This window comes from Leptonotus elevatus, chromosome 4 (assembly GCF_054856555.1).
Source record: "Leptonotus elevatus isolate MCC_2025b chromosome 4, RoL_Lele_1.0, whole genome shotgun sequence".
In the NCBI taxonomy this organism is placed as follows: Eukaryota; Metazoa; Chordata; class Actinopteri; order Syngnathiformes; family Syngnathidae; genus Leptonotus; species Leptonotus elevatus.
Genome location: NC_141242.1, coordinates 22,923,686 through 23,041,310, shown reverse-complemented (window position 1 = coordinate 23,041,310; position 117,625 = coordinate 22,923,686). Strand labels below are relative to the sequence as shown.

At 39.9% G+C, this 117,625-nt stretch overlaps 6 protein-coding genes across 12 annotated transcripts; 3 read left to right on the top strand and 3 right to left on the bottom strand.

Annotated features, from left to right (window-relative positions):
• Window positions 1–23,424: 23,424 nt before the first annotated feature.
• trhr2 (thyrotropin releasing hormone receptor 2) lies at window positions 23,425–54,905 on the bottom strand. Of its 4 annotated transcripts, XM_086074571.1 has the most exons (7): window positions 53,887–54,041; window positions 44,675–45,204; window positions 44,499–44,609; window positions 37,525–37,657; window positions 37,000–37,018; window positions 35,398–35,521; window positions 23,425–25,403 (listed from the first exon to the last, which is right to left on the bottom strand). In XM_086074571.1, the coding sequence occupies exons 2-7, from the start codon at window positions 44,879–44,881 to the stop codon at window positions 24,828–24,830; spliced, it is 1,170 nt and encodes a 389-aa protein (XP_085930697.1). In that variant the 5' UTR covers window positions 44,882–45,204; window positions 53,887–54,041; the 3' UTR covers window positions 23,425–24,827. The 4 variants fall into 4 exon arrangements, with proteins under 4 accessions (XP_085930697.1, XP_085930696.1, XP_085930695.1 ...); XM_086074570.1 differs by lacking the exon at window positions 53,887–54,041 and adding an exon at window positions 54,814–54,905 and having other exon boundaries at window positions 23,427–25,403; window positions 37,000–37,151; window positions 44,499–45,204; XM_086074569.1 differs by having other exon boundaries at window positions 23,427–25,403; window positions 37,000–37,151; window positions 44,499–45,204.
• A 3,072-nt stretch (window positions 54,906–57,977) lies between these two features.
• zc3h18 (zinc finger CCCH-type containing 18) lies at window positions 57,978–84,130 on the top strand. 3 transcript variants are annotated; one of them, XM_086074019.1, is made up of 20 exons: window positions 57,978–58,164; window positions 59,238–60,211; window positions 62,057–62,141; window positions 64,656–64,804; window positions 65,836–65,931; window positions 68,302–68,444; window positions 69,944–69,973; window positions 70,636–70,750; window positions 71,543–71,808; window positions 74,879–75,061; window positions 75,281–75,406; window positions 77,018–77,110; window positions 77,512–77,823; window positions 78,719–78,830; window positions 79,580–79,611; window positions 79,794–80,002; window positions 80,085–80,335; window positions 81,810–81,912; window positions 82,321–82,414; window positions 83,060–84,130. In XM_086074019.1, the coding sequence occupies exons 2-20, from the start codon at window positions 59,252–59,254 to the stop codon at window positions 83,262–83,264; spliced, it is 3,564 nt and encodes a 1,187-aa protein (XP_085930145.1). In that variant the 5' UTR covers window positions 57,978–58,164; window positions 59,238–59,251; the 3' UTR covers window positions 83,265–84,130. The 3 variants fall into 3 exon arrangements, with proteins under 3 accessions (XP_085930145.1, XP_085930147.1, XP_085930146.1); XM_086074020.1 differs by lacking the exon at window positions 57,978–58,164 and adding an exon at window positions 58,195–58,520; XM_086074021.1 differs by lacking the exon at window positions 69,944–69,973.
• A 7,529-nt stretch (window positions 84,131–91,659) lies between these two features.
• il17c (interleukin 17c) lies at window positions 91,660–94,154 on the top strand. Its single transcript, XM_086074469.1, has 3 exons — window positions 91,660–91,770; window positions 91,839–92,086; window positions 93,394–94,154. Exons 1-3 carry the CDS (start codon window positions 91,753–91,755, stop codon window positions 93,638–93,640), a joined length of 513 nt encoding a protein of 170 aa, XP_085930595.1. The 5' UTR covers window positions 91,660–91,752; the 3' UTR covers window positions 93,641–94,154.
• Window positions 94,155–94,264: 110 nt separating this feature from the next.
• utp4 (UTP4 small subunit processome component) lies at window positions 94,265–106,447 on the bottom strand. The gene is made up of 16 exons (XM_086074468.1): window positions 106,012–106,447; window positions 105,100–105,288; window positions 104,880–104,964; window positions 104,655–104,744; window positions 104,343–104,554; window positions 102,310–102,481; window positions 101,787–101,878; window positions 101,533–101,629; window positions 101,188–101,252; window positions 100,718–100,840; window positions 100,450–100,606; window positions 99,778–99,884; window positions 99,601–99,696; window positions 99,312–99,497; window positions 99,110–99,220; window positions 94,265–95,722 (listed from the first exon to the last, which is right to left on the bottom strand). Exons 1-16 carry the CDS (start codon window positions 106,168–106,170, stop codon window positions 95,606–95,608), a joined length of 2,058 nt encoding a protein of 685 aa, XP_085930594.1. The 5' UTR covers window positions 106,171–106,447; the 3' UTR covers window positions 94,265–95,605.
• A 45-nt stretch (window positions 106,448–106,492) lies between these two features.
• On the top strand, window positions 106,493–107,662 carry chtf8 (CTF8, chromosome transmission fidelity factor 8 homolog (S. cerevisiae)). The gene is made up of 3 exons (XM_086074471.1): window positions 106,493–106,698; window positions 106,819–106,942; window positions 107,296–107,662. The coding sequence occupies exons 1-3, from the start codon at window positions 106,679–106,681 to the stop codon at window positions 107,557–107,559; spliced, it is 408 nt and encodes a 135-aa protein (XP_085930597.1). The 5' UTR covers window positions 106,493–106,678; the 3' UTR covers window positions 107,560–107,662.
• A 1,346-nt stretch (window positions 107,663–109,008) lies between these two features.
• On the bottom strand, window positions 109,009–116,973 carry has3 (hyaluronan synthase 3). 2 transcript variants are annotated; one of them, XM_086073980.1, is made up of 5 exons: window positions 116,795–116,973; window positions 112,772–112,865; window positions 112,144–112,691; window positions 111,075–111,176; window positions 109,009–110,991 (listed from the first exon to the last, which is right to left on the bottom strand). In XM_086073980.1, exons 2-5 carry the CDS (start codon window positions 112,863–112,865, stop codon window positions 110,062–110,064), a joined length of 1,674 nt encoding a protein of 557 aa, XP_085930106.1. In that variant the 5' UTR covers window positions 116,795–116,973; the 3' UTR covers window positions 109,009–110,061. The 2 variants fall into 2 exon arrangements, with proteins under 2 accessions (XP_085930106.1, XP_085930105.1); XM_086073979.1 differs by lacking the exon at window positions 116,795–116,973 and having other exon boundaries at window positions 112,772–113,020.
• Between the last annotated feature and the right edge of the window lie 652 nt (window positions 116,974–117,625).

Here is a 117,625-nt window from a genome sequence, read left to right as displayed (position 1 = left end):
TTCAGCTATATAAGTAGGTTCATTACTGTAGCCTTACCTTTCACGAAGTGATCACTGCATATACGACCGTTGTCCGACTCCGCTCCTCCGGATTTCAGACGAAGGTTTTTAATCCAGGTCTGCCGTCTTCTTTCGGTAAAAAATAAATAAATCGCCTTTATGGGTTACTACTTTTGGGATACAAAAGTAGCTTTTATTTTTTTCTCGATTAGACCGGTTGGTACAGCCATAAACAGCACAAAACTTCGGCATTGTCTCTTTGGGCAAATTACTTCCTTTCCCCCATCTGGGGTTGGGCCGCTTGTCGTAACGTCACATGAAACCCATCTATATAATTTTAAAAGTAATTAAGTGTCGAATTAGAATACAATAACATCTCCATTTTCATATGTTGATCGATGAGGACCATTTAGCCACTGCCAGTGAGAAATTATAATTGATGTCTTTCTTTAGGATTTCAGCTCCAGCAACTCATCATTCACACATGTGAAAAGTGTGACGAAGGAGATGTGCAAATGGACAAACCAAACTGGGTCTCCGTAAATTTAACAAAATTAGCAACTGCTGTACCAATAAACAGTGCATACGTTTTAAAGCATCAAAGCATGAATATATCAGTTATAGTGTGGGCTAGATGCTGATGCTTTTTTTTTTCATGGCAAGTGGATGATTAGAGGGTTTAATGCTGCAGCCCCTAAACATACAGTGCATAGGAAAATGAATTTGAATTCAAAGAAAAGGTTGCTAATTACCTTTTAGAGTAGAACCTTGGATGCCACATCAAGTGGTAAAACCCAAACGTACTAATCCAAACACTTTTCATGCTTTGACGCAGGCAGCTCTGAAGGTTTTCATTTTTACTCTGAAGGCTGCCTTTCATTTCTTATTTCTTAAAAGCCTCTTGTTAAATGGGGATTTTATATTTGAAAAGGGGATGCTAAGAGTCCATCACAGACGTAAACAAAGGGAAATCAAACTGAAGAAAACTCTGAAGGACAGGCAGGAATGTGCAGACTGCAAATGTTGATGGAAAAGGTGACTGAAATTACATATTGACCAACAAAGTACATTTTTAAGCATTCAAGGAAAAGAATAGAAAGTGCAGTCTAAAAAAATAAAAATAAATAAATATTCCATTGTCAGTCAATAAAAACGGTAAAACCAGCGGGCAGACGTTGCCTTTGTGCTTGCCGAGGTTTAATTCTCGGATAGGCTTTGTTCAATATGGAAAGCATTTGAGAAAATGCATTTGTTTCAATAAATACCATTTTACAGGCTGTCAAGAGATTAGACTTGACTGGACTGAATAACAAACTGAGCTGCTGACATTCAGCAAGCAACAACAAATATCTGTCTCAAAAATGTCATTCTGCAAATTACTTTTTAAATGAAGTAATTCATTAGAGTTACTAATCAAATCAAACTGGCGTGTGCCGTTGAGAGATGTTGCATTAAGTTACTCACAACGTGTGGTCCTTGTTGGCGAAACAAAACGTAATAATTAAATGGAAACTCATTACAATGAATTACAAACAGAAACTGTGTACACAAAATGGGGCTGATTTGAATCGCAATTAATTTCATTATTACCATAGTTAACTTGTGATTAAATTAATCACACACTTTAATAATATAATATATACAACAATATTTTTTCAAGCATTTATCTATATTATATAGCTACATGAACACGCACAAATGACCATATTCAAATATTGTATATTTTAGTTCACTGATACAGTAATTTCATAGTAATTAATAAAGTTGATTTAAATTAAAATACTACAACGGAGTTAAAACACCTCAAGTGTAATAAAATCACAGGGCTCCCAGTATTAGTGGTTAGGATGTCGATGTGTTATGTGTTAAATATTCAATTAGACGATAGACTGCCTGAAGGATTGGATACATAAAATTATCAGTACTGTGTAAAATGTTTTGTCTTAAGTGTTTAAAAATGTTCTCTTTTTTTTTTTTTTTTTAAAGAATAACTCAATACTTAATCTTTTTTTTTTTTTTGCTGATAAACTGTATAAACTGGTGTCTACAAATGCTGTCTACATGTCCTGGTCATTATTTTTTACATTTTAGTACATGTTTGTTTGAAGCTTGTATTTGGGGCAAAACTGTGTGTTTGACGCCATCTTAAGGTTAAACACTGAGATCAACACAATTTGGCTGTTTGTCCTCTCATTACACGTGACGACCCGTACTACGTCACTTGTTCCGCATGACGTAGTCGCCCCCGCCGCCCACCGGCTCATTCCCGTACACCCCTCGTTAAACGGCTTCTTAGTGAATTGCTGCTGTCAATCACAGCCAAACCACGCCCAACCCTCTCCCCATTCGCAACCCAACAGTCCTCCAGGCAACACCCCCTTTGAGCGTCCATTTCAAATCTTAGTGATGGGTGGAGCAAGAGTCTGACTTCCTGTTGAGTAATACTTTAATTAAAAGTATCCTAAATAACATCCTTATCGTAATTTTTTTGAATTAGTACATACAAAACATAATTTGAAGTTCGCTTCTTTTTACTAATGTTTTACCAGTAAGTTTTTGCATTGGTACAGTAAAGTTAGTACACTTCTAATACCAGTATCAAGGTATTTTTTGCCTATCTAGTATAGTATTAGTATAGTATAGTATCAAAAGTCAAAATACATTAGTACACTAGTATATAACATGTTCTTAAATACACAGCATATAACAACCAGATAGGATAAGGTTTTTGGTACGTTTCAGCGATTCAGGAAAAGATCAGCTCCATTTTTATTTGAACTCTCTCTCTCTCTCTCTGTACATCATATATTTAAAATGCACCTCTGTCAAAGATGACAAGTGAAATGTTTTGACATCTGAGAAAGTGGCTCCGATTTTTATTTTGAAGTCTTCGCTTCAAAGAAAATAGTGGAGTAGATGCAACGTGATTTAACATAAGCGGGTGTCGTGCATAAATAATATGCCAGTAACTCATTATCTTGCTTATACAGTACAAACATCTAAAGGCCTAAATCTGAAGAGAAATTCTCAAGTCATGGCTTTTTGTACATGATATGTAACGTCAGTATGTTGACCTTCAGTAGTACCAAATGAAGCAAGTACAGTTCAGTTAGTCAATGACCTTGTTTGATGAATGTTGTCTCACCTTTTCCAAACCCCCACGCACATTCATCTTGTTGCCTCGGAGATTTTAAATGTATCCAGCAAATGAAGTCTGAGACACGTATTTCTCAGATCTGTCTCCTGGTTTTATTTTTAACAGTGTTAACAAGCATCATATAATAGATGATTACCCCCCCCCCCCCCCTTCCTCCTCACTCTCCCCCACCCACTGGCAGCGTTGCATGCTTTTCGGTGCAATCGCTTCTCTGATACTTCCAAATGTCAAACCCATCTGTTCCCATGTCTCATACAGTATACTGTACAAAAGGTGAAGGCATTTGCTGGACTGTCAGCAGGGAATTTGATACAAATTGAGAACTCACATTTAATATTTGTCTAGGGATAAAGTCATAAAGTACAAGTTCAATATAGACGATGCACAGTTGCATCCAGATGATTTACACTGCATTAATTTCAGATCACATAAGACTGACTTTCATTACCTCAATGATTTGCAATTGACGATGCTCCCTTTTATGTAAGCCATGTTTCTGCTGCAGCTGAGAAAATGCATTTATTGTGATAGTTACTAGCCTTGGTAGATCTGACTTTTTTCAAATAAAGCTTTTTGTCATGTCGTGTACCTTTGTGCAACCTGACTTTGAAGGATATTTACTTTACTTGGAAAATTATACTATCATAATGTAAAACCGAATAATTACCTGTTCAGTTCCATAACCTTCACCAAGGTCGGCCCAGAGTTTCTGCTCAATTAGCCTCCTCTAACCCTTGATAAAGTTACTGCTGTCGTGTGCGTGTGCGTGTGTGTGTGAGGCCACATTGAACTTACGAAGTAATTTTGTGCTAAACGGTTCTTTGACACCAAGCAGAAAATGTTCACTCCTCACTCAATATGTGAGGATGACGCCACAACGACTTGCGCTGTAATTTGATTTCAAAAACAGATCTTGGGCCCAAATCTAACCTTTTCTGTTTTGTGTTGGAATAATACATTCAGATGGCTGGCAGTAGTTTATTTATACCCTGGAATTCCCACTACAATGTACTGTAAATGCAGTATTGATTTATTCTTCACCTTTTGGCCCTAACATACACAAGCACATGAAAAACATGTCAACTCCACAATGAAATGCCCCACAAAGACAAAAGCAAGTACAGTAGTGCCATGAGATACAGTTTTAATTCGTTCTGTGGCCACCCTTCTATCTCAGTCTCAACCATCTTTTCTCATTGAAATAAATGGAAATGCCAATAATCACCTTCCACAAAAATTCAACAAAAGTTGTTAGCACAATATTGTGCTTTATAAAAAGCGTACAGTAATGACATAATCAAATTGAATTTAAAATAATTATTTATTTTTGGGCCACAAATCAATTAAAGTGTAACTCACCCCCACCCAGACTCTTGCTCCTCCCTTCACTAATATTTGAAAATGGCGCTCAAAGAGGGCGTTGCCTGGAGGACCATAAGGCTTGTGAGGTGGGAGAGGGTTGGGCGTGTTGATGCTATGATTATAAATCACTAACCTGAAAATTGGTATATAAAGATGTTCGCAAACGCTACAACTACAACTTGCTAAGGAGGCGTGTACGAGACTGAGCTGGTGGGCGGCAAAGCGATTACGTCAGTTTCACGGAAGTGACGTTGGTAGACCGTGCTTGTCCAATGAGAGGACAAACAGCCAAATTGTGTTTATCCCATTGTTTAACCTGAAGATGGCGCCACACAGACGGTTTTCAAGCTTTCAATAAACATGCACTAAAATGTCAAAATAATGACCAGGACATGCATTAGTTGACACTCGTTTACACAGTTCATCAGTGGAAAAAAGGAAAAAAAGATTTTGTGTTGAGTTACTCTTAAGAATACTGCCTGAATGCTGGATGGGCTAGCTTGCATGCTACTATGTCCAGTAGCTAGAGAAACCATAGATATATTAGCAATAGAGCAAGCCGTGTATTTGGCTCCAATACGTTTATTAGAACTCAGTTAATTCTACAGAGATTTTCACATGGATTTGTTTGTTACGAACATCAGCTTCTTTTTTGATGAATTGTTCACTATTTTCCAAACTACTGCCCATTGTATGTAAGTATTGTATGGTGAGTTGAATTTGTTGCCACCGCACAGCACTAATATCTCTACGCAAAAATAATTGGTCCAACAGCAGCTCTTATCTCAAAAAACCTGTAGGCATATGTGGAGTCACTCTTATCATGGCACCACTGTAACTTTTTTGCATTGTTGACCACTCATTCACAGTTTTGCTACATTCATTTCGCATACAACGCACAGTAAAAATGGTGACATGTTGAAGGTTATCAAGATGATATCTGCTCACTTGTTTTATCGTACTCTTTGTCTGCTACCTGCCACCCCTATTATAGGCCACTGTGGTAGATTTGAAGCTGAATTGGATTTAATCTGTGCCATTCAGAGAAAGGCCATGCTATGTGGTCAATTTGTAAGGCTTTCAAACCATTTCACAGCTTCGAGGGGTGGGGAAGATAGGATTGCAATTGCACTCAAATGTGTGTGCTTGCAGGACTCTTGCGGCAAGGATGCAAAAAAATAAAAATAATAAGGGACCCGAATACACAATTTGCTGTTTGCAAAAAAAGGCAGTGGTCAAGTGTTGGAGGTATGTTTGGTCGTTATGTTGGAATACTGCCCTGCAGCCCAGTTTCAAGAGGGAGAGGATGATGCCCCTGCTTCAGTATTGGTCTCCTTCGATAGACTTTAGCTCCCCTATGCTGGTAGCATTAATGCAGCCCCAGGCCATGACACTCCTACCACCATGCTTGACTCTAGGCAAGACACGCTTTGTTTTTCTACTCCTAATCTGGTTGCCGCTGTCACATATGCAAATATGTAGGGTGTTTAGCAGCTGTGTCACGACATGCCTTTGCGACAGTACGCTTCCCGGCAGTTGCGTTCACGCACCAAATAGACTTGTATGCCAACTGTTCCAGATGTCTTGAATAAAAAGAGTTCACGAACAAACTCGACTCGGATCATTCTACATGGTGTCACAAGTGAGCGGAATCACAGAGAGGACAATTTGCCATGGCAAAGTTTAATCCCCTGACAAGCTTTTCGTTCGACAAACCGACTGAATGGAATGACTTGAGACAATGCTTCGAGCGGTTCAGGCTCGCGACAAAGCTATGATAGAGGAATTAAACAGGATGGAGAAGGCTGGCGTTATCGAGCGGGTAACACAACCAACTGAATGGCGTGCACCCATGGTGCCGGTTCTAAAGAAACACACAGGCAAAGCCAGAGAATGTGTGGACTTGAAGAGGTTAAACGAGTCAGTCAAAAGAGAGCGGTACATCCTGCCCATTGTGGATGAAATAACTGCCAAGTTGAGTGGAGCAGCCGTGTTCTCTTCCCTGGATGCTGCGAGTGGATTCTGGCAGATCCCGCTACACCCAGACAAGTTGACAACTTTTATAACACCTTTTGGCAGATACTGTTTTAAAAGACTACCGCCTGAGATCTTCTAACACAAAATGTTGGAGGCTTTGCAAAGGCTTGATGGCGTGGAAGTTTTAATGGATGGCATTCTCATCTATGGGACCACAATGGAACAACACAATGAGAGGCTGGAGAAGGTGCTCCAGTGTATCCAGTCAGCAGGCCTGAAACTCAACAAGGACAAATGCTCCTGCAGACAAAGCCAGCTATGTTTCCGTTACATTTCATCGACCAATCAGGTGTCAGGCCTGACCCGGAAAAGGTTGAAGCCAGTTGTGATGTAACTGTTAACGTTTGAATGTACAAAGAAAAATGCTAGTACAAACTTATTCAATGTTTCCATGTTCTATTATGCATAATTCATATTAAAAAGGTAAGCTAACTGTAAGGGATTAGTCATTTAAATTTGCTAGTCCTAATGACTGTATTGTTGCTGTTAGATGCAAGATGGGGTTTTGAGACAGCCGCTGATCGAGATTATTTGGTACTGTGTAGTTAATATGATTAACTTGGAAAAAGGGGAGGTATCACCTATGCAAATATGTAGAGTGTTTTGCAGCAGTGTTACGACATGCTTTTGCTTTTCGGCAGTTGTGTTCACGCGCCAATTAGACTTGTATGCCAACTGTTCCTGCCATCTTGAATGAAAAGATTTCACGAACAAACTCGACTCGGGTCAGTCTACAGCCGCCACGCACGCTTGACTCCATCTGAACCAAATAAGTGTATCTTGGTCTCATCAGACCGCATGGCATGATTCCAGTAATCCATGTCCTTAGTCTGCTTGTCTTCAGCTTGTGGGCTTTCTTGTGCATCATCTTTAGAAGTGGCTTCCTTCTATGACAGCCATGCAGACCAATTTGGTGCAGTGTGAGGCGTATGGTCTGAGCACTGATGGGCATGATGAATGGATGATCTGTCTGAGGCAGAATCCATCTTTGATTGGCAGTGAAATAAGCGAATCAGTGATATTGAAGTATAAATTAAAGGATGCATTTTGTCAATTGAAACTAGTACATTACTGTACTAAATACTGTGTTATTCATATTATATTCTGCTGCCTGTTTTCATTAAAACATCACTGGTCCACTTTGGATGCAGGGTAGGTCCACAGAGTATAAGAAGTGGCCTATCCTGAGAAAACTGGAGCCCTAATGTTTGATCTTGTTCTTTTGGTGTTCTTGGCTATAAAAAACAAAGAAACATCATAGCCCATCATACGCCGCTAAACAGAGACCATCTGTGCGTACAAACATAGTTCAAACAACCTTTTAATCGTGCACTTTGCGTTTCATAAGAGCCAAAGCAACAAACCCAACATAGATAAAAGTGGTGGGCAACACAGGAGAAAGTTAAAAATATATAGTATATTGCATTTGCCAGCCTCTCTTTTGGGGGGCCTGTTCAAAACTGCTAAACAATAGATTATTTCTAGGATTTGAATGAATACATTTCTATTGCAAACAAAAATGAAAAGTTAATTTGCTTTCATACAATGAATAAGTCTTTCTTCATAAAATCAGTTAAACCATTTCTGTAAGTGAATTATGGGCGGGGGGGGGGGGGGCTGATTAAAAACATTGATGTACGAAGATTCAACAAACTTGTTTTGTGCTTGTACACTTTTTAGACATTAAGGGGTCCAAGTGTAAAAAAAATTGTGTCAAAAGACATCAGTAAAAGACACTGACATTGGATTTAAAAAAATTCACTCCTCACCTGCGAAAAGCCATTAAAAATTTGAAATGTTACTAATTTCTCTTTTTTTCTCATTCTAATGAGAAACAAATTGCGTAAAAATCTGATTGTCAATAAATAAATAAATAAATAAATAACTATGTCAGAGGAGAAAAAGATCAAAACCTCATTTTATTGCATTAAAATCTGGGCACAATAGTAAATAATGTTAAAACTCCATTCTGCCATTCTGTGTGCATAATGTGACCGTCACATCATCAAAAAATTATTACAGTAGTCTTGTTTTATGTTTATGTGGTTCCATCCATTTTGGATGGATGGAACAACACTACATGCTCCTTTTTTCCAAACATGTGTATAGTTTATATTTTTATGTTTTGTATGATTTTTGTTTGTGTGTGTGTGTGTGTGTGTGTGTGTTTGAGAAATAAAATTAATTCATTCATTCATTTTCTAATACACTTACTGTCATTCCAGAGGTTAGGTCACAGTTGAGCACCCGCTGATCCCACTTTGGTTGTGAGGCAGTGAACATCTAACGGTAATTGCAACATCAATGGACAACAACAGTCTTTACCTAACATCCATGTTTTTGGGACGTAGGAGGAAGTCAGAGTCCTCAGAGAACAAACACACTAGAAAGGGGCAAACATGCAAACTCCACACAGGAAAGTTGAAGCCGAGATTTTGGTCCCGACCTAACCTCAGAACTGTGATGCGGACGTGTTAACCACTAGATAAGGCGCCAACAAACAAACAACAAACTTCAAAGAAGAGCAGATTTTCCTCCTTTAGACACAATACTGAAAACTTGGAGAGTTAGTGATCATTTTTACTTGCAGACCACTGACAAGAAAATAAGTGGATATGTAAGAATGGGAACTAACTGCTTTGTATTTTGTCACTTGGTTGAGATGACATTTATAGTGATTAGTGTGAATTCATGAATGGTCAATCACTTATACGTGTTATCACACATTGTTAATGTGCAATTAGTCAGCCCTCTCACTGTTTTCTTTTACTGTGTAGCATTAGCTTCATGTGACATTTGAATCTTGCCAGTTATCAGTTAAGACGTGAGCTAACTCTGCTCCACTGGTCTTCATCTACTTCATTACATCTGTTGCCTCAAACAATGAGCTGTCTCAACGTTCAATGTTCCAACTGTGCAATCAAATTTTAATGAGGGTTCTGAATAAAAGGGCTAATTTGTCTATCGAGAATATTCAAAGGTGAAAGAATATTGTACTGTACAAGACTGGCACAATGTCTGACGTCTGGACTGTCTGTTCAAGCCTTGTACTATTTTGTTCTATCAAATACATCGTCAGCCCTGATGAAAGATTCAGAGAGCAGCACAGGGTAAAAGATTTAAGATGAAAAGCTGGAGAAAAACGGATTGTCACAAGGCAGACTTGGGCTGGCAAATGTGTCCCACTAGTGCACTTTCTTCGTCCACAGATAAAGATAAAACATTTCAATCACGCTTGCGTCCAGAAAAGTCCGCACTGCACATACTGCAGGGACTGTCGCGGGTGCTTCTTGCATGGTAGTGTTACCAACAGTGTCCGGACTTCGGCCGTCACTTACAAAAATGGCTGTGGGTCTTCGGCTTGCCCAGCTGATTACATCATGGGCAGAGGAACTCAAGTGTGGAAGTGATAAGTTGTTATGTCAATAGCTCCACTGTTATGTAACAGTTGAGTGGAAGTGCAGAGCAGCTTACTTTGAGATCCAACTCGGCAGATGACAAAATATTTACTTGGTTGTTTAATTTCACATTCAGTATTTGCACACATGCAATAAAAAAATTAATTAAAAAAAACAATTTTCCATTATGTTATTAGGTTCTTGAGTGATGTGAAGAATGTTTTAAAGCTGCTAAAACCCAATTCAAAACAAGTCTAAAATCATGACTTTGACTTTTGGCGGCACATTTTTACTGCAGACATCGTTTTTAGTGCAGAACTAGGACACACGTGCAAACCATACCAAAAAAATTTTTCAGAGGGATGCCAGTACGAATACTCACCTCTTGATACTAAATACCAATACCACTACTTAGTTTTGACACATATTTCCCCCAAAAGAAAGACCTATATATATAGCAATATAGCATTTTCCTTAAAAAGAAGAAGCTGGATATCGGCACGATACCTGATATCAATATTGGCCCACCACTAATTACAACAAATATGGATAAATATGAATAATTTTTGTGTGTGTCATTCTAACAAGAAAGCAACCAAAAAAAGGATCATGTTTCATGTTATTGTATTATAATACATATCATTACAAGATATGAACAGTTCTCTCTTGGATTGGTTTCTGGTTTGTTGGTGTATCATTAGGCTATAACAAATGATCATGTGCTATCTTTAAGCATGACAAGAAACTGTAGAGCAGATGTCTATGTTTTTGATGAGCAGATTTAAAAGTAAACAGTGAGATCAGGGCAGGACACACAACGTATCTTTGACTAGTCACATCCTAAGTGCAAAATCCAAGCTTCTATACAGCTTCCAAAATACACTCTGATTCTGCTTCAATAGCGGCATTAAAAATGTTTTTCATGAGCTGCATCCTGTCAGGAAGAGCACGGCAGCCATGATATCGTTCTTTGGATCTGTGAATGCGCCAGCTGTCAGCCTCATTCCAAGTATTGACATACATGATGATCTCAAAGGCACAATATCACACAAAACGAAGACAACATTATGCAGGGAGTGTTGAATGTGAATACAGTGTGTGGTGTGTCAGCTGTTCATATTTAGCTGCTATCCACCTGGCATTGCTTGGTCTTGTTGGTTCTTTGAGCCCACAGCACCAAACAAACACACAAACAAATACAGATTCTCACAGTGGTCACATTACATGGAAAGTGCCAACTGACAATGAATCAAATTATCAGGAAATATTTACAGCAAGTTTAATCGCTAGTCAATCTGGTGACCGGTAGTGTTATTGTGTTATTGGGACAGAGTAGACAAGAACATGAAGAGACAAACTCCAAACGGTTTCATCTTAGTAGCATTAGATTGACAATTTGTGCTGTCACTATCGACCTTTTTCAAAATCGAGTCACCTATCGATTATTCCATCGGTGGCCGTTGATGCAGCATACCAACCGCACGGAAAGATTGTTCAAATAACTTACTTTATGCTCCAGCATCCCGCGCTGTCACCCTGATGTTTTGCTATGGTTCCATTGGGGGGTAGTTGTGTGTGCGAAGGTTTTCCGATCACAATGTGGAAGTAAATGTGAAATGTTGAATATGCCATTGGAAATGCATGGGAAAAATGAGGGTACGGTAGGATGTGCGCGTCTTCCAAGTTTAAACCTCCAAGGTCACAATTTGATTTCCCTTCCGCATTCAGCCACTAACGGTGCTGGCCGACATACTCCGAAGGCACTTTTATCATGGAGATTGTTATTGACTTCCAAAGCTCGTCTGCCAAAAATCAGTTTTTCGGGTCTCTAATTTGTTTACAAGTGTCTCCAGCTCACATTGTTATTTTTCATTTGTGCCTCATGCTTTATAAAGTGATTATCTTATCATTCATTGTAATCATTCCTACCCGCAAGCCCCGTTTATACAAATTTGCATATTTATGTATGGGCATGGAGAGGGGGGAGTCTGGTCTGGAGATGTATGAAAGGAATGTGCTTGGATTCGTACGTACGCACAGATTTTTTTTATGCGTGTGACGCTTTCTGGAAATGGATGTACGGCGTGTTTTAGTATGAAAGCCACGCAAGTCTTAGTACATGAGACCCCTGGTCCTTGTGTCCTTGGTTCACAGTCATTGTTGTAGATTTTAACCAATGAGTTTCATACCATGTGGGAACAATTTGACTATTTGGGGAAGTCTTAGTGCACAAAACAACGTTCAGAAGGACAGACTTGGATGAGTTTGGTGTTTAAGAATAAAACTTTGGGATGAACCAGCGCAAAGATTTTGAACCGTGGACTGACTTCTGGCCTCCCTAATGCACTTGTCAATGCCTTTCCAGTTCTGTCTAGTCTAAGCGCACACCTTTTGAATTTTGACTTGCATTAGCGTCGTGCTTATTTGCACTGTTTTGAGTGGCCCAGATCCTTACTTCTTCAATCATTGTCATCTGGCAGTTGATATGCAGACTCAGCAGGACGCAGTTAAGGCTTAAGGCTACCTTTCTGAAGCTAAAAGACATTCATTTATAATTCGATGTGGGAGAGTGCATGGCAGCATGAGTCACATGCTATCACCTTAAAGCCAGAAGAGCTCATTCACAAGTTTTTCAGTCCACTTATGATTATGGGGTTTCAAAAAAACTAATGGATGGGCGTATGATTATTGCTACCAATTCCTCTAATGAAATACTCGAGATCTCCCTTCACATGGGCAATTTGAGTGTATTCCCTCTTGTTGCATTATTCTACATGTGTGAAGTTGTTTGTTGATGAGAGAAAGGAACATGATTGACGTCTACACGGGCCAGTATGAGGACTCCAGGATGCCGGAATTGCAATCTTACGATTACAGCGTGCTTGACATCACTCAAGTTTAACAAGATGAGGCTTGAATGCAAACAAACAACTGCAGTTTTCAAACAGGACTTAGTTCACACGAATGCTGAGTAATACGAACACTGAAGGAATGGTTCAAATATCTTATCCCATTTATTTTTGTGCCAGCTCTCTTAACCCTAATGCTAAATGATGGAAATGGGAAAATAAAGTGCACATTTAAAGTGCAAAAGTACAGAAAAAGCCCACAACTTGGGATTTTTTTAAATTTGGGGTTTATTGTCATAAACCAACCGTCTTTCCTTCACCTGAGTGTGTTGAACCTACCGGTACACGTTTTGTGTTATAAAAGAGATTTGAATTTGAAATCAGTTTGTGTACAGTATATGCTATATATACTATGCAGCCAAGACAATTGTCTGTACAAAAAGTTTACCTTTTGGGCAAAACGTTATATATAGATTTTTGCTGGGTACAACCAGGCAAGCATCTTATGTCTGTCTCTCCCACTTAATTTGAAATGACTCAGGGGAGTTCAAAGGGAAGCCATTAACCTGGAAAGACTAATTGCATCTTGCTTCAAAGATGTTTTTCTCAAGCAATGGTTTATGTCCCTCTGAATGTACATACTCAGAAAACCCCATTGGAAGATGTTTACAAAAATGAAATCAGACAATGTCATTGGTGGGTCTTTACCGTATGACAGACATTGAAAGCTCCTGTAAGCCGCATTGACAGTGGAGAAACGGAACATGGTCCACTGGACTCTATAGCCGCGTTTCCACCGCAGGAACTTCAGGGTAAATTTACGGGGCCAGCCCCGTATGTGCGCGTCTCCACTGGAGAAACCTTCCCAAATTGCCACATTTACAGGAACTTACGGTCCCGAGCGGAGGTCCTACTCGAGGGTAGGTCCTCCGCCGGCCCGATAAACTCCTGGTTGGGCTTTCGTGCTGATTGGCAAAAAATTATTTTGTATAAAAATGTATCTTACCTTCATGCGCGACGATGATGCATTCTCGGCTTAAGTCTTTTCCACAAAAACAATTCTCTTAATAATCCTTTGCCTATTTTCATCCACTCTACTGTTAGCCTTTTCAAATTCTTCATCTAGATGCCGTCTCCTCCCACTCAAACCATCCATTCATGCAAAGTACATGTAAAAAAGCAGAATAAAACGGCAACCGCTACAAGTTTTGGGTCGTACTCTGCAGTGGAGACACAGCCACAAGCGGGCCGGCTGAGAGGACGGTTTATATAAAAGTCCCTACCCCCCCTCCCCATACCCGAACGTCCTGCGGTGGAAACTCGGCTAATAGTCAGGTTTCCATCCAAAGTGAATTTTGTGAAAATGCGCAAAACGGACATGCCACTTATGCCCGTTTCCATCTGTTTTTCTTTTGCGAATATTGAGAGGGGACTCCACTGCTGTAGGTGGCGGTATACACCATAGAGATGTGATCCACCAGTAATTTAAAAGAAGAAGAAGAACAGGAAACTGCGCCGTGCGATAACGTTGTATTCTTGATAAACGGTAGCGTTTCTTTGCTGTTTTCCATCTAAAATTGCATTAATATTCATATATATTCTTTAATTAATTCCAAAAGGAAAATATACCTTACTTTACTCTAAAAACGTACGTGTGACTGAAGCGGTCGAAAATTGTGAGAAATGCCAAAACGGGTGATAACAAAAGGGGAAAATTTGACCGACAAAGCTGGAGCAATTATAGCGCAGGGGAAAGATAGCTCTGTGGCCGTAATGTATCCTGGAGACGAAAAGTGGGTGTATGTTCCAGAAAACTAATCCAAGCGTGTAGTTGTCTATGTGTATGTGTACAGGTATGAAATCTCCTCAATTGAGGATCCAAGTACAACGAGATGATGTATGCTGGCCGAAGACATGGTGGTGCCGGACAATGGGGCATCGGAGGCCTTGCAGGTGGTGTGCTCCTGATGTGGATGATCGTCCTTTGCTGGGAGCCGATTCAGATGGCCACCATTGGTCGAACGCTGGAGCACGTGTGGTGGTTTCGGTTGCGGTGGAGAAACGCTGCTGATAACCGCACCCGGGACGACTTTACTTGTCCAGGCGGGCAAGCCTGCCTGATTGCCAACGTAAGCAGTGATTGTCCGCTCCAGGTGTGTCGGAGGTGCTTCCGTGGCCGGGACATTCCTGTGATTGCCAGTGGGTGCCAACTGACGGTGGATGCCACGTGTTCTTTATGTGAGTATGATACAGAAAAAGGAATTGCACCAGGAAGACCAATGGCACTGACTGGACAATCACCTATGTCACAACCCACGTCGTTCCTATCGTGCCAACCTGTATGAAAATGGCACATGGACTGATTCGAACTGAGGTACGTTGGACAATCAAGTTCCCTATTTTACCAGAGTGTCATCGTGCTCGACGGGCATGGCATGACACTCTTCTGGGGGGGACGGGAACGTTGCTGGGATTCGCCAACCTGATTGACAACCAGATTACTACAAGCAAGCTGGACTACACTGGACAATACACACATGATGCATTAGTAAAAGTGGCACGGTGGATGCCAACTGCGGTGCAAGGTCAAGCACAGAATGTATTAATTTGGGAAAAACAAGTGCAGTTTCGAGAAAGAGTAAACAACTCCACTGATGCGGTATTGCAAAATATGACTGATTGGATGAATTGGACTGCGTGTTCATTGCAATACATACATGCCAAAGTACAAAGAAATCGATTTAAAGCAATTGTAATGACAAATAACCGTTCTCTTGCTGCCTCTAGGATGTCTACCTGTGGACATGGAACAATCATACTTATCGGTTAACCAATTTCACTGATGCCACAGCTCTCACCTTGATCCAGTGGGAGGTGTTGCATGACAACCGTTTGGGTATCTCCTTGGAGAAGTACAGTTGCGCACTGAGCGACTCTAAGGTGCTAAAACAGATGGTGAAAGACCACCGTCATAACATTACTAAATTGCAGATAATGACAGTGGTGGCCAGGGAAAAGGTACTTGCAGTGGCAAAGACGGTGGAACAATCATCAGCGTTGCACTGGTATGATATATTCACAGGATTATCACCCTTTGCATGGAAAGTAACGACTCCTCCATTGATTGTACTTGTGGCATTATGTGCGATATCTTTACTCAATGTATATACTTGCTTCTATGTGAAACAGGTAAAACGCGCCATGGATGACAAATTAACTAGAACACTTTTGGAATAAGGGGACGATATTTTGTAATAACATGTATGGATAATATCTATGGGAAATAATCACTTACCATAATGGTCAATTGTGGGAGGGTCATCAAACGACAAAACTATAACAGGGGTATGGGTCTATAATGAACCCATTTTTGATTTGGACAAATGTGCCAGGACCAATGCGTTTTCTGTAAATATTTTGAGGTTTCATGAGTCCAGGGGGTGGAATGAAGGGAAAAATAACCATGGTTTGATATGTCCTCATGAAACCTCTTATATAAGGATATGTTGTTGTCTTGAACTGTTGTACGAATCCAGGTGCCCAACAATTTGTAAATAAAGGGCGGGATCAGCCTGGGAAGTCCTCCTTGTTTATACTACAGCCTTCCCTGCTTCGCAAACATGTTTTTGAGAGTGCCTGGGAGAGGGCTTGGACAGCCCAGTTTCTCACACTCACATCTTTTTGCTAATGAATAAAAAACGGAACGGCACGCGGTCCGGACGTAGTCAGCTGTGGAACAGGCCCAGCCGTTGTTGCAGCTCGCTTCACCCGGACCGTAGGCTCCCCGGTCTAGTGTCAAGGTAAGCGCTGATGATGATCATATTATGCTGCTTAACGTTGTAGTGTATTGATTGCTGTTTGCGGGGAATAAAGTGTACAATTATTCTACCAAATCGAGTCGTGATTGTTGCTGTTTGCGGGGAATGAAAGGTATAATCATTCTAGCAAATCGACTGTTTGCGGGGAATGAAAGGTATAACCATTCTCGCAAATAAAGTTGTCATTGTTGCTGTTTGCGGGGAATGAAAGGTATAATCATTCGAGCACAGCGCAGGTGTTGATTACTGTTTGCGGGGGATAAAACGTATGATTATCCTAGCACAGTATAAATGTTGATTGCTATATGCGGGGAATAAAAGACACAATGATTCTAGCAAAAGCATATCAAGTCTCTGTGTATTCATTGTTGCCGCCGACCACTCACGATCCTGCATAAAAATATAAAGGTGAACTCGTGTTTTCCACAAAACAGTGATATAGTATCCGGTCAAAACGTGCGACATATATCCTGTCTTGTAGTCGCTTATTCGCAAAAGCTGTTTCCATAGCCTTTTTCGACACACTTCAAAATCCACCTCCTCCAAACGTAAAAAAGTTTTTGCGAATGTTGGGCCTTTTTTGAATTTCTGGCGTTTCCATTCAGTTTCTTTTTCGCAATTCTTGAAAATTTGAATAAAAATAGGTGGATGGAAACCTGACTAATGTCCCCCGCTCTGGACCATGTCCCCCTTTGCCATTGTACACTACCGCTGCTCTGTCATTTGTTTCCTCTTGGCTTTTGGGTCCACATGTAGAGGAACAAGTCAGCCATAACACACAGAACAATTCCTCCTCGCTGGAACATCCCAGCTTCAGGGGAAGTAAATTCATTTTATTGTCCAATGAGCGAATGTTAGCTAGGAAGAGTGATGCTATCGGTGGCTTGCTAGTCTTTAGCTGAGTTAGTGTAACCTGTGCACATATCTTCTACATTGCCTTCTTGGGTTTTTCAATAAACTGAGTCCAATTGCATCTTTGTTGGTTGCTCACCTGTGTGCATAAACAAGTGAGCGAGTCAACATCCTAGCTGGCTCTCCTAAAGGTCAGAAATTATATAAGTATAGGATGGAGGATTAGTAGGATTTGCAATATTCGCTCAGCCCGTCGAGGGACAACGGCTCCAAAATATCACCTAGTGACTACAATGTGAACCCAAAATCACAAAGATATCTTTAAAAATAGAATTATCAACATAACGTGACACATACACAGTAACATTGTGTTTTATTGCTTTAATCATTATGATTATTAAGAGAGAGCGGCATACGCATCTTACCTTGGCACATCAACAGCTCGCACGCACGTAGCATGGCGTCGCCACACGGCACACGCATGAGCTCACAATTTAAAAGCACAGGTAGAAATAATCAAATGAGGCCAAGTAATATGGTTCCAAATGCACGCACATGGAGTGTGAATATTTGAATTGCATTGTTTAGAGTCATGACCACAAAGAGATCCTACTTCAATTTTAATGGGAAGACTTGTAGAGCTTTGTTTTGTCCTCAAGACAGCCTCATTTGCATGTTCTCAATGCTGAATGCAGAAGTAACAGCCTCAATTTCATTTCCATGTCAATACACACGCTGTATCAGTGTTGAGATGAAAACATGAGGGCCTACAGAAGGAGAGCTTTGGTGTCGATGTAATGTACCCGACTAGAACTACAATATATAAACCCATCCAAAGTTAAAAAACACTAACAGTTTGCAAATACTTTGGATTTGACACCAAAAGACGAATATGAGCACACCTATTTTTCATGGGAGCATGGGAACATGCCACGATCACTCTATATCAGAAAAAAAATCCATGAGCGTAGCCGCAATGTTTCTAACCACTTCAGGCCGAAGCAGTCGATTAGACAATATTTGAGTGAATCAGTCTTTGGCCCCGCCCAGTAACTTTGACGGGCGAGTTTGTCAGATAAAATGAAATCATGAAACGTTGCAACACAGGACCATGAAATAAATCAATATATATATATATATATATATATATATATATATATATATATATATATATATATATATATATATATATATATATATATATATATATATATATATATATATATATATATATATATATATATATATGGGGGGGGGGTACGTGTGTGTGTGGGGGGGGGTGTAATTTAATGAATGAATGACGCATTTATTTAATTATTGTTTTTTCGAATTCCATATTTAATTAATAAATGACACATTTATAATTATTTCACGAAATATTTAATTATTTAATGGTGTATTCATTTATTTTATTTTGGCACTTTTGGTCCTCCATATTTGCACTGTCATGATCTTTTGGTTTTTCGTTTTTCGTAGGTTTTGCTTCATGTTACGTCTTGTTTTCTTGTGGTTCATGTCTTTCTCGTTATGGGTTTGTGTCCACCTGTTTGTCAGCCCCTGTCCCTTGTGTCTACCAATCAGCTACCTCAACCACTTGTGTCGTGTCTAGATGATTCTCATTGTCTTGTTACTTTGCTTATATTTAGTTCCTGGTTTCTGTTCAGTCCTTGTTGGCTCATTTGTTTGCTTTCGCTCATTGTTATTTTTTTGTTGCATCATCCCAGAAGCCAATTTCACTTGTAATCTTATCAAACAAAAAACTGCAGCCATCAGTGTCAATTTGCTGACAAGACCAGAAGACAGGGTCACAGAAAGACAGAATTCTCAATTGGCACAACTCTTCTATTCCCTTGCTGGCTCAACCAGTTGATGACAAGTGTGGTTTCCCAGAGAGAGCACGCTTTTGCATGTTGTCATCTGCCCTGACACACCCAGTGGGTGTTACGGTTGGTTAAAAATACTATTAAGAAATTGTCGGTCAGTGGCAACTTTGTATGTTAAGCATTTGGTCTCGATACATCAATTAATCAAAACTAAACTCAGTTGTTTATCTGCTTGATTGAGTTTGTTTTGCTTCAATCTCATCGTGGGACTGCTAGCGCTAACAGCTTTGGTTCTGTGCTACCTGTGACATACTTTGCATTGGTTGGTTGATGCGCCGTTCAAATCAAAGGCAAATTATGGACATTGGAAAAAAGTCACAACTTGCTCATTTCTCAATGTTTTTTTTTACAAAGTTTACGTTTTTGCTTATGCTAATGTTTGTAATGTATGTGCTATTAATACAGAACATATGAAAAAAAGAGACAAAAAAAATCATCTTACCGATTAAAGAATTGTGACAGTAAGGCATTGTGCGCAACAGCACAATGTGCAGGCAGGTAGTGATGGGAAAATGAAGCTTCATGAAGCACTTGTGATATTTTTTGACTCCCCTAGATGGTGCTCTTGGTTTAAATATAAAGGCTAGTGCAAAGGAAATTGATTACGTTTCCACTGCATCTTTCAACCAAGAGTGCCATCTAGAGGAGTCAAAAAATATCACAAGTGCTTCATGAAGCTTCATTTTCCCATCACTACAGGCAGGCGTCCTTGTTATATTGCTTTTCGTAATGTCAATATGCATTCAATGTGCTGACACTTTGCCCAATGAACTGTGCGTCGACAAAAGGACGCAGCTCAAAAGGGGCATGTTATGTTGTGTTTGCCTATTCTTCTTTTCTATGGCAGCGGAGGGTTGAAACACTTCAGTGGTAAGGTAGGATAGGCCTAAACAAACCGACGAACAAATTAGTATTACATCTATCTGGGAGCACTAAATAAAATCATTGTTAGTCATGGCTATTTCACTGTAATTTACACAAGATAAGAAAGTTCAAACCTGTACGATATGAATATAAAGGAATATCTGAGATAAAATTGCTGCAATGGATTCAATATTTTGTTTGGCAAATAACGTTTACCCTCTTGCCATTGTGACTTAGTAGTGTGATGGCTATTACTCCCAAGAGTTTCATTCTTGCAGAAAGATTGATTTTTATCAAGACAAAATGAACAAGATGTATACAACAATAGAATGTAGTAGAATGGAATTGTAATAAGGAGTAGATGAAATGGGTTGACATGCGTGTGTGTGTGTGGGGGGGGGGGGTGTTATTACGTCAACTCTAACTCCTCTATGGCTATCTTGTCACAGACAAAATCTCATCACTCCAGACTGCAGTCAAAGCTGAGACAACAGAGTGGGAGAAAGCACACTTTAGTTTTAGATTGGATATTTGGATCCACAAGGAACACAAGTGACCTCAGATCATCTGCATGTGGTTGTCGAACTCAGATCGTTGACAGGAATAATAGTCATTTGCCTCTTGACTTCCATATTGGGAATTATTTACGTATTCATCTTTGAATTTCATGTCGGATTTGCATCCATACAAAACCACACTAACCACATGCAGCCACAGGTCAACACTATGACTGACATGATTAGAATTAAATGACTAGAGATGGAACGTATTGTTTAGAAATCCGTGACTAGGTTAGAAAAACATAAATTGTTCATGCCTGTAACGACAAAAACACAGGTCTGTGTTGAGGAACAGTTGTATAAACAGTGCAAGTGGTAGCTTACTTCATACATAATTTATTTGCCTTATACATGGTGCATGTGTATGAATATTGCATGCTGATATGTGTGGCAATGTTCAAGGAAGATACTTTCCGTTTTCACAGACGATAATTGCCGAGAGCAATTAAGTGCTATTTCATATCAAATGTCTTACCAGGGTCCCAGGGTAGCCTGGAGGTTTGTTCTAAATATAGCCTACCAGACATGGGACATTGTGATTTCCAAAGAATGTTGGAGAAGTGATCATTTGAAAATGTAATCACTGATAGTGTTGCATATTGATATTTATCTGTTTCCTACCTTGTTTAATCATTGTTGAAATCATTTAAATCATTAACATGATCAGTGTCTTCTCATAAATGAACATAGTTAGTTATTATTAATTGCTTAAAGTTAATTTGAGCAAATTTATTTCAGAGTGTGTTTGAAACCGGTAGCCCTATGCATTTAGTCGTACCCAAAAAGTAGCTCCCCGGTTATGTCCCCTGGTCAAATTGAGGCTTTAGGGCACTTTTTCACTGAGGAACGGGTAATTACTTATCAACTGTGATCAATAAGCAATAAGAATTGTTATCCAGGTTAAGAGAACTCGTCACTGCTCCTGTGCCAAGCTTATAATTTGTTTGGCTCCTGACAGGTGCTCTGTTTCTGGCAACAGGCCACATGTGGAGGATCCAAGGAACGCTCATTAGAGATACATTTTTGGCCTGGCTACTCTACAAACCTATGAATGTACTCTTGTAGCCAGCTGTGACAGGGCAGAACAGATGCTGATCACCGCATTGCGAGGCGAGGCGAGGCGAGGCAGCTTTATTTATAGCACATTTCATACACAAGGCAACTCAATGTAGGTTACAAGACTTTAAGTGAGTGACTTTTTCAAATGTTTGAATCATTTTGATTATTTTGACAATGCAAATCTTTCAATCTTTTATAAATACAGGTACTGTACATAATCTACAACTATAAATTGTCGGGCACGGGCAAGCCACAATAATGTACCTCAACTGACATAAATCAATAAAAACAAATGATTCCAAATCTGACTCGCCATTGAATGACTGCAGATATTAGCGATTGTCACTTTCAAACTAAGCCCTCATTAGCATGCAGAAATGCTCCTCACAGGAAAAAAGTCCCCTGAAGCGTAATTGTTCTTTTCTTCACCAATATAAATAGTATAATGTCAACACTTGACTTGTAATGTAGTAAGGACCCCTTAAGGCCATTGGGCAGTCGGTGAGCATGTAGCCCCTTTCTTTGGCCGGTCAGCATGGTAAATTCCATTGAATTCATCTTGCCATAGCTTGGCTTTCATCACTCTAACATTTCTTGAAGGTGCATAGTGACACACTAAATCGGGCGGAGAATCTAGGCAGCCCAAAAAAATTGGTGAAAACAAACCAGGCAGATTGTTGTAGTTGTCAAGCAACATTTCACATTTGGAAATTAAAATAATCCTCACAAATCAAATTACAACGATCCAAAGTCCAATGCTTTTTTTTTTTGTGGCATAAACTTGTAATTGTCCACAAGCCACTTATTCAGTTTACGCTCAATGGCCTTGTCAGAAGCCTGTACAGCAGAATATACTTAAACCTGCCCTTCCATCATAATCAAACATTTTTCCACTATTTCATGCATAATCTATGTCCTGTTATAATTGGGATATCTATTCAGTTTGTGGATTGGATGCAATAGGCAATAAATGGCAAAAGGCTTTAAAAAACGCTTTGAATTCAAGGTCATTGTAAACGTAGGATTGTGACTCATTATTCAAGTATGTGCATTCCACTAATTTGTTTGCACTGCGAAGAGCCACTCAATGTGCTCACGAAGTCGCGTGGCGTCACCATGGAGGTGGAAAAAATGTCCTTCAGGGGGACTGGGCCCGTCACCCTTCTGTGGCTGGGTCAAGATGCACTGTCGCCGACGGTGAAGGGACACAGTGGCCACATAATGAACTCTATTTTCCATATCAATTTAAGAGGAGAACAGAGACGCAATTGGGGCAAAGCTCATTTACATATTGAATATTCATGGTAAATAGATAAATGTTAAAAATCACACTTATTTTAAATAAGCTAAAAAATATATATATATTTTTTTAATGATTAAAGGGGGCCTTAAACGAAAAGTGCACAACCCCAAGTGTGAGAAAAAGGAATTATGCGCAAACGGGAGAATATGGTGGAAACTGAACAATTTATGAGAGGTTCAGACACAACAACCTCATGGAGAAAAGAGAAATGGTCTGTGGCCACTACTGCCCCAAAAAATTTTTTAGCGGCATTTAATCATCTAGAAATCAACTGTGACCAAGAGATGCTCTACAAATTATTTATTCACATTGATTTATTAATAATACTATTTTTTTTAATTACTCTACATGCACAAACTGAACAGCAAGAAGAGCACGAAGTAGAATATTTGCAAAATATCTTACAATTTGAAACCCCAAATATTTAAGTTACAATACATTAAACATAGCTTACAACAAAAGCAGCGTTCCAGAGCTGAATAAACACACATAATAAACTCGTTGAATCAATACATAAAATTGTATCACACAAAAAGCAATTAGGCGTAACACTTTTGTTGCACTTATTCTGCAATTTACTTGATAATTTATGGTAAACTATACTTCACATTTTTTTCCTTGAAAACAAATTCCCAGAGAAGGAGTTGATTAAAATACAATCTGAGACTCAGTCGAAACTTGTGGTGACTAACTCAGAAAGACATACAGTACAGTACAAGTGACCGTTTTTACAAGGCAGTCTTCATTTATTTACTGAACACCAAGTCAGCACCCGTGCGACATTTGTTAGGAATAAGCGGCTCGGAAAATAGATGGATGGAATAATGATCAGTTAGAAAGAACAGCAGCTAGGCAAAGTTAGCAATTCGATGCTACACGTATTGGATTGACTAATGAATTTGACTGTCACTGAAATCATAAATTTGTTTCTGGGTTTAGATTTAACTTCAGTCAGGATTAACATAAACATTTACTTGCTCTTCAAACAGTGTAGTTACACATTCTTTTTACGGCCAAACAAAACAATATACAATATTTTGAGGGTGGATGGGAAAATGATGTAAAAGTAGCCAATCACTGACATGACACTCACAGCACTAAATTTAATACAAGATCAAGAAGTAACACCAGAAGAAAAAGATTGAACTGTTTAACCTATTTGACACATTCAAACATTTCTCTTCCCTAAGGAATTAATTCCACTTTCTCATTATGAATATGTATTCAAACTAGTCAATACAGAAATAGTTAAATGATCATGCGGACTAAGCATCATGCAAAAATATACTCTTCTTTTTATGATACTTTTCACAATATACTGTAGGCCTCAACTTCACTGTAGCAACGCAATCAATAAACTACAGCGGTTCTGGTGTTGCCAAGGATTATTATTTTATTTTTTTTTGTACTTTGCGAAAGTCACAAGACCAAACCTTGAAAACAGGGGAGCCATGACGTTCGCAATGCGAAAACAAGGGCACTTGACATCAGTTTCAGTCGAAATTTGTATTCCACATACGCAATATTAATCAGGATATCGTCTAGTCTAGTTTAGCGGGACACAACATATTGAAAACATTATTATTTTTTTAAATACTTAATTTTTACACAATGATTGTTTGACTGGAAAAATATATTTTTACATCATTCATGAGATGAGTAAAGATGATTACATATCTATATATTCACGTAGCATCCAGTTGGGTTTTGGTTGTATGTGTGTCAGGAATATGAGTTGTGTCATCAATTGATAGAGACCCCTTCACATCGCTTAGCAGGGACGTGTCAATGGAACTGACATCTAAACATTGAGATGCTGATCTGATCATGTTTTCTGCTGTCTTGCCATTCATCACCTTTGCCTCTTGATGACCATTTTCATTATGTTTTGTGTTTACATCTGTAGCAGTATTCACAAAAGCTCTTTTGGCTTCGTCATTTTGTCCACTAATATTGGACAATGACGTATGTGGGTCGCGGACCGTACTAAAAGCCGCCGGAATGGCTGACAATCTCCTCTGCTTTCCCTCTTGCTGCTTGCAATGGTACAGCCCACGAAACGCTGAGCGGAACTTCTGAGACATGGCATTGTATATCACAGGGTTGATTGCGCTGTTAGAATAAATGCACGTCCGGCAAAATAATAGGAACCAGGCATCCAAATAGGGTGTGGACACAAAAGAGTTGATCAAAACTAGTGTTCGATAGGGCATCCACAGTAGAGCGAAAAGGATCACCACTACAGCTAACATCTTTGTTACCTGTAGAAAGGAAGAGAGGGGACACTGCATTACACGATTAACAAAAGTGATTTAGTTTCCACACAGTCACAAGATGAATTGGTTGTTTTTCATACAATAAATTGGAAAGAATTCTCAATCAATTCGCAATTGATGTAACATTTTAAGTAGCAAAATATGACATGTATCTCTATCATGTGTGACATCAATGGTCAACAGAGCAGTTTTTGCTTTAAGTTAAATGTTTGGAGTCTTTTTCTGCAATATTTATTCCAAAATATGTTTTTTTTGTGATTTTTTTTTTCTGAGCTCAGTATTGTTCATTCGGTAATCTTACCAATTTGACATGTCATCATCATTGCTCTCTCTCTTTCTCTTTTTTTTGTATGTGCCTGAGTATATGCGTGTGGGGGTGTGGGTGTGTGTGTGGGTGTGTGGGTGCATATGTGCGTGCGTGTGTGCTCATTAATTCACCTAAAACCTATTAAAAATCCACATACTGTTCACCTAAACCAAATATTTTTGAATCCCGCTAGAGTCGTGAAGTTGTCAGGAGACCCGAGGAAGGATCAAAGAAAAGAAAGAAAAGTGAAATCCAGCACCGACCAGGCATCACCTACTACCCACAGGGTTAGTAGATTGTGTTTGAATTTCGGTAGATGCTGGTGTGGTGGATCTGGCATGCATGAAAACCTCCACCAAAGAGGGGAGCCGTTGACCCCGGCCAGGACAGAGCAAGCACAACCCCCCAGAGCCCCCCAGGCCGCGGCAGCGCCAAGGCACAAACCCCGGGCGAGAGCAAACCCAGGAGCCCGGAGCACTCCCCACCCCATGAGAAGAAAGAACCAAAGAAGAACCACATTTCCCATGAGGACAAGCGCTGACCATTGTGAAATACGGACGTCCCGGGCGCAGTTGGACTGAATTACATTGTTTCCAGTGGCTATCTTCTATTTTTTCTTTATACAGTACTGTAACGTTACTCAAGTATGTTAAGAGCAGACGGTGGTTGTGATCTTACCTTCTCTATTGTATACACATAAACGCTGCGCTCTCCCTCCCTTCTTCCCTTCCTCCCTTCCCGCGATGCATTCGTAAACAAGAAAGCACACAACTTTTGAATGTTGCATGGCTGGTCGAGTCAGTGTAAAAGGGCAACTATCAAGCTGATGGCTAATTATTGCTACCACACAATTTTCCGATAGCTAACATTAGCATAAATATTTTGATTTGAGCATGGAAAGCTACCTGCTAAAAAGAGATAAGGCAGCGTCAGATGGAAATCCCCCTCGTCTTTGACCTCATGCCAGCGAGTGAAATCCTGTACTATGCCACATCCAGGTAGGCTTTTTATCATTATTATTATTGTCACCTCAGACAAAAATCTTCGTTTCTTGGGGTGTTTTGTAGCTTCTGCGTGATAACGGTAATCGCGCGTAGACAATTGACTCGACTGCCGTCTGGAATGACTGAGGAAAGGACATATGCATGCCGTAAAGCAGTCTGCACGTTTGTAGTTTTTTTTGTATGGCAAAGTTCACACCATCCACACAAAGTTGTTTAATGCCAGTAAAAATGATATAGACCCCCTCAGGCCTTGACAAAGGTTTCATTAATCTAGCTGTAAATCAATGTTTCATCAGCAGAATTATGAAGATATGAATTGAAATTGAAGGTTGAAAAGTTAATTAGAGGAACTTTAACTAAAGTCCAAAAAGTAGATTAAGCAACAAACAACCACACAAAACTCACTAAAACATATCAACTAAAAGGAAGGACAAGCAAAAGCAAAAACGCCACCAAGACTACTTCTTCTCGTGAATTTTATATGGCAGTTAGCAAAACAACTTTTGGTGCAATACCGCCACCTACTGAACTCCAACAAAGACTGAAAAGAGGCAGAAACAAATGCTGCATTCGAGGAAGGTGGGGAAATGGATATATTACAATTGTTTTTTCCCAGTTTCGACCTCAAAGCGTTTGTGGCAAATGTAAACAACAAAGATGGCTGATACTGATCAATTGTTTGTTGTTCTGGTTAACAAAATCAGTCGAAATCTCATTGGGTTATGTAAAGTTACTTTTTCTGAATAACTAAATTAATGTTATAATAAATAAATAGATACATATGATTGTAATCATGTAAATTGCGTTTTTCCATTCACGGTGTTTGTCTCTTTGGGGTTCGCTATTGTCGAGTGACATCAGTGAAGCCGGTCAGTGAAGTTGGGTGCCTTTTTCCCCCGACTTCGCAACTCGGATTTACGAGTTCAAAGTGGCGTTCCCGTGCATACTTCCTGGTATGAAATCGGAAAAGTCTGACTTCTCACCTTCCTCAAATGCAGCGTACAAGCAAACTAACGAGACAAATAAGAAACACCTGAACAAGACACAGGTTGCTGAGGGATCTGATAGGAAGAAACAAGGGACTAGGAGACACAGCACAGGTGGACACAAAACCCTAACGAGGCAAAACATGATACAAACCACAAGAAGACAAGAAAGGCATAACATATAACAAAACAAAAACACAAATCATGACTTTTTTTTTTAATTAACGGTAATTTGCTTAATTTGTGTTGTTGTTGCAATTCAGGCACAGTGAATCAGATTGTTTATAAAATGCTTAAATTCAGAATCTTAAAATGCAACTTAAAATATGCATTATTTGCTTTGAGGCTGTTGATGGAAAAGGAGCTGCATTGTGTCTTTGTAGAGCTAGGAGAATGCTTATTACATTGTATAGTACCCTGAGAGTGCCTGTGGTACTGCATGAGGAAGTCTGGCATGTCAGAGAAGTATGTTGGAATAGTACAGTTCATGTATGAGAGCTGTGACACAGTGATGAGGTGCGCTGTGGCTGTTACAGAGGAGTTTAGGGTGTTAGTGGGATTGCATCAGGGTTCAATGAGCACTAAGCCCCTTCCTGTTTGCAGTGGTGAGGGATAGGCTGATAGATGAGGTTAGACAGGAAATCTTATGGACCATGACGTTCGCAAAAGGCAATGTGAGAGCGGGGAGCAAGTGGAGGAACATTTAGAAAGGGAGAAGAGTGTACTAAAGATTAGCTGAATAATATAGTATATTCTGTCCACCTATATTCAATCTGTGTGGATAAACGAAAGCTATCGAGAGGGAAGAGTGAGTTTACAGAGGAGAGATAGTGAGGGTGGAGGAGTTTAAATACTTGATGTAGGAGGTCAGCAGCCCACGACAACGGTGTGTAATAGAAAAAAGTAATAAAATAAAATAAAATAAAAAATATTCAAAAACTGATGTAAACAGGTTAGAAGGTGGAGGAAAGTGTTAGGTGTTGCGTCATAGAAGAGCTTTATAAGATTTTAAGTTAGTGGGGAGGCCAGCCATGATGTATGGCCTAGTGGCACTGAACAAGCGACCAATGGCAGAACTGGAGGTTTGTGAAAATGACCATGTTGAGGTTTTCTTTAGCAGTGACCAGGTTGGATATGATTAGAAATTGGCTCATAGAGGGACAGTCAAGGTTAGATGGTTTGGAAAAGTTCCGGTTACTAAGCACATTGGGTGGAAGGGTGTTGAGGATGGTGCTGCCAGGCAAGAGAGCTGGAAGAAGTTGATAGTGAGGGAAGAAATGAAGGCAGTTAGTGATAGAGAGGAGGATCCAGAAGATAGGCTTAGGCCCCGTCTCAAACAAATCTCGTACACACAGAAACATTTCAAGACTTGTGTGTGTCCAAAAGAAGACGCTGTGTAACGGCTGTAATGCATATGCCAAGTCTGGAGTGGCGCTGTAGCGCAGCCACAGAGAGTTAACGGAAAGCGTAGAAGAATCAGCGAAGAAGATGAACACTTTTTTCCCCCTAACTTTATTGCAATCTACAGAACAAACATGGCTTTGCATGTATCAAAACAATATGAAAAAGACAAACACAGGAGAACTGACAATGGCGGGTGATTCAAGTACAACACCGCTTGTTGAATGTGGGAATAAAGAAGCAAAATATTTTGCTGCAAAAGCATAAGCAAGCTAAGGAGGCTGCGCAAAACGACGACGACACGTCTATCCGCCATTGTTGTTGACAGACTGACGGTTCGCGCGCAGTCACGCGAGAATTGCCGCATACGTCATCAATCTGCGACAATGCGTCGTCATCGAGCTGCGACCATTACGTCATCGCTGGAGGAGTATCCTGCATATGGTGTCCAGACGGACGTGTGCGGGGTGCGTTTTGAAATCTTTCCACTCTGGAGCCCGGTTTCAAAAGTGATCGGTTTCAAGCCATCGTGTGGACGAACGGCCTAAACGGTAAGAAACGTGTGACGATACATTGAAACTGGCTTTTGTGTGAACGAGGCCTTGAAGCTGCTGTGGTGACACGTAACGAGATAAGCCAATAGGGAAAAAAGTCCAGAAGTAAAAAATCAATAAGGATAAAACCTAACAGACTTTCTGAAGATCAGATTCCACAAGTTGGGAAATCTGTAAATACAATTTAACATTTCACTTGATGTCTACTGGCTGTGTGTGTGCCTGTGTACATCATCCCTTGGCTTACCCCTCACAACAATCACCCACTACCACACAGTGACCATGGAAACAGCTCAGACATGTCTGAACATCACATAGCAGGGGGTGGGGGTGGGGGGAGAAAGTCAGTCTGTAAGCCTCCAGTGATTAGTGTTATCAGTCTCTAATAATACTGCACACCTTTAACCTCCTACCTCTGTGCTCCAGCTGTCATTTTTTTTTGTTGGAAAAGCCTTCACACCACCTTTATGACTTTTTAACTCAAGTATGTACGTTTCCTTTCATGCATCTGACTCTTTTCACGGCGAAGGAAAGAACAATGGGCAAAGCAAGCAGCGTGCCTATCACTATTTTTGCTGGGAGGAGGTATGTCATAAGTGTGTTTTAAGATAAGGTTCCAAGTCCAAGCTGTGCGGTAAGCCAGCTGCAGCTACCTCAGCAGGTAGATAAAGAGAAAATGCGTACGCAAAGCAAAATGTTTGATTTAAAAGGACAGGGGAAGCTTTCTAATTATGTCATGAGGAGCAGACCAGCGTTGGGTAATTTTGAATATGCAGATTAATAATGTGGTGGCAGCCTACTTGGGTCCAACATGACAAGAAGATAAGAGAATAGCTCTGCCTTCGGAATTGAAAAAAATATATAAAATATATTGAGCTCACTGTGCTGTCAAAATGCCTCAAGCAACAATGACCCCATATCTTCTTCTTCGAGAGGCACATCAGGAGGTCATAGCCATGAGGAATCAAATAAGATTAAAATTGTTTCGAAATCTTTTTCATCTCCATTCATAAAAGTGCAATTCTTCAGCGTGGAAAAGTTCATCAATATCCTATCTGATGAAGTTGGCCAATCAAATGATGAATGAAAGAGTGTGAAGTGTCTGTTGAAGAAATGAGAGGGTCACATCATCAGCAGGTTTTAAGAACACTTCTTTGTAAATCCCAAATCACATTATGTGCATCTTCTGCTCTGAGATGGAGGCCCTTGACTACAGGAGATTGAGATCTTTTCAAACTCAGACCTCAGGCACAGTGCTCACACAGGGACAAATGCAGTGGCTCCAAATGCAAGCACGATAAAATGTCATTTGCTTGGGTAGGTAAAGCTCTCAAAGCATCAACTTCTGGATCATTGATGAAAGTGTGGTTTGGATCAAAGTGCTGTTTACGTCGAATTCATCTGATAGAAGTCAATTGGACACTGTTAATGAAGAAAAGGGTCGTACCCTTAACTTAATTTCCAGCCTGGCTTTTCTATGCTTCTTGATAATGAGTGGTTTGCATCTTCTGGAGTAGCCTTTGTACTTTTGTTTATCAAGACTTGTTGGGGATTGTATATTGTGATGCCTTCATTACTGCCAAATGTTATTGTTGATGTTACTAACAGTTGTTTTTGGACAGGAAATGTTAGTCTCTTGTCATGTATATTTTTTAATGCCAAACCCACATGTTTTCAGCCTACAGCAAAAAGTAAAGGCATTAAAAAAGGAATTAGCCACACTTTCCATTTAGGTTTGGAGGGAGTGAATATATTACATTCAAAATAACTACCTCTGTTAAGGTAATACGGAATGGTGTAGTAATTTTTAAATAATGAATGAACGTAAACTATACCCTGACCTCTTGGCCTAAAGAGTAAAATCTGAAAAATTGTAGGCTACATTAGTAGACAGACTTTTTTTTTTCTGTTTGTTTGCTTTAAATCAAATGTTGTGCATTGATAGCACATGTGACATTGACAATAAAGAAGACCTTATGAAAATGTGTTAAGAAATGAGTTCGCTCTGATTTATCTTACATTCCATTGCCTTTTGTGGAACGTTGCCCATCACATATAAGCAACTAGCACCTAACGGTTAGCTGGGCTGCTACAGCGTGCTGGCATATGTTGTCTTCGATATGTATGTGTGGAGAAAGTGATTTCTGACACAGCCTGAGGGCTTGTTTGATGTTCAGCAAACGCCCATATTTATAGCATACGGTATCTTCATCCACCTCAGGGCAGTACCAAGGTTTTATCAATAAGTAAGCAATGCAACGCCTGTGTTGTGGGTGATTAAATGGTTATTTATACACTGTATGCCCACTTGAGAAGACGAGGAAAGAAATCCAGTGGTGGCACGCTAACAAAGTGTGGTAGGATGCCGCAGTATCACTCACCAATAAAAATGAAACAATAAAGTCCAAATATATGAGCAAGATAAGGATTTATATACTGTAGTGAATGGTGAGTGAAGTTGTTTTGCTCATCTGTGTTGCTTGATTGGTTCTTGGCCTGGGAGCACTGGTGTGCAAAGGACAATAGATGCCTGGGGCAGCGCCTGATTTGAAGCCCTCAAAATACTATTACATTATTTACACCCTAAATGCCTATTCATCACAGGAGAATGTCTCTTCATATTGTTTGATGTCCCTTATCAATGATCATTAAAAGGGGTGGGATATTTTTGTTTGGGGAGCTTAGTAGGGTTGGGGGGGGGGGGGGGCTGTCTCATTGCATTGCATTGCACGCTCCTGCCTTTTTCTCATTTTTTTAAATCTGGCGTACCACAGTGGCAGCAATACCATTGCGCGCGGCACAGTTCTCCAGCGCCCAGAACTGAATGAAGCAGCTGTTTCCACTGGTAGAATCACCATCATTGTGCTAAATATACGACATAAGACACTAAAACCATTAATTAATGTTCCCACGAAAAGAATATGTGATCAAGCACATTATTTCATTTCAGGTATATGGTACAGGGGTGCTTTGAGATACACACAAATTCAATTTATTCCATGTGCATGCTCATAACTCAAAACCCTTGTATGTCATGTCATCTTTCCCTATTAAAATGAATGGAAACGCTATTACTGTAATCTGTTACAGCCTCCAAAATCCCCGCTTGTTGCCTAATGTGTTTATTAAGAAGAAGAAAAATTGTCATTTAAATACATGGGCCTATTGTATTGACATTATTAAATAGAAGATAAAGAATTAAACTGCTTTTTCCAGATTTTGGCTTCATTTCAATGGAAATTGTGCTGCTCCTTCTGGTGTGTGCACCACTTGGTAGCAACTAAACTCAGTAAGCTGTGGTAAAAATAGTTGTTCTTGACAGAGGATAAGGAATATATGCCTGTGAGTACTGCTATATTATCTGTCTAGATGTGCTTACAATGTTCAAATATCTGTTCCTTAAAGAGTCTGTGGACCGGTGGGGTGCCTGGCAGGCCTGCCGTGCCCCGTCCTGCTGCGTTGGGTTGGGGGCGCAGGCCGTGTTGGGGTGGGGGGCGCTCCTGGCTCCTGGGTTTGCTCTCCGGCCGGTGGTCCCTGAGGGGCCCGGGGGTTGTCCCTTGGCGCTGCCGTGGCCTGGGGGGCCCTGAGGTGTTGTGCTTGCTCTGTCCTGACCGGGGTCGACAGCTCCCCTCTTTGGTGGAGGTTTTCATGCACGCCAGATCCACCACACCAGCATCTATCGAAACTCAGACACAATCTGCTTCTTCCTCTGGTCGTTGAATCGGTGGAGGCTGGTGTCTGTGGATCTCACTCTGCTTCTTCTATCCTTCCTTTCCTCAGTCTCTCCTTTGGTCTCTTGAGGTCTCCCTAATTTGTTGAAATTTAGATGTTTCTGGGATTGGTGAAAGACTCTGGTTGGTAACCCGGTGGGTAGTAGGTAATGTCCGGTCGGTGCTGGATTTCACTTTCCTTTCTTTTCTTTGATCCTACCTCGGGTCTCCTGACAACCTCACGACTCTAGCTGGATTCTGAAGTATTCGGTTTAGATGAACGGTATGGGATTTTTAATAGGTTTTAGGTGAACTAATGAGTACACACTCATACGCACGCACGCATGCACACACACACACATGCACACATACACACGCACATGCACATACGCACCCACATCCAAAATAAAAATAATACAAATAAATTAATAAATTAAAAAAATATTTCATTCATAAAATGACAACAGTGTGCCAGACAAACCCTCTCCATATTTATCCTTGTAAAAATCGATTAATTGAATGCATTATTATTATTATTATTATTATCATCATCATCATATTTAATATAAATTAGAGCTGTCAAATGATTAAATTTTTTTATCAGATTAATCACATCTTGGAATTTTGATTAATCACAATCAATCGCTTAATTAAAAAGGCTTTTTTATCAACAAAAAAATTTCCACCAAATTTAAAGAGCACCTGTTAAGCGTTTATTTATTTTTTTACATTTAATGTTATGAGGACGTCTTCAAAATTATTTATCCACTGCACACGCCCATCCTCCTCTTTTTCTAATCAGTGAATTACTTGCATAATTTAAAATGGAAAAAAAATTGTTTGACATGAACAAATATTTTGAATGTCATACGCAAACATTTATTAAATGCTTTACTTTAATGCATGTAGTCATGTTTATTGCTCTAAACACAACCTGTGCTACCTTTAACGTAACCATCCTGTGTCAAGATAAAGGATAATCTGTGGTCAAAATTAATATTGCGATTAATCTGAGTTAATACATGATTAATGCGAAGAACGTTATGCTGCCTGCAACATTATCCAGTAAGACCGGTTTAGTGGTGGGTCAGTAATTGGTTAGGGGAGGCCGCATAGCTCTGCTTGAGCTAGCCACAGGTACAGTGACTGCTGTTAGGTACCGGCATGAGATGAGCGGTTGCGAGGTTGCCAGGCGTTACCATGAAGGAGAAAAAAAGGACGAAAATTACTCCTCAGAGTGTACCGTGGCGGCCCACAATTACGCTAAGGGCCCGTTGAATTTCAACCGAGCCCACGTAATGAAGAGACATGGCAGCTACCAATCATTGGAAGATCTGTTTTCCATATCTAACAAGGAGAACAGAGACCCAATCAGATCATAATTTTAATGAGAAAATGTCTTGTTCAAAATTACATGCGTTTCTGACCAACGGAAATAGCATGAAAAATGTCATCCTGCTCATTTCCAACTCAAATTATTTTGCAACCCTAATAAAAGGAGATCAAAGATTAAGAAATAAAAAAATAAAAATAAATTGTGGCATGTGACCTTTAAGTAAATGACTTGAATCAGTATTTCCACTTTCTTTTTACTCTTTTTTTTATACACTTCTTATACACTTGTACTTTTGCAAACTCTGATTTTCACCCACAAATGACAATATTGGTTGCACTTGACTACCAAGCGGCGCAATTCTACTTGTTGACAGTTTGAAAATTGGAGACAACTGAAGCCTGCAAAAAATAAACTATAGTGACGAGATGAGATGACGCTTGTTTTTGTGTGTGTTTGTCGTACTAAAGCATTGCCAAAAAAAAAGAACTGGACCGGAATGTTGCCAAAAAAGGGGGGGATTATCTACTGTACATCCAATCATAAAACATTAGTGACCCCATGAAGCAAGCATTGTACATGGGAACTTGGATACAAGAAAAAGTTAAAGAATGAAAAGGGGTCTTTATGGCAAATGCTGATACAGAAGATGTTGATGGGTAAATGTGCAAGTGAGGCTCAGACCTGTTTCCTGGAGGACAGTGCACACTTCAGGCGGCGTGGGCGACCTCTCTTCCCCACTACTGTGACCTCCCGACAGCTTTGGCGCAATGTGGTGGCACTGGTTTCGGGTTGGTTTGGCAGAGGTCTGCAGAAATGCATGACCATGAACTTGGTCAAATTCCAAATTGTCCCTCTGCAGCAGTTCATCACTGATGTTTATTTGAATTGAATTGCTTAAAATACAACTGTGAATTGTGGAGTAACTCAAGAGGCAATATTGGTTTGGCCAACAGTCTTATCAACAAAAGCAATGCTCTGCACTCACAGAAATATTTCAAACCTAACTTAAGATTTATGTAATTTTTTTACATGACAAATTCCCATTTATTAATTTTTTTAGAACCTGTTATGATACATATTCATTAGTTTAATAAAGCCTATTTATTTGAAATGCATAATCCTCAGGTTTATGTATAGTATTAACTCATTCACTGCCATTGACGCTATAGACGTTAAAAAAAAATCCTTTTAACTATTTCTGTTAGTTAAAAAAAAATCCACTTTTGCTAACAATAGCATGAAAACCTAGAATTTTTTTTTGTAAATTTAGAACAGATATAAAATGTGTGATTAATCGTTAGTTAACTAGTGAAGTCATGTGATTAATTACAATTTTAAAAAAAAAATCGCCTGACAGGCCTAATAAAAAAAAATAATAATAATAAGGGCCGTTTAATCATAATTAATCGCATGATAATTTTATATCTGTTATTAATGTACAATGAAAAAAATATAGGTTTTCATAAAAAATGAAATGAAAAATTGTTAAACTAATAGAAATAGTTCACATGAATTTTTGACGTCTATAGTCGTCAATGGCAGTGAACGAGTTAATAAAGTATAATTACCGGTACTCTAAATTATTAATAATGAGAGTATTTATTTAAAATACATAAAGCATGTTGTTTTGATTGCATAATAATCTGGTTACCTATACACAATAAATAGCATATCGTCGCTCTATGTGAAAAACCCTAATTTCCATTTTTGGGTTATATTTTACATTTTTACAGTTTTTGTGATGAAACTGAATGCAGACATCCCAAAAACGTTAAAATAATAATAATTAAAGTAATTATTCTTTATTATTATACTAAATACATAAACCAGAGAATTATGCATTTCAAAGTAAATATAGGCTTTGTTAACCAATAAATATGTATCATATCAGGTTGATTTGGAAGGTTTGTGTTAAAATTATCTTTAAAAAAAAAAGTAAATAGGATTTTGTTATGTAAAAATATATAAATACATAAATCTTAAGTTAGGCTTGTAATATTTCTGTGAGTGTGTAGGTTTGGAGCATAGTACCTGATTTTAATAGGATACTATCCTACATCAAAAGCATTGAAAAGCACACTATTTCTTGTGTGCTTAAGGGCTATATAAATAAACTTGACTTGACTTGACATTTATCAAATCTTATTGTAAAGTGTACTTATTGTAGAAATTGTACTTTTGATTGCTTGTATACACATAGTTGGGTCTCTGGAGTGCCTTCCTAACCATCAAGTCTGAAATTACACAATTAAGCTCACTCGTCAATAAGGAAAGTGTAATTACCCGAGGTAGAGAATCCGTGCTATCAGTCCGTACAGCACGATGGCAAGAAGTAATGGAACAACATAGAAAATAGCAAAGTCGATGAGGTAGATGGGCAGGTAGAGCTCCCGCTTCACCTTGTACCCACACTGAACATGTCCATCCAAGCTCACCTGATCACACATTTATTGAAGAAATACAGCAGACTGAACATTAGGATGTTGATTCACATTTTACATCAGCACAGTGATAATAGTGCTTTCAAAATGTCTTTTGACATCCACTTGATGTTGCGCAAGCTTTGGTACAAAAGAAGATCTCGTCAACATTTTATGCCTCGTAAAGGTTACCGCTATTGATTGGAGGACTGCTAAGTATGTTGAAGGTGGAACACATTTTGTAAACATAATGTAACCTTACTGCTCTATTATTTTGTAGTGTTTCAAGCACAAACACTTGTCCTTTACACATTTGATATTGCAATTAGCTTTAAAGGTTGCTTGTCAATATATTGACAACATTTGTTGGAAAATGCATTACTCTTACCTGAATATCCACAAGGAAAAACCATAATATGCAGTAAATACAGGTGAAGATCCAAACCCCTGCAATTATCCTCTTGGCCCTGGACACTGTGCACACAGTCTGAGCCTTCATTGGATGGCAGATAGCAATATACCTGCACATGTGGAAAAAAACAACAACAAGGCACATCTTATTAATGCACAAGTCACTTGTGGCTCTTGCTAGTTTTGCCCTCCCACAATCTGCTGCTGACTTTTAGTTTATAGTTTGTATTACTATTAGGGGTGTCAAAATTAGTGTGTTAATTCTGAGTTAATTTCAAGTTCCTTTAACGCCACTATTTTTTTAAACGCGTAATTAACAACCGCTCCTTACTTGGAAAGCCTGTATTGGGGGGAATTCCAGTTGCAATGCAGCAGATATGTCCACGTCAAAATTTAGCAGTACATAATACATTTATTAATAATGCATATACTTGTGGAGACTGGGGTCAAGTTGTATATTACAATTTTTTAAAAAAATTGCAGAATTTCACAAGTTACTTCATGTTAAAGATTAGATAATATGAAAAGAAAACTGTATTGAGCTGTCACCAACGTCTTACAAATGCAATTATACAATGTGGCAGAAAAATGACCTCAACATAAATCAATATCACACTCGTTTTTTACAGTACAGTACTTTTTTAAACTGTGTTATGAATTATTATGAAATTACTCTGTCAATGACTAAAAGATGCAGCCATATTTCTATTAGTTTAACATTTTTTTCCACTTTTATGTTAATGAGAGTTAAAACTTAGGGGGGAAAAAAATTATTGTACATTTATATAAAATACCATGACCCCTTATGATGAACACATTAAATGTCTTGCGTTTCCCTTGCCTGGACGTGGGTCACTGGGCCCCCCCTCTGGAGGCTAGTGGCCTGGTGGCCTGCACCCATGGCACCCGGCTGGGCACAGCCCAAAGAGGCAACAAGGGTCCCCCTTCCCTTTGGCTCACCACTGGTGGGAGAGGCCAAAGGGGCCGGGTGCATAGTGGGCTGGGCGGCAGCCATGGGCGGGGGCCTTGGCGGTCCAATCCCTGGCTACAGAATCTAGCTCTTGGGACATGGACTGTCACGTCTCAGGCAGGGAAGGACCACAAGCTGGTGTGTGAGGCAGAGAAATTCCCACTAGATATAGTCGGACTCTACTCCACACACGGCTTGGTACCAATCTCTCGAGAGGGGTTGGACTCTCTTCCCACGGTGAGAGGCGCAGAGCAGGTGTGGGTATACTGATTGCCCCACGGCTTGGCACCTGTATGCTGGGGTTCACCCCGGTAGACGAGAGGGTAGCTTCCCTCTGCCTTCGGGTGGGGGAACAGGTCCTGACTGTTGTTTGTTTCTATGCACTAAACGGCAGTTCAGAGTACCCACCCTTTTTTGAGTCCTTGAAGGGTGTGCTGGAGAGCGCTCCCTCTGGGGATTCCCTCGTTCTGCTGGGAGACTTCAATGCTCACGTGGGCAATGACAGCGAGACCTGGAGGGGCGTGATTGGGAGGAAAAGCCCCCCACGATAAGAACCCGAGTGGTGAACGGATTGTTCATAACGAACACCATGTTCAAACATAGGAGTGTCTATATTTGCACTTGGCACCAGGACACCCTAGGCCGCAGTTCTATGATCGACTTAAAGGGAAGAGAGGGGCGTAGCTGTCAACTGATCTGTGGTGTGTTGGCTCCGATGGTGGGGGAAGATGCTGGTTATACCTGGCAGACCCAAACGTATTGTGAGAGTTTGCTGGGAACGTCTGGCGGAATCCCCCTGTCAGAAGGAGTTTCAATGCCCAACTCCAGTAGAACTCGCTTGTCTCGGGGGAGGTGGGGGAAATTGAGTCAGAGTAGGCCAATTTCCGTGCCTTTATTATTGAGGCAGCCGATCTGTGGCCGTAACGTGGTCGGTGCCTGTCGTGGCGGCAATCCTCGAACCCACTGGTAGACACCAGTGGTAAGGGATGCCGTCAAGCTGAAGGAGTCTTATCGGGCCTTTTTAGCCTGTGGGACTCCGGAGGCAGCTGACAGGTACGGACTGGCCAAGCGGAACGCGGCTTCGCCGGCCGCTGAGGCAAAAACTCAAAACAGAGTTCGGTGAGGCCATAGAAAACGACTTCCGGACAGCTTCAAGGAAATTCTGGTCCACCCTCTGGCATCTCAGGAGAGGTAAGCAGTGCACCATTAAAATTGTTTATAGTGGGGATGGGGTGCTGCTGAACTCGACTCGGGACGTCGTGAGTCGGTGGTGAGAATACTTCGAAGTCCTCCTCAATTCCACCTTCCTTTGATGAAGCAGAGTCTGGAGACTCTGAGGTGGGCTCTCCTATCTCTGGGGTCGAAGACACTGAGGTGGTTGGAAAGCTCCTCATTGGCAGGGCTCCAGGGGTGGATGAGATCCGCCCGGAGTTCCTAAAGGCTCTGAATGTTGTGGGGCTGTTGTGGTTGACACGCCTCTACAACATCACGTGGACATCGGGGACAGTACCCCTGGATTGGCAGACCGGGGTGGTGGTCCCTCTTTATAAGAAGGGGGACCGGAGGGTGTGTTCCAACTATAGAGGGATCACACTCCTCAGCCTCCCTGGTGTAGCGATTATTTGGGTTGCCGTAATGGCTTGTGAAAAATGTAGATGGTACTGAGGGGAGTTGTAATTTCCTCAGCAACCTCTGGGGCACCACGTTGACTTTGCTTGTTTGCAGGAGCAAAATAAACGATAAAAATCCTATTATCAAGTATTCATAATCTGAAGTTGCTACTTTAGTTAATCATGGAGTTATTTGCTTTAATAAGAGAATTACTAATCCACTCAGTAAACACAAATGATTCAGCAGAAATTGAATTTCTAGACAACAAATGTATTTAGTAAACACACACATATATCAGTCACAGCCTAACCTATTAATTGAACGGAATAAAAAAGATGTGAATCAAAGATCAAAAGAAAACCTGCAACCTAACGAACTAAGATAAAAAAAAGGGGATTAAAAAAAGTAGATAGGGACCAGAGATGGAAGCGTTTTGACCTGTCAATCCTTTTATGTTTGAATAAAAGCGTTGCACTAGTAGTATATGGTCAGATTGCAATGAAAGCGCACTCACGGCTGGTTCAGATGCACGGGAGAAAGAGGGACTCGACGAGCGTTGATCCTCAGTTGAAGAAAACTCCGTTGGAGGCAATCTGGGTGGTCGGCGCACACGCAGCTGGAATGCTGCACTGGAGTCTCTGGCTGATGGTGATGGGCGCACGACTGAGAGGCCGCTGCAGGTCTCCGGTCGGTGGCGAGGTGCACGCGCGGCGTGGAGGCCACGGCAGGTCCTTGGCTGGCACAAATCCCGGTTGGTGGTGATGTGCTTGTGCGGTTGAGAGGCCGCAGTCAATTGGTTTGGGCGCTGCGGGGCATCTCAGGCGCACGGGTGGAGCAGAAATGGGTCGCTGGCGTGCAGCGGCTCGGTGCCTAACAGCCGTCGTGGGACCGGGTTGGCGGGGCGCTGCGTGATTCAGAGAGCGGAAGGTAGGTGGGTCGGCTCTCGGCAGGAGCAGACACACGCGTTTTGGGGATGCGCAGTTTGGTTGCGAGTCCTTGCTTAATGCGTGCTTTGGGGCGGGCGTTGTGGTTCAAGTCCGGGGCTCAAAGAAAGAAGCCGCGTGGTCGCTCTTAGCGTGTTCGGCGACCACGTTTCTAGTGATGGTCAGGAGAAGTTCATGGGGCAGGAAGAGCGAAGAGGGAGAAGGGCAAAGAAGAAGAGAAGAAGAGGAGGAAGTTCCTTTGCGCGCTGGCTTTTAAACTGTGTCCCAGGGTGCCGGCATTAGTCCCGCCTCTTCCGTGCGCATGGAGCAGACTTGGTCGACTGAGACTAAGCTTTTGTGATAGCATTTGATCAAAAAAATTATTAGAATTGACAAGCCAGATGCTTCATTTATCATACTGAAAACATTTCAAACATTACCGCGATCATAAAGTTATTGAATCCACTAAGCTTACTAATTAGCTAAACTTAGGTGGCTACAGAAGTTACACAAATCATTTGAGATAGACATACAGGTTGTGTACAAAGATAAACAACAGAAGTCACTTGATGTCAGTCAAGCACATAGAGTCCGTTTATGTCCCGAATTATGTAGACTTCATATTAATTAGGAGCGGCAGGATACTTGAGGATTCAAAGTTTTTTTTTTAACTGAAAACACAGGATTAAGACACGAACACACATTCCCCAGGGGGAAATGTTTAAAAAAGCAAATAAAATTAAAAATATTTAGGGTGACGGGCAATATTCGTTACACTGGTAAGGTCTATTCAGGGGTGCAGGAAAGGAGGGTCCATTGGCAAGTTGAATCTCGGATTGAGGAGGAGCAGTGTGGTTTTCGTCCCGGCCGTGGAACAGTGGGCCAGCTCTATACCCTCGGCAGGATCCTCGAGGGTGCGTGGGAGTTCGCCCAATCAGTCTACATGTTTTGTAGATTTGGAGAAGGCGTTCGACCGTGTCCCTCGGGGAAGTCCTGTGGGGGGTGCTTTAGGAGTACGGGGTACCGAGCCCCTTGATACGGGCTGTTTGGTCCCTGTACGACCGGTGTCAGAGTTTGGTCTGCGTTGCAGTTCAAGTATCTTCGGGTCTTGTTCATGAGTGAGGTCAGGATGGATCGGTGCAGCTTCTGCAGTGATGCGGACTCTGTATCGGTCCGTTGTGGTAAAGGAAGAGCTGAGTCAAAAAGCAAAGCTCTCGATTTACCAGTCGATCGACGTTCCTACCCTCACCTATGGTCACAAGCTGTGGGTCGACCCAGGACACGCTGGAGAGACTATGTCTCTCGACTGGCCTGGGAACGCGTTGGGATCCTGCTGGAGGAGCTGGTTGAAGTGGCTGGGGAGAGGGAAGTCTGGGCTTCCCTGCTAAAGCTGATGCCACCGCGATCCGAGGTCGAGGATGGATGGATTTTATTGTACATTTAGAACATATAAAATTTGCGATTAATCGTGACTTAACTATTGAAGTCATGCGATTAATTACGATGGGAAAAAAAATTATCACCTGAGACCCCTAATTACTATACATTTAGGCTATAATCTTATATAATGTTGCTCTGATTATCAGAATCTGAATCATCTTTATTATGCAAGTATGCAACTTATTATTATCATTATGCAACCCCTCTTCAGAAAATACCTGGAATATGCATCTGATGCTGAAAGTAGAGTCCTGCTAACCATTATTGGCACCCATGAACGTAAAGTACATAATGTGGCATATCTTCTGAAAAAATGAAATGACTCAAGTAAATCCTTTTTTTTTTTTACAGCAAACTTGTTTTTTATCCTAAAGACCAAATGATTAAAAAAAAATACAACAATAAAAAACAATTTAAAACAATAAACAATGGGCGGAAAAAATAGAAATCTTAAAGTCTGCTCTGTCACTGGTATTGGCACCCTTTCCTGTAAATCAGTATGGAAACACATTGTGACTCACCTTTGGTAAATGACAAATGAGAATTCCCTGTTCTAAATTGTCTGTGCCCAATTGACATGAATTAACCAATGAATGATGACTTTGATATTTTGTCAAAAGCGTGAAAACAAAGGAGATGTCTGAGGACATCAGATGTGCAATTGTTCACAAACACAAGACCTCTAAATGGTATAGACAGAGCCATTTCCAAAGATTTTAATATCCCTGTTTCAGCAGTGAGTAATGTTATTAAGAAGCTTGACGAGCATGGAACTGTCAAGAACCTCCATGGACGTTGGGGGAAGAGAGAAATTGATGACAGAAGTCTTTGACGGTTGGTGCGAATGGTGGAAAAAACACCACGTTAAACATCCAAAGTCCTGAAAGCCAACCTGCAACAGTTTGGGATCATGGTTTCAAGAAGCACCATACGCCACACACTGAACCAAAAACAGGGCTTCATGGGCAAAGACCATTCCTGAGAAAAGAATGGCTAACCTTTGCCAAGGAGTACCTGGCAAACCACAATTCTTTTGGGAAACTGTTCTGTGGACAGATTAAACAAAAATTTAGCTTTTTCGCAATGCACACCAACAGTTTGTTTACAGACAACGCAATAAAGCTTCCAAGGAAAAGAACAGCCTCCCTATAGTTAAGCATGATGAAGGATCCATAATTCTGTGGGGCTGCTTTGCTGCATCTGGTACTGGAGGCCTTGATCGTATCACAAGAATCATGAAACCAGAGAATTATCAAGACATTCTAGTGGGACATGTCCTACCAAGTGTTAGACAACTTGGTTTGAGTTGAAGGTCATGGGTCTTCCAGCAAGACAAAGACCCAAAGTACACCAAAAGCGCACAGGAATGGTTAAAAACGACCCCCGATCTCAATCTTTGATATGAGCTGAAATGTGCCATTGGGGTTAAAAAAAAAATGCTAACATTCAAGAGCTTGAACAATTTGCAAAGAAAGAGTTAGGGGAAATACCAGCAGAGAAGTGCAAGAAGCTTAGAGATGGCTACAAGAAATGTTTGGAAGCTGTCATCACTGCCAAAGGGTGTGCAACCAAATATCAAAGACGGGTGCCATTATTGCTGCACATGCAGTGTTTTCTATTTTTTTCTTTATGTAAGTTAAAAAACTATTTCCTTTGTTGAATTACTTTGGACATCCAATTAAAAGGTCCTGATGATATAAATTTGGGACATTCCCGTTGATTTCTGAAGATATTGTCGAGATCATGCAAAAAAAATGAAATGGTGCCAATAACAGTCAGCAGGACTGTATGTAGGCTACTTGCATGAACTGCCCCGTAGCGGGAAGAAGCTTGGAGACTACAGATTTAGAACATAAACACATAAGCACAGACAGTTATTAAGCAGTGTAAGGTATCGAGTAGTGCAGTAAGACTGAAAGTGCAGAATACCGAGGTGACCATCCGGCATCCGCAGAGCCATCTTGGTCATTCATTGTTTTCTACAAAGTGTTGCCTGGCCATACTCACCTTTCCACAGTGAAGGCGGTGATGGAGCAGGATGACACATTTATGCCCAAGTACTGCAGGTAGGTGATTCCCAAGCAGCCAGCGTGCCCGAACACCCAGGTTCCCGTGAGACTGTCTGAGATGTTAGGAAGTCCCGCCGCTACTAGAACAGTTAAGTCAGCTATGGCCAGGCTCACCAGGTAACAATTTGTTGGCGTCCTCATGTGTCGGGTGGTCAGGACAACAAGGACTACCATGATGTTTCCAACAATGCCGACGCCGCACACAAGCAGGACCAAGAAAACAGATACCGTCTTGTACTCCAGGGACTGGGAAATTACAATGCTGGGACTCAGGGATATGTTAGTTGGAGTGTCAACTCTGGAGCTCACATTGTCAGTCATGTCTATTTGAAAAGCGTCACTGTTTTTCTCTCCGAGTGTGAGTTAGTAAAGGCTAGAATCGTTTAATTAATAGAAATTGAGGGACATGCTCCTTCCCCTGCATTGAGAGCTGACTCTCATCTCATCCAGTTTGATTTAAATGGAATGCGATGCCAAATTGTTACTTGAAACTTGCTGCTGGCTTGTTTGTAATTGATTTGATCATCGGGTCTTCATTGTAAACTAATACAGATGGAAACAAACGCACGAGTGAATACGACATTATAGGTGATTGTGTCTTGTGATTGAATTTCTGAACAGCTCCCAGGCACCTAATCAGTCACCTAGAACAGGAAAGAAAACAGAAGAAAGGGAAGAAGGGGATCAATTTGTATCAATTTTCATAAATAATCAATCTTTCCTAACATGCTTGGCAGTAGTGTCACTAGAGGGAATTACTGTATTAAAGTAATGGAATTGATCATTCTGTGTAGGAGTAAAGAGATGATTCAAAGGAAAAAGACTGTGACTTTACTGCAATACCTTGAAGAGCATTTTTTTGTGAGGGGGGGGGGGGGAGCTACATTTATGCCTTGTAAGGGACATTTGAATAATGTCATCACACCATTTCTTGAAATGTCATACATCTGAGGATATGTGATTGAAGTAAATCGTGATTGCTGACTTTCAAGTCAATTTAATTTATCACACCTCTAAAAAGCAAGGCATATTTTGAGGTTGTCTTACTCATGACAAATATAGAGAACGGTAGGGCTGGGCGACATAGCCCCCAAAAAATGTTCCAGCCATTCTGGACGATTACGATTTCAATCGATTTCAATCTAATAAACCCAACAAACATTTATTTGTCTATTCAAAAATAATTCCTGCACAAAATGTTCAGACAACAATAATGTTTACTGATTCTAAATCAGTTTTATCATAAACTTAACATTTATAGTTTGTGCTGAAATGCCACAATTAAGTAGTTGGTAACTTTTTTTTTTTTTAATTACAACTCACAATAACATTTGGATGTAAAACATAAGAACAACAGCTTTTAATAATTAAGAAGACAGAACTCGATTTCGCTCATTTTCAATGATTTGATTATTTAAATGACGATTAATCAAATTAATTTGATTTATTGCCCAGCCCTAGAGAACAGTATAGTGAAAATGAATGAGACATATTATGTTGTTCTCCTGGATAATGGAGTAGCCAGAAATTTTTCAGTGGGATGGCTAGGATGACACACTGGCCACGGGCATGGGCATGGGTATGGGTATGGGTATGGGTGTGGGTGTGGGCGTGGGCGTGGGCATACTTTGGACACACATGATGCCGCGTATTTGCATGATTGCAGCCTCTTGTATGTGAAAAGTTATTGTTTACCATACCATCCATAGTCAGGGTTTCGTGGAATAAAATGCACACATATCCAGAACACACTCATATTGCAAGCAGGATGAAGTCTAGTCTAAGTAAAAAAAAAAAAAATTTTGCTGAGCTAAATTTATTAGATAATGACATTTTACTTGCTCTTGTTTTGCTTTTCTCATTTTCTTCGTCTATCTTATGCACTAATTTGCATTTTCTGGCTAGCAACCAATCAGAGTGAGAAATTGTCACCAATGGCTGACACCATTGTGCATTCTGTGATTGATGGACAACTTGTTCAAATCATATTTAAAACATCACAATGACACAAAAATCTTTTAGATTTTTCCAATTCTAAACACTGCTTTTTACTTAGGTTTGTTCCTGCTTGTGTTATGAATGTGCTGGGCAAGGTTCCAAATATATGTGCTTTTTTTTTTCATGAAACCATGACTGGATGGTATGATTAAAAAAAAGACTTATCAGCCATGTTACTCACTTAAAAATTATGTAAATGTTATTACTTTGACATTCATTATTAAAAGCAGATCAGTTTAAAAGAAAAATAAATGAAAACAATTTGAATGTTTTGGTTGTGCAGTTACATTTGATTTCATATAGGAATGATAGCATAATGCCATATATCAAATTAAAGCTTGGACATTTGACGGCCGTACGAATAGCCTTTTTCGAGTTGAAGCTAACAAACAAGGTCGGGGTAAAAATGAAAAATCGCAAAACTTCATTGAGACATTGTCAACAATAAAAAGTTAATAAACAGAAAACAACCACCGAATGAGACACAAAGCCAGACTCTCTATTTGGTTGGGCTCTGAACGTGGACTTCGCATATTCCAGATGAGTTGCCGAACTTGCCAATTGCTCATTTGAGGAATTCTGTCCCACTCTTCCTTCTCATCCTTTTCCTGCTTTGCGATCGTTTGCGACCTTGAATGAACCCGAACGCATTCGATACCTTCGCCGCTCAGTGGGATATGGGCTTAAGCAAAAAAGAATGTTTGAGTTTGGAATGGGAGCTGGACAAGGCAGATGGTTAGAATTTTGCAATTTTTGACCCCCGGCTTGTTTGTTAGACTCCAAATTGAGAAATGCAAGGCATGGTGTAACCCAGGTACAAATTTAAGTTAAGAAGTAAAATCTACTTTTGGAGACTGAGAAAATGTAATAAAGAGTAATAAAGAAATAAAATTTGTTTAAAACAAACTTAAAAGAGAAAGATAATTATTGTATATTATTGAATTGTATTTGCATTTGTATTGTAAAAACTAATTTTCACAAGTGCTCTTGAAGGCCTCGTGCCCTCAGCCAATCAGAAGCCATATAGGTCACATTTAGCCTACGGATTGAGTCGTCAGTTTGGGCACGCTTCCGCCCTACTCTTTTACTTTTATTTTTGTTTAATGTTTTTTTGTTTGTGAAAATTTTGAAAATGTTTAATGTTTTGACATAGCAATACAGACTTTGACTCTTTTTTTTTTTTTTTTTTACCTTTTTCAACTCTTAAGCTTGTACTGTACTGTACTCACTGTATAAACCGCCTGCTCTAAGCACTGAATACAAAAACATTATTGTATAAATTCATTGAAGCTTGAAAATTTACAATGGTAGCTTATTTCAAAGATATAAAGACATCGATCTGTGATTTAAAAAAAAAAGTAAAAGTAAAAGAGGTAGTAGGGCGGAAGCGTGCCTAACCTGACCTCTCAATCCATAGGCCAAATGTGACCTTCAAGTGCACTTGTGAAAATTTGTTTTTAAGTAATATACAATAATTATCTTTCTCTTTTTCAGTTTGTTTTATAAAAAAAAAAAAAAAAATCTTCATTACTTAATTTTCTCAGTCTCCAAAAGTAGATTGTACTTCTTAACTTAAATGTGTACCTGGGTAACACATGCATCTTTGTTATTCCCACATTTAGCTCCGCAAATGTCCACGCTTCAATTTGATATATGGCATGTTACTATATATAAGAGGCATATATTACTTAACGTAACTGAAGAACCTGATGTTCAATTACTTTTTTGTCGAGTTTAATACAAGTGAATTGTGATCTAAGGATACTCCACCAATGTGAAAATGTCAGGAAAGTCACAGGTATTAAAATATTGCCCTATATGTGGGCTGGCCTCCCTATAGCCACCACAGAGCTCCACCACTGCAAGACCGAGCTCTCCTCTTCACGTATTGGACTTTTCCTCTTGGGGGCTGCCTTTAATGAATTGAGGTGGACATGAAATGAAAAAGTAATTCAGTTACACTATTCTGCCATTAATCAAAATGTATCAAGCTCATGTCTGAGCACACACAACAAAATAACTGACCTTCTGCATCTCCTTGAAATGATGTTCCCATACATCCAATTTACATTCTCATAAAAATTGCTGCGAGCTGATGCATTTTCTTTCATGGCTATCCATACTTCCATTATCTGAAGGACGAAGCATTTACCGGCGTATACAGAGGCAGGACACACACAGGGATAAGGAACCCTGGTTCTTGAGAGCCACTGTCCTGCCTGTTTTCCATGTCTCTCTCCTCTAACACAGCTGACTCAACTGATCAGCTAATCAGCAAGCTCTGTAGAAGCTTGATAATGATCCTGTTCATCAATCAGGTGTGTTGATGGAGGGAAACATGGAAAACAGGCAGGACAGCAGGTCTCGAGGACCAGGGTTCCCTACTACTGGCCTAGACTGATCACCCATCATTCACAGGGCTGACAAATAGACAGAAAAACATTTAGCATGTAATTACCTGAGTCCACGCAAGTATTACGAGTTCTGTTTTGTTTTTCAATCAATTTTACTTCCAATCTACTCTCCTCATTTGCATGTTGACAGAAACGTGTTCCAAAAACAAGAGTGAGACACTATTTATGTATTTATTTATTTATTTATTTGTTATCTGACACAGTATCACTTGGAAATGTAAATTGCATTATAAATAAAAGTTATTATTATTATTATTATTATTATTATTATTATTATTATTATTATTATTATTATTATTATTATTATTATTATTATTATTATTATTATTATTATTATTATCATTATTATTATTGTGTGTGGAGCTGAGTGTTGTCTGTCTCTCTATAACATGACTGGCACACAAAGAGACTTGAATTCTATACCATCAGAAATCTTGAGGAAGTTACAAGCCAGGAATATATAACATATATACATAAAAATATGTAAATTCATTTATCCAAGTAACACGTGCATCAGTCTTCAGTTAAAAAAAATTTATAAGCATGAATAAATCAGTGGGGCAATTAGCATATTTAGGGCCAAATCCAGTAAGAAATGTGCTGCGTCCGCTAACAGCGCTGAAAATGGCTCCACATCTGCACCCGCAGTTTGCGCCCTGTTATACCAGCGCAAGCACGTGGGCATACAGTACGCATCTTTCACGTGAAAATCACAAAATGCACTTGCATTTGCGTGTGTTTAGTGGATTACACGCTCCATTTATACCAGTTAGCGCCGCGCAAAGGTTTGAGATGTTTCCACCTACCAACACACCTGATACTAAAGATCAGAATCGTTGCCAGGCATGCTGATGAGTTAATTATATGAATCAGGGGTGCTAGTGGGTGGAAACGTCTAAAACCTGCAGGACTTCGGAACTCGAAGACCGGAAGTAGATCTGGCCCTTATTTTGATTTATTGGCTATATTAGGATGTCTGCCCAGTGACTGTTGAAATCCTACCAAACTAAACCGTTATTAAGTCAGGAATGAGCAATTGGTGTATCCTCTACCCAAATAAATAAATAAATAATATAAAAATAAGAATAATAAAATATATTTCTTTTTACAAACCCAAAACATTCACCAGTCAAATTGTGTTGGTGCTTGTAGGTAACGTTACTGGTTCCGCTGCTTTATGTACCCATAAACAGCAACACGTGACATCTGTTTATATATCTACTCCGCTGCTACTCCGGGAAGCTCTCGGTCTCACCGTCTCTGTGCAGAGCCCGGGTGTAGCACAGCATGCAGATTGTATTTATATAATACAATGCAATACAATACAATACAACTTTATTTATATAGAGCATTTCACAACAGCCACAGCAGTAACAAAGCGCTTTACATATAACATAAATAATAAAAACAATAGTACAACAGCAAAGACAGTGAAAGCGGTGAATTTAAATACAAATGAATGATACTAACACATACAGAGGAGATCATATTAATAACATTAATATTCATTAATTAAATTAATCATTAGATTAATCGACTAATCGTAAAGATAGTCAGTCGATAGATTAACCGGGAGAAAAATTATCGTTTGGGACAGCCCCAATTCACTTCCACTATTGTTTACCTTGAAATACAATAATTTCCATGCAGTTATCCGGTATCATGAAATTGGATGTATTGCATCCAAGTGTCAGACACAGTACATTTGTTTTCATACATGTATGTTCATCTCAAAAAGAGTTTTCATCATTCTCCTATGAAACCATAAACTTGATATTGTACCAATTTTTAAATACGTTCATTAAAACGTTCACGAGTGTTAACATAATCCAGAGTTCTATGCCTTCTATTTATTGTGGATATGTATGTGTGTATGGCATGTCGATATGTTCTGGGATCTGTTTTATCAAGAGTTATAATTGACACTAAAAATAGAATTGATTTCAATTATAAGCCTGTGCCAAGTGAATGGACTTAAAATAAACGTATTTTAACTATTTTAGATTAAGAACGATCTTTGATTCAAAATGATTTAAATAACAATGATTTTTGCTTCAATCTATAGATGTGCAAGGAATTGTAATGATCTACTCCAGTCTGACTCGCTAATGCTAATTAGCGCGCTACTCGCGGCACTTTTATCACTCAAAAGAACGGCTCCACGCTGCAAAAAAACAACTTTTATTGAAATAATTTGATCGTGACTTTTTCCTTTTACTTTCTAATGTGGCTACAACTTAACAGTGTATTAGATCACATGGAACCACACTGCCCCTCAGTGGCCAAACCAGGTACAACATGAACAGTGCCAAATAAAGGCACACACAGACAAAGGCAAGGCAGTATAAAATTATTTAAATAAAATCGATTTTGGGACATTTAAAATCTATTCTGAATCGTACTAAATGAAAATCCCGATTCTTATGAGAATCTATTTTTGGGACACACCCCTAATTTCCAGCATTCACAACATTGAAAATTAAAATCCATGTAGTGATAGCCTGAATCATACATGCAGTGGCTTGTCAAATACCTCAAAGGCTAAAAAAAAAATCAAACAAGGGGAAAATATAAAAGAAGGTAGTTTGTGAACGAAAATTATCTAGCGTTTTGCATGCAAATTGATAGGCATGCTCATGGGCTACGCGCTTTAGCGCACGCCCCGTCATGTGGCCAAGGGTAGCAACATGGCGTCCGTGTTTTCAATTGGCCAAACTCTCTCTATATATGGCTCTGAGTTGCGCTTACAGTAGATCTTATAAGTACTGTCCTACATTATAGCGTGAGTTGCCATAATCATTTTTGCCGGATTTGGAATGATATACATATGCATAACAAACATAGTAGGGAGACCGGGGCTAGTTGTATCACTTTTTATACTTTTATCTAGTTCTTGGAATCAATATATCATATATAAACAAAATGTATACCAGATGAAAGACCAAAGTCTTAAGTATATTTTTTGTATTCATGTCATTTTTATACCTTGTGTCTGTTATAAGCCATCAAATAGAGGGAGTGAACAAGTGACATGTTGCCCCACCAATGGGTTAGTTGTCACACTATATGCGGTAAGATGTCACACTGGATTTTGCAACTAATAAAGTAAAACAAGGACAAAATTATCCCTTTTCTTTTTACAGCTAGAAAAATTGTTTGTCATTGATCTTGAAAATTTACTATCGTCATTGAGCAAACTTTAACATAAAATATTATGAAATCGATTAAAGTCCTTAGAAACTGCTGGCATGTAGGTCATAGCTCTCAGCCTCAAATGCCAGTTTTGCTTCATTTAAACTGGAATTTTTAAATTAAATTGAATTTCAAAAAAATAAATGATTTCGCTTAATTGATTAATGGATGGTTCATCATGAAACTTAAACCAGTCCTGACATGTGGGCGTACTGTAAATCCATCAACAACTGGAAAAAAATTTTTTAACAATGAAACAAAACCTAGCAAACCAATTTCCTTACTCTTCAGACTCATCATCTGAAGGGCAATTCTGGCATACAAAAACCGAGTTACCAGAAGCGCATTTTTCATTGGCCCATTCTTTGCATATGTGATAACAAACCCCAAAATGACTGAGACAAGTTGCCCCAAAATACCATGTTGGCTAATACTTGCTCTTGTTTAAAGTTAGTATCAGGTTCATTCAACCTTGAACATATAATATACAAACACGGAAGGAAGACAAGAGATATATATTATTACTCGCAAGGAGAATAAACAGAGCTTAAAACGGAGCAGTGACTGAGGCATGACAAGATGCCTGAATCTCTCCTCTAACGAGTCCACACGATTTGCTGCTAGAATTTGTCTGTACATGACACCTGTTTCGAAATATATGAAGTCTGTATTTTGCAGTTTGATTCAAACCCTTTGTTGTTGAGTTAGGACAGTGGATTTTTAATACATGTATAAAAAAATTATTATCAAAAGACCAGGTATTTTGCATGTATTTTGTCCATTATTTAAAATAGCGTTTTGGACGTGTGTTGGAATTTTTTTTTTCTCCTCTACATGGTGCTCTTGGTTTAAAGATGCAGAGGAAATTTAATCAATTGCCAGTACTGTAATACTGTATATATTATTATTTTCCGTTGGAAATGTAATTTAAAAAATGTATTTTATCTTTAAATCAAGAGCATCAGCTAGAGGAGTAAAAAAAGAATAATGTAAGTGACAGTGATTCATGAAGCTTCATTTTCCCATCATTACTATTTGGCCCTCGAGTAGCAGTGATAAATAATTACCCCCAACCCCCCCCCCCCTCTCTCTCCGTCCTCCAGTATATAAACTGCCCACCCCTGTTAACATATTTGTGTTATTAAATATTTTGACTATTTGTATGCTGATCTACAACACATGAATTATTATTATTATTATTATTATTATTATTATTATTATTATTATTATTATTATTATTATTATTATACCTATTTAATGTGTAAATACCTATTGACTTAGACTACAAACTCCTCTGATTCCGTGCATGCAACATGCATAATAGTTGGCAGTTTTAAAAAAAAATAAATAAATAAATGTGTGTGCAGTATCGGAGACACAAGATTGGCAATTTAAAAAAATAAAAAAGTGTTAAGTGTTTGAGTGTTTGAGTGTCAAGCCATCCAAGCGCAACTGCTATGTGAAAAAGCAGATGTTATACAGACGGTAAAAATGTTCAAAGGCTGCATAAGGCTAAGATAATAAACGTTCGCATTCCTCTCCCGATGTAGCTGCATTAATTCTGATCTTCTGCCTTAATTGCTTCAGTTGGTTTACTCGTTTTGTCAGTAATGCAAAACACAATTGAATGAATGCATCAATGTGACAATAAAGTTTCACATATGTTGATCATAAACTTGTTTATCTAATAAAGATAATAAAGACAAAATAAAAGTCGCTTACCTTGTGTTTCTTTTCAACATGTTATCTTCATCCTGAATCAATTTCTTTACATAATCAAATCAATTTTCCCAACGTACAGTCTGGTTGCACCGAAGCAATTCACTGTGAAACTGTGAGTGGTCTACCTGCTGTAACGCTCCTTTGCAAGATAAGTCACCAGTCCCCGCTCAGTAGTCTACAACTTGGGAAGCAGTGTGTATGACTTCAAAATAAAAGTGTCAAACCTTCACAATAAGTTGCTATATGCGGTATGACCTGCACTATTGTGCTACTACACAATTCTCACCGTGCATACAAATTACTTTATCATAATTGACGAATCACTCCCGTTGCGTTTAATGAAAAATATTTTTTATAAAACAAAAATATGTGTAGTCATGGGATATAAGAACGATTGAATTCAATACTTTTAATTAATTCCAAATTTCAAATGAACCTACTGATAGGATACACGTTTTGGGCTATGTCGGTACAGCATGGTTGCCGTTTCTATGCACTTCAAATGACATGAGCCTTACCTTCACGTGCTATGGGAAAGATGGACCTTACCACTTGGAAACTCGTTCTGTTCATCTGCTTTTGTTGTCGTAGTAAAACTAAATAAATACAAATTGTAAAACTGAACAGTTACGGCAAATAATGAGTTATAAAGGATAGGACTTCGAATTGTGTATACGCTACGTAATTGTGTAGATTATAAAACAACTTGCTAGCAAACGATAAAGCCTTTATAAGTGTTAATTTTTATTTATTTATTTATTTATTTACGTATTTATTTACTATTTACGAATCCGTCGGCAATCTCCGACATGTTGAAAGTTGAAAAGTTTTCACAGCTTGGAAATTCGGGTATCAAAAGAAAAGCATAGGAAACACGATATTAGGGGGCGTTCACGTGCATTTTTCAACTTGATATGTGGTATTTACCATTTCGATATCACATGAAGGCAGCAAAACTCATCGAAGACCACGGGTAAATATGGGTTAGAATTAATGTTGCGTCCGAGGCACTTAAGGGCTTCTTAAGTAACTTCTTTGTAGACATTAAGGAAGTCAAACTTATTTGACGCGAACGAGCAGACTTTTTTTTTTTCAATCACGTTCATCGTAACAACACTGCCGTCTTTCCACGTCATCCTTACGCCACAGACACGAGCTGACAACTCATTAAAAAAAAGACAACTCTGACACTAATAATGGTACATTAAATTTGTTATAATGGAAAATAATACTTGATATGAAGGAATATACATATATTGTACGTTTAATTATACCAATGACAGTAAGGAAATTCTTCCAATGCTGTATGATTGTCAAATGATGGCGGTAATTTGAGAGAAAAAAAAACTTCCTTCATTCAGTACTGGACCAAATGACTTCAGATGCAGTGATAACAATTACATAGGATCAATCCACTGTGAAGACATCGTGATGCTGATGGATGAATCAGCACACGTATGACATTTTTTCCAATTATGTTTATCCGCGTCAAAATACCCCGTAGTATGGCGACTCCAAGCGGACAACAATGATACCTGCACCTTACAACTGTATTTGTGAACAACATAATTGGACAGCAATTACAGAATCAATGTATCTATCGTAATATCAGACGTTTTATTTTCCTCATTGTCACTTTTGATGCTACATAGATTAAACTCCTTAAGTTTTAGTTTCTTCCAATAATGCTATAAAACATCTTGCTTCTCGAAATCGGTTTCCATTTTCTTTGAAGCTGCATGTACCCAATAAGTCCCCAAGATTTCAATCAATTGATCGATCAAGTGTTCATCTGCAGAGGTTAAAAAAAAAAGAGATCAAATATATTTTGATATATACAAGAGTAGAAAGTACAAATATCTGTTTAGGGCATCAAGTAAAAAGTCATCGCAAAATAACAAAAAATGTATTTAAGTAGTAGTAGTAGTACTTCATTACTTCTCTTTGGTGTTCTCTACCAACAAGGTATTTTTTCAATATCATTTTGTAGTTACTTTGTGTTATTTTTCTTTCTTGAAGTGCCAACTCTAATGACAGAACGTAAATTAGTAGTTAAAAATTCATTCAGCTCGGTTGGTGCATTGTACATTATTTGGTGTACTGTAATACTAGTACTGTAATAGTATATAAAGAACAAAGTAGTAAATGTATATAAAGTAAATAAGAAATATCGGAATGTGCAATTAAGTGCTGTGGTGTGTTCCGGCTCTGACTCCGTACCTGAATGGTGAAATGTAGTAGCAGTATACAATTAACTTACATTCCAATTAACCTAGTATGATTTCCCCACTGCCGTTCCCAAAACTTTTCATTTGACTCATCTCAAGGTTTTTCTTGTATTATGTCAGGCTGCTTTACCACTTCTACAACACAAAAAAAAAGTGGCTTTCTCTTACATTCATGACATATACCACTAACATGAAATGCCATTAACGAATCATACAGAGGTCCTTTAAACACGTTTTTAAAATACATTTAAAAAGTGAGTAGAACTGACTGAAAATAATGATCGGAGCTCTCAACTAACAAGTTTGAAGTGAATTTAAAAATGTCACTTATATTGCTGAAAAATAAAGTTACTTTAAACAATGGCTTAAGAAAACAACTGATGTACTGTATGTAAAAGATTACCAAAAACGGCTGGTGTCTTGTGAACATTACCAGGTGTTTTTATTAATAACAATCTGAGACCATTCACTTCTTTTTTTTTTAATCACTCACCCCAGAGAGATACCAGCTCATAGACCATAAATATTTAACATTCTGTATTAATAGTATTAGTATGACCTTTCTCAAGAGACAAGAAAGAGGACGCGGTTTACCAAACCTACCAAACCATTTACAGATCCACCTGATTAATTATTTGAGGAAAGTAATTGAACTATTGTCCAAATGGTCAACCTTCTTTCCATCTCTCAGCGCATAAGGACCGAGAAATGATGTGCTTCTCCTTTTTCTTGTTTTATCCACCAAGAGGCACAGTTCTTCTCTAGCTTGCTGGATCATCTTTGAGAAAATGCCTTCATGATACATAATTTGCTTTTAATAAACGTGCAGCTCTTGGCACACTTCCAAACTGCGCCACAGATGCAGCGTATGGAAAATAGTATTATATCCTATGGCTGCCGTCCATCCTCTTCAGCCCCAGTCAGTGTTGTGTTATGTTGACACTCTCCTGAAAATATTTACAGTTCCTAGATTAACTTTCCCAATGATGCTAAGCACCACACTCTGACATACACGTCCACCTCTTCTCTCACTCATGTTAGCATCTCTTACTGTAGCCAGTGCTTTTATGTCAATTATGTAATAAAAGCAACTCATCATCCTGTTGTTTTTTTTCAGCGCTGAGCATACGGTTATCTCTTTTCAGTTGTTCAATTTCCAGTTTAACAACTCCAGCGTTGAGCATACGGTTCTCTCTTTTCAGTTGTTCAATTTCCAATTTCGTCTGTTTCAGCATTTCTTTGTGGTAATCAACATCCGCTCCAAGCTGCTCTACTGTCGAAGTTAACCTTTCAATTCGCCGAGATGTTGAACTTGTTTCCATCATGAGTTCAATGGTTGAAATCGTATTGGACGTGTCGTGTTTATTCGAGTGCCATTGGGTCGCTGACAAAAAGTGGGGGCTAACGTTGGACCTTTCACTGTTGTCTTTGGAGTCCCTTTTCTTTCGTTTGTTGACAGACTTCTGGGTTATGTTGTTGGTTTGCACTTTAGAGATGTTTATTGCGCCCTTGGCAGACGTTTCTGTGTATTCCACAACCGGTAAATTCATTTTTGTTGAGTTTTCGGCGTCACTCACTTTGACGTTAGCGTTTACTGGCGTCCCCTTCTTTCCCATAATGTTCTTAGACAGCTTCTGTTCAAACTTCAAAGTGTCACCGAGGCTTTTCAAATTCCTTTTTTCCATATTGACGGATTGTTTGTATGTGTACCAAATATTAAATTATTAGAGTCACTTCATATAATGACGACAGTCTGGTTATCTAATTTTGACTCGACTTTTCATGACAGACCTGCCTAGCGCCTGCCACCTTAGCCCCTCCCTTAACCGCAGGGTCTTCCTGGCGCGGCGTTTTTGCGTTCCCTCGTCGTGTCTTTATGACGTCAGCTAACGGCTACCCTCGCTCTGTCGAGTAGGATGTTTTATTTTCTCCATCTTATCGCTTAAATTATATCGTATATGAGTAATTATAGACATCAAACACCAGTATCAGTGCGGGAGGATAGTTCTTAACGCAACAGTGACGCGTTGAAGGAGTTCCGACCGGCAAGGTGAATTACAGCGAGGGTTTGTTAATAGTTAGCATAGTGGCGTTACGCTTCTAGCTTACCACCGGGGGCAGGCGCTCATTGTTCGTAAATTGCTGGTAAATTTACTGGTGTACCTGTCTATATTATGGACGTAACTTCAAAACTGACAGCGAACCAGTTCCTTCGATAATTTGCCGAAGATAGTTGGTTGTCGTTGTTCGATGGTTAGCCTGTTAACTAGGCTCCCTCGCGTTATGGGCCTTGTTACCGACTAGCACGACCGGGCCATTAGCATGCTTTTCAAGTCAATGACCCTGTAGTGAATTCTGTAGTGTTTACATACCGGTCTGGGGACTGTTCTAATACTTCACGCTCTAGTAAGTGACACTATTGTCTATACGTTTGATTTCTCATTCTACAAACCCAAACTAGCTGTTTGGTTAGTTTGCTAATGCAAAGAGGAGGGTTTTTTTCTTGAAACTTCAGATGCGTCTTTCGATAACAAGTGCACATTTCCATTGAACTAAAACAAAGTACTGTATTGACTCATGTTCGAATTATGTCTTCCTTATTCATTTAACACTGATCGTTGAACTGTGTGTGTGTGTGCGTGCCACACTTAATTATAATTCGGCTATCTGCTTTATTTTAAGTTTCATTAGAGACAATAAAACATCAAAATTGCCAGGAGATTTGCACAACCAGATAATCCACTGATTGTCACACACACCGAAGTGGGGCGAAATTCGTTCTCCACATCTGACCCATCCCCTGAGGGTGTGGTGAGCAGCAGCAGGGGCTGCGCTTGGGAATTATTTGGTGATCTAACTCCCCCCAATTCCAACCCTTAACGCTGAGTGTCAAGCAGGGAGGCAAATCGGCCCCATTTTTATAGTCTTTGGTGTGACCTAACCGGGGATAATGTTAGCCTGGTCACTTAAAATGTGGGTGTGCTAAGAAATACAGATCTATTGATTCATTTATTCTTATTTAATATAGCTGCATACTATTACTTTTTAAAAAGTGCAGAATTTAGCCTTTTGAAGTTATATTCCCTTAATTGTGCTTTTATTTTACTTTTATTTTGCCAACAGTAAAATATTCTCAAATGGATACGCCTGAAAGCCCTACTGGGTCATTGCCGTCGTCTCCTGTGGAGGAAAAGGACCTTTCTGACAGTGAACTGCTGGATTCTCCTGATGATGAGGAGGATAAGGCCATCTCAGACAGTGAGCTACTATTTGAAGAGAATGGTGAACTTGCGGAGGAGGATGAAGAAGAGGATACAGTCGAAATCGGAAGTGGAGGTCTGGCATCACAGGCGGTGGTAGGAGAAGAGGATGAGGTTGTAGCTGACTTTGTTTCTGAGCCAGAGGACGAGGAAGAAACTGGTGAACTAGGACAAGAGAATGAGTCCATATTGCTGATGGAAGGGGATGATGATGATGATTATGAAGATGATGATGATGATGGAGATGGACAACAGGGGGGTGAGTTGGATGGAGAGGATGAAGTAGAAGATTTAGATGATGAAATACTTGACCCTCCTCAGTCCCCTGAATCAGAACCAGAACAAAGCAAGAAATTTGCCACTAAGAAAAACAAAGGAGATTTATCAGAAGAATATGGAGACTACAAAAGGGATGAAGCAGGCCTTGCCGCTGATGACGAGGAGGAGGAGGAGGGATTGAAAAGCATTGCAGAAGATCAGAATGATACTTTGCCTGCTCGAGGGGGGAGAGCTACTTTGTCAAGAGTGATTAAGGAAGACTCGCCGTCTGTTTCCAGGGAGCTTGATGAACATGAGCTGGATTACGATGAGGAGGTCCCAGAGGAGCCCAACATCCCAACACATGAGGATGAGGAAGAAGAGGATGCAAAACTGGCCTTGGATGAGAAGGTGAATGAAGACGTGACTGTAAAGAAGCGAGAGAAGAAACCAATCTTACCCCCGTCCCCCAAAAATGGGGAGTCCAGAAAGCCGGAAGACTCCAAAGTCCGCAGAGATTCCTTTAAAGACAAGAGGAAAGAAGAGGATGATGGAGAGATCGATGAAGGAGAGATTGATGTAAGTACAGGTAGACATGGTTTGACTGATAATTGAATGGGGTTTGACTACATTTAGGTGGTAAAAGAGTAGACAGCGTAACGTAAATTTTCTGTTACAAATAGTGAATGTGCTTCACTCGCCTGGTTTACATGGAGCCATGTATACTGATTAGAATGAATCCAAACTGAATGAAAATTGCTCCATATAAACACCTCAATCGGGACGAAAAGGCTGAATCCGAATAGAGTTTCATCCAGAATCACACGGGTGGTATATTCCTGTCGTCAATCCGGACGAGCGTCATGTATACACTTTGTTAGGAATGGAGAGGCTGTGTGCGGCAACGCGTATGCTCTGTCTGGGCGTAAATGCGTCATGGCGTCGTCGTTTCCACCCACTAAAATGACGGCATCTCCCCGGAGTTTGTCTGCACGGGGAGAACTTGTTTTTAAGTAGGGGTGTGAATTGCCTGGTACCTGGCGATTCGATCTGTATCATGATTCATAGGTCACAATTCGATACGATACCGATTAATCCTGATACAAATCTATAGATAGATTATTAAAAAAAAATTAAACTCAAATTTAGAAAATACTAATCATTAAACTTGTACATGTACACTGTAAGATTTGTATGAAAATGTACTTCAGGCTTATAATTGTGAGCCACTGTATTTAACAAACAGGTTGCAATCTGTTTCATGTTTGACCAGCATTGAAATCAAATATTAAGGTTTAATGTTCCACTAATATAACATTCTTCCATGCTTAAAGTGTGAACCCTAATCCTAAGTAAGACGTTTTGTTAAATATTTCCATCATAAATTGATGTTTAAACATCGATTTGACTGCATATTGAATCGATACAGCAATTGCCTGCTGTAATATCGCGATATATTGCCGAATCGAATTTAATTTATTTTTAACACCCCTATTTTTAAGTACTCTAAACTTTTTTTTTTTATCAAGATGTGGCTATATTAAAAATAGTGATGCACCGAATATTCGGCCACCGAAATTTTTCGGCAGAAAATTAGAAAATATGCATTTTTGGCATTCGGCTGAAATAAAATTTGAGCCGAAAAAATATTGCCAAAATAGGATTTTGTGGTAACGCAAGCAAAAAAAACTGCTGCAAGGAAGCGTATGTATGAATTAATTATGACTCTTTTTATCATAGAATAACAAACGCAATGACATGACACTGCACTGTGTGCTTACTGTATGCTTGTGGTTATTCTCATTCATCCACCATTTATTTCTCAATTATTACTGTAGTAATATGTGTTGAAAATGTGGAGTGGATTGTAGCTAAATGGTGAATCTGAGTGGTATTAAACACTGTTTTTTATTTTTATTAAAAAAATAAAATAAAATAAAAATATTATTGTTTTCAAGCCATTTATCGGTTTCGGCCCAAATAATTAATTCCGGTGCATCCCTGATTAAAAGTGTTAACTCTATCACAACTTCTGTAAATGATGAATAAACTCCATCTTGATAAATCACCTGATCAATGTCCGTCCGTGCCTCTCACGGCTGCCGCTGGACTGACCCGATTAAAAAAGGGTAACATAAATGGCAGATTGGAATGGATCGCGTCACATGTAAACAAGTGACCAGAGATTTTCATTCGGAATGATTTCAATCGGAATGACTAAAAAGCCTCTATGTAAACCCGGCTATTGTTACATGAGGGCTCTAGTTGGCAGTGTTTGCTGAACGGCCCAGTACATACTTTGAAAGAGATGTTAGGTCAAATCAACATTAGAGATTAAAACAATTATTTTTTTCAGTATTTAAAAGCTTGGGAATCATAATGTTCTGTCAAATGTAAAAATGTATTTTTGTGTTTCATTCGCAGGATGATGATTTGGAGGAGGGGGAGGTAAAAGATCCATCAGATAGAAAGATCAGACCACGTCCTATCTGCAGGTTCTTCATCAAAGGTGGGAAATTTTCAAACACACATCTCTTTAGCTTCTTTTGTACAGAGAACCTGTACAATTGCTGCACATCATAAATGAAAGGGTATGCCCTCTCTATAGCAGAGCTGTATCAGTTTAGGCACCTCTATATACGTAACCCTCCACAGCACAGAATATTTGGGTCAAACGTAAGAAATTGAGATAAATACATTTTCTGAAAGGGAATTGAAAATGCTTATGTATGATGTATATACATATAGGTTGTGGAAATCGGGTGAAGGTAATTCCAGATTTTTAAATTGGCCTAAGTATTTAGAGAAAATTTATCAAAGTTGGCGGCACCTCAGCAGAAACATGTATAAAATTAATACTATAGATGGATCATGGCCGAGTACGATACGAGGTATCGGTATTTGGCCGATACCCGGCCTTATTTCAAGTTATCGGTACTCGTAAGAATGTGATTACTTAGTCACTGGTTTCACAGAAAGACACTGGTAATGGGCAAGCCTGAATTTGTTGATGTGGCAATTGAGACTGACGAGACAGTGTAATGACTAGGTTTGGGTTTAAAAAATCGAATAATCAATATCAAATAGATTTTCCTTTTTGAGCCTGCTAGCGATTCATAAAACCATGAATCGATTATTTTAATATCTCTTTTTCCCATAAATTTATTTAAAAAAAATGAATTTTAAAGGCAAATTTTTTTTGTTTCTTGCTGTTTTCTTGAAATTTACGGTTCACATGAATTTAAAAGTATTTTTTTACATTTATGAGAGACCTGACTTATTGTACTTTAAAACAATTCAGAATCTTTTTAATTTACAGTTACAATTATTGAATTAGAATTATGAAAATATTTTTGTCTCATCCTTGCTGATGCCAATGTTTGTGTAATACTTAAGTAATTATAACACTAAATCAGTGTTGTGGAATTATCAGTATTTAAACGAGATGAATGAAAAGGACTGGAAAACAATTTGTCTTTTGGGTTTCTTTACATTTGAAGCTTCAAAAATACACAAGTCCAACAGAGCAGTGTACAAGATTGTGGTTTGTGGGAGAGTGTGCAGTAAATTATCATGGGAAGATTTTTATGTAGCCAGGTCGGGTTTTTACAGGAAAGCAAGCAGTCTATCCCGAGCAGGCTTTTCAGTCAAGGTCACTTCCATATTGTTTCATGTACAAGAAGCGAAAAGCCCATTGTTAAAGAAAATACAGGTAAATACATGCTAAATAATTATTTTCCATAACACCAGTTACTTCCTCCGCAAAGTTTAATTTGGAATTTAATATTTATGGAGTTTTTATCATGTCATTGATATTTAAGAAGACTTGTTTTGCCATAATTAATAAATATCAGATTTAATTGTGGGGGGTGGGATCCTAATTGAATAAATTGAGGAAATTAGGATCGATACCCAGCCTTATTAGTAATGACAGAGGGTGACAAAAAAATTATTATTTTTAAAATAGCAAATATTGTTGGATCAGAGTTGAGATTTATTCAGAAGCTTTTCAGTCAACTTGGGCCTCAGCACAATACATTTGGGGATGGCTGAGTTCGTGTTTGATTGGAAACATGCCAGAAAATAGGCAAAAATGTAAATCTGTTTTCCGTGCAGTCCAAGATATTGATGACCATTAGTGTCTTGTTTTACTAAGATAATTTGTTTGATATCATAGGGTGGCTAAGGAAATTAAAGGTAGTTACATTTGAAAGGCTCAAATTAGAGGAGTTAGACTGAAATAGTTTAATATTTTTTACTTACTTTCCATTTTGTGTGCAACAAGGCTGCCAAACAAACAATGTTTTGCTGTTTTTATTTGTGTTCAGTGTTGGTATTATGCATTGAATCATCTGGCTATCAATGCTTATTGGCAGTTTTCATTATTTGCTCACTAGACAGAGAGAATGTGAGAATATAAGAATACGAATGTAAGATAATTTGTGTATATAAGTTTGCTTACACCTGAGCAATTTGTCCTCCCCACTTTTGAAATGACTATGCCTTTGATTTGACTTGACTTGATGCATTTGACAAAATTACATTCAGTTCTTTACCAGCCTGTATTTTGTAAACTAATACAGCAGGGGGTGCCCTTGCAAATGAATACGTTTAGATGTAGAAAATGAAGTTCCAGTTGCAGTTGAATGTCACAAAGGGAAATACACTCTAAGTACAATTAGCGTAGAGACCAGTCTCATAGCTCTACAAACCAACACTCCCCTCTTAAGTATATGTTGGGGTAACATGGCAAAAACTGCTTTTAGTTCTACAACCTTATTACAAAGTGATCCATCATTTTGTCATTTTCCAATTAGATTATATTTGTTACTTTCTTTCCAGGCACTAAATGATTTTAATATAGTATATATCCCCACCCCTGATACACGCGGCTTACTGATTGATAATGTCAAAGTTTTGAAGTACAAAGAGCTCATTATTGGATCTGAATTTATTGCCAAAGATAGCAAACTTTAATGTGGTCTATTTTCATGAACTTTAAAGAGCTATTTTGTTTCACCAGGGAATTGTACTTGGGGTATGAATTGTCGGTTTATCCACCCTGGTGTCAATGACAAAGGTAACTATTCCCTCATCGCTAAGCCAGACCTCTTCTCACCTAATGGCGCACAACCTGGAGGACCCCTGCCACTTATACCCAACAACTCCTGGGTAAGTCTCTCTCGTTAAAGTGGTTATTTGTGTAATTTGTAATTGAATGCAGGGGGAAGAAGAAAGTTGACAATAGTATCACATAGCCAAAATTATTATAGTATTTCATTACAATTAGTCGCGTTGGAGTAGTTAAACCAATCAAAAAAAATGCACCATGAAGAAGAAAAAAAACATTAAGTCGCATTTTTGGGGGACATTTATTTGACAAAAACTGTGACCAAAAACAGTACAGCTCAGACAAACACCCCAAATCCCCGTGCCCCAATCCTGGGTGTGTCCAGAAATATGCTTTGGTTTGGTTATTCACATTGCTCTATAAAAGGAATGCTGAAGCCAAGTGTGTCAGGTAGTACAGAATAGATGAACACAGTTTAAGCAAGAGCTGCTTATGTATCTTAGAGGAGAGTTCCAGAGGGTGGGAGCAGTTATGAAGAAGGCTCTGTCACCCCAGGGTCCGGTCTTTGGTTCTGAGAAATGAAGACGGGGTTGGCAGCAGAGGCTACGATAACAGGTGTGGCTATGGAGCAGGTTGGAGAGGTAGCAGGGAGCCTGGTTGTGGAAGACTTTACGAGTGAGGAGGAGGAATTTGAAATGGATACGTTGCGGTACAGGGAGCAATTGACAGTCTCAAATTCCCTGGCCCCTTGAGCCAAACTTGACTGACTGTCAATCAGAAATTTCACACGGCTGCAGTTAGGTTTGTGATTTGATGAGAGAGCTTGTACACACACAGCAACCCTCTTTGTTGACTGAGCAGACAACTATTTTGATGGGATGGTTTTGGCAGGGTTGCAGCTATCAGTAACCATTCGTCGTCTCAATTAAATAGACACTGCAGTACAGCAAATATCCATGAGATGGATAAAAATGGGTGGATTTTGTTGCTTAATTCATATTCCGCAAACACCATATTTTTCACAATACCCTGTGTAGAATAGTGGGGGTGTATAGAACATACTATTGTAAATAGTCGCTTGACCTCACCTTCACAGTATAATCACTAATAAGCCTAATTTGTTGTCTTTCAGGCTGCACCTGCAGTAGAGGAGCTCCCTCCTCCTCCACCTCCAGTCGAGCCTCCTGTGGAAAGTGCGTGGGAGAGGGGCCTCAGGCATGCCAAAGAGGTAACTTGACTTGACATCTCGAAACCGGGTACATTGCATATGTGGCACTGGTTTTGAAGAACAGTGCCAATGTTGCATTATTTGTGATGTGAACTGAGGTTGGCACTGAATTAACAGATGAACAATTTTTAAGATGATTACATATACCATAGAAAAGATAGGTGGTAGAGTATCGATACCGGTAATTCTCAACTGCCCTGGAGAACAACATGATGTAAACTCATCAATTCATGATCATCATGCCAAACAATAGTGACTACACAGAAAGCGTTCATTTGTTTAATATCTAGCTGAAGCTGTGGATTTTCTGTGCTGCAACTACAGCAGAACCTTGAGTTACTAATGGCCCTTTTTATGAAAAATTTGGGTTGCGCACAAAATTTCCATCGAAAAATGTTCTCTATCTATGAGCTATTTCCGACATACAAATGCTCTTTGCGTTGACGAGCAGATAAATCTTCTTTTTTTTTCTTGCTTTGCATAATCATCATTAGCAACATTTATAACACATTGCTGCTACCCCAACGTGGCGCAAGGTGGAAAGCCGTTGCATATGTAGGCTTAAATTCCATGTCTGCATCCTTAATCATCCAATCACAAATCTAATTGACCTTTTAGCAAACCACGCCCAAACGGCCAAGGTTTGTCAAGCTTGTATCCACTCTAAGTTTCAAGCTGTGGATCTCCAACAAGCAAAATAGTGAAGCGATGTGCCCCTAGATTGTATAAATTAAACATGATTAAGCCAATGAATGGTTAATGTCTGTGTAATCCCATTTAAAATAACCGTCCACGCATGTTGTCACCACAAGGAAGTTCCACCTGCGTAGAATACATTCACCCAATCAAAGATGCCAGCATAACCGCATTTTACATATAAATGTGAAAGTAGGTACTGCGCTGACACGTTTAACTTTTGCCAAACAAGCAATTAAAGAGCTAAACAGCCAGAATTGCTCATAAGAAAAGGAACATTTATAAAAAATCATCAAAAGAAATTTGTAGCTACTTAATTTTTAAAATCACAATGTGACATTCCACTTAATTTTTTTGTAACAGAAAAATACTCCCCCCCCCCCCCCCCCCACCTGAATCGGTATGCCCTAATCACCCAATACATTTGAGGGGAATAAAACACTTGAATCAAAAGTTCGCCATGTTATAATACAAGATTAATCTTTTTATTTTTTCATAATAGTGTGTTTTTACTTATTTCTAGTAGGGCTGAAGGATTATGCAAAATAACCTATTTGCAATTATTTTTCTCTCAAAATTGTGATGCAGATTTGATTTGCGATTATTGTTTTCAAGGTCCATTTTGAATGTATTTATTTTTTACCAATGGACTGTATGGGCCATATTCTGCCAGGTGCTTATGTCAGAAATAATGCGCTGCTGCGCTTTATTTCATTATTTTTTTGCTGCACAATTTCTCAAATCGACTTAATTTTGTCAATAACGCACCTTCATGAAATGTACGCCCTGTGGGTGGGGCGACATTTAAATGAGGGTGTTCCCTGTCAAATCTAGCGGTGTGCGTATTCTCACAGAAATTTTAGCATCTTTCCTCTTGCATGCTCAGGAGGCTGTACTAAGGACTAGCGCCTCTTGAAGGTGAAACATCATATTGCACGTTTTGATTCGATGAACTGCTCACGGCCGCGTCACACCGAGCGGCTGCTGACTCTCCTGGTGCTGGTGGAGTTTGTCCGAAAGCGCAGATCATAACAACTACAGTCACTCTAATGGTGGCAATTGTCACTTACATTTTCAAACATTTATTTCATTGGACATATGCCGGTCGTGAAATGAACTGGTAAATGTGTAAATTTACAAAGCTGAACATAATGGCACACCACAGAGTTGGCAGGAAGAGCTTTTCCTTCGTCTTTAAAAGTCACTGCTACGGATGACATTTCCAGCTGTGAGCTATTGAATATACCGATTACAAAAGTCCGCGTTCACGCAATTTTAATAAATGAGGTTATTTTTCCTCCAGTTGTTCTAGTACCTTAGAATGAATGAATGGACGACGGAAGCTCGTATGCCACCATCATAACCTTCCCCCGGAAATATGTAATGAGCTGCCATGCATATAGTCCATTAATCTTTATTACAACAAACAATTTCACTATACATTAAGTAGCTGTAAATATACTAAGTTTATAGTTTACAGACATAATATTGTCCATATTCAGAATTAGCATTTTGCTTGCTATAGGCTAGGTTTTACACATCCTGTAAACAAATCTCCCATAATTGACTCATTTGTAATGGATGTTACTGTATTTGTGTTAAATTCAGAAGAGAGTAAAAGTGATTATTATCATGTTTTAAACAAGTTCTGGTTAATTTTTTTGTGTCCTGTAGATGTTGAAGAAGGCCACCATCCGAAAGGAACAAGAGCCAGATTTTGAGGAGAAACGTTTCAATGTAACTATTGGAGAAGATGAGAGAGAATTTGACAAGGAGAATGACTTCTTCAGGGAACGCAGCTACCGCATAATCCGAGAGTAAGCTATACCTGCATTTACTGCACTGATTCTTTATTTGAAATGACTCATTTTAACTCTTTTACTGCCACACGTTATCAAAAAAAAAAAAAACCCCCGACAGTGCCAGACAATTTTCGATCATTTTAACTCTTATTTCAAGGCAAACAGAATGTTGTGTACTTTGACTACACAAATGAAAGATGGCGTTTTATTCTTTCTTTCTTTTTTTTTTTGTATGTTTCTACCTTATTCCGTTCTTTATTAATCACCATTTGAAAATAGGTCATTTGAGTGACCAAGTCGACTGTTAACACTTGCTGTTTTATGATTTCACTTGGGGAAAAAATACATTTGTCACTGTTCTTAGGAGTTAGAGAGACTCGTGACTTATCCCCGCACTCTATTCGATTTAATGTCAGGACTCCCAGCCATGGGAACTGTGCCAGCCTGGATCGCGTTTTGAGGCTGCCATATAATATGTTGCTTGTATCACTTTTTCTTTTAAATCCACAAAAAGATTATGGCGGTCAAATGCACATTGCTGCAAAAAAAAAAAAGATGTGAGAGAATCATGAGAAAATTATTATTAATCATGAGGATATATTGCAAGGCGAGGCTCGCCCCCATTTACTTCAATGGACTGGCGTGCGTGCACTGTTTGCATACATCCCCTGCCAATACACCCATGTGGGGCCCATGTGGTCTGGATATGGGCTAGTGAATGGGCCCCAGTTAATTTTGGCCAGTGATGGTGGCTGTAAATGGGCAAGTCCAGATGGGCTCAAGGTGGACCTTATATGGGCCCTAGCTGAAACCCACATGGGCAACCCAGCTTCCTCCCATCTGGGGCCCACTCTAGCTGGGCTGATTATGTTGTTCCTGATTGTACCCATAAGGGCTTGTTTCACACTCATGCCCCACAGTTATTTTGTTATAAGTTTTAACAAGGAGACCAGCAATCCAATCCAATACAATAACCTTTTTTGAACGCCAACGAACAACAAATGGTCAGTGTTTCCTCACTGTCAAACATAATTATTAATTTTCCATCTCAAATGAGCCTGGAGCCTGAAGTCCTTGTTGAGTTGGCAAAATGTTGCTCGACAGCAGACTTCTTTTATTTGGCTTAAAGCGGAGGGGTTTTCCCATATCATTTCGCAATAATGTGCAGCACTTTCGTCTCTGTTTAAATATTAATCTTGTCGTGCTATCGCACTTGACCTGGCTTTGTCTAGAAAGAAATTCCTTAGGACTTTCGGTCTTGATGATAAGATTTGAGACTTATTTGATTTGCATGTGTGACTTGGGGATGTTAATACAGTATTACAAAGCTCACGGTTCTGAATTGGCTTGTGTAAATGATTTTGGTGATTAAATGGCACTTAATACTGTTGAAATTTAATGACACGTATCTCCAATTACTCAACTTTTTTCTTAGTTGTTTTTTGCTGTTTTAAACAACATAAGACAATAGAAGTGAATCTGTTTCCCCATTAACATTTGATTTGCTCTTTCAGAGAAATAGACAACAGAGAGCCAATATATGGGTAAGTATATAGGCTATTCTTTTTTGAAGGCTTGCTTTATCATCCCAGTTGGTAGTTATTTAAAGAGGAAGCCAACCCCCCCCCCCCCCCCCCACCCCCCCCCATCCCCCCAATTCTTGACAACAATATGTTCTATGCAGCCCCACTAGTCTAAATATGGTATTCGGGTTAATATTGCATTAGTAGAATATGAGTTGAGCAGCAAAATCCAGCAGTTTTTATCTATTTCAGAAGGCGGCCATTTTGCCACTTGCCGTCGAGTGAAAATGACATCACAGTTGCTCAGATCTCAGGTAAGAACCAATCTCAACTCTGCTTCAGAAAACAGGTGAGCTGTGATTGGTCGTTGCCTGAGCAACTGAACTGTGTGATTTTCACTCAACAGCAAGTGGACAAATGGCAGCATACTAAGATGGATGAAAATGGCTGGATTTTGCTGCAAAACTCATATTCCACAAATGTAAAAATAATCAAAATGTCATGTTTAGACTAGTGAGGTCACATATAACATATTATTGTCAATGAAATGTTTAAGGTTGACTTCACCTTTAATTGTTGCATAAGGCAACACAAGTTCCAGGGGTAATCAGTAAACCTTTAATGCAAATATAAATGTACAGTATTTTTGTTGAATACATTAAATTACTTTTGCGTGTTTGCAGTGATCCATATGCTGATCCATACTATGACTATGAAATGGAGGCCCTATGGCGAGGTGGGCAGTACGAAAACTTCAGAGTGCAGTATACAGAAGCTCCTCTTCCTTACCACTATAGTGTAAGTATACCCCATTTAAGCAATAATTTACAGTATACAGGGGTTTCATCTGATTTGTGCTCACATAGTTTGGCAGACTTTTTTTCTCTTTTTTTTTCTTCTTTTTTTTTTACTTGGTCACTTATTTCAAGTTATGAATATCTGTCAAGGAACTTTTGCATTACAGCAATTGTATAACATATTGCCCGTGCGCATGCATGACTAGTTAGTGTCAGGCTCTGGCCCACCTCTCACCAAGCATTCCACATGAAGGGAAGTGTACCAAACCTCAGAAATTGGTTAAGTTGCAGTAAAGTGTCGTATCATTAAGTGATGCTGTTCGTAAACATGTTGAAGGATGGATGTTTGCAATGCAATGTGAGTGCATGTTAGAGAAGGCCAGGAGAGGCAAGGTTAATCGCACAAGTGTGTTACTACAGCACTCGGACAGTATGAGTGAGCCCGACAAGAAAGTTGCTTTAAAGTGATTTTATTTTACTAGCATGCACATTCACACACAACAGGCTTTTTAGAGGAAGGCGGATGCAGGTAACCAGAGAGAATGTTCCCAAGCAAAGGGGGAGGACATGTTAAGCCACACAGAACCAGAACAAAACTCCTTCTTGGCCTACATAATGTGGCACAGTTGTGTAATCTTGACTAGATAAACATTCAAAAATGACCCTTAAAAGAAGATGTTTTTGTCCCAGCAAGACTGCAGATCAGGTCAATCCCACATTGATGTAATCCTGTGGGTTGTTGTTAAAAATAATTTTAAAAATGTATATCGTAATGATTTTGTCACCATTCCAGGAGCGTGAAAGGGAACGGGACCCGCGGGAGAGGCACAGAGATCGAGAGCGGGAGCGAGATCATCGTGAGAGGGAGCGCCGGCAGAGGGAACGAGAGCGAGAGAGAGAGCGCGAGAAGGAGCGAATGAGGAGGAAAGAGGAGTGGGAGAAGGACAGGATAAAGCGAGATGAGAAGGAGAGACCAAAGATGCGTCCTCCTCGAGACATGCGGGAGAAGAAAGATGATAACAAACTGAAACCACAGTCCCCTTTAATTCTGCCACCCAAGTAAGAAAGATTTCATTGTGATCAGTCTCTTTCCTCTTGGGAATCAAAGAAGCAGAGATGGGGACTTGAGTAATTGTGACTTGAAGTTGAACTGGAGTTGATTTGAGTCTCTGTTTTGATCAATTTTGACTGAGCATGACAAAAACTAAAAGGCCTGAGACTTGACTTGGGAGGGAAAGAATTTGGACATAACTTGAGACTGATGACTTAGTGCTTCTTAATATTTGGTTTAGTCGTAAATGATGATCTAAATGATTAAAATGATATGATAATTCTTTTTTTTTTTTTTTTTTTTCTGTAGAGCTCAGTTCATTCGGTAATTTTACAGATTTGACACCATCATTGCTTTTTAAAAAAAATAATAATAATTTTTGATATGATAATTCTAAAATATGAAATCAAATAGTTAAGGAAGTAGTTCTTAAACTTTGTACTAACAAACTGTTTGAATCGGAAAGTTGGTTTTGATTTTAAAGACACCAGAGCAAAGGAAAATCTTTGAAGGAAATGAACATTTCCAGTACTGACAAGTTTATTCTTGATTCTTATAGATGTAAAATGACAAACGCATTGCATCATACCCGTCGAACTGAGCCACACCATATAAAATCCAGTCGTAATCCCATTGAATTGAACCAAATCAAATTGTTCCACTTTAAAATCGAACCATCCTTGAATCAAATCGCACTCCATGTATTGAGATATGTGGCAAGTTGACATTCATTGGAGAGATACACACCCCTACTTTTTACACAAGTACATTCACATCATATATCTGGTTAGAAAGTGCGTGGTGTTATGTGACCCCCAAGTAGCATTGAAAATCGTGGCTCTCCAGCATTTAAGTTGCCCATTCCTGTCCTATATAGTATAGTAGAGCTGACATTATTAATTGCCTGTTAGTTGAAAAATACCCTACAAATGAACATTGATAAATATTTGCCTGTTAAATGGCAATCGCATATTTTTTGGGTGGGGTGGGGGGGTCGCAATTAGATTCTCCAAATTTGATTAGCCCTACTCAAAATAAAAAATTTGCTTTTTTTTTAAGTTTGTGTTTTTGTTATTTTGATTGAAAAGTGCATTATTTTGAATATTACAGTATTATCGCATGTGGCTGGACTGACCAGAATAAATGGACCTTTGACTCATAGAACAAATTATGTGTGGCCCTTTGACTAGTCATAGTGTAAAAGTTGATAAATGACAGCTCTGCATTTTCAGACAAAAGTGGTGCAATGTTTGCTTAAGCCTTTATAATCGACTTCCTCTTAGGTCCTCACTTCAGACAGGAATATGCTTTTCCTGAACCCTCATAATGGAATTTCATTAACTTGACAAGCTTTGTAAACATCATTTACTTAACATATTTGTTTACTTGCTTTATTTACCTTGTCTGACCATATCAACCTTGAGCAAATGAAATTCTTTATCAAATGGACAGGTACTAAAAATAGCTTGAGATTCTATTTTTAGTTCTAGTATCCTAGTGTGTTGCGTCATCTGTTTGCTCTTGCATCACATTCGTGGAATTTACCACAAGTCATGTATTTATTATGCGAAGACAATGTCAGCTCATCTGCACTCGATGAGATAATTACCAACTGTCATGACAATCCTCATTTCAATTATTCCTGGTTTAGTGTGGTGCTGCTAAGATTAATTGGATTAATTTGTAGAAATCAGCCAAAACATTCAAGAAAAACTTTGGTGTCACTTTTGTTACAATGGTCAAAAGGCACTTTTCCATTAGCTCTGTTCCACACAGACGGCCCGGATGTTCACCTTTCCATTAGAATTTTTCGGGGTCGAGCGGTTAAAATGGAGCCGCTTTTCAGAACCATCTCGGAAGTGGTTCTGAAGCCGCGGCCATCTGCACCTGTGGCCGAGCTGTGCCATGACATGATTGGCCGACAACGATGCCTCAAGTAGCTCCGCTTCATGCATCCATTTTCTGACTTAAGACAAGCGAGACAGTGTTGGCCATCACCAGTCTTGTCACCAAAGTCATAAAAATACAGTATATAGAATAAACACTGTATATATTGTAATCCTGAAATGATGGTAGCTGGCCGACAGGCACCTGTGTCATTCAGGTTTAAGCCCAGAAATAGATTTCTCATCTATATTTGAAAGCTTCTGTGCATTTGATGAGCTTTACTGTGCAGTGGCGCCACATCATGCAACAGCAATTCATATTTCGATTCCCATAAATAGTGGCCGGGACTTGCCACGGCAGAACACCACAGGCTTGCACATTTCAGTTGGTCCCGCCCTGCATGTGGTGTGGTGCCGTTTGCGGCTAATGGAAATGTAGCAAATTGAAACATTTGGGAAATTCCCAGTACATTTGAATTTCCTCCAATCAATATTTAGATTCAGACTTTAACAAATTGAAATTTAACACTGGCTTTACTCAAACATAAACTCGTACATTTTAGAGATGGCATGATTGCCTTGTTAGTTGTTAGTAAATCATTTTGGTACTTAGCGCCATCACAGGGTGTACTAGTGTCCGATGACATGAAAATCATTCACATTTTTGACAAGATGTCTTTGTTCCTTTATTGGAATCCTCATACTTCCAAAATCATCCGTTTCAGGAGACCCCAAAAGCGTAACCATTAACATTGCATTGTCAAAGCGAGCATACCATTTCTACCACTTAAGATCAGTCAGTAATTTGTAAAAATAAGTGAACATCCATATGTGAACTGACCAATAGATTTGATAAGAAATTAACCAAATTCTAACAGGAGGTTTTGGCCTGACACCTGCGAGTGGGATGTCAGTTACTGGGTACTGATTGTTAATGCGCGACACATTCCAATCAGTCCAGTCCAAACAAAACAACTTTTTTTTTGTCACGGATGTCTTTCATTTAATTTAGCTGATCAGCAGATTTACCACCTTGTATTTGAACTTGTTTAATTGTCTTAAAAATAACTCATTCAGAAAATGTAATGGCAAAATCATCTTAATAGCCTGTAGCACTTAAAAGTAAGAAATTTTCAAAGCAGTCCTTTTATAATAACCTTTTATGCTCTTGGTATTTCTTTCATCTTTTCAGCCGACCAATGGAGCCTCCCACAAAGAAAGAGCTTGTGCCATCAATGAGACAACCAGATGAGTGGAAGGACCCTTGGCGTCGGTCAAAATCCCCCAGAAGAAGATCTGGTTTGGGCTCCCCACCCCGAGGTCGTCGGAGAAATCGTCATTCGGGTTCTTCTGTTTCTCCATCTAATTCTTCCCGGTATGAGCTCTTACAAGTCAGGATAGCCGTTACAATTACATTGTTGAACAACTTGTGCTGTATAGCTTGTGTTTTTTTTTCCTTTTCTTCTAAATTACAATCCACCAAATGATGTTACTTTTACAACCTTCACAGTTTTAGGCTGTCTCCCTGTTACTTTCGGTTCGTGTTTATTTTTCTGTTGTTCCTCAACCATGACAATATTACACTGTGCTGCAGGTCTTCGTCTCACTCTTCGTCCTACACTGGCTCTGGGTCGTCTCGTTCCCGCAGCCGCTCCTCCTCATTCAGCTCCTATACCAGCCACTCCTCCCGTCGCAGCTCATTTAGTGGGAGCCGCTCTAGGTTTGTTTGTCTCACTGCACCTTTTGAATTATTTTGTACATATTCCGATCATCTTAAATAAATGCAACTTCTCAAAAAGTACATAAAATTCACATTTTCAAAATAAAAAATAAAAATAAATCACATTTGCGCAAATAGCCTTATCCAGTCATATTCCTTGCAGACTTTTGCAGAGAGACAACCAAAGCAACTAAAGTTGAGCATCATGAAAAAATGTGTTGTTTACTCATACGTACATACCAGGTAAAAGTGCACTGCTGTATATTAAAACTAACCCTTTCCAGCTAAAAATCATTTTAAACTTAGGTTTCCTATGATCTTATTCTGAACTAGAAATGATTATTTATGCCATCACATGACCTTTCAAATTCATTCGCAACGGCCGTCTCCTATCAGTCCATAATGTCGCCGCTGGGCTTTCGTTTAGATCGCATATGTTCAGCAGCTACATCACTCCCATTCTGTCGCTCTTTATTCATTTTAGTTTCAAAACAACATTTAATTTACTTGGTAAGACTAAGTTATTTTTGTTTTGTTTGATTGGTGGATTTTCTTGTATTAACTTTAAAAGGTTGTCTTTTTTTTTTTTTTTTTTTTTTTGTATACCACTATTTACTGAACTGTGACAATTATTTAACTACAGTTTGGGAAGCACTTTGTGAGTCCTCTGTGAAAATTGCTCTCTAAATAAAATTTACTTATTTCGTTTTTGATGAAGTGGCAGTAAAAGCATGTTTACATTGGGAGACAATTCCCATCTTCAGACTAATAAAACACATCCATACAAGGTCTATTGTTTAAACTCCTTGGGCAATTTATAATTTTTTATTTAAAACTAAATAAAGAATCAGTGTTGACCCAAATTGATACACTGATATAACTGATTTTCCATAAACTCTTGCCTTTCAAGGCGGCACGGTGGCTGACTGGTTAGCACGTTCATATCCTAGTGCTGATGACATGAGAGCGAGTCCGGCTTCGGCCTTCCTGGGCGGAGTTTGCATGTTCTCCCCGTGCCTGCCTGGGTTTTCTCCGAGTGCTCTGGTTCCCACATTCCAAAAACATGCCTGGAAGGTTAATTGAACATCCTAAATTGTCCCTGGATGTGGTTGTGAGTGCGGTTGGTTGTTTGTCTCTGCAATTGGCTGACAGCCAGTTCAGGGTGTACCCTGCCTATTGCCCGAAGCCAGCTGGGATGGGCTCCAGCACCCCGCGACCCTTGTGACGAATAAGTGGTTCAGAAAATGGATGGGCCTTGCCTTGCAGTCATTTCTATGGCAAACTAAACAGTATTACAAAATCCAAATAATGTGGGCTTTTGATTGCAAATTAGATGATTTGTCGTTGTGGACACAATCAAAAATTTCAAAGTAATTAATGATACAAAAACCAGTGTGCACAGAAAAAGTCAACCACAGGTGAGCCATCAAAATTATGAAGTTCTTCTTTTCCCTGAGAAATGGATAACATACTTTATAAAGGGTTCCTCTGATTTATTTTGAGCACTGTACATAAAAACATAATTGTGATATGTTAGAGTAATAAATACAAATGCGTGTAGTGTGTACTACATTAAACTTGTTCTTGTTGACTGCTTATTTATTGATCCAGGTCAAGATCATTCTCCACGTCTCCCTCACCAGCTCCAGCAGCACCGAGGAATGCCAAAAATAAACCAGAACTTCCTCCAGTGCCTGCTAAAGGGTAAATCAAAGTGCTTTTTTTATTTTTATTTTTTTAAGCTCTAAGGCTTGATTGATGTCATGGAATGTTTCAGGTCAGGCATCAAAGTTATGCTTATTCGGCTAAACCGTGTCACAAATGTTAGTCCAAATAAACTTTGCACAGTCAGTTTTGATGCAGTTGTTTATAAAACAGGGTTACAGTATTTTTTAAATAATGAAAATGTGATAACACTGTATTTCTTTTTATTGCTAGCTGTCATTTATTTTGTGTGGATAATTTTTTGGGGTTGATCAGGGGCAGATATAAGCTTTCTGTCCCCATTTCTTTTTTTGAAAGAATGAAATACATATTTTGAATTAAATTAAAATGAACTGATAATTAATGTATTTATGTGTTGTCCTTTCCCCCCTTCTCCATAGCGTGCCATTAAAGCAGGGTGCTGCACCCGCTCCACGGAGGGATAAGCCTCCCATGAAGAAAGCTCAGACTCCGCCACCCCCAAGTGGACCAATGAGCAGGCCTTTCAAATCCTTGCCTGAGGGCGGAAAGCCTTCCACTAATCCTCGGGAAACCGGAGGCATAGTTGTTGGGCCCAGTGGTGATGGTAGTGCTGGTAGTGCTCCTGGTGGTGGTGGCGTAATGGTTAGACAGCTACCTTCTCGGGAACCTGGGAAGCCACCCAACCAGAGGGAAGGAAGGCAGAAAGAACGGCAACAGCATCCTCCTCGGAGGTAGGCAGTGATTTCATGAAAAAAGAAAAAAGGAGTGTAGATTTAGTGTCTTGCGCGCAGGTCTGTCAGCAACCTGAAGGGGGGAAAAAATAGTCTTCCTAATAGCAGTTGGAGGTTATTGATCAAACTTATTCTATCCCCAACAATGTTGTCATTTTAAATTTTTGGAACTTGCAAAAATTCTCTGTCCAGATATTTTTGAAATGATCAACTGCATTGGTGGTTTAAGGGGGAGGTTAATTTCACGGAGAGACGCTCATGAGTGAGCTTGCTAATAGACAAACATTAAATACCTATAAAATATGTATTGCCGCAAACAGCAAAAATATGTGACTTATGGTTCTCCTCACTCACCCTAAAAGGTTAATTATTTGCCCATGGATGCCGCAAGATAATTCAAAAGCACTACTTTTATATAGAAGCTCCTCCCTCTGTTCAACATAGTTCCATGGCACCAAAGCACTACTTTTATGAGACTTTGGCACCCGAGGATTTCAGAAAAAACACAAAACCAGCAGATGTGTGCCCAAAAATAAAAAATCTGTGAATATGTGAATTTGCAAATGAATAAGCTTGAGGAAAGTGTGCACATTTACTGACATGCGTTTCAAGATTACAAATGGCGCACAATGAAGTCATTTGCAGTGGCATGAAAACAAGATGCCATGCTTAGTTGATCATTTGCTTGCTTGATTTGAGTAAGGCAACACATAAGACTTTGTGAATTGCAATTTAGTTACCAACTATTCATACAGTCAAAAGAATTGTATTAATCCAAATATTTAATTATTTCTTCTTGTTGATACCTGATAATTGGTCATAAATGCTTTTTAAAGCATTCCTGTATATACTATGTTGTCAGTTATTTTCTTAACACTCACATCTCCTCTTTTAGGCGGACTGTAAGTGGGAGTGTTAGTGGAAGTGGCAGCAGTTACTCTGGTTCAAGCTCTCGATCCAGATCCTCTTCAAACTCCCTGTCACGATCCGGATCCAGAAAGTCCAAGTACGTCAACACTTGTCGTCACCCTTTCTGTAATTGTGGTAGTAGAAATTAGATGTAAGTGATTAGCCTAATTTCACTTAAACAGTTAAGCAATCCAACGCCAACCACTTTCATTCATTCACGCTTTAATCTCCTCATGTTGCTTCATCTTGATGTACGCACAATGAAAGTGTTTAACTAACCAATATAACCGAATCAAGTGCCAAAATCCACATTCAAAAAATGTAGCATTTATTTGAGCTAGTTGGCAAGTAACATCAGAAGATTGAAGAAGAAAAATATTGTAGGGCAGGATGAGAAAGTAATCTTTTATATATATATATATATATATATATATATATATATATATATATATATATATATATATATATATTTATTTATTTATTTATATATATATATATATATATATTTATTTATATATATATATATATATATATATATATATTTATTTATTTATATATATATATATATATATATATATATATATATTTATTTATATATAAATATATATATTGTGCCCTGAGCATCCACTTATAGGAATAATTAAGACTATTTTCTAATTGGAATTTCAGTGTATAGTGAGATGAGAAAAGATAAAGCTGTTCAAAGGCACACGTTTTATTTACAAGGGTGAATGTTTCAGCTTCTGGATTTTTGTTTAATTAACTAAAAGCAACCTTTGACTGTTTTTTGTTACTACTTTAAATGACCACCAAACATTAATTGAGTAATATCTCTTATTTCCACATGCTTGATCTTGGAAACTCTTCCAGGAAGTCCAGGTACGTTTGTTATGATTTATATTGCGTGTGTGTGTCCGGTTCTGTCAAGCAACAATTGTAAACATGCTGGCTTGTGTCAACATGCAGGCGTGCGTATTGTGCAGTGTGGGAATGTTCGTCCTTTCCATATACCTGATGCAATCTCTCGTCAGACTCTCTCTAATCGACTTGCCCTGCCGCAGGTCTTTGAGCGTGAGCAGCGTGTCGTCTGTATCTTCCGGTTCATCGGGCAGCAGTTCCGTGCGTAGTGCAGACTCTGATGACATGTATGCCGACTTGGCCAGCCCCGTGTCATCAGCCAGCACGCGCTCTCCTACGCCAGGGCACCCACGGAAAGAGCGAGCAGTCCCCTCTCGGGAACGACCTCCACAGAACAGAGACAAGAACAGGGGTCAGTGTGGATGGAACGCGTAGTGATGACAGTGCAGAATGAGCCTGTGCAAACGTTTTACTCGTATGGTCCGTTATCATAGAGAGGCTGGTGAAGAAAGATGAACCTGTAAGGGAAGATCGCAGGAAGATGAACCCATCTGGCGGCCCACCCAGAGGAGGCAACCCCGCGCCCAGACCAGTCCCCGGAAACAGAGGTGGTCACCCTGCACACCACCCTGCACACCACCCTGCACACCACCCTGCACACCACCCTGCTGGGAATATGCCCCCACCAGGAAACTATGGAGGTCCCAGTTCCCATAAAGACATCAAACTCACGCTTCTAAACAAGGTAATTGTGCATCTATTTTAGGGCTGAACAATTAATTACATCCAAATCCACAGTGTAGTCCAGGCGTCTCCAATCGTGAGCTTGCGAGCGGCGTAGTTTTAGTAGCTCGCAGACAGATTTTGAATCTGAAAATTTCCGTTACTGAATGACATCGTCATTCACACGTCAAGAAAGCTGGAAACATAATCAACGTAACACGCCACCTAAGCTAAGGCTAACTTCAAAATATAGTGTTCCAATTAATACATTGATAGCAATGCAATTAGCAGTGTTTCCCACAGATTTGATCACTGATTTAGGACGCTAAGTAATCGCTACTTAATTACGCCGTCATTGCATGGTACAGCATAAATCTCCGACCTAAGTGGCTAGCAGCTAGCTCTTAGCATCAACAACGAGTGCCTGGCTGGTAGCTGTAAATGAGTTTGACAGCTCTGGTACCTGGCTTACTTGAATTATTTTTCAATATTCTGGACCAAGGCTACTTTGTAATTCACTCTCCATGTGTAAAGGAAGGGAATGTGCCTCAAATTGCACTTTGGGGTCTTTTCATTATTAAAAAAAACCAGATAGAATAGAACTTTGTCTTCATTTATTTTACAAAACACGTTTGCCCATTAAAGGGGAGAGAAAAAAAAGCTAAACACATTCAACTCAAAACGTCAAACAATAGCCGTTTAAGCCATTAATACGTTCTTATTTTTACACATGAACCACGTATAAAATAAGAATGTTTCTGCCTCATATTGCACTTAAAAGTTGTGTTCTTAAATCCTAAACGGCCGTATTTGACATTGTGAGGTGATTATTATTTTTTATGTTTTTCGAAACATGACCCGATCCATTATATATATATATATAATTTGAATTTTCCATTTGTTTTTACCTGATTTTGTTGTTCAATCTGAACCATGACATTTGAAATGAAACGTGTAGGTTTCAATGCATTGTTCTTCTTCTTTTTTCTTTTTTTTTATCATTTGTTTTGAAGAAAAAACACACCAACTTCATGGATGAACTTAGGGTAAATACTTATGTGCCCGTGGGCCACATCCAGCCCGTCAAGTCTCTTTAGCCTTTGACGGCAAAATAAAATGTCAAATATGCATTGCTTTTGTTTTTGATGTGCACGTGTGAACAGTGCAAGCAAACAAAGCAGTGCTTTGTCTTCAGTGTTGCCGACATAAATCAACAAAATATTGTCATTGTATTCAGTGACTTCTCCGACCATTCACACAGCTTAAAACGCGTCACTGCTTTAGTAAAAACAAAAGGAATGCTTAACTCGCGTGTCCACTTTTAGTCGCTTATGGAACAGAGCATGCAGTCACACAAGCCTGACTGACATTAACCTCTTAACATCACTCACTAGCCATGCACCTCGAAAAGGCCCCACATTAGTAAGCTGAGTTAAGAGATTTGAGATTTTGTTGTTCTTGTTTTTAACACGTAATTTAATGTTGCCCTTTAACAGCAGGGTGATAAAGGAAACCGAAAGCGCTATCTCCCCTCTGACAAAGACCGACTTCTTGGCTCCCCTCTCAGCAAGAGAATGGCCATGTCTCCTGCTGACAGAGGTGAGAAATATCCTCATGCGCATTTCCCAAAACACCAAAATAACTGAGGTGAATTGTACCACATCATTGCACTCTCACTTTTGGGTGCTACTAATAGTGGTGCAGTACTTGAAAGGGTAGAGGCAGAATCCCCAAAATGCTGAAATAGTTGTGGAGTTGATACACATTATTTCTTACGGAAGAGGATTAGGGCCAGTGAAGAGAAAATAAAAAAGGTTGGCAGGATTCTGACTTTATTCTTTAGTCAGAATTCTGACTTGAAAGTGAGAATCCTGCCAAACTTTTTTTTTCTCTCTTCACCGGCCCTAATCCTCTTGTGTAATTTCTTCGATAACACTTGTGGTTTAAAAAAAAAGAAAGAAAGAAAAAGAAAAGATGATCACTAATGGCCTCATCAACCTCTTTCAGTTCGTGACAGGAGGATACCTGGCCGACCACTCTCCCCTCGAATGGATCGACCCAGAGGCCAAGGACCCCGGCCAGTGCCCTCCCAGGGAGACAGGTTAGTGGAATTGTCCAATGATCATGTTACACTAATACGCTACATCAAACAAGCGTGGGTGTTTCATAATTACCCTTCCTCTTTATTCACGCGTTCACACACACACATACACATACGCACACACATTTTTCATCCTTACTGCTGCAGGAATGTTTGCTCCGGTCATAAATGTAAAATAAATGCACAAATACAGTATGTACAATTCTGACATCTTTTCCTTTGTGAAATGGTTGCTTTGTAAACCCATCCAAAAAGTGGTGCCCAATGCTTAAAATGGCGGCGCCCATTTTGACTACGTCACATGGCAACTATTTGCCGACATTGATTTCTTAAAAAACTGATCTGTCATACAAATCGTGCGAGATGTGCGATAAATCCATTTCAGCAATAAATTTGAGTACATTTGTCAGGACATTACACCCTCCCCCACCGCCAAGCCCAAAATATTCTTGATATTCTTAATCTTGGGTATGGGAAAATATATTGTTTTTAACCTGGATTTAAAAATGTAATGGATGGATGTCAATCAACTCCCAAAAAAGAAGAGTACTTTTGTCTTTGATGAGGTTGCAAAAATCATCCACCTGCTCTGATGTTCACTACACTACCATGAAGAATGTAATAATTTCTTCTCTCAATTTGTAGAAAACGTCCTCTGTCACCAGCCCCGAAATCATCTGGAAAAGGCCCCGGAGTGCAGTCTGGCAAGCCCGCCGGCCCCGCCCCCGCTCCGGCTGCCGCTTCCGCTAAGCCCAGCAACACTCTGTCTCGTCGCGAGGAGCTGCTAAAACAACTCAAGGCGGTGGAAGACGCCATTGCTCGGAAAAGGGCGAAGATCCCCGGCAAATAAGCAAGAGCGCGTTCCCCGTTCCTATTGGCTGGCTGTCCGGCAGTCCACGCGAGCGCACAGCATGGAGAGCCCGGGACACTCGCAGGTCGGATCCATTCCTAGTGAATCCTGCTTTTCTCTTCTGCCTCCAGTGGACATGTACAAATGCTGTCTGGTTCTTGTGTACATTGTGTAAGTGAACAAGTGGCCTCCACAAGAGAGTTTTGTCCTAGAGCATCTTTCACTCCCATAATGCCGTCTTTCTGCAAATAGTTGAAAAGCAGGAGGGAACACGGGCATGCTGGGATAGTTTCATTTGTCTACTGACCAACAGAAGGGGTCACTCTGAATTTTGAAAGGGGGGGGGGGGGGGGGGTCCATTATTGGTGCGCCTGTTGACTAGCAGGATTCTATAGAATCTACTATTGCTGTTTTCTGGTCCCTTTTTTATTTTGTCCCATCACATCTTTTTTTCCCCACCTCTTTTCTGTATAGAGTGCAAGTTAAATGTAGTAGGACACAGAATCTACCAGGCTTCCCCCTGCTTTGTTTAAAAAAAAAAAAAAAAAGCTATTTGTCTCTAGCGTTTCCTAGAAGGTGAGAACTGCTCGTAGGCCCACCTTAAACCAAAGGTCTGTCAGAAGTTTTGTTGTGACATGTCTGTCACACCTTGTACCACGACACAGCAGTGGTGAGCGACGCCTTTTTAAAATGAACACAAATAAATGAATTTTATTTTCCTCATAGCTCTTCTCAAAAGTTATAAACCAATGTTTTATTTGTGTCATATTTGTAGCTGGGGAGAGAGGTTGCAAATGGGACATTCGAGATGAGGTATGTCTTGCTTTTGTGACAAAAGCCTAAATAAACTATTTTGATAAAGAGCACTGTTGACTTTTTTTTTTTTTTGTCATGACCTAAAAAGCATGGGTCACCAACGTGCTGTCCGTAAACAAGGAAATATTGTTTGGTAGCCCCTTGCATTAATCAGTACCCAAGAAGTAACTTTTGGTTTCAGAAGGTGATTGATGACAGTGGCTTTAAGCAGTGCACGATTCCCAGTAAGTGATTAATTAGTTGTACTGTATGCCTGGATGAATCTTAGTCATCCAGGTTATCACATTCTTGGGGCATGAATCCAACACAACTGGACTTTTCTGGTTGTCTTATAACATTTTGCCTCAGCCGGGAACGCTTCCTCAGTTCATGCACATAGTCTAGATAGGACAGCAAAAACTGATTACTGTCAATGGCTGGCTTTTCTGGAAACCCCAACATGGAAGCCCCCTGTTGTCTCCAATGTTGACATCAGTCCAAAAACGGCAACTTGGTGTCTTTGACGTCCTCACATGTGAAATTCATGTTTTCATCCAACGTGGTAAAGTTCTTGGTGAAGGCTTTTGACATCAACCACATGTCTGAACCAATGACTTGGAACTGCTCCCATTTATAAAGGTCTTCCATGTAAAGTTTTCCGCAATGGGGATAATGTGCCCCTAATAGTCTAAACACGGCATTCTGATATTGATATTTGCGGAATATGAATAAAGCAGCCAAATTCACCTGTTTGTATCCATCTCAGGGGGCGGACATTTTGCCCCTTGCTGTTGAGTGAAAATGACATCACAGTTGCTAAGGGAACAACCAATCACAGCTCGGCTTCAGAAAACAAGTGAGCCGTGATTGGTCATAACCAATCATGACCAATCACAGCTCAGCTTCAGAAAACAGGTGGGCCGTGATTACCCGAGCCCTGAGCAACTGTGATGTCATTTTCAGTCGACAACAAGTGGCAAAATGGCCGCCCCCTGAGAAGGTTAAAACAGGTGGATTTTGCTGCTTAACTCATAATCCATAAACAGAATATTAACTCATTCGCTGCCATTGATGTCTATAGACGTCAAAAATTCATTTGAACTATTTCTATTAGTTTCGCATTTTTTTCCACTTTTGTTAACAAGAGTATGAAAACCTAGGATTTTTTTTTTGTACATTTAGAACAGATATAACATTTGTGATTAATCGTGAGTTAACTAGTGAAGTCATGCGATTAATTAAGATTAAAAACGGTAATCGCCTGACGCCTCCAATTTTTAATAATGTTTTCTTTTTCTTAAAAAAAAAAGATTATTAAAAATTTGAATTTTTTTTAAAGAATATTTTAATTGTAATTATTTGCATGACTTCTTTAGTTAACTCACGATTAATCACAAATTTGATATCTGTTGTAAATGTACAAAAAAAAATCCTAGGTTTTCATACTCTTGTTAACAAAAAATGTGAAACTAATAGAAATATATACATATAGCCGTCAATGGCAGTGAATGAGTTAATAGTGGTGTCGGGGGTGCCGGCCGTCCTCCGGTGCCCCCATCTCCCCCTCTGCCCCCGGTGTTCTGTCCCTCCATGCGGCGGTGGGCGCGGGTGCCCTCTCCGCTCCGCTGTCCGGCCCCTCTTCGGCGCCGATGCCAGGGTGCGGGGGGTCCCCGGGGGCTGGGGGTCGGGGGCTGCCGGTTGGTCGGGGGGGGCTGTGGACCGGTGGGGTGCCTGGCGGGCCTGCAGTGCCCCGTCCTGCTGCGTTGGGTTGGGGGCGGGGGCCGTGTTGGGGTGGGGGGCGCCCCTGCTCCTGGATTTGCTCTCCGGCCGGTGGCCCTGGCGGTGTTGCGCTTGCTCTGTCCTGGCAGTGGTCAATGGCTCCCCTCTTTGGTGGAGATTTTCATGCATGCCAGATCCACCACACCAGCATCTATCAAAACTCAGACACAATCTGCTTCTTCCTCTGGTCGTTGAATCGGTGGAGGCTGGTGTCTGTGGATCTCACTCTGCTTCGTCTGTCCTTCCTTCCTTTCCTCAGTCTCTCCTTTGGTCTCTTGAGGTCTCCCTGATTTGTTGGAATTCAGATGTTTCTGGGGTTGGTGAAGGACTCTGGTTGGTGGCCCGGTGGGTGGTCTGGTCGGTGCTGGATTTCACTTTCCTTTCTTTTCTTTGGTCCTTCCTCGGGTCTCCTGATGGCGGTGTTCGGTTTAGGTGAACGGTATGGGATTTTTTTAAATAGGTTTTTGGTGAATTAACGAATACACACACACTCGCACGCACGCACACACGCGTACACATACTCATCCACATACAAAAAAAAAGAGCAATGATGATGACATTACCGAATGAACAATACTGAGCTCTTTAAAAAATAAAATAAAATAGTGGTGTCCAGAATATATTGTAAAGAAAATGTGTGGATCTCAGGTTAGAATGAGGTTCCTACCTTAGCAACAAAGTCAATTAATTTTTGGACATGTGTTGCCAAGTTTCTACTATTCCATCAAATTTATGAAACCAAAAGCAATTTTGTGACCGCTAACAAATTTGATGACCTATCGTGTGCCCAGGAATGTATTTAAAAATGTATGCACAAGGAGCTGGTTGCACTCATTTCCAATGACATAAATCAGTCCTTCTGAGCTTCAGTCTTTCAGACACTTTTATACATGGCTGTAATTATCAGCAGCTTGTTTACTACTGCTGAAAATCTGGCGTTGTTACGTTACGTCAGCTTCTAATTATAGCTGGCTGACAAGTATGAATGTTATGTGCACGCCTATTATGATATGTATACACTGTTACACTTTTAAGATCTATGAACCTGCTTTTGCACGAACAATCAGAGCGCGTACAAAATAATCCTGTCGCTAATTACGCACCCATGCGTCACAGTATGAGACGAATATGAGGTGACTGAGAGGTGACTTGACACCAACCAAATGAATCGCTCCTCTTAACTCACGGCACTAGTTTTGCACAATACACTTTGTTAATAGACACATAGGGCACATAACACACTTGGGGGGGGGGGGGTGGAGACACCGTCTTCGCCCTACAACTCCCCTCCAATTTTAATGCACCCCCAACTGGGGGCGGCGAGTGTGTCGGGGTGGGGTGCCATCGGTTGGGGCAGACCGCAGTATTAAGCAGTGCTGCGGTCCCCCATCCGCATCCCTGCCGCGCCACCACGGCCCCCCCTATTTTTTTTAATGCACCACATACACTCACTGACAAGTCTGGGAGGCAGGTGGATCGGAATGGGGGGGATATCATTTCCCTCTGCTCCATCTCACCTACTCCCAATTTTAATGCACCACACACACACACTTGTATATACACTGGGTGGGGGGGTCACATCCACGGTGTAGGAGTAGAGTTCGCGAACTCAGTAACAGGGGTCGATGGCTCCCCTCTTTGGTGGAGATTTTCATGCATGCCAGATCCACCACACCAGCATCTATCGAAACTCAGACAAAATCTGCTTCTTCCTCTGGTCGTTGAATCGGTGGAGGCTGGTGTCTGTGGATCTCACTCTGCTTCGTCTGTCCTTCCTTCCTTTCCTCAGTCTCTCCTTTGGTCTCTTGAGGTCTCCCTGATTTGTTGGAATTTAGATGTTTCTGGGGTTGGTGAAGGACTCTGGTTGGTAGCCCGGTGGGTGGTCTGGTCGGTGTTGGATTTCACTTTCCTTTGTTTTCTTTGGTCCTTCCTCGGGTCTCCTGATGGCGGTGTTCGGTTTAGGTGAACGGTACGGGATTTTTTTAAATAGGTTTTTGGTGAACTAACGAATACACACACACTCGCACACACGCGTACACATACTCACCCACATACAAAAAAAAAAGAGCAATGATGATGACATTACCGAATGAACAATACTGAGCTCTTTAAAAAATAAAATAAAATGGTGGTGTCCAGAATATATTGTAAAGAAAAGTGTGGATCTCAGGTTAGAATGAGGTTCCTACCTTAGCAACAAAGTCAATTAATTTTTGGACATGTGTTGCCAAGTTTCTACTATTCCATCAAATTTATGAAACCAAAAGCAATTTTGTGACCGCTAACAAATTTGATGACCTATCGTGTGCCCAGGAATGTATTTAAAAATGTATGCACAAGGAGCTGGTTGCACTCATTTCCAATGACATAAATCAGTCCTTCTGAGCTTCAGTCTTTCAGACACTTTTATACATGGCTGTAATTATCAGCAGCTTGTTTACTATTGCTGAAAATCTGGCGTTGTTACGTTACGTCAGCTTCTAATTATAGCTGGCTGACAAGTATGAATGTTATGTGCACGCCTATTAAGAAATGTTTACACTGTAACATTTTAAGATCTATGAACCTGCTTTTGCACGAACAATCAGAGCGCGTCCAAAATAATCGCTAGTCGCTAATTCCGCACCCATGCGTCACAGTATGAGACGAATATGAGGTGACTGAGAGGTGACTTGACACCAACCAAATGAATGCATCAGCCATGTTTGCCCCGCCCCCAGCAGCCTGTGATTTGGAAATGGCTCCACATGTCATCATCTTAACCACGCCTACTTCTTAAACACGCCGCAATTAGATCCACTAAACAGAATTACCTGTTGCGGATGGGAGGATACATTGAACTGGCAGCCAGTTAATCACAACGCAGATATCAAAGACCGACAACGTACTCACTGAATCAAGTGTGCATGCAAACTACGCATACTCGTCCTGAGATAGCGTGTAGGCATTTGCTGCCTCACAAGAATTTAAACAGTTGGCATCGGAGGAAATGTTGTGGCATTGTTTTTCGAATGATTTCACTTCCATCAGATTTGACCGTTTCGGGGGTGGTGGTGGTGGGGGGATTTAGCCCTATCGCTCCTCTTAACTCACGGCACTAGTTTTGCACAATACACTTTGTTAATAGACACATAGGGCACATAACACACACTTTTGGGGGGGGGGGTAGGGTGGAGACACCGTCTTCGCCCTACAACTCCCCTCCAATTTTAATGCACCCCCAACTGGGGGCGGCGAGTGTGTCGGGGTGGGGTGCCATCGGTTGGGGCAGACCGCAGTATTAAGCAGTGCTGCGGTCCCCCATCCGCATCCCTGCCGCGCCACCACGCCCCCCCTATTTTTTTTAATGCACCACATACACTCACTGACAAGTCTGGGAGGCAGGTGGATCGGAACGGGGGGGATATCATTTCCCTCTGCTCCATCTCACCTACTCCCAATTTTAATGCACCACACACACACACTTGTATATACACTGGGTGGGGTCACATCCACGGTGTAGGAGTAGAGTTCGCGAACTCAGTAACGGGTCGATGGCTCCCCTCTTTGGTGGAGGTTTTCATGCACGCCAGATCCACCACACCATCATCTATCGAAATTCAAACACAATCTGCTTCTTCCTCTGGTCGTCGAATCGGTGGAGGCTGGTGTCTGTGGATCTCACTCTGCTTCATCTATTTTATATATTATATATATATATATATATATATTATTTTTTTAATATTTCTATTTTTTATAGGTTTTAGGTGAACTAATGAGTACACACTCACACGCATGCACACACACAAACACACGCACATGCACATACTCGCGCACAAACAAAATAAAATAAAAAAATAAAAAGAGAGAGAGAGCAATGATGATGACATATCGAATCGGTAAAATTACTGAATGAGTAATACTGAGCTCTCGAGAAAGAAAAAAAAAGATTTGACCGTTTCTTCTGAAAGTGTGTTACTCGCCAATGGACAAACTAATTGCTGTTTTTTTTTAATTATTATTATTGTAATGTGAATATTTTTTTCTTGTAGTGTGTTTTATTTAACAGCACATTGCTACACTGCTTTTGTTGTTGAAGTACTCTGTCAGTTGAGTAAATACTTCCCACTTGTATTGACCCGTGACTTAAATCCAATTCTTTTGTGACCTCCAGTTGTATATTGAGTCTGAATAGGGAACCTAACGACAGGTTGGCTCTGACATTTGTGCCGTTTCCTTGTTGGCTTTTTTGTAAAGATTTGTCATTGGGAAGTGGAAGGTGTGGGGCAAAAAGTCTGAGGAATTTCTCATTTGTTTGGGTTGGACTTATCTCATCGTTTTAGTCGACATCAATATTTTTGAGGGGGGAACTACTTTTACTTCTACTTTTATAGCGGATTTATTCTGAATAAAAAAAACGGTTCTTCTTCATCCACTCACTACAGAATATATTTTCATTTTGAAAGGGTGCTACATTTTCTAAATGACAGTGGTGTCTAAACTACGGCCCTGGGGCCATTTGCGGCCCGCCATCCGTTTTTCAGTGGCCCGTGGCATATACCAAAATTTACATTTGACACGGCCCAAGAGGCTCGTTTAAAAAAATAAAACATTTAGACAGTAGTTTTATGTACTGTAGAGATTTTCTACATATGCAAATATATAAATAAACTATTTACAACTAAGTAACACAATTTATCTTCAAAACAATAGTGAATAAAGATAATTAATTGTTCATCCCATTTTTATGCTATCATATTTATGTTAGTAACTATTTTTAAAATGATCAACTTAACTACAGTTTTCTCTTGTTTTGGTTCTAAATGTGGAGATGGGATTCAGCTGCTGTTCAATGCAGGCAGGGGATCTAGTCTTGCGGAAGACAGGGCACTGACCATCTCAAAAGGGTTGAAAAATATGAAACTAGTTTAACTTTTTTTCCACTTTTGTTAACAAGAGTATTAAAACCTAAAAAAAAATGATTGTACATTTAGAACAGATATAAAATGTGTGATTAATCATGAGTTAACTAGTGAAGTCATGCGATTAATTCCGATAAAAAAAATGTAATCACACGACGCCCCTAATTTTTAAATAATAGTTTAGTTTAAAAAAAATCACATCAGGCGATTAATTTTTTTTAATCGAAATTAATTGCATCACTTCAATAGTTAACTCACAATTAATCACACATTTTATATCTGTTCTAAGTGTAAAATAAAAAAACATTTATAGGTTTTCATACTCTTGTTAACAAAAGTGGGAAAAAATGTTAAACTAATAAAAAATAGTCTATAGCCGTCAATGGCAGTTAAAAACATTACTCGTTTGAGAGTTTATTTCCTGCCTTGCAGACGGATTCTAAAATCATGTTTCTTGTCCCGAATTGGCAATTTTACATGGAAAATCCCATTTTACATCCGATATTTGCTCGTGCTTATTAAACTGGATCTTACAGGTCGCCCCTTTACCCTACCTTATTCTGAAACGTTCCCATTATTCAGTGATTGTTTTCATCATTGCGAGGAAAATATTGATTAATAAAAAAGTGGGGTTAAACAAACTTCGATGAACACTAAAATGGAATGTGTTCCTCCTTGCCCCGTCCCTCCCCACGCGCTCGTTAAACAGTACGAGTAGAAGTAATGAACTGCAGACATGTGAAGTAACAAAGTTTGCGTCATCATATCTCGTATCCTTCCAAATAATCAGCCATGAGCTAAATATAGACTATCACGTCACGTGACCTCACCTGCATTGCACACAAACAACAGCGGTTCGATGTGAACGCGTGTGAAAGTTGGAAGTTTCCCAAACTCTTCGTCGCGTTTCCCTTTTTTCCATTTCCTCATGCCACTGTTCATTGCCGGCTAATTAAAAAGCTCGCGAGAATGTCCGCCGGCGACACACAGCACCCGACACGAGCCAAGAGAGGATGGGTGGACTGGTTCAGGTGAGTCTCTCGTGCTCCGCCACTCAGCCGCACGTCTTCGCTCACCACCTGACCCGCGTCCCGCACAGATGGTGACCATCGTAGTGGCCCTCGTGGTGGCGCCTGCGTGGACAGCCAACTTGAACCGCTGCTACGAGGAGTCCGAGCTGAGCAAGGTGGCCGAAAGGAAGCTGGCCAGCCACTACCCGCAGCCCCCGGAGCCTCAGGTGGTGGCGCCCCACGACTCCCCCTCTGCATGCCCCCTGGACCTCTACACGCATTGGGACCTAGGTCCAGTGGACAAGAAGGAGCGCTCCCTCTCTCCCTGGAGATATGTGTAAGCATCCTTATCTGCCTTATTTATCATCGGCATCTTTTTGCGTGAGTCACTCTTGTATATAAGGAATTGCATTACAAATGAGAATTGGAATCTGCTTTTTTACCGTCTTGAACCTAAAAAACGCTATATACATCTGATGCACTATTATTATTTATAAGTAAAGGTTTTTTTTATTTTTTATGATACAGTTCTACAGTCTTCTATGCCAGATCCGAAATGACCTAAGAATGATATGTCTTCATTTCCTCGTGTCGTCAAACCAAACACATTCAAAACATTGGCTCCGATGTTGTTATTTCATCACTTCGTGCGACACGGCGATGACAAGCGACGTCAGCCTGTTTGATTATTTCATTGTCGGTGTCATCATCACTTTTCACGTTGTTGCCTTTTTTCTCTCGAGCTTCTGGCGTGACTCTCTTGTGATCGGGACGCGTTCACGTGATCGCTGAAAGGGAAAGTCCCGCTAAGTCTGACAGCATTCAAAGGTGCTCGCAGAACTGACACGCTTGCACGGCAGCGTTTTTGTCATGTTGTGACACGACGGTGTTCCCAAGTTTTCCTCATCCCGCTTCTTTTTTTCCTTTCTTTTTGTTCAAAATGAAACTCGATCATCGATACTGACAACAGGTGGGAAATGCTCCGGTTGGGAAATTCAACGCACCCACCTCGAAAGCACATTTGCATTAGAGGCCTAAATAAACAGAATAACAGAACAAATATAAGGGCATAAAAGAATAATAACAGTACCGTTTCTTCTTAACAAAGACAAATAAAAGTGAAAGTATGTTGCATAAAAACTACTGACAAAGAATTCTTAAATGCAACGGAGTAAATGTAACGTAAAGACCCAAGTGTTTATAAAAATGTAATATATTAAACAACACATTATAGTGCATCTCAATGAGTTAGAGTCGGCCTATTTATACTGTTATTTCAGTACTGTCTACTTAAGCTAAAAAAAAGTGAAATTTAACTGTAATCATCAAAATAATTAAAACAAATCTTAATCATTAAATTTTCACTCCATCTGTTGTGAATGTACCGTGACTGAGTTTCCCTTTAAAATAAATAAATAAAATTGAACCACTGAAATAATAATAATCCACTTTTTATTATTAAACCAATTAAAAAAACATATAAATACGTTGTTGGGAATGAATGACAAAAAAACATATTTACACATCTTTGGGTCTGAATGAGTTAAACACTGGGAAGTTACACGAGTTACGTGCAAGGCATCGTCATCATCATTACATGACTTCATCATCAATGCTCAACCCTGCTCTGGCGTTTATCTTCAGATGGAAACCAATGAAGGACCACTACCCATCCACCTACGTTGAAGCTCAATGTCTGTGCTCCGGGTGCATCATGATCAAGAGCAAAAGGACCCCCGAGCTGAGCCACGACTACAACTCGGCTCCCGTCCAACAGACCAGGGTGTTTCTGAAGCGCGAGCATTGCACTGACGGCCTCAAGTACTACTTGAAGCCCGTCTCTGTCAATGTGACGGTGGGCTGCACCTGCGTCATACCCCAAATCGCGTAGTCACCTTTTTCTTTTTGTGCCATTCTTAAGTCAGACTTCAGAAACTCAAAGTTGAATGAACCTTTATTTATTCTGCATTATTTATTTATTTATTTGTCATGTTTTTGTCTTAAAGATGCATTGCGGAGTTTGTCGCTTATTTTACTCGCGACTGCCACCTCTGGCCTAAAACGTAACTGCAGCCCCTGTGTCTTGCTGAAACAACACTACATTTCAGTGGGGACCAGCATTTCATCCTCCAGCCCTCCCCACCCCCGAGAAACTGAAGGGAAGATACAAGCTGATAGTTGCAGTTAAAATGTCAGGGCTCTTTGTACGCATGATGCATGCATGATGTAGAAAACATTAACATTTTAAACTCCACAATGCACATTTAAGTACACCGGGTATTTATAAAACTGTTTTGCATGAAGATGTTTCTAGTATGTACACACTATACTAGACTAATTTGATCAATTCAACAAGGTTTTGATGATTCAGGAGTGGATGATGAAGATCTGACATTAGAAGCCGCAAGCCGGCGAATTTATGTATCTATGCTGATATTGTGTTCATATTGTTCCAGTGGGACTTGATCCAGTCAACAGGATTTGTATGGTTAGCTTCTCTCAACCAAAATAAAGATTATGATGCAACTTCTTTGTGTCTTTATTCTCAATGCTAATGACACATACTGTGTATGCACTCGCAGCATTAACAAAAGACAGAGCATGTGAACATTATTTGGGGATAATCAGAAGAAGAAAAAAAAAAAGGTCACACATTGCCAAAATTATTCACACAATCAAGACAAACAGTAGATATACTGTTTGTAACTCGGGTATCATTTTCTGTGAACACAATAAATGGACTGTATTTACAAAGAAGGTGAAGGGATGGTACAGTGGATATAAAAAGTCTACACACCCCTGTTCAATTGCGGAGGCTTGTGTGCACTGCAGATCACAATACTACTACACGAGTACACAAATCTGATACTTTTGGGGTAAATTGATGAGGTTTTTTTTTAAAGGATAAAATTAAGATAAAAATTGAGCACAAGTACACCGGCCCCCTGCTTCCCTGAAATGTTTCTACAGTTTCAAAGATACGGGGAAGGGAATGTCTGCTTGTACTCGACCAAGATTGGTGTGCCAAAGCAAACCATTAACCTTCACAGCTGAAAGGGGAATTCAACCCCCCAAATATTTTTGACTAATATGTTCTATGCAGCCCCACTGGCCTAAATATGGTATTCTGGTTAATATTGCGTTAGTGGAATATGAGTTATGAAGCAAAATCCAGACATTTGTATCCATCACAGGAGCCGGCTATTTTGCCACTTGCTGTGGACAGAAGATGACATAGATGCTCAGGCAACAAACCAATCACAGCTCAACTGTTTTCTGAAGCTGAGCTGTGATTGGTTGTTACCTGAGCCCCGATCAACTGTAATGTCATCTTCAGTCCACAGGAAGTGGCAAAATGGCCACCTCCTGAGATGGATACAAATGTCTGGATTTTGCTTTATAACTCATATTCCACAAATATATTAATCGGAATATCATGTTTAGACTAGTGAGGTCACATCTAACATAACATCAAGAAAGGTTGATTAAGGTCCTCCTGTTAGCATAGAGAAGAGTTTCCCAACTTTTACTGAGCGAAGGCACACATTCCACATCAGAAAAAAAAGAATCTCATGGCCCACCACTTAGTAAAACTATTCACAAAAAGTGGTTAACCTGGTTAATTATGTAACTTCTGCCATCTAGTGGAAGAGCATTTGATTGTTATGCCTGTTACGATGGCATAAACCAAAAATTTAAAAACCTCAATATTAGGAAAATGATCATGATAATTGCATTTATTTATCAAAACGTTTGTACAAAATGGCAACATTCTGCTATTTTTGGATGTAGTCCAGCCATGGATCTTTGACAAATGAGATCTGTGCTGACGAAAGTTGTTTTTGTGGTCTTTTGTTTATGTGGCAAACTTCTTCTGTTGTACAGGTGCAGGCAGCTGAGACTGGATGTCCAGCAGGGGGCGCTCCACCACAACTAGGGACTGGTCATCCAGCAGAGTCAAACTCAAGATGGGCTGTGGGAGCAAAGTGTGAAAGTCAATAGTGCTACTTTTGATTCATGAAACTCTATACCAAGATGACTTTACTGTTGTTGATATTATGGTCCATCAATACTGCTCACTACTTTAAATACTCAGAACCACCAACTCTGTGATCAGGCTGCTCTGTATATCACCTAAGTAATCTGTTCATACTTCTCTTCAGTCCAAAAATCTCTGAGAGTCTTAAGTGTCTCACACACCTGCCTAAAAACATGCGGAAATTGTACATTCCAAACAGTGAAATGCATTATTGTTTCAGCTGAGTCATTGGGAAGATTTAAAAATAACTCACTTCCCTTTTTAGCGAGGCCATTCAAAATTAGATTTGAGTTTTTTAATCTTTGAAGAATAATGTTTATTCTATAGGTTGTTTTCATTTCTGTTAACTCCCACTTTTACTTGTTGAATTTTGAGCACCCAAACTGGGTCTTTGTGAAATGCGCTCAAACACAAACCCCAATTTCAATAAAGTTGGGACGCTGTGTAAAATGTTAATAAAAACTAGACTATGTGCAATTTCTGCAGAAATTGTGTGGGAATGCTGAAAGCTAATAGCTGAATGCTTATGAAGTAAATTGAAAGATAAATTATGTGAAAATTACAATGTATTAATTGTTGTTGAAAGATAAATGAATAAAAAGATCACTTGAACCCAAGAGGTGTGACATTTTGAAAAGCCAGTTGAAATTTATATGGAAAAGTGTTAACTGAAAGTACCGTCCATTCGTTTAGATGGAAAAGTGGAACTATTGATATCCAGTAGACAAATGCAAAAAAATTAAATAAAAATAGCACCACCTAGGCATGCAGTACCCACCATTCCTTTAGATGGAAAAGTGGAACGAATGATATCTAATAGAAAAATGCCATACACACACACAAACACTCAATAGCGCCACCTAGGCATGCAGTACCCTCCATTCAATTAGATGGAAGCTATGATAGTCAGTTGGTATACATGTATATCCTTAGCATAATTGCCATGGATATATTTGCAATGTACAGTTAGAGGTGAGATGCGAACCGGCAACCTCCTGGTTTCTAGACAAAGCACTTTCCCAACTGCGCCACTGAGCAGTATCAGAGTGCCGCTAATGATGATCAGTTGAGCAATTTGTATGGAAGTGGGCGTGAAAAGTAGGACTTCCAAAAAGTCCAATGTTATTTTCGTTGAAAATGAACGGGGAAAAGTTGATATTTAATGTTAAATTGTGTGAATACTGTAAGTAATGTGGAATCAGACGATAAATACCTCGGAAGGCGTGAATTTTTGAAGCAAGTTGAAATTTGAACAGTGTAAATCGGAAGTACTACGTTGGAGTTTTTTCTCAGCGAAAAAAAAAAAATCACAAAAGCTGCTTTTCCACCAACAAGCCCAGGATCTTTGAGTTCTGGGTAAAAGGAGTTATTGGTTGTAAAAGTTCCACAGGGAATTTAGAATTTATGTTTCCACAACGTCTTAAGAGTTCTCGGTAATTAATTCAAATGAGTTTGATAACGTATGAGTTTGACAAGCCCTCCATAAGTGCAGTCCGCCCCCTCAAAGCTCCAGCCAGGCTCAGCAAGACCCTGCTGCTGAGATAGTACTCGGATGCCCCCTGGGGAATTTAATTACCTCGGAAATTGTTGGTGGTGGAAAAGCCCCCATAAACATATGTTTAGCAAATCCTTTCCAACTTATATTCAATTGAAGACAATACAAAGCCATGATATGTAATGTTCAAACATGAAATGTTTTTGCCCAACAGTGGCATTTATCACTGGGTGATATCGCCTTCCTTTTTAACACACAAATAATGTTTGGAAACTGAGGACACCAACTGCTGAAGCTTTACAGGCCGCCAATCTTTTACTACGAAGCTACGTTGTTGTAGCACGTGAATAATGTGGCTTGGCATCGTCTGCTAACATAAGTAGGGACATCTCTGAAAAAGATGTTGCTTGCCATTGCTTTCAGCATTAATGGTGCTCTCACAGAGCTGCAAGTTACCCAAGCCATGGAAACTGCTGACACCCCCCCCCCCATACAATCACAGATTCTGACTTTTGAACTTTGCACTCATAAGAAAAATAATAATAATAATAAAAAATCCCAATGGCCCGTTTCCTCTTTGGCCCCAAAAAACAAAGTCCATGATTTCAAAAAACAATTTGAAATGTGGACTCGTCAGACCACAGCACATTTTTCCAATCAGCTTTCAGATAAGCTTGGGCCCAGAGAAGCCGGCGGCGTTTTCTGGGTGTTTTTTCTTTGATGTAGGAAAGCCCACATACAAGACCAGCCTCCGTGTCAACAGTCACGCCGTTCTCATAAGCAGGTTTGGGGAGCCCAACAAGTGGATAAATAGTCACAAGTAACTCAATGGGCCACCTTTCGCGATACTGCGAGAAAACAAAGTAATCAGCGCTGCCATTAGTTTTATGTTATGTTGACAAGTGAAGAGCAAGTTGCCATTTATTCAAGTGTTAGCTTTCACTAACGAAGCAACTCGGAGGGAATGGATGGCAAAGTGGTGAACGTATTCACCAGAGGACAATATTCACTTTATATAACATAGCACAATAAACAGCGAGTGTGGGCTGTCAAAGTCATCCCGACTGCTGCCATTTATTATGCCAAGTTCAAGTGCGCCATGTAAGGCGGTCACTACCGATTATTGTATCGATTAACTCATTCACTCCCAGCCATTTTCACTGAAGCAACCCCCTTCGCTCCCGGCTGTTTTACTGGATTTTGACTAACTTTGCAAGGCCTGCAGAATATTGTGTTCTATTGCTATAAAACATAGAACCTACCAAAAGAAAGATTAGAGTCTCTTCTTTCATCAGGAAAAAAAGTACATTTGTATCTGTTTCTGTTTTGCAGCAATTAGCATTAGAATATAGCTAAGTTTTCATCATTATTCACAAACCTGTTGAAAACAGTGGGGAAAAGAGCTTGTTGCAACATGGCCCTGGTTGATCTCCTCTACTGCTGGCCGTTTTTTGTAATAACTACCATTGCTTTAAGCGACCTCTTCAAGTCAGAGGCTAAATCAAAGCCTTCTGTATGCTCTAGCATAAAAAAAAAACATTAAAAAACATATGAATACGTTTTTGGGACCATGGCAATATTTAAAAAAAAAAAATTAAATCTCGCATTAAAGTAACTTTTTTGAAACAAATTCAATCACCGGTTCGGTCATTGTTGTCCAAATTAAAAGTAAATGTTTGCAAATGTCTTATTTTGACATACCCACCTCCCCCGCGCCCTAAATATTCAAATCTGTCTGATTCTTGTCGGTCATCTATTATGTTTTCAAAACAGCGAATTTCGCCGAAAGGGGAGTGACTTTCATGCTTGAAGCATCATAGGGGTACCTGAAAGGTTTTGCAAATCTTGAACGAGTGGCTGTGTCTTATCCGCTCAGGCTCGGGAAGACTCCGTAGCGTCATCTGATTGGAGAGCTGAGACTTTGCTTCAGGGAAGGGCTATGTGCGGAAGACAAAAAGACCCCATTAACCAAATTTCACTCTTCACAATACAAGGCAACCAAAGTGGACTTCGGGTCTCTTCACACACCAGGCTCTTGTCGATGATGCAGAACATAAACGTATCGTGCAGGAGAACATGAGCTGAGTTCTTGGGGTTGAAGGTGACGTGGGTGATGGGCGTGTCCCTCCGCAGCCACAGAGGGTGCAGCCCTTGTTTCTGCAGCTTGCGACTCCAATCGGTGTATTCCTTTTGCACTAGCGAGAACTCAAATATCTGGATAGCACAGATGCGCACACAGACCGGCAGTTGAAACGAGTACACGATTAATGTTGGGCGTTGTAAGACAGACATGAAAATAGTTAACCGAGGCGTTCACCTGCTGATCAGCGTGCACTGTGATGAGGTTTCTGGTGGTTGGGTGGATGGCCAAGGCGGTAGGACACGACCCGTACACTGGCACCGTGCAGTGAAGCTACGTGCACACACAAATAGGTTCAAATGGTGCACACACTGACACACCTTTCGCGTGCAAAGGAAACAAATCTCAAATCACCTTGCGTTTTTGAAGGTTATAAACGAGGATCTCACAGCCTGTGTTGGCTGTAACGAGCCAGTTGCCATCGTCACTCGCATGCAACAGGTGGATAGGCTGTCTGGAAGCTGAAGCACACAAACATACATGCTCGTTATGACTCGATGTGCTCTTTTTACGATTATATGACGCAACCCCTATCAAATGGAACATTTAAAAAACTAACGTTTTTTTATTTGTACATATTTACTTGTTTTGGGCTTCATTATGACACATTTATGAAGACAAATGTGTGATCCCAATACAGGAACGGCTGAAACGGTTCCAAGTCCACAACTAACATTAAACACACGTTGATTGATTCGATTGTAAGTAAAAATGCAGTCAACAGACACACATTTTAGCAACGACATACCAACAGACCAGGCCCACCTTTTAAAGCAGACGCACATTTACAGTTAGTTACTATTGTGTAGAATGTGTGTGGATGGTGACCCCGAGTGGACAAAAAAGAAAAAGAAAAAAAGAGCTGCACCTCGCATGCATATGTGATACAGTATAAACATGACGCTTTACAACATACAGAAATATTATAATGATTATTTGGTCACAATTTAGTGTATTTCATCTATTGCTGGGGTCGTCTGGAATGTATAGGATTACTGCAACTCAAACGCCAGTTTTCGGACTCACCTGACTGAGGTTTGAGGGTGTGAACGTATTTGCACTCTGACTGGCTGAGGGAAACCACGACGACTGATGACTGGCTGCAGGATGCAAAGAGTTTGGAGGAATCTGAGGAAAAGCAGAGCTGCTGGGCTGCGTGAAGGATCTTCGGCACTTTAGAAACCTACGGTGAGTTCAAAAAAAAAAGAAAAGAGTATGCAATGACATGCATACGAAACACACATTGGACATAAGTAAAAAATCCCATTTGTCACGTCAGCAAGGAAATGCGCACCTTCGTGATGCTGATGTTGTTGTTGTTTGTCTGTAGCCTGTAAAGACGAATGCTGGAGAGAGTCGAGTACGCCAGCCACTCCCCGCATGGAGACAGAGCACTGTACCAGATATGATCGTCGCCCTGCACACACACACATCACAGCTGATCACTACAGTCGGATTAGCTAACAACAAAATTCTGCGAAGGTCCCGTACAGAATTCAACTCCGCTCAATTATATTTATAAAAGCACCTTCAACAACAATGGCTGCATACAAAGTGCTGTACATGGAGTAAAAATCAGTCATGCAATAAAGACAAGTAAAACAAAATAAATTAAAAGAATGAATATAATAAGCAGGTCAGTTGATAAGTAAATAAAATAACACAAGATAAATGAATGAATGAATGTAAGTATATCGGGAAAATCATTTGTTGACCCATTGGACATTGCTGATTTTCATTGTCATTAAACTTGAGAGCACAAACCTTCCTCTTCAGATGAATCAGTTTCTCTGGTTTCCTCTTCACAGGTAGACTGTCACCAGGCTTCCCTGATAACAAACAGTGATTACATCATAGTAGGTGCAACATAAAGTAGTACTTTAAAGGCAATATTCATAGTTGGTGACGCACTTTAAAGGCAAAGTTAGGCTTGTCAGTTTTTATAGGTGCAAAGCAACTGCTTTGTCGTAAACTTTATTATTCTGCGGAGTAGACGCGTGACTAGCGGCTATATTGCAAGTTTCACATTGCTGTTTGTTTACCACTTTTTATACTTTAGTATGCGAAATGAGCAGCGGTATCAAATTTGGTGTGTTATTATCTTCTCACCATGGCCCTCGCTCTCCCCGAGTCTCCACAGCTCGAGATGATCGGGGAACTGGAAAAGCAGCAGCCCCGACTTCTTAGCGTAACACACCATACTCCTCTACGTGGAAGATAAACAGATGGACACTTGGTGGATATTGTATGTTCAGTGTTTTGCTAATTGGCAAAAAAAATATTTAAATGATAAGCGTTCATGTGGCTAATTGAATCTACCGAATCAGTCCTTAATTCCCTGATTATTGAAATAGAGTACTCACGTGTGGGAACATTATTTTACGTAGAGCTGACTCTTGGGTGTTCTTCTCCACCTTATCCAGCAGGGGGCGTACTACCAGCTGTGTATCCATGCCTGACAATGGAGATGCCTTTTTGTATTAATAACGTGTATGTTCATAATTGTTCAATAAAAAGTTATATGTAGGGGGGGGGGGTGAAGGGAGACGCCATGAAAACCTTGAACCTACTTTTTATGTCAAGTTCATAACTTTATACCAAGTTTCAGTTCACAGGTGGATTATCATGGCTCATTATGCAAATTTCAAACAGCAATACACTGTGGGCTTCCCACGTGTTCATGCAAACTTAGTCTCCGTATTTAATAGATTAAAGTTCAATTTGGGAGAGTATTGTTGGGTTCCATTCAGGTCTATGAAGAATGGTAAAAAATAGCTAGCTAGCCGATCCAATCTCAATTAACTACCGTATGTTGGCGTGGTCTATTAGTAAAATATTCTGAGAAAAAGCTTCACACAGAAATCAGCCCAACCATTTAAAACTGACCTCCAGAAACAACAGAATTCTCAGTGTGAACCAGTGCCCTCACGTCATGGGAATGGTTTTTAAAGGTTCTAGTTCGGACCCAGTCCTTGTCTTGTTGGTTGACGGTGCGGGAAAGAAACTGGAACTGGACCACAGTGCCTTCTGATGTTCCGGCTATGAGGCTGCTTTCATCCTGTGAATAATAGCAATGTTTAAAACATGCTGCAATCTAGCATCTTCACTACAAAATTTGGCATTGCTGTTCAGAAAAAATACGGTGAATATAAAACCCTTCTCTCCATTGCAGGTTCATGGTTTGCAGTCCCAGTATTTAGCATTTTTTGTAAGAGTTATTAATTTTGTATTTTCGCTATTTGACGGCATTTTACAGCATTGTTTGGAGTTTAAATCCCGCATCATGATAAAATACCCGGACCTACTAATTCAGCCAATCAGAACGTCGCTATCGTTTTGTCAGCCGCTGATTTATCATTCGACGCCTGGTGTGCTGTAATGTAATGTAATATTAGCGGAATGGGATCCTGACACGGGTCGTGTACTGCAGTTCCAAAACGGCATTGGTGGAGCCACCCAAGCATACAAAAGAAGAAACACAGCCAGCCAGCAACTGTCCTTTAACAAGTGTGCAACAATAAACAAGAAGTCATCGATGCAGAAGGGCTGTGACCATTTTAATACACAGCTGCACTGCCGTGCTCAAACAGGGCGAGCGACACCTTTATTTCGGTTTTGAAACAGGAATGCACTATATCATAGCGGTTTCATCCCCATCATTGTCATCTGCTGGTGTGAGACGAGTACACAAGATTTTAAGTTGTTAAATTTAAGTGCAGACCTTTTTAATATTCTGCACTTGCCGAGCCTGATGTGTGTGCAATGAGCTTTCATGCATGTTTAAACCATCAAAATCAGCATTACTGTAATTTTACATGGCAAACAGCGCATTGCCACGGCAACAGCATTATAAAAAGCTTGCTTATACTTTTCCATCTTGAATATCTTTACATGAAACACATCTACCGTTTCAAGTTCAAAATCTCTAATTAGGAGTTCTTTAAAATATGACCTCTATAAGAAGCCCAAAACGGGTCCAAACTTTAAAGAAAATTCAAAATGGTGGATCTTCTGTTAGATTAAGTATAAGCCTCCAAGATATTTTTTTGTTTATTGCATGTACATTTTTGAAGAATTTTGCAGGTCTTCGGTTGTTAGATATGCCTTCAATTTCTCGTAGCTTTTCGTCAAATCTAAAACTGGGGCTGCGTCATTGGAATTTTCTTGTGGGCAAGACTGTGCCTTTTTCTTCTTAACCGTACAATAAACTAATTAAATATTGATTGTTTTGCCAGGTGTGATGTGTGTGCAGTTTCATGTCCTCATGCATGTTTAGACCATCTAAAATCAGCATCATTTTTCTAGGCAAACAGTGATTTGCCATTGCAGCAGTCAACCCAATACATTTTCTTTGCTTTTGCTTTTCATCTTGGTCATCTTCAGATGAAACACTCAAAATTTGAAGACAATCGGATTAAGTCTGTAGGAGTAAACCCCAAAATTTTGCCAAATTGAAAATAAATTTGCTCGATTTAGCATATGGCTCCAAGAGACAATTTTTTGTTGTACGTCTTGCATTTGCCTTCAACTACTTTGAAATGTATAACTGGGGCTGCTTCGTTAAGCCTTCCTAGGGTGTGCTACTGAGAGATGTCTTTGCACAATGCACAATGAACTAATAGATTATTGGTTACTTTGCCAGGAATGATGTGTGTGGAAAAATTTCATACGTTTTCACAAATGTTGAGACCATTGAAAGTGATCTGAATGCAATATTATAAGTGAGTTATCCCAAATGCACCTTATTTTTTGAAATTCTGATTTTGGTAACTTTACTCCGCAGTCTTTTGATACAATGCTCTGAACTGCACTTTGCACATGTAGTTCAGTTTATTTTGACTAAAATGATAATGTGCTTTTTGAAGGTTGCATTTTAAAATGTGTGGCTGATGTGCTGCTTCAAGTAGTCGTCCACTTGCCTGGGATAGAGAAAGAGCAAGCACGTCCCACTTGGTGACTAGATGAGTGTGGACGAGTGTTCCTGTAATTCCGTCCCACAACTGGACCTTTCCAGCAGAATCCCCACTGATGATTGTGTGATTGGATAAGAAGACGACACTCCAGACCACAACCTCTCTGCTCTTGGATGTTCCTACACCTCTATCAACAAGCATTCTGTGCATGCTGTGACCTAAAATTGGCATAATCACACAAAAAAAGCCAAGTTTTCATTAGTGTATCGAGTGTGTAACTGTTTGGTATAAATCGATGTTGGGTTTGCATCAATTTACCAGTCTCAACATCAAATATTCGGATCATGTCCATCATGCCAGCAGCAAGTAGAGCACCAGAGGGATGCCAGGAAAGACTGATGATACGACCTACAAGATCACAGGAACAGAGATGTCACAATGGGTGTAAGTTATCGCATCAAGACAATTACTGCTTGGCTCTGTGTGCAGAATTACACAAAAACTATTAACAGAATTTCTCCAAAAAAAGTATAAACTTCTTACTTTTCTGCCTGTCAAAGTTCCTCTGAAACTCAATCCTGTCCTCCAGTATTTCAAATATCTTCACCGTCCTATCTTCACATCCAACCTGATACAGAAATATGCACCATTACTCCGAATTAAAACATTTACACATCAATTCATCAGAGTGAAAAAACAGGTGCAAAAGAAAGGAGTGGCCATTTCGTCATTTCTTTTTCTTAAGTCTCGGCAGAGGACTTACCGCCATCAGTTTTCCCTTGCTGTTGCAGCTGATTGCCCAGATGGGTCCCCCGTAGGCATCCACAGTGAACTTGGGCTGCAAGTTCTCCAGGTCATACTCTGTGATCTCTCCACGCAAACCAGCACTGAAGAGACGCTGACCCACCCAGCACAAAGCCTCAATGTCTGTGCCATCCCGACCAGGGATCACCTGTAGCAAAATAGTGGAAATGGTCGCTGTACAAGTGTACAATTGTATGCGTGCCGTGTACACAGAACAGTTAAAAAAGCAAACAGAATTTTCAGATCCAGAAGGCAACCATCAGTTTTAGTATGCTGCAACGGGATAAGCCAGTTTCATTTCATTTATACAGCTCACGGTTAAACTTGAACTGACTCTTAAATGGAAGGAGGTGCCCTTTGCATGTGCTTTAATAATTTGACACAAATTCGTAAAATAGCACAAATCCAAATTAATAATTATGATTAGGGCTGAAACAAACTATCAATTATTAATACTAATTAACTATGATTAATTTACGAGTTTCAGACAATGTGCAAAAATTTCCAAAGTAAAAGCACGTTAGCCAAAAATAACTAGTCTTCTTACTTTTATTTGCTGTTGAGAGGCTATGAATTTTGGACAATTTCAAGTTGAACAAACTTTTAATGCGCACATCTAATTATGATTGTTACAAATTAGTTCTTAACTTGCATTCCTGAACAGAAAGTACTTGCACTTCTTGACAGAAGCATTAGTTTTAATTGAATCCTTAAATGCCATTGAATCACTTTATAAAGCTGCTTTATTAATACTGTAGAACAAACTGGGGGGGGGGGGGGGGGGACTTGACACATCTGTTGTCATGGACGTGTAATTATGCGACATTTCTTTCACTGGATACTGTGGAATGGATGAATGGGAGCGTCTTACCTTCTCTTGAAAGTAGTTGTCAGTGAAGTTAAAGACCTCCACACTTCCATCCGCCCGAGCTACTGCAAGCCTCTCAGTGCGGCTGTTGAACGCCATGGCTCGGATTGCGCTGGGCATGTAGTCGAAGAAACGAACCCGGTGCACCTTAAACTCACCCATTTTCTCCAAAAGGTAGAAGAAACACGCTCAGGTGGCTTCCCAACACGAGTAGATGAGCCTGACAAACACGTGATTTTGCTACGTGCTAGCGAGTCGAAGCTAACATGTCAAACAAAAGCGCGTGCAAGGTGGCCGGAAGAACACGTTAAAGATGCTAAACAATGGGACACCTCAATACAAGAGCCAACCTTAGCACGTTGTAGTAGAGGCTCGCATAACTTTTAAGAAATTTACACACGCTGGAAAACATAAGCAGCCACGTTGAGGACCTCCGACCCGGAACTGAAAACGAGCACACCTCCTACTAACCGGAACTACGTCATTAGTCGTGGACCCAACGTCTTCAGTTGGCGGGAAACCTGACCGTCAACTCCATCATGTGTAAACACCGAAAGTCTGAAGTTTGTTTTTGTCTTTACTGTATGTAACTTAGCTACGTTTATTTTGAATGTCTCCACGGTCTATTGGTCGTTCTTGCTTTGTTAAGTATTGAGTGCGAGTGTCCATAATGGTTCAAATAGTCATAAGGTAAGACGCGAATTGAACTGATCAGTTGTCACATAATTGTACAGTAATTTCGTAGAATTACGTGTAATACTGATAGTACTTGTCAATATTTATTAATATGGTAGATGGCTGTCTTTTTAGGGGAAGTGTTGATGGCAGCAGTCCTCCGGAGTGGCTGTTGATCGAGCTGCAGGGAGAGATGATATCCAGACACAACTCTGGAATGACAGGAAATGTGATGGGAGACCTGCTCTACACTAAAGAGGTCATTATAAACAATGAACAGTAATGTAAAACATAATAACAGAAGATGGCTTACCTATTATACTTTTGCTGACATTGACCATTTCAAGCATCCCAGCTTTTCCAATATTTAAATTCCCTTAGTTTATTTTGGAAGAAACTCCTAAGCATTTCGGAACCAGAATTGTGATGGCTCCGTCAACGCAAGCTGTCACACATGCTACAAATAAATTTCCGGGCTGTTTGTTTCCTGCAATTGGCTTTTCTCCTGCACAGCTTGTTTCTGCACTGTTTGATTAAATCAGAGCTGCTTAATGTCCACTGTCCTCTGTTGTCGATCTTTCATCAGTACGTTGTTTTTTCTTTTTCCAACAGGGGTTGCCTGTGTTAATTGTAGGACATCACATATTGTACGGGAAGCAGGTCAAATTGGAGAAACCCTTTGCTGTCCTTACTAAGCATCCTGCCCAATCACAGGAGGTTATCGGCAACACCGACAACCACGATGCCTCTCAGGTTGCCATGGAAACAGAGCCGCATGGATCCACCTCCTACTCGGTGTCTGCTCTCATCAAGAGAAAACTTATCTTCAAGACGCGACCCAGACCCATCATCACTAATGTACCCAAGAAAGTATAGTGTGCGGCTGGACTGTGGTAACAATCTGTAAACAGGTATTATGGTACTGGCATTCAGCATTCATGTTTTGAAAAAGCGATTCATTATTAAAGCATTCAAGCCAGTAGAAGTGTAATCTCTCTCTGTATCGCTCGCTCGCCCTCTCAATCATGGAAACGTTGTCCAAAGAAGGCTCTTGCCAAGAGCTGAATTTAGGTTTAATCAGTGTATTGACTTTCCTGTTACTCACCCTGCTGTTTCCTTGGCAACGGGGGGGGGGGGGGGGGGGGGGCATCATCCATTTTCTGTATTACTTGTCATCATTACTGCCAGTCATTCAAAGGCAAGAAGAGAAGAAATGACCAAAAAAAAATTGATTGTATTGAGTGTTCTTACTGATTTGAATGAAAAATAGTGTATGAATCAATTTGGAACCATTATTTACACACAATAAAAGCACAGTCAATCCAGAACAGCAAAATTTGACATTGTTGTTGAATAACCTCCTTTTCAACCTTAGCTTCATCATCTTGTCAACAGTAAGTTGCTACACGGAATACTGAAAGAAATACAATCATGGAAACAAATATGAATGAATGGCTGCATTGTGTCATAGGCAGAACACATTTTATTGAGTGAGAAACATTCCAGTGATTTCCTGAGATCATCAAACAGGACAGATTTGACAGCCAAAATTGTCACGATCGTTTTGCTTGGATGACAAGAAAAAATAAAGAGCTAAACAGCAAAAATTAGGTTCCCAATTGTCACGTAGAAATATCTTTGGTCATCAGTTACAGTTGGATACATTTTTGTTCTACATTTACTGTCAAAGGTCAAGAGAACAATGCCCTTTCGTCAAAATATTGCTTGCTAACTAGATGATGCTTTGGCGCATGCATCCACAATGTGGCGTCATATAAAAATCTGAATCACTAAGCTAAAACCTCATCAGACCATAACAAAATGGGAAATAGATATACAGCAGTAAGTTCATTAAAACGATAAAAAAATTAGAAATGGCAACAGCACCAAAACGAGATGATGGCCTTGCCTTTTGATTAGCCACTCTTTCCAGGAAATGTCATTTGATCAAAGTTGAGACTGAAGGACAGGCCAACACTTACACAGCCACTCGGTCACATTTTCTGCGCTTTTAACATCATCCACCCACTCTGTGTGTTGGTTGGAGCAGTCTCCGTCAGGATATAACCACTATACCTCTACAGTGGTTGGGTTTGGTCCATCGTCTTGGGTCTTTGTCTGTCCACCACCACACCCAAGCCCCCAGGCTGTGAATTTCCAGTAAGACTCAGCATTCCTTGTTCTGTACAATTGAGCATTGTTAAGTTTAAATGATGCCTGCTCCGTACATTCATCAGCACCAAGAACATTTGAGACATTTTCATTGTGGTTGCCCGCTGCTTTATTAGCAGTATTTTGTTACAATAACAAACCCATAGTGCCAATTTCATTAATTGCCTAAGGAAACATCAGGAGTCTTAGGAGAAATGTGAAACAAAATAGGAGAGCTGTTGATTTATAGAGTGGATAACAAATCGTATGACCCGTGGTGTTTTGTGCAATTTGCTGTTTGGAATCAGTAAGGGAACACATTTATATGCAGTTAAATCCCAAGTTAATCACACCATGGACAATTTCCAGACAACCATTTTCTGTTCAATGAATAAAAATGTTTCTCTTTGTTGTTGTTGTTCTTCTTCTTCTTTTCTTCTTCTCTTCCTCCTCCTCCTTCTTTCTTCTTCTTCTTCTTCTTCACCTCTTTCCGCATTATTCATCCTTATAAATGTCAGTACAGGCATATCCATTAAATTGACATTTGATGATATACTCCAGAATGTATTATGCTGAGAATTATCAGTACCGTTTCTGTAAAATAAATAAATAAATGGAAATAGTTAATTTTTTTAAATCACTGTGTCTGAAACCATTTATTACAGTTTTTGGTTTCTTTGGTCATTTCCAGCTGAAAGATACACCTTACTTGAAGCATCTGACATAACACAGCTTCGATCTTCTTTGCTGTCTCTCTTAATTAACTTTACATTCTCATCTCTTGTTTACTCTGCAGGTTTTGTAGTTAAGTTTAAAAAAAAAAAGTTTAAATCTAAAATCTGACCAACCAAACTTTACAAACACATACAGTAGTTCCATTTGATGAATTCTTTGCGCTAAACAAATTCATTAGCGCCATTCTGGACCGCTTTCTTGTGGTTGCACAGTTAACTTGTACCCATGAACTACATGATATTCAAAAATGAACACTGGTTGCCTCTATTCAGTGCAAGCAATGTCATCTTCATGGATGCAGTCATCTCACACACTCCGGATCTGTTCCCTACTGCTTGGATTTCACATCCCACCTTTTTTTTTTCTTTTTCTTTTTTTTTAGCACCGGCAGTACAGACATGACTGTACATTTGCTTCTGCAGTTCACAAAGGTGTGAGGATGCAGCAGTTGAGCTTCACGTCATTGACCTGTGGAGTTTTCTTGGAGCAGTTTTATGCCTCCGCATATGGCAGGTGATATTGCTCCTCCCGCTTGTTGCACCGTTTGGCCACAATTGCAAGGTAAAGAACCAGCAGAATGAGCCAGTAGCAGGCATACAGTATTGTCCCTGCTATCAACAAGACCTTTTCGGATTCACTCAACGGCTGCCGCGTTTCGCAGTAAATTGTATACACCACGCCTCCGAGCAGCACCACCGTCCACACAGTCACAGGGACGGCACCGATCAGGTTCACCACGATCTTCCTGCGGCCCGAAGTTCCCCACCCTGCTTTGTTGATTGTGAGCAAGGCAAATATTTTGGCAGGGAGAAGGCTGGACATGTACAGCAGAGAATAGAGCGACATGAAGATCATGACCAGGCTGCCGCGCAAGAAACAAGCGTAGGTGGCCTTCAGCATGCCGACCAGCTGGACGGTCAACAAGAAGAGCAAAATGTTCCACAGCCTTCCACGGTAGAAGAGATGGATGACCGTGGCGACCAAGAAGAACGGGAAGAAGCCGGTGACCACAGATTCGTAGGTCATCCAGAGGCTGTGCTTGTGAAACCACAAAGCATTATAGAGCCACTCGCGGAAGTACGACTTACTCCAGCGAGTCTGCTGGTTGAGCCAACGCAGGTACTGGGTTGGCGTTTCAGTCTGACACTGCGATCGGGCTGTATATTTGGTCTTGAAGCCGAAGCTCAGCACTCGGTTGGTGAGGTGACGGTCATCGCCGAAGCTGCACTTGGAGCCCAGGAAGGTTTGATGGTACCAAGGCTCCAGGAAGCGCTGAAGAAGGGAGTTCCTGTACATCCCCAGAGGGCCGCTGATACACTGGACGCATCCGAAGTAGGACTGGCAGGCGCGCTCAATGTTAAACGCCATCCAGTAGCGCACGCTGCTGAGGAAGGAGATCCATGAGTCATACTTGTTCAGGATCTGTGAAAGGAAGACAAATAGGAAAGAACTGTTCGTGCTTTTCCAGGAGACATTTTAGAATTGAACTCTGACGGATGCTCTACCTGTACATCTCCTCCAACCCCGCCTACTGCCGCATCATCCTCAAAGATCTTCAACATCTCAATGGTACATGCTGGGTCCAGAACTGTGTCCGAATCGCACACCTAGAAAAGACACAACAGGCACATCCCAATGAGTGTCCCACATTGACTGGTACAGAATCTTCATGGCTCATGACATTCTCCATTAGCCAGAGAACAAAGGATGTAAAACAGCTAGCATTTGGAGGTTGTTAGTTCAGATATACCAGCCATCAATTTTTTCCAGACCACTTAACCTGCTTAGAGCATCCTTGGTAACGATGTTTCTAACATATAGTATGTTTTGTCGTTACGAAAGGCACACAATTGCACATGTTCCTGTTTGCAGGCCAAACACGGGAGTAAACAACTTTGTTACTGTTTTTAATTTGATTATTTTATATTTAAACCAAATGTTTTTTGTTTTTTCAACTCAAATATATACTGTAACTGCGTGTTTCTGACTTAACTCATTCGCTGCCATTGACGGCTATAGACGTCAAAAATGAATTTGAACTATTTCTATTTAAAACAAAATTCCCCCATTTTTGTTAACAAGAGTATGAAAACCTAGAATTTTTTTTGTACATTTTTTGATGAATTGTGAGTTAACTAGTGAAGTCATGTGATCAATTACGATTACAAATTGTAATCGCCTGATGCCCCTAATTTTTAATAGTCTTTTCTTTAAAAAAAAAAAGAAAACAAATTTAAATTAACTTTATTATTATACAAAACCAGAAAACAGGTGAGTCATGACCGTCCGCTACCTACTTCCTCAGCACAGGTGATGTCATCCTCAGTCGACACCAAGTAGGAAAAATTACTTTTTAAAGGTATTAATTGTAGGCTACATGAAAAATAATGAAGTTATCAAACTAAATCTGGACAAAATGATTAGCTTTTTATTGCTGAAAACGACTCAATGAGTCAAGTACCCCTTTAAGGGACCATTGTAAATAATAAGCTACAATATGACATGATTGCCTCCATCCATGAATTGGTAATTATGGCCATTTTATCAGGGCTCTTATTAGTGAGTGGCTCTTACCTGCACATAATCCACAGTGTCCCCCAGCGCTTTGAAGGCCGTGTACATCACCTCCCTCTTCCCCCCCCATTCCTGCATGATACAGGAAAATCGGCATCGTCCGACCAGCCGAGTCACTCGTAACGCCTCCTCCATGTGAACTGTGCTCCCTCCACCTACGACACCCCCTCCTCCGCTCCCATCGCTGTGGTAGTTTCCCTTCCAGACCATGCTGCCCGCCTGGTCAGCCCCACCCATCACCTCCTGGAAAATGTCCATCATGTAACGGTCCTCTGGTCTGTTCCCATCCACCACCAGCACTACTTTTAGTCCTGGGAAAGAAATCCGTCTGATACTGCGCAGACACTTCCTTAAGTAGTCTGGGTCCTCCTGGTAGGCGGCGATGCAGAGGGCCACAGAGCGGCGGAGATGTTGAGGGCGGGTGGGGATCTTCATCCCACGATGTTCCAGAAAGGCGAAAAGGCTCTGGAGGAGAAGATGGAGGGAGAGGAAGGCGCCATAGAGGCCGAAGGAAAGGTGGTGCTGCTCAGTTTGGATGAACTGGTAACCTGTATTAGCGCAAGAACAAAGTCAACTCAAACAGTGGAATATGTACTTGAAAAATAATAACCGCGATGAACAAGCGGACCTGTGATGTAGGCCAGCAGGATAGTGAAGAGGACCACCGCTGCAAAAAGGGTGGTGACCACGATGTTCACCGCATTCCTGCAGCAAGAGGTCATCTGAGGGGGCATCGCGTAAAGTCAAGGTTTGAATAAGAGTGTAAATGGAGAACAAGAGAAGGTGGGAAGAAATAATAACACATAGATAACTACTTTTATCTGCTGTTGCAAAATTCCAATTATTTTCCAAGTTGGAAACCAAATGATTAGGGTCTCATTGAAATCAACTGTATAGTTCACCTGTGTACATAAAGGCTATTTAAATGTTTCATATTGAAAAACGTAATTCATGATTAAAGTACTTCTGTCTTCATTATTTCTGAACATTTATCCAAACTTTTCATGGAATGGTTGTGGAAAAGTTGTAGGAATTGACTGGAAATGTTCTGCCCCTTTGACATTCTTGTCATCACCTTTGGCAAGCTTGAAAATTGTCGTTGACATTAGTACCTGACATCATGGAGTCCATGGACAAAAACATAGAGTGTGAACGTCACCGGAAAATATCAATAAAATTGCCATGGACGACTTCAATTGCTCCTTTTTTGCTACTCAGTCGACTACCTTTAGCTAACAAATGGGTTCTACTTGTGTGGAATGAAGAACAACTAAACAACTTGGACTTGGACTTTATATAAAATCTCATATGCTAGTAAGGATTCTCACATGGGAAGTTCCACTTTCCACTTCCACTTATAGCTTCAGTAATACTGCTACTATTTGTGTAATAGTAGTAAGACAAGTGAACAAATAATAATAATAATAATAACAATAATAATAATAATAATAATAATAATAATAATAATAATAATAATAATAATAATAATAATAATAATAATAATAATAATAATAATAATTTGGGGTGTTCGATTCGGCAATATATCGCGATATTACAGCACGCAATTCTCGAATCGATTCGATATGCGGTCGAATCAATTTTTAAACATCAATTTTTTATGGGAATATTCAACAAAACGTCTTACTTAGGGTTAGGGTTCACACATCAAGCATGGAAGAATGTTATATTAATGGAACATTAAGCCTTAATATTTTATTTCAATGCTGTTCAAATATGAAACAGACTGCAACAGATTGTTTGTTAAAATAAAATGGCTCACAGTTATAAGCCTAAAATTTCATATAAATAAATACAGTTTCGTACACATCTTACAGTGTACATGTGCAAGTTTACGGATGAGTATTTTCTAAATTTGAGTTTAAAAAAAATTGCAATAATCAATTTATAGATTTGTATCGGGATTAATCGGTATCGAATCGTGACCTATGAATCGTGATACGAATCGAATCACCAAGTACTAGGCAATTCACACCGCTATTAATAATAATAATAATAATAATAGTAATAGTAGTAGTAGATTAAAGTACTACAACTAATACTGTTATTCTAACATAAAACTGCAGCCATTTTGTTTTGTTTCCTATTCAGACTGCCAATACATTTGATGATCACCATTAAGCTGTGAGTCGTCCCAGATCTCATTAAATTTCAAGATGAAATATGCAGCATATACTGTACATCAATTGCTCAATTTGTGGGGATTCAATTTGGGGATGAGAGTGTTGCGGGTTTGAAGCCTCTTGTGTATTAAAAAATAGAATTGGACCTGAATGCTGCACCGATGCCAGTTTGTTTTTTCTATATATATAAATTGGTCCCATCAAGTGAACACGTTCATGGATGCACACCATCAGTTGTTGCGCCTTTCATCTTCCTCCATCTCGCTCCGACGCCAGACATCTCTTAGTCAAGCACCTCCTAGCTGTCCTCATGAGACTAGAGTAGGATTTTGTGCAAATTGTAATGAAATGCTTTGAAAATGTCAGCTTGCACGGAGACAGTCTCTTCTAGTCCTGATTTTAAAAAAAAAGAAGAAAGATTTTAACTTTATCCCCCTCACGAGAATATCCTGGACCCTTTGTTGAGTGCAGGTCTTTTTGAGCTGATTAAAGGTCAGTCTGGGTGTGGCTGGTGTTCAGGACGGGTGTACCTGGAGGTACAATTCTCGCCTTTCATTCCTAACATTTCCTTCCAACTAACCCCCCATCAAAACGTCCCCACCAGACCTTGGCAGGAGACACAGCCCGATATTTATATCGTTACGTTCAGCTCTGGGAGGCCCATGTACACATGCATGTACCGCTAGTTGAGATGTATATTTACATATATCCCCACTAGAGTCTGTTATTATTGTGTATTTAAAAATATGTTTAGCAATTTGAATGAGGAAAAGATGTTTGCTCTAAATGGTGACATATAGGAGGGAGGGGATGGTCAAGATATGATCAATAGTTGAAGACAGGGTCAAAGGTCAATCCTACTCATGGGAATTGGATGGGGGAATTATGGGGAACCATTGTGGAGACCCAGTGATGAGGAAGAAAGAAAAGAGAAATGTTTTTTCATGACAGCTTCCTTTCTTTTTTAAATGTTTTAAGTAGTCAAATTAACAGTGCTTAACTTGTTTTTATGTAAGATGGTTAAGAATGTCAAAAGTTACTGACCAAAGATGTCAGTTGTTCAGTAACTAAAGTTTTTTTAATTTTATTTTTTTATTGCAACCCTTAAATCAATTATAGTATTTTAACTTCCAGGATGTCCTCCATGTTTTGTCTCCCCCAAATCTGGATATTTTTACTTTCAACTACTCTTAAATGTGCAGTGGCATCAGACCTATCCATACATATATAGTTTTTCTTTTTCTTTCTTTTTTTTTGATACCCTCGATGGACAATAAAAGCAGTATTGTGCTATTAACAAAACTATGCTGTGTGTATATATATATATACATTTTTTAAAAATCAAATTGAAATTTTTCATATGACATGATTAATTAGAGCCTTGAAAAAATCATCAATACATCATGACATCAGGATTTCTTATGCATGCCTGTTGTTTTTATTTTTTATTCATTTTTTGGCAATGGTTTACAGTATATAAAAAAAATTAAATTTATAATAGGAGTCAATGTGACCAAAATGGGCATTTTATAAAGAAACACTGCATAAATCTCCGTCTCCCACTTGCAATCATTTACAAATTACCGCATGGTGCCATTTTGAACCTCTACATGTCATAACAACCTGCTGACATATTTAGCTTCCTGTTGATGTTGTTTTTTTTTAATACCTTTTGGTAAATGAACTGCTTTTTTTTATATAGTGCTTTCTAACTGAAGCCTCACATTCACCCATACTCACATAGCAGTGATTGGATGCTGCTATGCCAGATCCACTGGGAGCAAATGGGGCTTCAGTGTCTTGCTCAAGGACACTTCGACATGGTCACCAGACAAACACCATACCACTGAGCCATGCTGCCCCTTTCGTTGCTATAACACATCAAATACATCAAGAAAGCCCAAAACTGAACTTTTTTTTTTGGTGGCACCACATGATAATACTGTACATAAAATTGGCACCATCGGATCCACGTATCCATCAGTGAACCTTGTGCAAATGTGCTACATTTGAGTAAATGTGCTCAGTGTGTATGTTTTATTTCCCCAGTACACATTACTGGCGTGCACACACCTTCAATAGAAGCATGTATATAGAAGAGAGTAGCACCTTAACAAGTGTACTCACTTACTCGCACGCACAGAAAAAAAAGAGCTGGTTTCTCTACCTCACGTTGGCCACTCAAACACGAACACACTCGGCTCTTTGTCCTGCGTTTTCTAACGCAACTTTAATTTCGCTTCCTTGAGCTTTTAAAAACTTTTCCATTCAGTGTCAGTCCCCTCAGAACATGTTTGCTCATGGATGAATACTCTCATTCATTCTCCTTCACAACGAACCCTCACAATTGAATTCAACTAATTATTGCTTTAAGAGTCCTGTTTAAATGCTAAACAAAAAAAAGAAGAAGAAGAGGAATTCATCTTTTCTCCTCTCCTAGTGGGGATCCATTTACATGACAAGGACACACTGCTGTCTCCTCATAGTAGGAAATTGAATGACTTCCTTACCTTCCTGATCCGGTGGACCCAGCGTCTTTGTCTCCCCCCAAAGATCTGTCCTCCTGGTCCGTGCGTCCAGCTGGGACGTCCTCTCCTTCCCTTAGCACAGCGCTCTCCTTGTTCGCTCCCCCTCCTTCCAGAAGCTCACACTACATCTTTATTCCAGCGTGCTCGCTTCATTCGCAGGATCCCAAAAATACTAAACCGCTGCGAGACCACTTCTGTGAGACAGCCCCCCGCCGACCACCTCCTCCTCCCTCCCTTTCTGTCTCCCGGGACGCTCTCTGATGAAGCCCTTGAAGATTGGATATGATCAGTCTTGCTCTTCTCCTAGTTCTCCATCCTGCCGGGCCCAATGGGAGGTCAAAGAGGTCAAGAAGGTTGAAGGTCGCCCATGCTTGAGCTCCAGCTCTCTCGCTGTCCCGAGTCGCAGTGTCAGCTCCACTTCCAACCTCCGGTGCGCAGATGAGACTCCATCCTATCTCCCACCGCCACCGTCCTGTCCTCGACTCTCTCTCCCCTCCCTCCCTCCCTCCCGTACCTCTTCTCTGAAGCTATACCTTGCCTTTCTCACTGCAATGCAGCCAGCGGAATCCGACAAGCCACGGGACTGTTTGGAGCCACCTCTCGCCTTCCCTCAAAGCATCTTTTATGGCCTTATTTATTCTTCCCGCCCTCTTTCCCTCCCCTGCTCGGAGGCTTAGCTGCAGGTTCCATGAAACAGCCTGCGTGTCTCAGTGGGATCGATATGAGGCTGTCCTTTAAAGACACCTCATTAAAATCCAGTAATAAAGAGTGTGTGTGTGTACATTTATGTTTATTTTATTGTAACTACTTAAT

What these genes read in the sequence shown, in the direction of transcription:
- trhr2 (XM_086074570.1), bottom strand. Translation starts at nt 44,881, where the DNA reads ATGACTGACAATGTGAGCTCCAGAGTTGACACTCCAACTAACATATCC. An exon ending in ACCGCCTTCACTGTGGAAAG is followed by an intron (nt 37,658 to 44,498) that starts GTGAGTATGGCC and finishes CCACATGTGCAG; the next exon opens with GTATATTGCTATCTGCCATC. An exon ending in GCACGGATTCTCTACCTCGG is followed by an intron (nt 35,522 to 36,999) that starts GTAATTACACTT and finishes GCATTTCTGCAG; the next exon opens with ACCTCTGCCAAACCAACCCG.
- zc3h18 (XM_086074019.1), top strand. Translation starts at nt 59,252, where the DNA reads ATGGATACGCCTGAAAGCCCTACTGGGTCATTGCCGTCGTCTCCTGTG. An exon ending in TTTAGTGGGAGCCGCTCTAG is followed by an intron (nt 75,407 to 77,017) that starts GTTTGTTTGTCT and finishes TTATTGATCCAG; the next exon opens with GTCAAGATCATTCTCCACGT. An exon ending in AACTCACGCTTCTAAACAAG is followed by an intron (nt 80,336 to 81,809) that starts GTAATTGTGCAT and finishes GCCCTTTAACAG; the next exon opens with CAGGGTGATAAAGGAAACCG.
- il17c (XM_086074469.1), top strand. An exon ending in CTCTCTCCCTGGAGATATGT is followed by an intron (nt 92,087 to 93,393) that starts GTAAGCATCCTT and finishes GTTTATCTTCAG; the next exon opens with ATGGAAACCAATGAAGGACC.
- utp4 (XM_086074468.1), bottom strand. Translation starts at nt 106,170, where the DNA reads ATGGGTGAGTTTAAGGTGCACCGGGTTCGTTTCTTCGACTACATGCCC. An exon ending in TTGCTCTTTCTCTATCCCAG is followed by an intron (nt 102,482 to 104,342) that starts GCAAGTGGACGA and finishes TATTATTCACAG; the next exon opens with GATGAAAGCAGCCTCATAGC. An exon ending in AGATTTGCAAAACCTTTCAG is followed by an intron (nt 95,723 to 99,109) that starts GTACCCCTATGA and finishes TTGCTCCCACAG; the next exon opens with CCCATCTTGAGTTTGACTCT.
- chtf8 (XM_086074471.1), top strand. Translation starts at nt 106,679, where the DNA reads ATGGTTCAAATAGTCATAAG. An exon ending in ATGGTTCAAATAGTCATAAG is followed by an intron (nt 106,699 to 106,818) that starts GTAAGACGCGAA and finishes CTGTCTTTTTAG; the next exon opens with GGGAAGTGTTGATGGCAGCA. An exon ending in ACCTGCTCTACACTAAAGAG is followed by an intron (nt 106,943 to 107,295) that starts GTCATTATAAAC and finishes TTTTTCCAACAG; the next exon opens with GGGTTGCCTGTGTTAATTGT.
- has3 (XM_086073979.1), bottom strand. Translation starts at nt 112,877, where the DNA reads ATGCCCCCTCAGATGACCTCTTGCTGCAGGAATGCGGTGAACATCGTG. An exon ending in CCTGCTGGCCTACATCACAG is followed by an intron (nt 112,692 to 112,771) that starts GTCCGCTTGTTC and finishes GCGCTAATACAG; the next exon opens with GTTACCAGTTCATCCAAACT. An exon ending in GGGTTGGAGGAGATGTACAG is followed by an intron (nt 110,992 to 111,074) that starts GTAGAGCATCCG and finishes TTCCTTTCACAG; the next exon opens with ATCCTGAACAAGTATGACTC.